Source organism: Mercenaria mercenaria, chromosome 4 (assembly GCF_021730395.1).
Source record: "Mercenaria mercenaria strain notata chromosome 4, MADL_Memer_1, whole genome shotgun sequence".
NCBI classification, from domain to species: Eukaryota; Metazoa; Mollusca; class Bivalvia; order Venerida; family Veneridae; genus Mercenaria; species Mercenaria mercenaria.
In genome coordinates, this window is record NC_069364.1 from 67,187,721 (window position 1) to 67,331,899 (window position 144,179).

General features: G+C 34.7%; 7 protein-coding genes and 3 long non-coding RNA genes across 13 annotated transcripts in view; 5 read left to right on the forward strand and 5 right to left on the reverse strand.

Annotated features, from left to right (window-relative positions):
* Positions 1-425: 425 nt before the first annotated feature.
* LOC123553448 (uncharacterized) lies at positions 426-31,206 on the forward strand. Its single transcript, XR_008370649.1, has 4 exons — positions 426-514; positions 4,655-4,818; positions 17,023-17,127; positions 31,024-31,206. It is a non-coding gene; the product is annotated as an uncharacterized LOC123553448 (long non-coding RNA).
* A 14,073-nt stretch (positions 31,207-45,279) lies between these two features.
* LOC123553446 (uncharacterized) lies at positions 45,280-54,569 on the reverse strand. Its single transcript, XM_053541594.1, has 7 exons — positions 53,483-54,569; positions 51,519-51,543; positions 48,217-50,929; positions 47,479-47,541; positions 46,972-47,113; positions 46,482-46,583; positions 45,280-45,523 (listed from the first exon to the last, which is right to left on the reverse strand). Exons 3-7 carry the CDS (start codon positions 48,268-48,270, stop codon positions 45,390-45,392), a joined length of 495 nt encoding a protein of 164 aa, XP_053397569.1. The 5' UTR covers positions 48,271-50,929; positions 51,519-51,543; positions 53,483-54,569; the 3' UTR covers positions 45,280-45,389.
* Positions 54,570-56,922: 2,353 nt separating this feature from the next.
* Positions 56,923-65,721, reverse strand: LOC123551994 (fibronectin-like). Its single transcript, XM_045341335.2, has 5 exons — positions 65,391-65,721; positions 64,105-64,245; positions 61,196-61,495; positions 60,302-60,604; positions 56,923-57,457 (listed from the first exon to the last, which is right to left on the reverse strand). The coding sequence occupies exons 1-5, from the start codon at positions 65,572-65,574 to the stop codon at positions 57,201-57,203; spliced, it is 1,185 nt and encodes a 394-aa protein (XP_045197270.2). The 5' UTR covers positions 65,575-65,721; the 3' UTR covers positions 56,923-57,200.
* Positions 65,722-73,921: 8,200 nt separating this feature from the next.
* Positions 73,922-76,161, reverse strand: LOC123551996 (uncharacterized). The gene is made up of 3 exons (XM_045341339.2): positions 76,005-76,161; positions 74,984-75,802; positions 73,922-74,695 (listed from the first exon to the last, which is right to left on the reverse strand). The coding sequence occupies exons 2-3, from the start codon at positions 75,785-75,787 to the stop codon at positions 74,594-74,596; spliced, it is 906 nt and encodes a 301-aa protein (XP_045197274.2). The 5' UTR covers positions 75,788-75,802; positions 76,005-76,161; the 3' UTR covers positions 73,922-74,593.
* A 1,911-nt stretch (positions 76,162-78,072) lies between these two features.
* LOC123551995 (uncharacterized) lies at positions 78,073-79,572 on the reverse strand. Its single transcript, XM_053541596.1, has 2 exons — positions 79,180-79,572; positions 78,073-78,971 (listed from the first exon to the last, which is right to left on the reverse strand). The coding sequence occupies exons 1-2, from the start codon at positions 79,522-79,524 to the stop codon at positions 78,870-78,872; spliced, it is 447 nt and encodes a 148-aa protein (XP_053397571.1). The 5' UTR covers positions 79,525-79,572; the 3' UTR covers positions 78,073-78,869.
* A 3,401-nt stretch (positions 79,573-82,973) lies between these two features.
* On the forward strand, positions 82,974-88,969 carry LOC128556426 (uncharacterized). The gene is made up of 4 exons (XR_008370647.1): positions 82,974-83,303; positions 83,907-83,986; positions 84,555-84,615; positions 85,115-88,969. It is a non-coding gene; the product is annotated as an uncharacterized LOC128556426 (long non-coding RNA).
* A 9,756-nt stretch (positions 88,970-98,725) lies between these two features.
* Positions 98,726-105,948, forward strand: LOC128556427 (uncharacterized). Its single transcript, XR_008370648.1, has 3 exons — positions 98,726-98,905; positions 105,188-105,268; positions 105,837-105,948. It is a non-coding gene; the product is annotated as an uncharacterized LOC128556427 (long non-coding RNA).
* A 5,604-nt stretch (positions 105,949-111,552) lies between these two features.
* LOC123551999 (uncharacterized protein CXorf38 homolog) lies at positions 111,553-121,671 on the reverse strand. Of its 2 annotated transcripts, XM_045341340.2 has the most exons (5): positions 120,776-121,671; positions 117,758-117,916; positions 116,748-117,053; positions 116,200-116,295; positions 115,940-116,075 (listed from the first exon to the last, which is right to left on the reverse strand). In XM_045341340.2, the coding sequence occupies exons 1-4, from the start codon at positions 121,334-121,336 to the stop codon at positions 116,275-116,277; spliced, it is 1,047 nt and encodes a 348-aa protein (XP_045197275.2). In that variant the 5' UTR covers positions 121,337-121,671; the 3' UTR covers positions 115,940-116,075; positions 116,200-116,274. The 2 variants fall into 2 exon arrangements, with proteins under 2 accessions (XP_053397565.1, XP_045197275.2); XM_053541590.1 differs by lacking the exons at positions 117,758-117,916; positions 120,776-121,671 and having other exon boundaries at positions 111,553-116,075; positions 116,748-116,879.
* Positions 121,672-128,864: 7,193 nt separating this feature from the next.
* LOC123553447 (chymotrypsinogen A-like) lies at positions 128,865-133,151 on the forward strand. Its single transcript, XM_045343159.2, has 6 exons — positions 128,865-129,009; positions 129,633-129,789; positions 131,376-131,457; positions 131,818-131,992; positions 132,381-132,526; positions 132,937-133,151. Exons 1-6 carry the CDS (start codon positions 128,961-128,963, stop codon positions 133,084-133,086), a joined length of 759 nt encoding a protein of 252 aa, XP_045199094.2. The 5' UTR covers positions 128,865-128,960; the 3' UTR covers positions 133,087-133,151.
* Positions 133,152-136,534: 3,383 nt separating this feature from the next.
* The window catches only part of LOC123552000 (mucin-5AC-like), an 8,950-nt gene continuing 1,305 nt past the window's right edge, over positions 136,535-144,179 (forward strand). Inside the window, exons 1-6 of one of the 3 annotated variants that reach the window (XM_045341342.2) lie at positions 136,535-136,894; positions 138,768-138,869; positions 139,391-139,750; positions 140,529-142,151; positions 142,733-142,808; positions 143,196-144,179. The exon at positions 143,196-144,179 is cut by the window's right edge and continues 1,305 nt beyond it. In XM_045341342.2, the coding sequence (XP_045197277.2) occupies positions 138,821-138,869; positions 139,391-139,750; positions 140,529-142,151; positions 142,733-142,808; positions 143,196-144,179 (3,092 nt within the window). In that variant the 5' untranslated portion in view covers positions 136,535-136,894; positions 138,768-138,820. The other 2 variants (XM_045341344.2, XM_045341343.2) reach the window with 2 other exon arrangements.

Genomic DNA, 144,179 nt, shown 5'->3' on the forward strand with positions numbered 1-144,179 from the left:
TCATATAGTGATAAAAATTTAGAGTGGAAGAAACTAAAAAAATAACTTTGGTGATAAAACAAAGTTTAAAACTTGAGTTTGCAGGATAACTAGGGCGAGGCGTCGGACTAGAGTCTGGTAAGCAATGGTCGGGATTTGACCTTGAAGAAAGAGGGCCAAGGACTAACCTAGGGAAGTTTGATTTTTAGTCATGGAATTCCATATCGGACAATGTTGTAATACTCTCTCAAAACTAGTCAAAGCAAAAATCTGAGTTGTGGTGCAGAAAAAAATTATCAGTGTTCAAGAAAATATCGTATTCCATACGAACTGCATGTATCACTGTAAAACACTGCACGTTCGGTCGAATTGTTATCCTAGTGTAGCAGGTAACGGCTAGTGAAAGTGTAGTTTATTCTAAGTGCGAATCACGTGACATATGTTGGGCGTGAACTCGTGTTCATTCAGTAGGCTGTCAGTAAAGCACGAGGAAGGACGCATATCGAAGCAGCGAGGAAGGACACAAAGCAGAAAGGTAAATATATTAAAAAAGAAATGTTTATTACATTTTCGCTTGTTAGATTTTATTTGATATTCAGATTGTTTTTTTTTTTGTTGTTGTTTTAAAAATATGCATCACTTTTCAAGATTTTCTCGAGAGTGATTTGGCGGGAAGAATTTTTTTCTGATGATATGTTGATTTACGTATGATATGTATAAATAAAGGTCAGTTGTAACTTTCAGTCATTTCTGTTGACTTTGATTTTTCTTAAGGTGATGTCACTTTTTGAATTTCCGGTGAATAACAAAAAACCAAAGAATATTCAGTTCTTTCCAGAAACCGTTATATTGTGATTCAACCAAATAGTTTCCTTTGTCTACCAGAAAGGAACAATTCTTATATCTTAATATTGAGATTTGGTACCTTTATAACAGACAATAAACTAAAACAATAGACATTCATATGTGATGTCGGTGAGCTCAACAAAGCAATTTCAAGCACAAATATTAATGTGGAAAGTAAAGTAAGTTACACACTACAGTATCCGTCCAAGATACTTTCAAAAACAATGCATTTGCAGAATAGAGAGATAAAAATAATTTTGACAGCTGGTGAAAACTAATGGCAAATTTTGACAGGTATATGATGACTCATGACCTTTTTTTTTTCTGTTATTTCTAACTTCCAGTTTGATTTTCATAAAATGGGTATTCTTTATTGTAGCTTACAACTCGTACATTAAAACAATAAAAGAATATATTGTTACCTCACTGTCGTTTTGTCTATCCATCTCTCGTACAAATTCCTACTGTTTCAGTCATTTGTCAGTAATTAGAGCAACTCACAGTGTTGCAATCATACAAAAAACATCCCTTATTTTTACATAGATATTAAGGATTTATCTAATGAGCACATGTATTGGAAACACAATTTCAATACCGACTGTGTATTGTAATAATGCTAAACTATCTCAGCCGTGACGTGTCATTAAAATGCCAAAAACTCAGTCAACAAAAATGGTCGAAACCCACAAATGACCTTAATTTATGCATGCTGTCAATAAACCAATTAATTCCAAGCTGGGGTTTTGAGAATAAATGTAATTTCATTAGTTTTCATACACACAATCTGTAAATTTAGAGATTGAAAAATCCATAAATTTATAGATTTTCTGTAAATTTAGATAATCTGTAAATATTCCACTTTCTTAGACCTGATATTGTCCACCAGCTTGCAGATACTAGTCAATTTTCCTTATTCTGCTTATATCCATGTGTTTGGTACTCCTGAACCGAATTAGCTGCACCTAAATATGTATATGCTAGCATATGTGTGCATCGTGTGTAACTCATTGGTTAGCAAGTGGTAAAACATTGTCTATAAGTGTCTCAGTACCTCAGTGTAAGTGCAAATGTCCTCGGTGTACTTGTGAATTTAGTTCCTTCTTACTTCCATAAAATCCGTATTCTGTAAATGTTTCAGTACTTCGTATTACCCTGATATGCCTAGTGCAATTGCATAGTGTTTGTTCTTATAGTGTTCTAGCAAATTTAGTAATTTATTTTCACAATTTTTGTAGTTTGAAAATACATATACATATAGCAACAAGCTGGTAACATTGCCCGATGGGGCTTTCGACATAAAAACTAATATTTCTTGAAAATAATGAAGATATTTCTTTCAAATTTGGTCCATTTAACATAAGATACAAATTAAATGTCATACTTTGGGGATCAGAGGGACTACAGCATGTCCAAACTGTAACATTGACATACATGGAGCAGTCTTCATATTATTTCGCATAAATACTTACTGAAAGTCAAGGTCATATTTAGGAGTCAAAAGTAATGTAAAATATTGTCAGGGCCATAACTTATAGGTATGGAGCATTTTTAGCTTGACCTTTCAAAGAAAAAGTAGAGCTGCACTCGCTCCGGTGTCAACGTCTGTGCCAGGGCATTGCCGTTGGTTAAAGTTGTTGATAAAGTCAAATATCTCTGTTACTATCAAAGATATTGACTTGAAACTTAAAATAGTTATTTACTATCAAAGTCTACACCAGGAGAAACAATCTCCATAACTCTGATTTGAATTTTGATGGGAGTTCTGCCCCTTTTTAACTTAGAATTTTCGGTTTTAAAAAGTTTTTGATAAAGTCAGATATCTGTAACTATCAAAGCTATTGACTTGAAACTTTGAAATAGTTTAACTACTATCAAAGGCTAGACCAGGTGAAACAATCTACATAACTCTGATTTGAATTTTGATGGAGTTATGCCCCTTTTGGACTTAGATTTTTTTGTTAAAATTACAGATAAGAGTCAAAAATCTCTGTTACTATCAAAAGTATTGAAATGAAACTTAAAATAATTATTAACTATCAACAGTGTACACTTGGAGAAACAGTCCCCATAACTTTGTTTGAAAGTTGTCAGAGTTATGCCACTTTTTAACTTAGAATGTTTGTTTAAAGTTTTTACTGGCAAAGCTCTAATTTTGAGTCAAGCACTGAGAAAAGTTTAGCACGCTGACTTTTGGACAGCTCTTGTTAGCTTAACTGCTCAAAGAAGAGTCTTAGTTATTCTACTCACCGCCTCGGTAGCCTAGTGGTAGAGCGTCCGCTTTGAGTGTGGGAGGTCGTGGGTTCTATCCCCGGCTGCGTCATACCAAAGACGTAAAAAAATGGTACTAGCAGCTTCCACGCTTTGCGCTCAGCATTAAAGGGATAGTGCTAGGACTGGTCAGCCCGGTGTCAGTATAATGTGACTGGTTGGGGTATCATGCCACGTGTCTACAGCGTGATATTCCAGTGAGGCAGCACTATAAAGTTTTTGGCATTGTGCTCATTGCTACAAGTAGACATGTCGTTTATATGACTGGAAAATTGTTGAAAAGGATGTTAAACCTGAACACACATATTCTACTCACCCTGGCATTGGTGTAAGTGTCTTACCTTGGTTAACTGCATGTAAGTACATATGGCTATCATTTAAAGGCATATTTTTGTACTTTTTTTACTTATTTTTTCCTTTCTATGTCAATTACCAACCTCCGTATATAAGGTCATTGGTCTCATAAAACTGATGTTATTTGGCCAAATTATGCCCCCTTCTGGACTTAAAAAAATCCTGGTTAAAGTTTTACATGCAAGTTACTATCTCCAAAACTAATTGAAACTCTACAGGTGTCTTCTGGGTTATAAAACTTGGTGATAGCATCAAGTCCAATAACTCTGACCTGCATTTTGACCAAATTATGCCCCCTTTAAAACTCCTGATTAAAGTTGAAGTATATCTAACTATCAACAATAATAGCATACAAAGCTTTGAGACTTTTTTTTTTACTTTTTCTAGTTCAGTTTCCAACCATACTGGGTCAAGTCACATACCTCTATTGTATTTTGGGCAAATTTTGTCCACATTTGGAGATAGAAAGTCCTGCAAATTTAACTGTCTCCAAAACTGATGCAGACATTGAATTGAAATTTCACGTGTCTTAAAGGGTTATAAAAGTAGGTGATAGCATCAAGTCCTGTTAAGTCTGACTTGCATTTTGGCCAAATTATGCACACTTACTATCCAAAACTATAATGCAGATATTGGTTTAAAAGTCTAGATATCTCAACTTTTCAGGATAATATTCCTGCTTCTGGGACAACAATCGAATAGTCAAGCATTGGCTGTCTTACGTACATGCGCTCTTGTTTAAGATTTTCTTAAGTTCCATGTATTTGGTGCTGCAGATAATTCTACCAGTCAAGTCATTGATAGATATTTAATCCCCAGTTATAACTTGCTTATTACTGGAGGAACATAATTATGTCAATGCAAAAAAGTTGTCAAATACATGCATATTGTATGACGTAAGAAAATGTTTTGATTGTAATAAAATAAATTAGATGCTCTTTTTAAGCTGAAATTTAGATACATGTATAATGTTATTTGTACCATATCGCACATTGTATATAAAACCAAGAAAAAAACTCTTTAGTATTTACTTTGAAAATATACAATAGAATGAAATGACTTAACACTAACTTTTTAACTGTAAAAGTATTTCATTCTTCCTCATACAGGTGTGTACATAAATGCAAGGTAGGATTATTTGTGTTATTGATTAATCTCTAGTACTATAATCTAAGCAATGTCAAGAACAATAAACAATTTATTTCAGGCTGATGAGTCTATGATTGGTGATCTGCACCTTCTTCGTAACCCAAGTTTGTTCTGATGTCTACCATCATTCCAGCTGACTCTCACAGTGGTGAACTTTATAACAGCTGTCATGGGAACCAGAACTATTACCTCGGTGAAAGCCAAGACATTTTCATTGTTCAAGTGAGTACATGTAGAGAAGTTTAGACAGAATCTGTATGCTTTTCTAGAGATGGTTTGGAAACAAGTTAAATGAATGTCTTTACATTTTTTTTTCAGTCTAAAATGATGCTAAGTTACCTAAATGCACCAATTTCCTAGATATATTTGTTCTTCTGCTATTTGATATTTAAAAAATGAGCTAAGAATCTACAAAAATGGCAGCTCCTGTATTTGTACAATAGTACTAAATAGGTAATCAAGCAGCAGTTTCATGCAGGTTGGAAAATGGCGGAAAGAGAATCCAAATTTTATAGCTCAACTATACAGAGTATAAGGTGAACTATCCTACTCGCCCGTTGTTGATGTCAGCATCTTTCCAAGTCCCCACCTTGGTTAAGTTTTTTACACTTTCTATTTTTTTTCACCTTAACTCTCTTATTACTGGATGGATTTGCTTTAAATTTAAAATAGATATGCCTCACCATCACCCACATCATCTGACATATGGGCCGTAGACATATGGGCCATAACACTCACACCAATATTTTATGATTTATTCCCCCTTTTTACTTAGAATTTCAGGTGAAAGTTTTGGTGCACTTTCACACTCTCCGAGTTATTACTCTACAGATTTGATTCAAATTTAAAATAGTTGTTCCACATCATCATCCACATCATATGACACAAGGTGCAAAAGTCTGGCATCAGTTTTTAGAATTATGCCCCCTTTTTAAATGAAATGTCTGGTTAAAAGTTTTGGTGCACTTTCACTCTATCTCAGTTATGACTGAATAGATTTGATTCAGACTTAAAATATTTCTTCCACATCATCAACCACATCATATGACTCAAGGTTCATAACTTTGGCACAAATTGTTCATGAATTATGCCCCTTTTTTCATAGAATTTCAGGTGAAAGTTTTGGTGCACTTTTACTCTATCTTTATTACTGTATGTATTTGATTCAAACTTGAAACATTTGTTAACATCATCACCCAATCATATGGCACAAAGGCCATAACTCCTGCACCAATTTTTCATGAATTATTCCCCCTTTTGACTTAGAGTTTCAGATTAAAGTTTTGATGCACTTTCACTCTAGCTCAGTTGTTATTAAATGGATTTGATTCAGTCTTAAAACAGTTGTTCCACCTTATCACCCACATCATATGACACAAGGTCCATAACTCCTGCACCAATTTTTAGCTCAACTATTCAAAGAATAGTAGAGCTATTGGACTCACCTGTGTGCGGCATCCGCATCCCAATTTGGTCAAGTTTTTAGCTCGACTATTCGAAGAAAAGTCTAGCTATTCTACTCACCCTGGCGTCGGCATCGGCGTTGGCGTTGGCGTCACACCTTGGTTAAGTTTTTGCATGCAAGTACATACAGCCATCAATTAAAGGCATATACCGGTAGCTTTGAAACTTATTTTTTCTTTTTCTAGGTCAATTACCAACCTCCCTGGGTCAAGTCCCATAACTCTGACATGTATTTTGAGCAAATTATGCCCCCTTTTTGACTTAGAAAATTTTGGTTAAAGTTTAACATGCAAGTTACTATCTCCAAAACTAATGCAGATATTGATTTGAAACTTCACATGTGTCTTCGGGGTTATAAAACTAGTTGATAGCAGCAAGTCCCATAACTCTGACCTTCATATTGGCCAAATTATGCCCCCTTTTCGACTTAGAAAATTCTGGTTAAAGTTTTGCGTGCAAGTACATACAGCTATTTCTAAAAGGCATATAGATTTGAAACTTATTTTTTCTTTTTCTAGATCAATAACCAACCTCACTGGGTCAAGTCCCATAACTCTGACATGTATTTTGAGCAAATTATGCCCCCTTTTAGACTTAGAAAATTTTGGTTAAAGTTTTACATGCAAGTTACTATCTCCAAAACTAATGGAGATATTGATTTGAAACTTCACATGTGTCTTCGGGGTTATAAAACTAGTTGATAGCATCAAGTCCCATAACTCTGACTTTCATTTTTGCCAAATTATGCCCCCTTTTGGACTTAGCAAATTCTGGTTAAAGTTATGCGTGCAAGTACATATAGCTATTACTAAAAGGCATATAGATTTGAAACTTATTTTTTCTTTTTCTAGATCAATTACTAACCTCATTGGATCAAGTCCCATAACTCTTACATGTATTTTGAGCAAACTATTCCCCTTTTTGGACTTAGAAAATCCTGGTTAAAGTTTTGCGTGCAAGTACATACAGCAATTATTAAAAGGCATATAGATTTGAAACTTATTTTTTCTTTTTCTAGATCAATTACCAACCTCACTGGGTCAAGTCCCATAACTCTGGCATGTATTTTGGGCAAATTATGCCCCTTTTGGAATTTGAAAATTCTGGTTAAAGTTTTACATGCGAGTTTCTATCTCCAAAACTAATGCAGATATTGAATTGAAGCTTCACATGTGCCTTCGGGGTTATAAAACTAGTTGATAGCAGAATTACACCAAACTTTACAGGAATAATCCTTAGGTGGCCTTCTATCAAAATTGTTTAAAGAATTGAATTCCTTGCAGAACTCTGGTTGCCGTGGCAACCGAATGGAAAAACTTTAAAAATCTTCTCGTCCAAAACCACAGGGCCTAGGGCTTTGATATCTGGTGTGTAGCATCATCTAGTGGTCCTCTGCCAAAATTGTTTAAATTTTCAAATTATCCCCCTAGGGTCAAATATGGCCCTGCCCCAGGGGTCACATGGTTAATATAGACTTATATAGGGAAAACTTTGAAAATCTTCTTGTACAAAACCACATGGCCTAGGGCTTTGATATTTGGTATGTAGCATCATCTAATGGTCCTCTACCAAGATTGTTCAAGTTATCCCCCTAGGATCAAATATGGCCCCGCCCCAGGGATCCCAACCTTTACATAGACTAATATAGGAAAAAAAGTTTAAAAATCTTCTTGTCTGAAACCACAACACTTAGACCGTTGATATTTGGTTTGTAGCATTGTCTTATGGTCCTCAGCCAAAATTGTTCAAATTGTACCCTTTGAGTGAAAAGAGGCCCTGCCCTGGGGGTCCCAAGTTTTATATAGACTTATATAGGAAAAAGCTTTAAAAATCTTCTTGTCTGAAACCATACAATCAGTAGGTCAGATAATGGAAAAGCTTGTGAACACTCTAGAGACCACACTTTTGGCCCAATCTTTATGAAACATAGTTAGAACGTTAGTCTTGATGATCTCTAGGTCAAGTTCGAAACTGGGTCATGTGGGGTCAAAAACTAGGTCAGTAGGTCAGATCAATGGAAAAGCTTGTGAACACTCTTTAAGACCATATTTTTGACCCAATCTTTATGAAACATGGTCAGAACATTAGTCTTGGTGATCTCTAGGTCAAGTTTGAAACTAGGTCATATGGGGTCAAAAATTAGGTCACCTGATCAAATCAAAGGAAAAGCTTTATGAACACTTTAGAGGCCACAATTGTAACTCAGTCTTGAAGCAACTGGATCAGAATGTTTGTCTTCATCATTTCTAGGTCAAGTATGAATCTGGGTCATATGGGGTCAAAAACTAGGTCACCTGATCAAATGAAAGGAAAAGCTTGTGAACACTTTAGAGGCCACAATTGTAACTCAATCTTTATGCAAATGGATCAGAATATTTGTCTTCATCATTTCTAGGTCAAATATGAATCTGGGTCATGTGGGATCAAAAGCTAGGTCACTAGGTTAGATCAAAGGAAATACTTTTCAACACTCTAGAGACCACAATTTAAGTTTGAAATCATGAGAATTAGTCAGAATGTTTGTTTGGATAATCTATAGGTCAAGTTCAAATCGCGGTCATATGGGGTCAAAAACTAGTCACCGGCCAAATCAAAGGAAAAACTTGTGAACACTTTAGAGGCCACAGTTGTAACCAAATCTTTATGAAATTTAGACAGAATGCAGAGTTACAGGTAAGCTGCGTATTTGCATAAATACTCAATTAAAATTTGCAAAATACCCAATAGGTTTATTTTTAATGATTATCAGAACTCAAACAAAAACCCAAAATACCCAATTCCCATCCAGATGCGTGTGTATCTTTGAAATACTAAATTATTCGTCCGCATATGTCTACTGTTCGAATGTTACTTTTGTCAACTGTATCAGTCTCGGGCACTCTATAACAACAATGCAGCTAAATAAAATGGAGTTGGAAAAAAAATCCAGAGGAATTAAAGCAGTCTAGTGTGATAACCAACTTTTCCTGTCAGAATCAGATAGGGAGAAGTTTGTTTTACGTATATTAAATGATAATATTTGTAGTTGTATAAGTTAATTACCTGTAAATGAAATAGTGAGTGATCTACTGGGCCAACTACTGTGTTAAGCGCAGTAAACAATAATTCTTATAAAAAAATTACATACTCTGGCAATCGTGTAAAAAAAACAAACAACTTGGAGTGAATGGAAAACCAAGCATAATGGCTGCTGATTAAAGGCGAGTTAAACGAAATGACCCAATAAAAGTGAACATTACCGGGTAATATGTGTTAGAATACTCTATTGACTTTAGGCAATACCCAATTAAAACCAGAATGATGGGGTATGCCCAATTCATTCTGAAAGCTTATCTGTTGCTATGAGAATGTTTGCCTTGATGATGTTTAGGCCAGCATTTTTTAATTTTCTGGTTTACGGGAGCGTCGACCGTCCACAATTGCTACTGCCAAAAATAAAAGTTTAACATACGAAAAATGACCTTCAGTTCACTATCAACGCTGTCCAGATGTTGAAAAATCTGGCGTATCACATGTACGAGATTTGTTGTCTGTATATTATAATTGGACAACGATCAAATTCATGTGGGACTGTCAGAAAAATACCACAATTGATAAAAAGGAAAGAAACCAAAGAAATGACAAAATGGAAGAGCAAAAGTGAGTATCAACTTGCTAAACACATTTTTTTTTTTACTTTGAAATCTTTGGGTTAGAGAAGAAAAAATAACTAATACCACAATATTCAGTAGTTCTGTTCAAAACAAAGTGCAATTTCAATGTAAAATGACACGTACATGTCCCTGCAAATGCTTGACAAAGATACATGTGATAAAAAATTCAAACTACATGTACATGTAGTCAAAATAAATGGACAGTCAGATTAATGGTTGTTTAATATGTTTGACAGGCAGTCAAATCCGAGTGGAGATATTAATTGCCCATATGAAAAGATTATCTCAATATTTCCTAGGATCGTGTCAAATTAGTTTGACTAAAGTTCTAGCTGCAGGTACTGTAACTCAAAAGATAATTATCAAACATGAAACTCCCAGCAATATTCTCATGAGTCCTGTTCACTTGAAGTATACCAATAAAATCTGTAAGAAGACCCTTTGAAAGTATGTTTGGGACAAACATTCAGACACGATATGTCACAATTGTGCCTTTGACACTGAGGAACACATAATGACATGTCCAGTAATAAATGTTTTTTTGGACTCCTAACTTACTAAGTCCAAGTCCCATCTCAGTAAGGAGTCTTATAAATCTCCGATACTGTTGTTTGAACATCAACCGATAAGGTTGTTACTTCATGTACTTTGTACACATTTTAGCTGAACCAAATTTCAGATTGTTTTGGCTTGCTGTACAATATAGGCCGCACTGACAATCGGCAAAACATAAAACAATATTCAAGACAGTGAAACTTAACCAAAACAATTTAATTTTAAAGCCAGTACGTGTGCATTTATAATTTTTATCACTTCGTAATTTTGGCTTTCTAGTATGACAATGCCTGTCTTTTAAGACTTTGCATCTACGGCCAATTAATATGCATATATGAAGGATGCAGACCTAAAGAAGTCATTGCATTTCCCCATTTTAATAACAGTTTTTATTCATGTTTATATAATAAACATTATGCAAAGTTTTTATGATATGTCAATTGTGGTATCTGTATAGTTTATGAAAAATGTTTCCATAAGTCTAGTTTTACTACAAAATAGATACATACAAAAACACAAATAATACATATCCTTGGTGACTTTGAAAATGGCATTATTCATACAAGCTACACATAAAGAAAACAACAGTATACTGAGATGATGAGATATAAACCAGTTCATTTGTGAGTGTGTATGCAGTTTAAGATTGCAAGCTTTCGTTTTCTGTGGTGTACAAAAAATAAAAAAATTGCATCCTTTTGGACGTTTTATTTTTATTTATTTGGTCGACTCCTCAAAATTGGGATTTTTATTTTTATTTTTATTTGTCCCCCCCCGACCCAAACTTTTTGAAAAATCTCCCGTAAACCAGAAAATAAAAAAAATGCTGGCCTAAGCGATGTATAGGGCCATCATGGCCCTCTTGTTTAGATGTACGATGGTATCTTAGTACCAACTAAAGGAAATGGATTATAACTTTACACACTTGTCCAGTCATAAGCTGATAAGCACTGTGCAGGTTCGATAACCCTGTTTTGCATTTTTACAACAAATGCCCTTTTTAAGCTCAACTTTTCGTCGAAGAAAAAATAGAACTATTGCACTCGTCCTGGCATCTGTATTGGCGTTGGCGTCGCCGTTGCCGTTGGTTAAAGTTTTTGATAAAGTCAGATATCCCTGTTACTATCAAAGCTATTGACTTGAAACTTAAAATATACTCAGCATCACTGAAAAGTTACCGCCCTAATGGCCCTTATATTTTAAAAATCACACTGGACTGTGTTAAAAGCATAACATGGCTACAGTTTTGATGCAGCTGAGACATCACTGGTGTAAAGATTTGTCAACTTCGATTAATCCACTTGAGGCATGGGCTGCACATGCAAAATGACTTTTTTAAGCAATGTCGACATGACTGTACGAAATGTCTATCGCAAATCATTAATCGCACTTGAAAGTTAGTTGACAGACTAAAAGGAATACGTTAAAAAATCCAGAATATCCTTGCTAAGAATGCTCGTTTAAGGCACTATCAACACCATAAGGCCATTGACATGGTTGACGCCGAACTTTCATGTTGTGGAATTGCACGTCGTATGAGCTGTTCTCACATAACAGTCATGAATGGGTTAGGAGACATGATCAGACAGGGTCTATGAGTAATAGACCGCGCACAGGCCATGAAAAAGTGACATAGATATTGTATAAACAAGTAAAGAGGTATATATTAAGTGGTAACTTTTCAATGACGCCAAGTATACTTGTTATGTCTCCCCCCCCCCCACCCCGCCACCCACCTCCCTCTGGGGGAGACATATTGTTTTTGCCCTGTCCATCCATATGTACGTCACATTTCATTTCCGAGCAGTAACTGGAGAACTGTTTGCCCTAGAATCTTCAAACTTCATATGGTTGTAGGGCTGCTAGAGTAGACGACCCCTATAGATTTTGGGGTCACTCCGTTAAAGGTCAAGGTCACAGGGGCCCGAACATTGAAAACCATTTCCGATCAATAACTTGAGTACCACTTGACCCAGGATGTTGAAACTTCATAGGATGATTTTACATGCAAAGTAGAGGACCCCTATTGATTTTGGGGTCAGTCTATTATAGGTTAAGGTCACAGGGGCCTAAACATTGAAAACCACTTCTGGTCAGTAACTTGAGAATCACTTGACCCAGAATGTTGAAACTTATTAGGATGATTGGTCATGCGGAGTAGATGACCCCTAACGATTTTGGGGTCACTCTGTTAAAGGTCAAGGTCACAGGGGCCTGAACATGGAAAACCGTTTCCCATCAATAATTTGAGAACTTCTGGACCCAGAATGTTGAAACTTCATGGGATGATTGTTCATGCAGAGTAAATGACCCCTATTGTTTTTGGGGTCACTCCGTTAAAGGTCAAGGTCACAGGGGCCTGAACATTGATAACAATTTCCGATCAATAACTTGAGAACCTCTTGATCCAGAATGTTGAAACTTCATAGGATGAATGGACATGCAGAGTAGATGACCCCTATCGATTTTGGGGTCACTCTATTAAGAGTCAAGGTCTCAGGAGCCTGAACATGGAAAACAATTTCCGATCAGTAACTTGAGAAACACTTGACCCAGAATGTTGAAACTTCACTGGATAATTGAACATGCAGAGTAGATGACCCCTGTTGATTTTGGGGTCAGTCTACTAAAGATCAAGGTCACAGGGCCCTGGTCATCTAATATCATTTCCGGAAAATAACCATTTAGGGCTGCTAGAGTAGACGACCCCTATTGTTTTTGGGGTCACTCCGTCAAAGGTCAAGGTCACAGGGGCCTGAACATTGAAAACCATACCAAAGTAGATGACCCCTAGTGATTTTGGGGTCAGTCTATTATAGGTCAAGGTCACAGGGGCCTAAACATTGAAAACCATTTCCGATCAATAACTAGAGAACCACTTGACCTAGAATGTTGAAACTTAATAGGATGATTGGACATGCAGAGTAGATGAACCCTATTTTATTTTGAGGTCACTTGATGAAAGGTCAAGATCACAGGAGCCTGAACAGTGACTTGAGAACCACTAGGCCAAGAGTGTTGAAATTTAGCGGGATGACTGGACATGCCAAGTAGATGATCCCTATTGCAGCCAACCATCAGTGTCTCTTTGACTGTCACTCATGACCCCTTTTGACTTCTTGCCTATAGGACTTTGCATTGGCGGAGACATGCACTTTTTACAAAAGCAATTTCTAGTTAACCTTCAAAGTCTATACCAGGAGAAACAATCCCCATAACTCTGATTGAATTTTGACAGAATTATGCCCTGTTTTAGCTCCACTACTTGGAGAATAGCGGGGCTATACTACTCGCCCCGGCATCAGCATGACACTTCTTGGTTAAAGTTTTTCGGCAACTTTCGTTTTTCTGTCATATCTTTGTTGCTATTGCTTATATCTTACTGTAACTTCACATAAACATTGTCCGGTATACAAACATAGTATGTGTATGGGCTGAGCCCATTATGCCCAAGGTCAAGTTCACCAAGGTGTTATACTTTGGTTATTTTTAAGGTTAAAGTTTTTTGGCAACCTTTGTTTTTCTGTCATCTCTTTGTTACTTTTGCTTATATCTTACTGTTACTTCACATAAACACTGTCCAGTATACAAACAAAGTATGTGTAGGGGCTGAGCCCATTATGCTCAAGGTCAAGGTCACCAAGGTGTTATACTTTGGTTATTTTTAAGGTTAAAGTTTTTCGGCAACCTTTGTTTTTATGCCCCCGAAGGGAGGCATATAGTTTTTGAACCGTCTGTCGGTCTGTCAGTCTGTCGGTCTGTCCGCAATTTTCGTGTCCGGTCCATATCTCTGTCATCGATGGATGGATTTTCAAATAACTTGGCATGAATATGTACCACAGTAAGACGACGTGCAGTGCGCAATACCCAGGTCCGTAGCTCAAAGGTCAAGGTCACACTTAGACGTTAAAGGATAGTGCATTGATGGGCGTGTCCGGTCCATATCTTTGTCATCGATGGATGGATTTTCAAATAACTTGGCATGAATGTGTACCACAGTAAGACGACATGCAGTGCGCAAGACCCAGGTCCGTAGCTCAAAGGTCAAGGTCACACTTAGACGTTAAAGGATAGTGCATTGATGGGCGTGTCCGGTCCATATCTTTGTCATCGATGGATGGATTTTCAAATAACTTGGCATGAATGTGTACCACAGTAAGACGACGTGCAATGCGCAAGACCCAGGTCCGTAGCTCAAAGGTCAAGGTCACACTTAGACGTTAAAGATCATTTTTCATGATAGTGCATTGATGGGCATGTCCGGTCCATATCTTTGTCATTCATGCATGGATTTTAAAATAACTATGCATGAATGTGTGACACAGTAAGACGATGTGTCGCGCGCAAGACCCAGCTCCGTAGGTCAAAGGTCCTAAACTCTAACATCGGCCATAACTATTCATTCAAAGTGCCATCGGGGGCATGTGTCATCCTACGGAGACAGCTATTGTTCTATCATATCTTTGTTACTTTTGCTTATATGATACTGTAAGTTCACATAAACATTGTCCAGCATACAAACAAAGTATGTGTAGGGGCTTGGCCCATTATACCTAAGGTTAAGGTCACCAAGGAGTTACACTTGAATTATTTTCATGTTAAATTTTTTTAAAAGCTTGGTTTATAGACATATCTTTGGTACTTTAAAAGATAATGGCTTGAAATTAAAAGTATTTGTTTATAATCATCTGCATGTGTGGCTACATACCCCATAACTCTAATTGTTACTTTGACAGAATTATGCCCCTTTTGTACTTAAACTTTTTTGCAAATCTTCGCTTTCTGGATACTACTTTAATGCAATATAAGATAAAGACTTGAAACTTAAAATGTATCTTTATCATCATCATCTGCATATGTGGTAACAATCCCCATAACTCTGATTTGTATTTTTGACCAAATTATGCCCTTTCTATACTTACATTTTTTACAAACATCATTTTCTGGACATAACTTTGGTACTATATAAGATAATGACTTGAAACTCTTGATATCTTTATCGTCATCATCTGCATGTGTTGTAACAATCCTAATAACTCAAATTTGTGTATTTGATGGAATTATGCCCCTTGATGTATCTTCCTTTTAAAGTAAAGGTCTCTTATTCAGACATATATTCATTTTACTGTCAAATCCTAGAATAGTGGAGCTCGCTGTCTTACGGACAGCTCTTGTTAACTTAGAATTTTTGGTTAAAATTTTTGATAAAGTCAAATATCTCTTTTACTATTAAAGCTTTTGACTTGAAACTTAAAATAGTTATTTACCTACACCAGGAAAAACAGTTTCCATTACTTTGATTTGAATTTTGACAGAATTATGTCCCTTTTTAACTTGGTTTTTTTTTACTGGCAAAGCTCTATTCAGAGTCAAGCACTGAGAAAAGTTGAGTGCGCTGTCAAGATGGCTCTTGTTGACTTTTGTATTCATTCAATTGACAAGGCTGTGGAATAGTGGAGCATTGCTGTCCTCCAACAGCTCTTGTTAATGAATTATGTCCCCTTTTACTTTGAATTAAGGGTAATTTTGATGCATTTTCACTATATTATAGTTATTACTAAATGGATTTAATGAATCCCCCACAACAAGTGGTGGGGGGGTTATAAGAATGGTCTCCGTCCGTCCTTCTGTCCTTCCGTCCGTCTGTCCGTAACACTTTCCCGTCCGCTCCATATCTCCTAAACCCCTTGAAGGATTTTCATGAAACTTGGGTCAAATGATCACCTCATCAAGACAATGTGCAGAACCCACGAGTCAGCCATGCCAGCTCAAGATGAGGGCCACAACTGAAGGTCAAAGGTTTGAGCCTTCCATTTTGTGTCCCCTCTATATCTCCTAAACCCCTTGAAGAAATTTTATAAAACTTGGGTCAAATGATCACCTCATCAAGACAATGTGCCGAACCCATGAGTCAGCCATGCCAGCTCAAGGTCAAGGTCACAACTGAAGGTCAAAGGTTTGAGCCTTCCATTTTGTGTCTGCTCTATATCTCCTAAACCCATTGAAGGATTTTCATCAAACTTGGGTCAAATGATCACCTCATCAAGGTGATGTGCAAAACTCATGAGTCAGCCATGCCGGCTCAAGGTCACAACTCAAGATCAAAGGTTTTAGTCTTCCATTTCGTGACTGCTCTATATCTCCTAAACCCATTTCAAGGAATTTTATAAAACTTGGGTCAAATGATCACCTTATCAAATTGATGTGCAGAACTTACGAGTCAGCCATGCTGGCTCAAGGTCAAGGTCACAGCTTAGGGTCAAAGGTTTGAGCCTTCCATTTTGTGTCCACTCTGCATCTCCTAAACCCCTTGAAGGATTTTCATCAAACTTGGGTCAAATGATCATCTCAAGAGCTCATGAGTCAACCATGTCAACTCAAGGTCAAGGTCACAACTCAAGGTCAAAGGTTTGAGCTCTATTTCCTAAACCCCTTGAAGGATTTTCATAAAACTTGGGTCAAATGATCACCTTATCAAGATGTTGTGCAGAATTCATGAGTCAGCCATATCAGTTCAAGGTCAAGGTCACAGCTAAAGGTCAAAGGTTTACCCTTTCACTATCCATAACAGTGGCGGGGGATTTAGCTGTCTTTCATACTGCCTTGTTCAGACTTGTTCCACACTATATGGCACAAGGTGCATAACTCTTGCCTCAATATTTTATGAATTAACGACTGTTACAGCTCTCAGGTTTCTAATTTTGTATAGCACATATTGTAAATTTATTTACTACTCTATACCTTTATTCTACAGCTAACCAATGCTAATCATGTGATGCTTGTGATTGTTGAGAGTGCATGTTCATTCAGCACACAGTTGGTAAAGGACAAAAAAAAGAGCACAGAGCATGGAAGGAAGGTAAAATAATTTTAAAAAAGAATGTTTAAATAGAGTTTTGCTTTTTTAGACTTGTATTGGTTGATCAGATTGTTGAGTGATTAGGCGATAAGTATTTTTTTCTGATAAAGCGCAGTGGTCATGTTGTGTTAGGCTTGAACCAGTTTTCTGTAAAATCCATGATTATTTGCTTAAGGTCTTATGTCTATCTAATTTCATGTGGGTGATATCTTTGACATGCATAAGCAGTATTTTTTAGCTCACCTGTCACAAAGTGACAAGGTGAGCTTTTGTGATCGCGCGGTGTCCGTCGTCCGTCCGTGCGTCCGTAAACTTTTGCTTGTGACCACTCTAGAGGTCACATTTTTCATGGGATCTTTATGAAAGTTGGTCAGAATGTTCATCTTGATGATATCTAGGTCAAGTTCGAAACTGGGTTACGTGCCGTCAAAAACTAGGTCAGTAGGTCTAAAAATAGAAAAACCTTGTGACCTCTCTAGAGGCCATATATTTCAAAAGATCTTCATGAAAATTGGTCAGAATGTTCACCTTGATGATATCTAGGTCGAGTTCGAAACTTGGTCACGTGCCATCAAAAACTAGGTCAGTAGGTCTAAAAATAGAAAAACCTTGTGACCTCTCTAGAGGCCATATATTTAATAAGATCTTCATGAAAATTGGTCAGAACGTTCACCTTGATGATATCTAGGTCAGGTTCGAAACTAGGTCACGTGCGGTCAAAAACTAGGTCAGTAGGTCAAATAATAGAAAAACCTTGTGACCTCTCTAAAGGCCATATATTTCTCAAGATCTTCATGAAAATTGGTCAGAACGTTCACCTTGATGATTTCTAGGTCAAGTTCAAGACTGGGTCACGTGCCATCAAAAACTAGGTCAGTAGGTCAAATAATAGAAAAACCTTGTGACCTCTCTAAAGGCCATATATTTCACAAGATCTTCATGAAAATTAGTCGGAATGTTCACCTTGATGATATCTAGGTCAAGTTCGAAACTGGGTCACGTGCCATCAAAAACTAGGTCAGTAGGTCTAAAAATAGAAAAACCTTGTGACCTCTCTAGAGGCCATATATTTCACAAGATCTTCATGAAAATTGGTCAGAACGTTCACCTTGATGATTTCTAGGTCAAGTTCAAAACTGGGTCACGTGCCGTCAAAAACTAGGTCAGTAGGTCAAATAATAGAAAAACCTTGTGACCTCTCTAAAGGCCATATATTTCACAAGATCTTCATGAAAATTGGTCAGAATGTTCACCTTGGTGATATCTAGGTCAGGTTCGAAACTGGGTCACGTGCCATCAAAAACTAGGTCAGTAGGTCTAAAAATAGAAAAACCTTGTGACCTCTCTAGAGGCCATATATTTCACAAGATCTTCATGAAAATTGGTCAGAATGTTCACCTTAATGATATCTAGGTCAAGTTCGAAACTGGGTCACATGCCGTCAAAAACTAGGTCAGTAGGTCTAAAAATGGAAAAACCTTGTGACCTCTCTAGAGGCCATATATTTAAAAAGATCTTCATGAAAATTGGTCAGAACGTTCACCTTGATGATATCTAGGTCAAGTTCGAAACTGGGTCACGTGCGGTCAAAAACTAGGTCAGTAGGTCAAATAATAGAAAAACCTTGTGACCTCTCTAAAGGCCATATTTTTCTTGGGATCTGTATGAATGTTGGTCTGAATGTTCATCTTGATGATATCTAGATCAAGTTCGAAACTGGGTCATGTGCAGTCAAAAACTAGGTCAGTAGGTCTAAAAATAGAAAAACCTTGTAACCTCTCTAGAGGCCATATATTTCATGAGATCTTCATGAAAATTGGTCAGAATGTTCACCTTGATGATATCTAGGTCAAGTTCGAAAGTGGGTCACGTGCCTTCAAAAACTAGGTCAGTAGATCAAATAATAGAAAAACCTTGTGACCTCTCTAGAGGCCATATTTTTCATGGGATCTGTATGAAAGTTGGTCTGAATGTTTGTCTTGATGATATCTAGGTCAAGTTCGAAACAGGGTCATGTGCGGTCAAAAACTAGGTCAGTAGGTCTAAAAATAGAAAAACCTTGTGACCTCTCTAGAGGCCATACTTGTGAATGGATCTCCAAAAAAATTGGTCAGAATGTTCACCTTGATGATATCTAGGTCAAGTTTGAAACTGGGTCAACTGCAGTCAAAAACTAGGTCAGTACGTCTAAAATTATTAAAATCTTTTGACCTCTCTAGAGGCCATATTTTTCAATAGATCTTCATGAAAATTGATCTGAATGTTCACCTTGATGATACCTAGGTCATTTTCGAAACTGGGTCACGTGCGGTCAAAAACTAGGCCAGTAGGTATAAAAATAGAAAAACCTTGTGACCTCTCTAGAGGCCATATTTTTCATGAGATCTTCATGAAAATTAGTGCGAATGTTCACCTTGATGATATCTAGGTAAAGTTCAAAACAGGGTCACGTACCTTTGAAAACTAGGTCAATAGGTCAAATAATAGAAAAATCTTGTGCCCTCTCTAGAGACCATATTTTTCAATGGATCTTCATGAAAATTGGTCAGAATTTTTATCTTGATAATATCTAGGTCAAGTTCAAAACTGGGTCACATGAGCTCAAAAACTAGGTCACTATGTGAAATAATAGAAAAAACGACGTTATACTCAAAACTGGGTCATGTGGGAAGAGGTGAGCAATTCAGGACCATCATGGTCCTCTTGTTTATATTTGCCAGTTTTATTTGCCTATAGAGCACAAGCTGCAGTCTGCTAATTCAAAGGTTATGGTCACACTTAAAGGTATCAAAGGGAATACAGCATGTCCAAACTGCAACATTGACATGCATTGATCAGTCTTCATATTATTTCTTGAAGGTCAAGGTCATTTTTAGGGGTTAAAGTTCATGTAAGGTCTTGTCAGGGCCATAACTGTTTGCCACAGTGAAATAGTGTTTGGAGTAAGATGCAGGTTTCTATCTCAAAGGTCAAGGTTTCATTAATAAAGAGGTCAAAGGTCATGTTAGATCTTTTCTGAGCTGTAACTTTGACATGCAAGGAGCAGTCTTCTCTGTTAATTGGTAATATAATTGGTATAATATATATTTTTGTCTCAACAAATAAATATTGTGCCCTTTTGGCTTGAAAATTCTAGTTTCATCCTAGATACCAGTACTTATATCAAATAATTGTATGAATTCAATAAGAATTCATAAAAAATATAAGGGGAGAAGATTAACTTGTAAATAATCAATTCAGAGTTATGGTTCTTGCATATTGCATTACTTCTCATTGCCATCTGTCAATATATTCAGTGTAATTGAGTTCTGTTTATTACATTAAAATTGCCATCACACAAAGGGGAGATGAAACTGTATATATCCTAAAATTCAGTTATGGTTCAAGGTCTTTGCACTATGGACCATAATTCTATTTGTCACATACAAAAGGTAAAATAATTGATTTGTATGGTTTTTGCTGTTTTAATATTTCAATGTACAAGTAGTAGTTTATGTAGGCTATATATTTTGAAGATTTTCAAGAAATTTAATACATGAAACGGTTTGGTTTACTATTAATATTGATATATTTGGATGCAGTTACCATTAAAAGGGCCATAACTCAATTATTTTTACATAGCACATGTATATGCTGATTATATGCTCAAGTTTGTTGATAAATAATTTTTGATTTGTTTGGGTCAGGTCATTCGAAAAACTATGAAATGGGTTATCTGGAAAGCAAATTGCAAAATTTTAATTTGCCAGAGAAATAAACCAGTATCCTCACAATAAATTAATTGGGGAAAATGTATCAGTGCTTTAAACTAGTGTACCCAGTGTATTCACAATTATTATAGTCGTTGTCTTGATTTGCAATAGATCTGAACCAGTGTGCTCTGAAATATTAATTTTGGAAAAACATTATTTTGAATGTTGTGAACAAATATCTTAATAGATTTAGATATTATTTTGATTTGCACTAGATCTGAACTAGTATCCTCAAAAACTTAATTGGGAAAACCACATCAGGTCTAAACCAGTATTTTCACAGTATTCAACTTGGTTTACAATAGATTTGAACCAGTATCCTCTAAAAGTTAATTGGGAAAACCATGTCAGGTCTCAACCACTCTTCTGTTAGTCAACTTGGTTTACAATAGATGTGAACCAGTATCCTTTAAAAGTTAATTGAGGAAAACCATGTCAGGTCTTGACCAATGTCCTCTCAATATTCAAGTTGGTTTACACTATATTTGAACAAGTATCCTCTAAAAGTTAATTGGGAAAACATACCAGGTCTAAACCAGTATGCTCTCAATAGTCAACTTGGTTTACAATAGATTTGAATTGGTATCCCCTAAAAGTTAATTGGGAAAACCATGTCAAGTCTCAACCACTATTCTCTCATTAGACAACTTGCTTTACAATAGATATGAACCACTGTCTTTTAAACGTTAATTGGGAAAACCATGTCAGGTCTTAACCGATGCCCTCTCAATAGTCAAGTTGGTTTACACTATATTTGGTAAGTTAATTAGGAAAAGTATGTCAGGCTCTGAGCTAACCAATATCACTATTGAAATCATTTACTTGCATGGTAGGGCTCTGAACAAGTTAATTTCCTTTGAACAATATTGTCTTAACTGGGAACAGATTTTGGGGTTCCAAATCTAAAAAGCCATTGTCATAATTTGAAACAGATTGATTGGTTCTCTGCAACCAGTTACCGTATATTTCCGGCCATACGTCGAGGTTTTTTGACCAAATAATTAGCTCTGAAGTCAAGGGTCGACTTTTGGCTGCATAACTAAACGTAGTCATGATCCTCTATCCATTTTCGGATCGAACACAGCGCATGTAAGGCATTCTAATAAGTTTGTTATGATTTTCGCCATTTTGATAAAGGGAAACTACTCTTTGCGCACTAATTGTCTAGGCTAAAAACAACGATTGCCGTTACGTTCCGTAACTAAACAAAATTAGTTTTATTTAAAGTTAATTGTATTTTGAAAAAAAAAATGAAAAAATCGTAAATTTTATTATACCTTTAACCGAGATCAAACTGCTGTGAACAACAAAACTGACACGAGGCATCTCACAAATTGCCGATAATTACTGGCCATTTGATCTATAAAGTTTAACAGATCGTTACAAAGGACTTTGAGTTTTGGTTTGAATTAAGAACTTGATGTCATTCTGATTCCATTTTTGTTGATACATGCCGGGGGCATTAATTATCTTACCACCGTCACAATCGGCAAACAATTAACAGTTTAATGGTACACTTAGACAGATCCACTGCCACATTTTCAATCTCGCTAATCAGAGCCAATTTAAATCAATTAATTCTAACCGCTTACAACCTTCAAATGTACAACTCCCCTTTGCTTTGAAATTTACAGCTTCAAAAGACTTTCATTGTCTTAACAAGTTGTAAACAATATCCCAGGTGTTGTTTTGAAGTATGCTGAGGTAAATGTCATGTCTCACTGAATGGCCCTTTATCGATCTTTGGTTGGCTAAGGGCAGTTTGATTGACAGCGGAGGGCGGGGAGAAGACAACATAATTTGCTGCAACTGCATTGATTTTTCATCTGAGAGTTGTTGACAGTTTTATTGCATTTTATCAGGGCTTTTTTAACTAAATGGATCATTAATTTATGAAAGAGAACAAAGAGGGTCTTGATCCCTGTGATTTAGTGTCATTACTGATAGAGAATACTCAATAGTGATTATGTTAGTGAGTCTGATGGATTTTAATGACTGATGGATAAACCACTGAAACGTAGGTAGAACTACAAATCTTTAATTTTGTTCATGTGTCTGATTATTGATTTTTTTTTCACTTAGTAATTTTTCACGCTTGTTAATGGTGCTAGATAAATCGCGTATTTTAATGCTTGTTTGTACGGTAATTAACAAATGTTTGACTATCGTTATAAACACATTTATTGGTCATAAAATGAAATAAAATAAAGGAAAAATTTATTTTTTATTTTTGTTTGTTCAATTATATATGCCTTTACTGTAAAACTAACTTACGGCAGTAATAATTTATCGAGGAAACGTAACAAAATCGCGAGCGAAATTAGAAAGATAACTTGCTACAAACATTTTTCTTTTCACAGTTTTTTGTGCCATAGCAGTTGTTAAAATGCTAGAACTATCCATCCCTCGACTTATGGTCGGGGCAAGTTGAAAATCTAAGATTTTTTATCCAGAGTAGGCTCTCGTCTTATGGCCGAAGTCGACGTATGGCCGGATATATACGGTACTATGATCCTGTTTTGGCATTTATCTTTCTGTATTTCTGTATTAAGTCTAAATAATTAGATTTTGCAAATTGGTTACACTTTATAGCACATTTAAGCCTAATTAAATTGCTCTTGTTCTGTTTAGCTTAAATAAAAATATTTTGTGAAAAATTCAACAACTTAGTAAAATTGGAGGCAGGCTTTTTGCATAATCATACATCTGCTGTTACATTATCTTTTTATGGTTCCACAATTTTCTAAGTTCATTATACTACAGTTTTAACCTGGGACTTTATGTTCTTCCTTTCCCTTTGCACCCTTCCCTTGCACTGTTCTCCTGCATTGTTCAGCATCCCAGCATGCACCTTGCACTGTTCTTGCCACTTTCTCATAAAGTTCCAAGTCAAATTTAGTGTAATGTACCGTCAGATTTTGACTATTCTCATATAATCGCACTGTTAGTTTCTCCAAAACATCTAGTGTAATTTAAATGAAATGTTCAGCTTGATGTTATGTAATGGAAAACAGTCAGTCTGAGGTCAGTACATCAAATGTCAAGGTCACCAGTATTACACATTAAAAGGACTGTAATACTTATTTTGTGTCTCAACAATATTTAAACTTTTAAACTATTCAATGGATTCCATTGAAACCTTCATCAAAAGTCAAGCATAATGAGAAGGTATGTAGAGAGTCAGTTCTGTCTCTCAAAGATTAGGTGACAGACAATGGCACTTTTCCTCCAGATTGTTCATTTAGAAATAACTTTTAAGATTTCAAGGGATTTCAACGAATCATTATCACAAGGCCCAATTTTGAAAATCCTGGTTACCAAGTTTGGGCTGACAAGCATGGTCAATCTTGGTTGTAGTTCAAATTGATGTTTATTCACTAAACTCATGTTCAGCCCTAGCTTGGGATTGTATTGAGGCAGTTGGTCACTGTATACAGTTTTCTGCCAATGTGGTAACTGAATTTGGTTATAACAGTGGGGCTAGGTTAACCACATCAAATGGGCTTTCAGGTCAATAATTTAGTTGTCACCCAAACATGGTGTGTAGCAAGTTTGAAATTATGAAATAGATATTGCAATGAAACTTGATAGAAAGCTTTTGAGGAGAAGGCTTAAGACTGGGGGTCTCCAGGCCAAATTAGGTCAAGGTCACCATTACTAAAACAGCATATTGTCACCAAACTTAGTGTATAGCAAGTTTATAAGCTTCTACAGTTTTTATTAAAGGCTACTGGAATTGGGTCACTGGTACTAAAAGTAGAAAACAGCTTCTGGTCAATAATTACCCATGATAAACTAGCAAAGAGGTACTGGTTAAAGATTTATGAATAAACCAAAGTGTCAAAATCATTTATTTTTGGCTACAAGTTACAAGAATATCATTTAAAAGGGACTGGATTCTTCAAATAGCATGAAAGGGCTCTAGTGATATTAGACTATTAAATACTTTTTGTCAAATTTCTTTAATACATACAATACATCAGTAGTGGGGGAAGTGCTTCCGATTCAGGTTTAAATTGCATTTACGGACAATGTCATTCATTTTGGAGGCATTTGTAATCTTTCAACTGCTTTTATAGCTGATATGGGAAAATTGTAAAGAAACATGTGTATGTTAGATAATGTATTTTTTTGTTATCAATATTAGATGATTAACTAGAAAATCAATACACTTTTGACCTAAATGCCACCAATCTTTCAAAAACACTGAAAAAAGTCATTGACAAGGGAAATAGGTGGAATGGCTGCTGGTTCATGTAACTGCATTTAAAGACACCATTCTTTTCTAGGTCAATATGTGAACTGTATTACTGGTCATTTTTCAGCTGATAAACACAATTTAAAAAAGTTAAATTTCTCCTGAATTGAGTCAAACATTCTCATAGTGTTGATCATCTTTCAAAAATACTTGCAGCTGGCTATAATAGCTGGCTATGGATTAATGTCAGAACAGTTTCAGTGTCAAACAATTTTGACATGAAGCTTAGCTGTTTGTGATATCATAGGACTGGGTTAAGAAATATTGGCTACTGACTAATATTGAACTACTGTATTTCAGGATTTAGAGATTGGTCTGTTTACCATTGGCCTACCAACCCTATTTACCACATACAAATGTATTCTAAATTTGTTCAGGATAGTTTTCATACAAGTTAGAAAAAAATCTGTCCTATCTGCCTTATACTTGTATGTTATTAGATATTCAGGAAGTAATAGATTAAATTTTAGGATGTATACAGATTTTTTTAAAGTTTTATGCAAAGGGGATAATAAGGGGAAAAGGCATATTTTTGTTAATGTTTGCTTTAAGAACTTACTTTATTTTGAATGGGATTTCTTTCACAGACATTGCATGATTCTTAAATTTGTAGGTCATGAATACTTTTCTTTAGAACTACTTTTTGATAATTTAACAGATATATAAAATAAATTGGTACAATTACACCTTTCTTTCATGATTTTTATTTTTATGAAATTCAAAGCATAAAATTATAGAAATTCAAAGCATATATTTGTAAGACAGATTCCTTTCAGCAACAACTGAAGGATTTTTTAATATAGAACAGTTTTGATAGAGCATTTCTGTATTTGCAGTGAAAGTGTTAACTTTGTTTGAAAGTCTTTGAAAAATTAAAATCTTAACATTTTTTGAAAACTTAAAATGCATTGAGCAAAATTATAGCCGAGTCCAGCACTGACATAAGGAAAGCAAATGTTCAGGTCTTCACTTCCCTAAATGTTACATCTTAGTCTGCTAACTTCGGCAATATTCATCAATGTGGTTCAGTTTGTACTATGAAATAGAGACCAACATTTAACTCATTTGTACTTGTAAATTTAGAGCTAAAAATAAAAGTATGACTTTCAATAAAATTCTAGGATTGGCTTTGCTCATAAATTTTTGTCATAATGATTGGGGAATGTTTTTTAAGTCCTATCAATTCAAGGTCAAGGTAACTACATTGTGGTATGGTGAGATCAAAGGCCACACAGGCACCATTTTACTATGTGTGCTGTTTTTTCTTTTTTTCCAATTTGAAAATTTTTCAAGAAATTGGCACACAGTTTACCAAAGTAATGTTGGTTCAGCATTAGATATCTTTATATAGCTTAGCAAAATTGTTTGCGTTCTGCACCAGTCAAGGTTGTACATTTTGGGGTCAAGTTTACACTTTGAAAGGTCAAGGTAAAGGTCATATAGGCAGTATTTCAGGTCAAATTTGTAGTTTTATGGAAATATTTTCAAATAACTTGGGAGACATGCATATTTCATAAGTTACAGAATTTGCAGTTCAAATGTTATGAAAAGTGTATGTGGTGAAAACTCACAGAAAAGGATTGAATTTAGCTTAAACATTACAGTTTGTCTTGATACAAGATAATATTATGATATGAGAATAACCATTTTAGTGCAGATGTAAAATACTTTGCAACATAAAGAAAATACATAAGAGGTCAACTTTGTATCAAACTTTGACAGCTCAAGTATATGCTTAAAAGTTGGAAAAAATGTATATGAACATCCTGTGGAAACCTACTAGCATACTTGGTACAAATGAGATAAGTTTTGAGAGGTAATGAAATGTGCTATACCTCTCATGCCCCCTTAGCATAAGCATAAGCACTGGTTACTGTAAGTAGTTTTTCATATATTTTGTCGAATTTGAGTGAAATATCTATTGATTGATCACCTGAATTATTGATTGTACTATTTTTAAAAAAGCTCTGTATTTAAAGACTGAAAGATAAGATCAATTTTCTTTATTCTACTCTATTGCTTTTCTATCAGTGCAGCTTGTTCGCTGTGCTTGTATCTGCATTTAGCTAACTTTCCCATCTAACTTCTTTTCCTATCTTATTTCACTATGATATACACCTTTCTAGCTAGCTATCCCATGGTGTTCCCCCATGATGCTACTAGGGTATATATTTCTTCCTGCTAACATTTAGCTAACTTTCCCATCTAACTCCTTTTCCTATCTTATTTCACTATGATATACACCTAACTCTAGCCAGCTATCCCATGGTGCTGTCTCCATGATGCTACTAGGGTATATGTCTTCAAGCTAACTATAATATATCCACAACTATTATATCCACATAACTCTAGCTAGCTATCCCATGGTGTCCCTCCATGATGTTAATATGGTATATGTTTCTTCCTTGTAACTACCATTAGGACCCATATTATATCCATCTAGCTCTCACATGTGCTGCCAGGTTGTATATTTCATCCACCAAGCTAGCCGAAGCTGCTACCGAGAGAGATGCTGCATACTGCCAGCCAGCCCATGTTTCTTCTAGGGAGCATTTAACATTCTTTGCTTCTTATAGCCTACCCTATATGTTCCTATAAGCTCATCTATCCTATAGGGTCTTATTGGTAGTTCTTTACATTACATCTAACTAGCTTTCCTGTGTGCTACCAGGCTGTATATTTCATCCATCAGGCTAGCCAAAGCTGCTACCTTTGTATGGTTGTATACAGCAAGCTAGCTTTCATTTCTTCTTACAGGCTGTATAACCTCCAGTCATCTACCTGTTGCTCTTGACCGAAGTCTTTCAGTCTTTCAGTATTTAGCAACTTCAGATTGCAAAAATGTTTAAACTAGAAGATTATAAGTTAATCATTCTGGAAATATTGGACCTATCAAGTTAATATAAAAGTAACACATACAATTTAAGCCTACCACAGAAAGTAATTCAAAACAATTAAGCTTGTATGATTTTTCCATGTTTGATAGAATCCTTTTTTTTAGTAAATGTAAAAAAAACAAAACTTGAAGAATTTAAAATCTGCATCATAATGGTTGTTTTCTAAAACTTGCTTGAGAGCATTATTTTCAGTTATTTAAAAATGAAACTTTACAAGTGATTATATTATAGGGTAATAAAAATAGATGATAGCATCAAATCCCGTCACGCTGACATTCATTTTAGCCAAATTGCCAAATTATGCTTCCCCACTCTCTTTTTGGACTAAGTAAATCCTGGTTAAAGTTTTGCATTCCACTCTGTAGGTATTTTAAAAATAAGGGTAATATTCCTGATTCAAATAGTAGAGCATTAATGTCTTAGGGACATCTCTTGTTCTTTGATCTCCTGCATACCGGATATTTCTAGGTCATTTCTGATAATTTGCTAGTCAGGACCAGTTTTCTAGAGTAATTGCCCTTGAAAAAATCAAAATTGCAAAATTTAAATCTATTAAGAAGAGTATTCTATAGAAAATATAAATTAATTTGAAGGGTATATATTGTGACTTCTACACTACTGTTATCTCTGGCTTTGTTTGACAAGGTTCAGTTAAGTGAAGTGTTGGTTGCTATTTCTTAGTATTTGTACTATACTGTCAATGGCTGATGTTTAAAAGCAAGCAAGGTATGAACTTCAGTTGATTCATTTTGGTTAATGGTGCATTTCATTTAAACAGGGTTCATTAATACTGACTAGATTACTGGGTTACGAGGCCAAGAAAAAAATTAAGAAGAAAGTTGCTGTATGAAGGCTTTAATTGGTAATAGTTTACTTTAAGAATCAAATTTACTGCAATGAATTATGTTTTTAAATTCATTGGCATTTGCAATGTCTGTCTGAGGAATAATTTTTTTAAGGTAAATTGGCAAGGTCTAAAGTTGATATAATATGGAAAGTTAAGTGGCAAGGTGAATGAGAAGAATGGATCCAAGAGTTGATCTTAACTTTCTTCAACATTTAATCCTATGGGCAACTTTTTGGAAAGCCAATCAAAATTTTAAGATATTTGTAATTAGAGTATTTTGTTCAAAGCTGTTAAAAACTCACCAGGGTTACATATTACATATCCTAGAATGTTTGTGATAAGATTTTTGGCAAGATCATTTTTGTAAAAGAGTTATGGACCTTGTACAATCTTATAGAACATAATTAATACACTGAGTACAAATTGTTGCAAGACAGTAATTGGCAAGATTGATCCAATAACCCGTAAGTCATTGGCTCTTGAGTAATGTCTTAATAGTGTAATTTCATATTGTTTTCCTGACCTATTAATACGAAACCAAATCAAATGATATTTTTAAAGAATCAGATACAGAGTGCAGTGTATTACTTTGTCACCCAATCTATAATCTAGGCCAATCGTAAAAAATCCATGTTAGCACCATAGAGGAGACATCTACCTATCTTGCAGAAAGCCTGTCAGAAATGAAGTCAATATACAAGCTTGGTTATCTTGGGTAAAAAAAAAAAACGACTTAAAAATGGTATTGGATAGAAATCCCATGTAAACGCAATAGTAGAGATATTTTCTATCGGTCTAAAGGTCAAAATAGAAACTTGGTTATTTTTGGAATTGAATTAAATTTATGTTCATCTTGGTCATCTTGTGTTTAAAGTCACCAGGTATTATGTTAAGTGGAAGGTTCAGTTGGAAACTAAACCATTTGAGGTCAAACACTAGATCACAGAAAAACCTTGGTTACACTCTAGTTATATTACCTTCTAGATGTAAAGCATGGTCAGGCAATCTAGCACTATTGTGACCCACTTAGGTTTTATAAATTTAATCAGAAGTTTTAAACAATTTTGGTGTAAGTTTCAGTTTGAATAATTTTAAACTTGATGTTGCATTTAGTTATGGTTTGATAGGGTATGGACTTTTTTTTTTACTTTTAAGACGGTAGGAGTGAGCTTTTTTCCTTTTGTTTTATTTTTCTGCCAATCTTCCAGACTGCTGAGGAGGAGATGCTGCTTCAAAAGATTGGCAGACTTGCATTTTGTTACAGCTGCCAAGGCCTGACAGATCCCTTTACTATTGATCAAGACATACTAGCGTGACCATCGAGGACAATCCGGTGCCTATATGTCCGCAAGATTTTTACGTTGGAGTAGCTTGTTCTACAATTCTGTACCGGCAGTGTTTAGATGAAGGTTATTCCTTTATTTTGAGAGATGGGAATCGGGGATTGTGAGGATTTTAATTTCTTTCAGGTATACAGCCTGCCAGTGACAACTGACTGTGTGTCCCGTCCATACATACAGTCGGCAGGATTTTCTTTCAGTGTCAAGACCTGCCTAGGACAACCTTTATGAGGTGGGCAGGATTTCATCTTTTCCAGGTCCAAGGTCTGCCTAAGACTGCAGAAGATACAGAAGCAGCAGAATATTTCTTTCAGGTTTTAAGGCCTTGAAGATCCCTTAACTGTTGATCAAGACTGCTATCGTGACTGTCGAGGACCCGGTGCCTATATGTCCGCAAGATATAAGCGTGTGGGGGTGACTGATCTGCAATCCTTGCCGGTGGGTTGCTAGATGATAGTTGTTCCTTTGTTGAGTGAGACGGAAATCAGGGATTGCAAGGATTTCTTATTCATTTCAGGTCAGTACCCTGCCTATGTCTTCTAATGCATGTTTTACTTGGACGGAACATACATTGGGCAGGTTTTATATTTTTTTCAGGTTCAAGGCCTGCCAGGACCGGGCAGGATTTTCTCTCTTTCAGATTTCTGTGAATGTTTGCCTTCCTCTACCAGGACAGGCCAGTCTGTCAGAATTGTTTTCATGTAGCTCACTTCTGCAATATTGAATTCTTTCCTTATTTAAGCAAACTTAACATAAAATAATTTTGCATTTTTTTCCCTGTTTTTGGCTTATTTAATTTCAGGCTTGAGAGCTAAGACTTTTATTATTTCCATGCATGGAAATTGAAAAGATGAGGGTCATTGTGTAGAGATCCAGGCGCTTTATTCCCAAGATGATGTGAAATGGTGCGAAGTGTTGTGTATGTCTTCTGCCTTCACTCTCTACTAGACCACTACTGCATGGATCTTCAGATCTTCAATTAGTACTGTTGGTAAGTATATTTTCTTTAAATTTACTGAATTCAACAATTTCCTTAAATGGATTTGTGGGGCCTCAGTGGTTGAGTGATTAAGGTTGCTGACTTCAAATCACTTGCCCCACATCGATGTGGGTTCGAGCCTCACTCGGGGCGCTGAATTCTTCATGTGAGGAAGCCATCCAGCTGGCTTACGGAAGGTTGGTGGTTCTTTGTTTGTTTTGGGTTTAATGCTGTTTTTCAACAGTATTTCAGTCATGTAATGGCGGGCAGTTAACCTAACCAGTGTTCCTGGATTCTGTACCAGTACAAACCTGTTCTCCGCAAGTAACTGCCAACCTTCCCACATTATCAGATGTGGAGGACGAATGATTTCAGACATGATGTCTTTTATCAAATCGTCATGGAGAACATACTCCTCGCCCAGGGACCGAACTCGCGACCCAATGATCCATAGACCACCACTCTCCCTACTGAGCTAAGCGGGCGGACGGTTGGTGGTTCTACCCGGGTGCCCGCTTGTGATGAAATAATGCACGGAGGGGCACCTGGGGTCTTCCTCCACCATCAAAGCTGGAAAGTCGCCATTATGATCTATAATTGTGTCGGTGCGACGTTAAACCAAAAAAAAAAAAAAAAAAAAAGTAACGGATTTGTCCATCATTCAGTTTGAGCAATACCATTAATTAGTCCCCTGCTGGTTGAAAACCAGTTTCGGGGACTATAGGAATGCACTTTTCCATCCGTCATTTCGTCCATCCGCAATTTCTTGTCCGGTCCTTAACTCTCATCCATGAGGGGATTTTAATATTACTTGCCACAAATGTTTCCCATGATGAGACAATCTGTCATGCGCAAACCCTGGACCCTTAGCTTAAAGGTCAGTCACAATTGGAGGTCAAAGGTCAACAGGGCTTTTTTCCTGTCCGGTCCATAACTCTGCCATCCATGAAGGGTTTTTAATATTATTTGGCACCAATATACCTCATAATAAGAATATGTGTCATGCGCAACTTTCAGACCCCTAGCTCAAAGGTCAAGATCACACTTGGCAGTCGGATGTTAACTTGGCACAATTGTACACCATCATGAGTGTCATACGCAGGTCCCTTTATTAGAATTACTTCCCTTTGTTGTTACTATAAATAGCTTATATTGTAACTGTTTCAGTTCTAGTCATAGGGAAAAATCGAGACCACTTTTCTGTTGTACAACATGTATGTTACATCCAATTTTGAGGTGTATTTTGACCTATCTCTACCTCAGGTAAGGATTTTTGTGTGGACTTAGAATTTTTATTTGATTTTTAGCTCACCTGAGCACAAAGTGCTTAAGGTGAGCTTTTGTGATCACCCTGTGTCTGTCATCGTCCGTCGTCAGTTGTCCGTCCGTCGTCCGTCGTCGTCAACAATTTGACTGTTAACACTCTAGAGGTCACAATTTTGGCCCAATCTAAATGAAACTTGGTCAGAATGTTACCCTAAATAAAATCTTGGACAAGTTTGATATTGGGTCATCTCGGGTTAAAAACTAGGTCACCAGGTCAAATCAAAGGAAAAGCTTGTTAACACCCTAGAGGTCACATATTTGGTTCAATCTTAATGAAACTTGGTCAGAATGTTACCCTCAATAAAATCTTGGACGAATTCAATATTGGGTTATCTGGGGTCAAAAACTAGGTCACCAGGTCAAATCAAAAGAAATGCTTGTTAACACCCCAGAGGTCACAATTTGGGCCCAATCTTGATAAAACTTGGTTAGAATGTTACCGTCAACAAAGTCTTGGAAAAATTTGATATTTGGTCATCCGGGATCAAAAACTAGGTCACCAGGTCAAATCAAAAGAAAAACTTGTTAACACTGTAGAGGGCCACATTTATGACTGTATCTTCATGAAACTTGGTCAGAATGTTAATCTTGATTATCTCTAGGTCAAGTTCAAATCTGGGTCAGATGAAACTTGGTCAGAATGTTAATCTTGATTATCTCTAGGTCAAGTTCAAATCTGGGTCAGGTGGGATCTAAAATAAGGTCACTAGGTTATTTCAAAGGAAAAGCTTGTTAACACTCTAGAAAACACATTTGTGACTATATCTTCATGAATCTTAGTCAGAATGTTAATCTTGATGATCTTTAGGTCGAGTTCGAATATTGGTCATGTTGGATCAAAAACTAGGTCACAAGGTCAAATCAAAGGAAAAGCTAGTTTACACTGTAGAGGCCACATTTATGACCGTATCTTAATGAAACTTGGTCAGAACGTTAAGCTTGATTATCTATAGGTCAAGTTCAAATTTGGGTCAGGTGGGGTCGAAAACTAGGTCACTATGTCATTCAAAGGAAAAGCTTGTTAACATTTTAGAGGTCACATTTATGACTGTATCCTCATGAAACTTAGTCAGAATGTTAATCTTGGTGATCTTTAGGTCAAGTTCGAATCTTGGGTCATGTGGGTCAAAAACTAGGTCACAGAGTCAAATCAAAGGAATAGCTATTTAACACTTTAGAGGCCACATTTATGACCATATCTTAATGAAACATGGTCAGAATGTTAATCTTGATGATCTTTACGTCAGTAGGTCAGGTGAGCGATACAGGGCCTTATAGAAAAATAGAAAAACCTTGTGACCTCTCTAGAGGCCATACTTTCAATGGATCTTCATGAAATTTAGTCAGAATGTTTACCTTGATGATATCTAGGTCAAGTTTGAAACTGGGTTACATGCCTTCAAAAACTAGGTCAGTAGGTCAAATAATAAAAATAACCTTGTGACCTCTCTAGAGGCCATGTTTTTCATGGGATCTGTATGAAAGTTGGTCTGAATGTTCATCTTGATGATATCTAGGTCAAGTTTGAAACTGGGTCAACTGCAGACAAAAACTAGGTCAGTAGGTCAGTAGGTCTAAACCCTTTTCCCGTTGCGAAATGCTCTGATTTCTGTGTCAAGTGATGGTACATGTATCTGGGGCTAATGGTCAAACGGAAGGACGGACGGACGGACAAGGGCAAATCTATATGCCCCCCTCCCCCGAGTGGGGGCATAAAATCCAGCAATTAGGCCTTAGATACATGAGTTATCACTAAATTTGACCAAATGACCGGGGGTCGTTTTTTTATGGGAGTCAATATTCTCCGTGAGGTTCAGTTTACTTCACGTGGGGGAGTCATAGTACTATGATCTGGAGGTCATAATACTATGACCGGGGGGTCACTTTTTCTGTAGAATAATGACCGGGGGTCATTATTCTATGGGGGTCGAAATACTTCATTACACCGGCACCTCAACGTAATCACGATATGGTTGCGAGTTCGCTCAATGTTCCTTTTCGTGTTATGCAAAGATCAAAGTCCAGTTAACCAGCCATGTGACGTCAGTTTTCCGAGGAGGTCAGTCTGACGAAGGTGCTCCAATGCAGTACAGAGACTGTCACAAACGTAAACAATTCACTGGATATGTGCAGTAGAACTTTTTGAAATAAGTGTTATTCTATCCTGATGAATTTCTTTTGTGAGATAAGCCAAACTTGTCGATACTGTGTCAGGTTCTTATTAAAGCTATGGGCTAATACGAGCACTGTATAAAATGATCTATAGTCTTGACTGAATTGACAATATCTTCGCCACATCACGGTGGCAAAAAGTGTAGTTTCCTCGTGCATTGCGTTTGATTAGTACACCCTCTAGCACAAGTGAATACCTAAGGCCTAAGTAATTCTTATGTAGGGTATATACTATAGATAGAATGTATATGTCAATTGTTAGTGTAAAAGTTTAGACAAATTACGAAAACATCAATTCGCATTTATTCCTCTTGTTAGCTTAACCAATTTTCGAAGAGACATAGCATGCTTTGGAAACAGTTCTACTTACGTAGGTTGATCAATTATGCAAAAATGTTTGGATTCATAGCCTAATGACATTAATGACATTGTAAGGCATATATTTTTTTCATTCCTAATATCTAAAGTCTTATCGACATGTGTCCGCTATTATCGCATAGTGCAGCAATTTTTCTTTTGATCTTTGCGGCGTGGTAAACATTGTAGCAGACATAATTAGCAAACACTCTGCTGATACATAAAATCGGAGAACGTTATTTTTGGCCGGATGTTGCATCAATTATGTGTCTCTGCATCAAGAACTATCATTTTATTAAACTGCATGAAATAATTGCAATTTATTTCATTATTGAAGGTAACATCTGACGCAAATAAAAATGCTTTAACCATTCGGGCACTTATTAGCAACCATCTAACGCGGACGTCCATCAACACGGACATCGCTAAAATGCCTGGTTTTGTTGTCATTTTTTATCAACTATTATATATCAAACAGATTTTTTATTTGCAGCATTGCGACGTAGTATCAATAGTTCATTGTAAGTATTTACCTTGAAATTTCACTTCATATCCTGTCTGCCACAACATGTTAAAATCTATACGTGAGTGAGAGAGTATCTATACGAAATGCAATCTGACTAAAGTACATATCCTATTACGCTACGCATAGGATCTGAGAACGACCTATTCATTGCCTCGTTCTGACGACCCTTTCGCTAGCCAATCAGAGCCTAACTTACAACATCTTGCAAATCTACCTGTAGCCTTGACTTTTGATATTTACAATTCTTATGTCATAATGTATCAGATAGCCGGTTAGCTCAGTCGGTAGGCCACTAGCTTTGTAAGCGAGGGGTCCTGGGTTCGAGCCCTGGAATAACTGTACATTTTTCTTACTCTTTGACATTCGAACATGTCGTCTGATTGGGTAAAATAAAAATAGCAATACTGGAAATCCAAAATATACAGAAGACGAATGTGAATGGGTCGTTCTCAGATCTTCGTTTAGAAGATCAAGTACTTTAGTCAGATTGTACGAAATGTGCGTGCGCAAAATTTCGGCGAGTCTTGGGAACTCAATTTAAGGGGTCCTACGTAAATCTGAGATAAGCACACGAAATCTTTCCTTTGTAAATACAGCAAATTATATTGACAGCTGAATTTTAAATTACAATAAAAACGAAATCATGTCACCAGAATACCACATTTAAAACAAAAATTAGGAGAGGGTTATGCAAACATTTTCAATCTAAGGGAGGCAACTCGTACAATACTGAAATTTAATAGGAACATGAATGGCTTCCCATGGTTTATTTACTGAACGTGCACTCATTATCATATTGATCAAAATTTGGTATTTGTTTCTTTTATTCCTTCATTCCCCTTTTTTCTTCAAGCGTATAATTAATCAATACAAACCTTTCAATTATTGCAGACGAAGCGACATAGCATGCTTTTGAAACAGTTCTACTTACGTAGATTGACAAAATATGTAAAAAAATGTTTGAATACATAGCTTATCGACATGTGTTCGCTATTATCGCGTAGTGCATCAATTTTTCTTTTGATCTTTACGGCATGTTAAACATTGTAGCAGACATAATTAGACAAACACTGTGCTGATATATACCAAAATTGGAGAACGTTATTTTTGGCCGGAAGTTGCATCAATTCTGTGTCTCTGCATCAAGAATTATCATTTTATTAAACTACATGAACTATTTTTCAATTTATTTATTTATTGAAGATAACATCTGATGCAAATAAAAATGATTTTATCCTGCGGGTACTGGTTCGTAACCATCAAACACGGACGACCATCAACCCGGACATCGCTAACCTTTACCCTGCTAAATTTCTAAAATTGACTGATCCATCAGTCAGTTTGGGCAGTCCCACTTATTATTCAAACGTGTGTTCACTTAACATTTACTGACTGAATAGCGAACAGTGCAGACCATGATCAACCTGCACGGACTTGCAGTCTAGTCTTAGTCTGCACTGGTCGCAAAGGTAAAATTACTTACTGCCAATAGGCTAAATGCTAAAACGCTTGATTTTTGTCATTTTTTATCATCTGTTGTTGATGAAACAGACGCTTTATTTGCAGTATCGCGACGCAAAATCATCAGTTCATTGTATTTGCCCTGAAATTTTATTTCATATCTTGTCTGCCACCACACACATCTCGGAGGAAAGTGGATTTGAACGTAATGGGCAAGCGCGAAATTTCTGCGAGGCCCGGATATTGAATTTAAGGACCCCTACGTAAACCTGAGGTAGGTAGACGAGGTAGGTAGACGAAACCTTTATTAAAAAGCAATATTTGTAAATACAGCAAATTATATTCACAGCTGAATTTCAAATTTGCATAAAAAGCGATATCATGTCATCAGAATAATTAAATTTGAAATATAGAAAAAATAGGGGAGGATTACGCAAAAAAATTCAATCTAAGGGAGGCAACATGTACAAAACTGTAATTTAGAAAAACATGAGTTGCTTCTCATGTTTATTTACTGAACGTGCACTTATTGTCATATTGATCAGAATTTGGTATTTGTTTCTTTCATTCTTTCCTCTCTCTTCAAACGTATGATTAATCAATACATACCTTTTTTATTATTGCAGAACAATGCAAGCCAGAACGTATACAGCATAATGCATGGATACGGCACTTTCTGAAGCAAACAGTACGATCGACTGCAAAATAGTTCGGTATTAATAAGAGTATTCTACACGACCGATAAGAAGAATTCACACCCATTGACAAGCGAAGAAGAGTCAGCGCTTGTTTCCTTCATTATGTACATGCCTGGACAAATGTTTCCAATGCCGAAGAAGATGATAGGGTGTTACGTTCGATAATTTCTCATACGATCAGGTTAGTCAGATGCCTCCGTCTTACCAAATCACATTACAGTTCATATCCTATGGGAAAATAAGCTCCATTTCATATGAGGAGTTGCAAAGGTGTAGTCTCGATCCTATGACTTAATGGAATGCTTTAAAGTAGTGAGCCCGTAATAGTGTACCTCCTTTTGAAGAGCTCAAATTTTTATCATAAACCTACTTTGACTGATTTTTCAGGAGGGCGTAGGTTCATGCCGCACTAGGACCAAACTTTTTTTTTTCTTTCTGTTTCTTTTTTCCAGTAAACTAAACTGTTTTTCATGACCTATTATTGATTTATTGTACAAAAGTAGAAATTTGTCATTTTAAAAGCTATGTCTTGCTGTTTAAAGTGATTTTTATCTCTGAAACAGAAGGGTGTAGGGTTAGACGTCTTTGAAAATATTGAGTTAAATGCGGTAAATTATCTTTATTTCGCCTTTACTCTTTACTTAACATATTGTGGACGACATATAAGTAGGTTTTCTACCCATGGTCATTTTTGAATGTAGAGAGCAAAATTTAAAACAGTCTTTCAGGACTCGGCCATAAGTCATAATAATTCAGTGTTAGAGCTAAATTTCTGTCTGATTAAATCCTTTAACTTGAGACTCCTTAGAAAAAATGTTATCGAAGTTCTATTTAGTGTTTTTAATTGTTTAACAATGCTTTAAATTTTCTTTTATCAAAACTATTGGTATAATGAATTCTCTGCGAACATTTTGAACAGTAGTTATCGCTTTGAGATTTGTTTCTATTTGAGCTTCAGGAAATATCATAAACTGTACAACATTTACAAAAAAAGCCACGGTAAAAGTTGTTTAAGAATTGCAACACAATGCGAAACAATATTAACTTTAAGACAGTATCAAGTTAATGCAAATTTTAAAACATTACTAATACGGGTCCACTACCTTAAGACGGTTGTGATAGACAATAAAAATGATACAATGTGATAAAACCATATATACTCGCATTTCATTTTCATTTGTCTAATCCAAAAAGCAACTCCTGTGTCTTTTATGTAATCATATACCATGGTAATGCACAGAGAAAGGTTACTTGCAATTATCTATATAATGGCACTATTAGGATTTGCTGAAACACGAATATCCGAGTTATGGTATTTGTAAAATGACATGTATGAATTTATTTAATGCGTGAGCAAAATGAGGCTAAAGAAGAAGGAAAAGAGGAGACAGGAAAGGAGAAAGATGCAGAAGAACGTTTGATAAAAAAACTAAAGAGAGAAGAAGAAAAAAAACTGTAAGAGGAGAAGAGAGAAGAAGAGAAGATAAAGAAAGCGTAAAGTAATGTTTTGTTATTGTATTACATTATTAAAACAGTATAATAAATAATTACGGATTTTCACAAAGAAGACGCCACAAACGAGGTTTAAAAAGTGACAATAAGCTATCCGGAAACAGGATACAGGTACTTCATATATATAGATTCGGTGACCCCATATACGAGCCTCAAAAACGTCCATGACCTACTTTTATGGTAAACAAATTAGCTCTTCCATTGGCAGAAGAACCTTACTTTTTCAGTTGAAATTTCATTTGCCACATGCGAGTTTTAACAAAGTTATCATGGAAAATGATTGAAAAGTGTCCGGTTGTAGGACGCGAACCAGTAGGGGAAACCTTTGATGTTTTACCGATGTTTTAAACAAATCTGAAAGTTTCAATATGTACACAGCTTTTTATAACAAACACATTCTAGATATGTGTCCAAAGCATACTGATGCCCCAACTGTACGGTCAAATTTTACTTGTTGACAATGCATAAGTAAGTAAACTTTTACCACAAAGAACTCCAAAATACAAATGAAATGCAGACAAGTGCAAATCGAAGTGACACCCTCCCCCTCCCAAACACACACAAAATAATTATTGGCGGGAGGGGCACAAAAACAGAATGACAGAAAAGCATATTTTCTTAAAAAAATGTAATTTCAGCAATATTCTTAGACATGTTTAACAACTAATTCTGTTTGAAAACTAATTCTGTGTTGAAAATTAAACAAGAAAAATCTTTAAAAAAGATTGTCGGCGAATTGTAGTAAGACAAGAAGTTTACGAGGTTTACACATCGTGTTATTCTATCATCTACTAATATCTAACATTTTGCAAATAGCAAAACTAAACACCACACTTAACAATTTAAATGGTTCCCTTTTAATTGTCCACAAAGGTTTCGTAGGTGTGCAATTTTGTTTCGTTTATTCTACGACGAATAATTACAGCAGTGGTCTGGAAGGCACTTCTCTACATAGAAGACTCTAACACCCTTATTCATGTGATACGCAGACCGTATTCAGCTCTTTCTGTAATTTGATATATGTTGGTATTTGAACAGGTTTTTATCATATTTATTAAACTTACTTATCATTTTTTAGATATATCAATATTCTTGCTAAATATACTGAGTGAAACTTAGCTTTAAAACTGTGAACAACGTCGTTTAGGATAAACGCTTTGTCTACATTTCACTCAGCTACGTGTAGCACAATCTGCAGAGTGAAACAAATAGACACTATCGTCCCATCAGGCAGAGTGTTGCATAAATATTTCATTTTGATAAATTAATCATAATGCGTTATCATGTAGTCTGATTTGCAAACTGAAGTCACGTGGCATGGGTCGGTCACGGTCAAGAACTCGTTCTTAGAACGGCATTCGCCGAAAAAAAGAAAATAGTGCGTGTAATTTTCATTTAACATTTATTTCAAATTGTAATTAATACAGATCGCTTTCTTTGTCACATCGAACTGGAATGACCGTGCCAGCGCAAAAAAAACTGCTAAAAATTATGCTATATCTTTCCACTACAGTTTCTATTCTGGCGCGGGCCTACTTTGCTATATATGACTGTGTCTGCTGTGTGCTCAGTGCTTCCGGGAAATCTACCATTACGTTTCAATTTTCTTATGTCAGAAAAACGTAACTTCGGAGACTGTCAAAAATGTTGCAAGCTAAATACTTTAGTATGTATTAATGATACAGGATCTCCGTTGAAGATGCATTAGGAATAATTATGAAATATAAGCCGAGTAGCCATATTATGCATTAAAATCAAAGACGTCTCAAATATTGTTATTGTTTGGTGAGACGCAAATTTTTATAAAATGCAACAGCTTATGCATAAAAATCGCAAGTCCTTGTATTGGTTGTTATTTTATCATTCGTAGTTCAAATACATTTGAGAAAGTCCCCGATTTTCAATGCAATTACGAAATAAGATTCTGTTTACGTTTATGTTTCAGTTTAAGTCAGAAAGGTCTAACGTAAAGTCTAATTTTTTTCATTTTGCTGATGGGGGTTGTTGATACATACACAGAATAAAAGGCAGCAAGAGGGCATGTGTCTGCACAGACAAAATGATAACATAAGATAATATTAATTGGTATAGTTGCAGTAATGCTGACGTTATAATCAAGCCAATTGCTAGCTATCATATGCCCTTAGTAAGAACCTAATTAACACCTTGGTGTGAAAAGGAAAGATATTTTGTAGTATTTTTGCTTTCTCTGGACATTTTTCCTGGACAAATATTTGAACAAAATTACTGACATGGACTGGCACCCGACCGCCTACACACACAATAAAACCAATATGTAAAATCTTTCTAAATTGTTAGACACTTGATACCTTAACGAATTCGTATTTCCTAAGTAAACAAAATAGATTTAGTGAAATATAAGAAGTTTAAATGACTGATGCAAAAAGAAAATACTGTAAACTTCTAAACAAAATCTGGCGTGTAAGTTTTCAATGGCGAGTTCTCTTTGTCCAAGTAACTGGCATGACTAAAACCTTTACTTTATACGTGTAATTTTTAATGTTACCTTTCAACCATACCAAAAATGATTCGAAACAAGCAAAATGTAACCTTAAAAGTCTCAGCCGTACGTTGCTTAAGATGTATATACATGTAATTGATCAAAATTCGGTATTTTCTGTCTGAAGTGTTATTGAGTTGACAGTTTTATATCGTTTGTTGACAAGGGTATGACAACGCTTAGGAATGATATGTTATTGGCTTGTAGGAACTGTTTATTATGCGAACATGATAGCATTCAGGTGAATCGAGATCATCTTAAGATGTGCATATCTAACAATTCTTTGAAAGAAATGGTAAAGTTTGAATAAATTGAATTTCATACTGATAAAAGAAAAAACAATTTAAATATCACTACAATGTGCCTAGGATGCTGTCTCTCGCAGTTAAATGGACAAGATTTGGTTTTTATACTTAATTCGGTTATAATGTAATGTTTATTCGTACTGCAGCTACTGTATTTATATAACTTGAATTTTGAGAGACTTTCATGGTCGAGTGGTTATGGCCGCCGACTCCAAATCACTTGCGTCTCAGCTGTTATGTTTGAGCCTCGCTTGGGACGTAGAATTTTTCGTAGAAAGCCATCTAGCGGATTTACGGAAGGTTGGTGATTCTGGCCAGGTGCCAAACCTTGATGACATAATGCCCGGAGAGGCACCTGGGGTTTTCCTCAACCATCAGAAGCCGGAAGTCGCCATATGACCTATAACTGTGTCCATTTGACATTAAACCCAACAGAAACAAAAAAAATGAACTTGTGTCATTAGATATGCAATATTTTCGAGGGTAAATCTGGTGTTAAATATTATCGTCCAATGTTGCAGATAATTTACTATTTGTATTTAATGTAGATCTTGTCCGTGTTTTTTATCGAAAACGTGATACAGACGCCATTTTTACCCGTGATGGCATGTAAAAGCTGTAGTTCAAATATTTGCTGGGATTTTCTAAATTTCTGATCACTTTTTAGCTGCTGTTACTTCAAACTGCGTCTCAGTCAAAGTCATCCAGAATAACTAAACGCATAAAAAAGAAATGACAAATGTCAGAATCGAACCTATATCGAAAAAAAACTGAATTTAAGTTACAGGCACATCTGATTACCACAAAGCTACGAAAGCCTTCGCTTCTTGTAACTGACAATCACAAAACAATTGATATTTATACATTAACTTCTTCTACGATTTACTTACGCGCTTAAAGCACATCTCATTTGTGACATTTTGCATATTGTTGTGAGTAGATTAGATTATTAATTTATGTTACACTGTAAGATAGTTCTACTTGCCCATTTACATTTGTATTTAGTTCACGTTTCACCTTTTTTATTCATGTGTTTAATCATTATAGAGGTAAACACATTGCCCGTTTATAATTTAACACACTGTGAAAAACTATGCCAAATCCTTTTAATACATCCAATAAATCGCTGTTGGTTTATATAATTCAAGAAACAGAATATTTAAAGGAGTTCTTGGTCATTGGAAAATAATTTTACTCAAATTATTATATTAGCGAGTTTGGCAGTTGCAGCAAGAAGACAGAATGCATTGCTAGAGTACTGCTTGTTATAAATATAAACCAGTGAGTCATACAAAGGTACCAGGCAGAGCGTTTCATGCACAGTTAACCCTTAAAGGGTATATAGCACAACTATTGTTTAACTTTTTAAAACTTTATTAAATCTAATAATATTTTATCACCACGAGTTATTAGAAGACCAACCGTAAGCATCAAACGAGCATGTCTCAAAATAGTCGGATCATACCCTCTTAAAACAGTTTACAATTGTAGTGGATACAGCTAGAAATTGCCATGAACCAGAGCCTTAAGAAAATTGTAAACCACAACTCGTAAAAATTTGGTTTTGATATTACTTATCACATGTATATTTGATTTTCGCCTTGATCCACATAAACATTTATTACTTGTTCACTTAGCTCTAACAATATAAATAATTGCATATAGTCCTCTAAGGTTACGAAGTCCTTGTCAATGTTAGGTGTTACATGAAAAGATTTTACTTTAAATCAGTGGCATCCTGTGTGAAGTTGTCCGCTTGTGTCTTTCTTTTTGATACCGCAGAGATGCTGAATATAAATGTGTTCTTTTTATTTTTTGATAAAATCAGGCTAAAGCTTGACTGTCTAAAACCAACGTATCAACAAATATATATAAAAAAAACGAATATCTTTTAAAAAAAAGATACTCGGCGTGTGTGTGGATTTAATGTATTAAAAACGTTGGGTTGTTATATGTATATAAAGAACAGTCTCCACAACCTATGCATTTCTTCTTGAAAAAGAAAAATAGTTCGAATTTTTCTGCGCAATTTTATATATTTCATTTCTGACATTTTTATGCAGTATGTAGATATATATGCCAGCAAATAAATAACTTTTGCGATTCTAAGTCATATCAAACACTTGCAGTTATTACAATTAATTTCATCAGGCGGCGTAAAACAACCCGCGAGTACGTTAACGAGTTTACGGAGACAGCTGAGCTCACCACAACCGTCATCTGCACTGTACATAAATAGCTACACAAATTTGGATTTACAAAATTCGTGTTCTAAAAAGCAACCATCATTCATGTAAAACTTCAGTATTACGGGTATACAACCTTTCTACAATTAGCCATAAACGTCATTAGAGATAGCCTTTGTGTGCACTCTGTAATACTCAGTTGAAATGTAACCAAACTTTTTGTGAAACAGTATATTGATTCCAGGCAAATAAAAATATGCATGTTTTCACTTCTGTTCCATCCCGCTGTTTTTATTGGTTGAAGAATTAATAAATTTACAACTATTATTGGTTCTTTACGGAGGTCAAAAGTTGGTCAGATGGCTACGCCGATAAATAGCCAATAAATTTATTCCCCGATTCGACTGATCAGGATTGAGGCTAATACAGAAATTGACCCTCACGTTCTGAACACAATGCCAGCTACTGATCAATTTTCACAACTCTATATTATACACAGAATAGTGAATAGTAATTGGAATAACAATAGAAAATAGAAAAAAATGAAAACAACGCAAGTCGCCTAACACGACAAAAATGCAAAAAGTTGCAGGCACGGTTTGATTAAGCCTATTTGTGAACAGTAGAGACATCCGAAGATGTATTAATATGGTGTATATTGAAAAACTGGAGTGCAGATCTATAACACGCGGTGTTATTATTTCACTCACTGACATTATTAGAGTTAATACTCGTTTAATAAGTATAATGCTTGATTCAAAACTGCTTAACAAGATTCTAGTGCTTCTTACTAGATTACCCAATGAAATTGTAAAAAGATACTAAGGAACCAGTCAAATTACCTGTTCTAAATTAAATAGCGACAGGTAAGTCAAAATGGATGACTCCCTGAAATGATAGATGATATTTGGAAAAGATGAATTAATTTCACATAAGCATACTCTGAATGATGTACTTCTCCTGCATCAGCACACTATATTATATTTTTCAATTGATTGAAACAAGAACAACAATATTTATGAGGCCTACTTTATTTCAATAAAATAAATATGATCGCGACCAATATACTTAAAATCAGAAAGCTTTAATCTGTGCCGACTGGTGATGGTATGTATTTCCGGTTTGTTACTGCGGTGCTAGGACATTGACCGCGAACGTGCTTATCAGGTTGCCAGCATCGTAGTTAATGACCACAAACGGACCGTTATTTCCGACGCCAATCTTTGTACATGCCTTCCAGACAATTTGGGTAAAATGTCCTGGAGAAAAATATTTAAAATAACTCTGATATATTTATATAACGTAAATTTAATATATAATTTGAAAATTACACAAGCTGCTTCACATGAACACATTATTAAAGCGCTAATTGATCGAGAACCAGTTTTGATGTTTTATCCGGATAAAGGGACATGTGCTTCAGATGTATTGGTATAATACTGGTTTAAATAAAAGGGAACAAAGAGAACAAGATTAAGTAGAAAGCGATTATCTAAATTCCATATCAGTCGTCTAGTAGCAATATTGAACAGTTTCTGCGTTAACGCTAAAACAGCATTTTACATGAGAGACTTTTCATACTGATTTTATCAAACGAATTTAATAACTTACAGTAAATAGTAAAATGCGAGGATATGATGAGCATTTTATCAGTTTTATTCAACGACTTTAATAAATTCAACGCGGAAAGACACATATAATATGTAATATTCTTTTTATAATATGCTAGCTTTTCCTGCTGAACATCAATATTTCTTCTTTCTTTACCTATTAAAGATCAAGTCAATTTGACAAACGTCTCATACATAAATTGGCATTTTATTGAACTGTAATACCAAAATTATGTAATGGCTTTATTTCACTCCCAATACATCATTCATGGGAGTGTACGTTTTAACATAATTCATCGTAAGATCTGAATGGATGGTCTGGTTCAGGCATTATCTTACTTAATCAGTAATAAGAGTAAATAAATTACAGAAATGAATACAGATATTATCTGGTACTTTCCAAACTTGACATACGTAAACAATGTTAGTTAAGTGAAGAAACAATTTCATACATGCTGTCATAAATGTCAAAAAAACAATAAATATTCTTTGATAATTATAAGAAGACTGTTCCATATGCGTTCAATATTCAACCTTATCCTCCTTTAAAAATAAATATGTACTATCTGAAAATAATTCCTATCACGTTAGTGTAAATAAACTTTACCGTATTCTGCAAAGTTGTTCAAGTTAGGCTCTGATCCGTAGTAGGAATGACTGGCATAGAATGCTTCTTCATCAGTGTATAACTGATCCACATATTCAGCACCTACAATTAAAAGTTTTTATGTGAGCTGACGAAAAAATTAAACGAACTAACAATTCTGATAAAATCAATGATAATCATGATCATGTTATTTGTTTTACTGTATAATCAATACTCTATGTACTTAGGGCCTTTCGTCTTGGCAATGTTTTTTCATAATATTTCAAAAGATGTTTCAGAATAAAAGTAAAAAACCACCATTTTTCGGAAAATTCATAAACTATCAACTAAACTTAAGCCAATTTATTTTGGTGAATTTTTGTAGATATGCAAGTAGTAGAAGTAATAGATTTGTAAACTAAATAAAGAGTGTAGCCAATATTTTGTCTTTTGAGAAGTATGTTTTTTTTGTGTGTCAGTTTTGCTCAACACTTCTGCTTTAGACAGAGACCTGAATAAGCTGGCCATCTGAAGGCAAGATTTTCTCCATATGAATTGTTAGGCCGATGATAAAATTGGCCTGTCGAGGCCAAATGGTCAGCCCATTCCTGGGCATACGCGGTAATCGTTGTGTCTTCGGTAACATTATTAACCTGTTAATATAAAAAATATTGTATGATAAATATGATTGAGTCTTCAACACTCAATTACACACAACTTACTGAATACCTGTTTAGAAAATTAAAGCGAAACACCTGTTCTGTTTTGGAAAACTGTTTTAAAAGTCTATAGGTTTTGCTCCAAATGATGACAAGAACAACATAAAATAATTTTTATTATAAAAAGTTAAAGAACATATCAATAAACTCTTCTCTTGGAAATGTTAAATGTGGTATATAAGACATATGGAAACAGAAATATTTTGTAAAAAAACAATCAATGAAGCGTTAAAACTTAAGACGTCTATGAAAGAACTGTTAACTGTGTTAGACAGATCATTGTGTTATATTCAACTCACGCCATGCGTCATTCTCAGTTCATTATGTCTTCTGACAACATCGTCTATAAAGTCTTGAGACAGCTGCAAAGAAATACGTCAGGTTTTTAAGTAGGAATACATCCACATTTACAGAAATATTTTAAAAGGACTTCCATCTTACACTCGTATATGTTTAATCACCTCCTAACTGGAGAATGTCTTTCCTGTAATATAGATATTTTAAATATATTCTATAATATTTTTCCGTTACAGCTTCCTTTTGTTGTGAGCCTACTTTGCAAAGACATGGCTCTGTGGCTCCAAGAAATCTACCTTACCTTTTATCTTTTGAAAATAACCTTTCTCCTAAATCGCTTGAACATACTATATTGCAGATCTACTCCTGTATAAGAATGTTCTTTATAGACTAGTAAGTATGTATTATAACGAAATATTTAAAAAGATCCTATGGGAGCATAAAATGTTCTTGAGAGATAACGGTAAGTGCAATTCTTTTTATAGAAAATATATAATTTTTCAGCACCAGAATAATAAAAAAAATTATATCCAGTTAATGTACTTAAAAAATCAAATTACAGCAAGATGTATTGGAATTGAAACTCCGGGATTTTAAGCTTTTGTTGATTACATAAACATAGTTATGAAGAGTGTATATGAAAAACAATCTCGGTTTAGTAGTGAAGGCATGCAGGTAGTATACAGAGCAGAAAACGTTACACTTTATCTAAAAAGAAGTAACATAGTTTATTTACTTACCTCTACAAAAGGGAGCACGCAGCAAAGTCCAAGGAGAACAAGTAGTCTGATCATGCCGAGTTCGACTCGTGTGGAAACACCTATGGAAAAGGTATGTTGTCTAAGAACAATACCCTTTCCCTTAAATAGCCGTTGAAAAGACCCACCACCAAATTAACGTTTCTTTGATTTTGGTACGCTGATATCAGATAAGTATTTATTAGGGAATATTGTCAATAAATCTTTGATTAAATTCAGATATAAAAGCTTCATGTGTGAAGGCTTGCTCAGGGGAAGATGTAGATGGAAAATATATGGTCTAATTAATACCCTTTTTTCTCTTTGATAAATATAAAAACACGTCGTAATTATTGTTTTGCACACGTTTCGGTAACGAATGGTAACTGACACGTATAGAATACATTAAAATATCTTATTGCTACTGAACGAATGATAAGATAGCAGATGTCAGTTTTTGGACCTTTCTCATGCCTGTCGGAGATCACCCCTTTTAGATTCAGCAGAAATCCACTACAAACAGAAAACGAAATAAAGCAAATTGTAATTATATGTTGTGTATTATCGTAAAATCTATATCAGTATTTGCAATTGATAAGACAGTTGTCCATGCAAAGCTAAAACGAAATCACGGTCTGCGAAAATATGGGCTACTTTTCCAAAAAATTACTATATTTGGCCTTGTGTTAAAGAGTTAGGCGAAAATAAAAAGTCCAGCAATGTCTATTGCCTTCCACACAAACCTCTCGTGTACCTACTGTAAGTGTAGGAGACATTGGTCGAATTGACTTGGTCTATAGTAGGGAGACCACACTGCATTTATTAAACACGTTAAATCGAACTGATTAAATGCACGGCAGAATTTATTCAACTCGCTCAATAAATTTAATATGAAAAGACACTCATATAATATCCACATATTCGCAATAGTAAATAAGAGAAAACATTTAACAATTTTCTTTTCTCGACGACCCGTTTACCTGTTACCATTTTACCCCTGACTGACTTCAGGATTCATTGCAATGTAATAAGATTTGTCTTTGGATGACGTTGTATTTACAGATTGTTTTAATAATGACACATATGACATGTAAGACAGTATCAAAAAAGTATATTTTCTTTATATTTTGTATAATTATATTGTATGGAAAATAACATATAGCACCAGTTAAGTTACTGAAATGTTTACACAAACAGGGAATCTTATCATTCTAGGCATTCAATATTGCATTGAACGATGAAATAGTGTTTTGGCTATGTATTGCAACTCTGAAAGGAAGCTGTACTATGTGAAAGCGTTTGAATGGTTAAGAAAGTATTAATGCGGCAATAATAAAAAAATCTTACGTTTCATGAAAATAAATGTTTAATTTAAAGGTCATGTAACCTACTAGTCGGAGCTGTGTCATTTGTAATAAGACATGTGTTTTTGTATGTTAATCAACAGCTGTATTAATTATTGTGTTATTTCAATTCTTTATTGCTAGAAAAGATACCGATTTTTATCTTTATGCCACATTAAAAGACGCTATCAGCTTTATTATATTAATACTAAAAATAACTGTTATAGTACACGCAACTAATATATATAGTGAATAAAAAGATTAAAGCATTTTTCATTAAGACAGATGGTTCTGTTCTAAGAGTAGGCGTCCAACCAAAACATTAATACAAAAACAAGAGCTGTCAAAGACAGAGACGCTCAACTAGTAAACAGCTGTGTCACTAAAGAAAGTTTAATAAATGAATTCCAAAGTCGAAAAATGGACATAATTAGATAAATCTGCAAGACAAAGCTGTGGAACCAGTAAAATGCATAATAGCTCATCACAGTGGTAAAGTGTAGGAAGTTTCAATCCTTTCCCATCGGTGGGTTCTGAGACATTTGCTTACATACAATCATTTTGCAAAAATGCAAATCAGCATTATGGAATATCTGCATTTTATGTAAGATACAGTAAATACGTGTTTGAAGTACCAAACCATTCCCACATGTGGTTACTGAAATACAAGCGCACCAAGACTAGTTTATTGGTATTTTTCATAATTCAAATTCCGTTTAAATTGATATACGTACAATGTAGTTATTATGTTACATGTGATGCTTGTCGGTAAAGTTTCCGTACCGATAAGTATTGAAATGTCAGCAGACACTACCCATAAAATGTATATCTAAGTTATATGATATTTATATTTACATTTTTTTTTAGATTACAACAGCACATTTAACGAAATGAACCACGTATCATTTTAAGCCAAATTGCTGCAATCTCAAAGTGTAAAACTCGGTCCTTTAGATATTGAAGCTTAAGATTCTACAGCACAAAATCGAAATGTGGACATTAAGGTCTGTATAATGTACATATTTTAACATACATGAACGGAAAGACCGTAAACTGTATAGTATGTAATGGCGATTTCTATTCAAATATTTCGTTAATGTTCACATGTTTCGTGCATAAAACATGTATTACTTTTCAAATAACGTTTATGAAAAATTTGCAAAAACTTGGACACTGATTAATCTATAGGATTTTGATTTTGTATAATGTCATAATTTGATCTGACATCTCTTGTTGTGTCATCCATTCTTTCGTATCCTGTCGCGGGTTCGCTGACTGAAGCATCGTCAAAATTTGGTTGTTCCTCTGTTCCTCTTGTCCTCATCATAATAGATTCGTTCACATAAACTGGATCATGTTGTGCAAGTACGTTCCTGCAAAGGCATACACTTATAAATATAAGTCGATCCTGCTTTAAAAAAGTAAACTTCGGAAAACATGAGTAAGTGTACATCTAGTTGTCTGCATTCATTTATATGTCAATGTTGATTTTTTTTCAACCGGAATACAAAGCAAAATTATTTGATATAGTAATATATAAACGTTTAGTCTTGTGTGTTTTGACAGAAATACACATTGTACTCATCGTTTTACAAGAAACAATATCAGCGCTTTATAACTTATGTATATCCTTATATTCTAGACTTATCGTGAGAGCATAGTCAAAAATAAGACGCGGTGTGTTGTTTGACCATAACGGCACAATTAGTCTTACAGCGGCCAGAGTGGTTTTGCAGAAGGCCATTTTGAAATTAGTTGTACCGGTATTGTTTGCCATTTAAATACCATTGTCAACGTAAAAGCGCCTTGACAGTCCGTTGTGGACCGGCACCTGGCATTTGCCTCACTCAGTAGAGAAAATCAAAATTATGTTTGCCGTACATGAAGAGACTACATGTTACTATTTATAGTTATAGACATATTTGGAAACAGTTTTCAGCTTTTGCAATGTCAGATACCTACCCATGGACTTCATTCATTACATTGTCTGAAAAGAAAAAAGAAAAAAAATGTTTACAATTGTTTAGAATTGATGTACAACTAACAAATATGTTTTAATAGCTTTATATTGGGTTAATTATATGGAATTTTGAAAATAAATCGTTTTGATGTTAAATATAACTATCAATATCTAACTGAAAAAATATTATTCCTGAACCAGGATACTGTATACAGTCAACAATTATAAACTTGTCAAATGCTCTAAGTGAATACCTATAGAAATTCTAAATTCAAATACATATGGCTGATGTCATCTTACCCAATGAAGTAGAAAACATGTCACCGGTGTCAAAATTACGAAAAGTACGAATACTCTAAATGCTTTGTGCACTAAACTTATGCTTTAAGATTGTTGAAATTGTTCCGTACACGGTAAAGAACTTTTAAAAAAAACATACAAACACTGAAAACATATTGAGTTGAGAGTGCTTGCAACATCGAAGCAGTCCGGTCTTTACAAAAATATCAGGCCTTGGGTTCTGGTTACCAAACGTACACGGATATTATTAAAAGCACTGACCTCCAGATTTTGGCTAAAAAAATATTCTTCTTTCATATTGAAATTTGGTTATATTATGAACATTAGAATATGAGTTTTTGTTTCTAAACTATTTTAAAAATGCCAAATCAAGAAAAAAAAGATGACCTAGTCGGGAATCGAACCCCGGAACGCCGGGGCAATAAAGAAGTGTTCCGCTGTCGCTGACAATAGCGCTATGGATCATTTAGTGTTCATGGATGATTTAGTGTTCAATGTGCGTTAAATGTACAAAGTTATAATCGAGGCAGTTTACCTCGAGTAAACCGTTGCAAATGCTTTTCGATTTTCATCGTAGAAAATAGTAAAAACAATTATTTCTCATGTGTTTCCGAAACATATAGTCTAAGTGTGCCCAATCACGTGATGACGCTACGTCATTTTGAGCTCGAAAGTGAAAGTGGAAAGGTAAACAAAAATTATAAATCAGGACGTAAGTTTTTTATTCAATATATTGTGTAAATATCAGGCACGTGATTCGAAACCTATTTGAAAGTGCTACCTAAGTTACTACGATTTCCCCACCAAATCCTTCTCTTTTTAACGCTATTCCTGTTCGACCACTTTCGACATTGTGCGCTTATTGTGCAAGTCAACTGAACAGGAATAGCATTAAAACGAAAAAGTTTTGGTGGGGAAATCGAAGTACCGGGGTAGCACTTTCAAATAGGTTTCAAATCATGTGCATGATATTAACACAATATATTGAATAAAAAAAACTTACGCCCTGATTTATAATTTTTGTTTACCTTTCCACTTTCACTTTCCAGCTCTAAATGACGTAGCGCGATCACGTGATTGGGCACACTGAGACTCTATGTTTCGGAAACACATGAGAAATAATTGTTTTAACTATTTTCTACGATTGGGCACACTGAGTCTGCCAGTAATAAAGTTCCAAAGCATTCTTAAGAAATATAGCATTAATTTCCAGATGTCTAACAAAAAATGTTGTTGTCGAACGATCTGGAAGCCAGTGCCTTTAAAAACGTGATATGCATTGACTTATGTTTCCATTGAAACTTAAAAATTCGCTCATTAAACCTTGACAGGATCAAAGACTAGCTTCTGGCCACGTGGTACAACTATTTCTTTAAATCAATATCTTAACATGGTGAGGAATCTATATATTTCACGGGTTATGCATCTTCGTGATTTGGTATTCGCGGGTTGCGGCAACCCGAAATTCCAATTCTGCTTTGAATTTGTATATATCTGCAAATTATGCATTTAGAACATTTGACTAGACGTGTAGATTTAATGCTAGACGAGTTCGTAAGGTATATTTTGAAATGAAAGCTTCAATATCAGCTGATATGATAAAGCTTTATTTTACATATTTTTTACTTTTCATTCACCAGCGTGATGTACTCTGGGTACAGGTTACCTTTATTTGCTTTCAGTCTTCTTATTGTTAAAGTTGTATAGCCCGCATATACTGATATGAGTACAAAAACAGTTACAACACCACCCATAATAATTGACTGTACTGTGCAGTTTCTGTCCTCTGCTATTGATATTTCTGCGGATAAATATTAAGAAAAAATACAAGAAGTATTTACATGTTCAATATAATAATTTATTCTCAGAAACACTCATATGCAAAGCCGGTATTGTTCAAAAGATAGACATATAGTAAAGTTCATTTGTTCTGATTTCTATATAAATGGTTTCCATGTGTTTCTGAAAAAACCTGATAGTATACAAATTCGACGATTCACAGAAGAAAATTTTAATCGTAAAAAGTGTTCGACATCACTAAAATAACATTAAATATATCTTTTTAAAAGAAAGCCCACATAGGATTGTATATATGACTTGTTAAGTACACAATAGTAAAGTGAATGAGCAATCGTGAAAAAAAACAAAGAGGAACAGTCTGTTTGTTAAAATACTATTGGGAAATTTAAATTAGTTATATATGCGCAAAACTTCACTCATTCTCCACAATGTTTCAAAGTTATATGACAATGTAAAATATTAGTATTTTTCTGTCTGTGAATCCCTAGCACGTGTACCAGTGGAGTTTCCACTTTTTCTATTTTACAATGTATTGTAAAGCAAATCACGATATCGTAGCAGCTTAGTCCCTGTGAGTTTCTGTCCCATCCGTTCAAGATATTGTTTAATGCAAAGCATCAAAAACTATATTCTAATGGTGTGCAAATTACGTTTTGCATATCACTTGTTATTGTTTTACTAATTTTTGTGTTCAGTGTCACTGAAATGCAGTATTTTAGCAGTCAATGATATTGTTTGGAAATCAATCATGTTCACAACAACCTGACGCAATGTTGAATGTTGTACAGTGGCTGCATAAAAGTTGGATACGTCCGTCAACGATATTACAAAAGCTATCTGCAAGACTGATATCAGGCAAATCATAGTGCGAAATTTGTTCCCAAAATTGACGTACAAAAATCTTTGCAAATATATCTATAACAAACATTTACAGGAAATGTTTATACTACCAACTTCACAGAAGTACACTTAAAGTGCTAGCAAAGACATTGCATGACTAAAATGCTCTCTTCAGAAGTTTGTATTCGCGAAAGCTGCACAAGGGTTCGTAGCACTGCATCAGCATGATTAGGTGTGTTTAGACTGCATTATTGACTACAGTACCCACTACAATGTTACTGAACCTTACTAATGATGACGGAATCTGACCTTAAAGCTTGATAAGACTAGTCGCATCACTTTACATAAGGAAATGTGATTTAATTTCATCCAAGGATGTATAAAACAGATTTTCCTTCTGTTTTTACAGCTATTGAGCTATACTATTATGGTTTCTGAGCGCTTATATATGTACAAAAACTGAACTTGTTCTACGTAAACAGAATATACTTATACAGTGTACTATATGCAGTATTAATACCATATATAATACTTATATATGTTGAGAAGTCTTAACCTTTCTCCAAGTAGACATTTTTTCTTCTTAAATGCTTTCTTATAGATTTGATGATTACACATCCGCTTTCTAGAGATTTCCTAGACTGGTGGTTTCGGGTGAGATGATATTATACATTAGCACCAATTCGTTTAATAATGTTATTTATCCTCATTTTAATCAACTTTATTAAACAAAATTCTTTCATACAATGGTATCCATGAAAATATATAGAATATTTCACCGGTGTCTGGTATTTTGCCAAGACAAACTTCACTCAAATTTACTACATCGCACAATGTGAGAAATCTTTACCACATTCCGATAGCCGCCGTCCACCAGGGTCGGCTTGAAATGAAAAAAACATCATCTTACAGGGTAGATCAAAACGTGCCTGTTCCTATCACTTCTTTGTTTGTCATCTGTGTAATGATAACACCAGTGCCCTTCCCTAAGCTATTGACAGCTGAGACAGTTACTGTATAAGTTGTATTTGGTATTAGACGGAAAACCGGGTACCACTGGATTCCTGTCAAGTTTAGTGACGTATATATCACTTTACGTTGTCAGATGTTCTCCCGCATAGTGCACTGTAGCAAAATAAGACAAAATAATTGTTTTTACCTTTCTCAAAAATATCCCTGAACGCTGTATTTAATACCACAACAATTTGCTAGCTCAGTGTCACACAAGATATTTTAATATTACTTTGATTTAGGATATGATAGTGCTGAACGTTATTGGTAAAACTTCCTTGACGATTTTCATCACTGGTTTAATGAATTTATAAGCTGTGAATATCATGCTATACCACTATGTAAAACATTTTGTTTGGAAACGACAGCCAGTACTAGTCATGGTTAGTTATAGTCGCGCAACACACTCCCGACTTTTTTTGCCTTTTGTTTTTCAAGGCAAGGCGATCCTGATTAACGTGTTTACTGTTATAATTGGGATGTTTGCAAAAGATACAGAACTAGCTGCGTTTCTAAATATGAGTAAGATACTTTTGATCAATAAAGAAATTGTGACCTGTCATCAACGAACGAAGAAGTGATGTTAAAAGTTTGAGAAATAATGAATACTTACCTCCAAATTACCAAGACATCCTTTTGTATGTGTATATTACTTCTTCGACACATACATGGTCTATTTTGATGTTTATTACATATCCAGAAATATATTCATCGTATGTGTTAACAGGTTCATTCCATGTAATAGTAAAGCCAAGACTGGAGACGTCAACAATTTTTAGTTTCTGGACGCTTTCCAGACCGTCAGGTGAGGAAATAACTATGTTTTGCGGAACATCCACGGTTATACTCAGGTATCAACTTGCTCTTTACATAATTGCTTAGGGGCAGCTTTGGTCACTCTAATCCATTAAAGTTGATTAACCGCCGTATGACCTGAACTATGTCAGCGTTATTCAAAATAAATAAATAAATAAACTTCGACCAGATGCTAACTTCCGACACAGAATATGAGAAATGAATTGTATTAACTAGATCTATTCAAAACTAACATTTTATTACTTGGCAAAGATAAAATGAAAACATAATGATAAGAGCTGCTTTATTTAATGGTTTTCAGTTTAGCTTTGACTTACACTTTCCATTCGTTTTACAATCAGAATCAATTGCAGTATAACTTGTGGAGTTATATTGCTCATTCTCTGTGTGAACTCTGAATGAATATTCTGTGCCTGTAATATAACATTTACGAAGGATTGCTTTTTGATGGAAGATCTAAATTGATTGCATTGAATATTTATGTAATAGTTTCACAAATGGCACTGCCACTTATGAAACTATATTGTATGGTGTTTACAAGGAGAAAAAAGATTTTGCCATAAAACACACTGTTTTATGTATTCATTTGATTATTTACAGAAAATGAGATCAAACGTAACTTAACACCACACGGAAAACATAATACTAACGAAACAATTCAAGCTCGTTCAACAACAGTTATATGATCTTGATTTCAAAAGCGCAGATGAGTTTTCTTAACAATGTGCAAAATTCTGTACCAGTGTATATTTCATCAGGTAGAATATTTTTTGGCGTTAAAGTGTTCTTAAGAAACAGTGGAATTAACAAAATATGAAAGATAAAAGTCATAATATGTCAAACTATTTTAATATTGTTTTAAGTTGCAAACTTCATTGTTGCTAACAGATTATGTCAAAAAGTATAACTATGGCTACCTACAAAGGATACGTAACACTAAAATTGTTATCAATCGGGCTTAAATGACTTCGTTTGTTACCTGGAAAGAGACCATCCACAGTATGTACCGTTTCGTTTCCTGTAGTACTTAATGTAAATTCGAGCTTAGATTCTCTATAAACATGTATGTTGTAACGTGTCACTTCTCCATTAGGGTCAGAGGGTGGTAGCCATAACAATGTAATAGAGGTTTCTGTAGACCTAATGCATGAACCTTCTCTCGGGGGACCTGGAACTGTGATGATGATGATGATGATTATTATTATTATTATTATTATACCACATTTATATAGCACTCCTTTCATGCACATGTACACGTTCAAAAGTGCTTCACAGAAAACTTGCAAAAATACTAACAAATACGCATACAAAAATAATGCATTCCACATTAACAAAATTCATAAATGTAAAACGTATAGATTAAACAAGATAAACATATATACATATTTAAAAGTATTTAAGTGACCCTAGGATAAAATACTGTTCTACGCTGTTTTATGAAGAAGAAGGAAAAAAAAGCATCAATGTATCGGTCAGTTAACAAAATATTGTACAAAGACGTGGGGTTTAGCAGGCTTTTGAAAGCAGCTAGTGTGTCAGCTTCCCTGATCTTGACGGGAAGGGAGTTCCAAAGCTTTGGAGCAGTCCACGAAAAGCTGCGATTGCCATACATCATGGTTTTAGTTTTTGGTATAACCAGTGACAGCGTGTCTTGTGATCTTAGGTTTCTGACCGGTTTATACACTTCTATCATATCTCATATATAGGCAGGGGACTGACTGTGTAAAGCCTTAAAGGTGTGGGTCAGAACCTTGTACTGCACCCTGTATTTCACTGGCAACCAATGGAGCTCCTTCAGAACCGGTGTTATATGATTGCGACGGGGCGTCTTAGTGATGACACCAGCTGCCGTGTTCTGGGCATGTAGCAACTTGTTAAGTGTGCTGTTTGGAATACCACTTAACAAGGCATTACAATAGTCTAACCGTGAAGTAACCAGGCTGTTGATAAGGGTCTTTGTGGCATCACTGGTAAGATACCGTCTGATGTGACCTATTCTGCGAAGTTGAGCATATCCAGCCCGGCACACAGAGTTGACTTGTTGTTCCATATCCATATTGTTGTCAAGTACTGCACCAAGATTCCTAACACATTTTGTGGATTTCATCACAGAGTCACCGACTTTCACAGAGACGTCATCAATGTACTTGGAGTTACGCTTTGATGTGAATTGCATTATCTCCGTTTTATCAGCTCTGAGCTTCAGCATGTTGCAATGCATCCACGAGACAATTTCAGCCAGACAGTTCTCAATCCGGCGCTAAGCCTCACTTCTAGCCACAGCCTCTGTCGGCTTAAATGATAGGTATAATTGAGTCATCGGCGTAGAAATGATGAAGAAGTCCATGACGTCTGCATATGGCACCCACGGGTTTAGTGTATATGATATAGTTCTTTGGACCAAGCACCGATCCCTGGGGCACACTGTATTTCATCAACATAGGCGTCGACAACTCACCACACGCACACAATGCACACAGTTTGATAGCGGTCACTAAGATATGATGACATCTATGCAAGTGCTTTGTCTGTGACTCCAAAATTATGTTCGAGTCGGTGTAGCAGTGTTTGGTGGTCAATCGAAAGCTGCAGACAGATCGAGTAGTACGAGGACTGTTACAGAATTTTGATCGAGGGATGTGAGGATGTCATTCTGTACCTTTATCAAAGCCGATTCAGTTGAATGAAACTTTCTGTAAGCAGACTGCAGTCCCTCATGTAGCTAATTTTCACTCAAGTTCCGCTCAAGACGCGCATCTAGTACCTTTTCTAAGATTTTTGAAATGAAAGGGGGGTTAGACACAGGACTGTGGTTTTTGAGAATATTTGTAATATGCTCCGATGCAATACAATATAAAACACTTTTATACGACTTGAAATGTTACAAAGTGACAATGGCCGTTTGTCTAGCAATACATATAATTTATTACCGGGTACAAAAACAATTTATAGTATTCCTTAATTTGATAATAATTATTTTTTTAATTGAAGACATTTGACTGTCCTGTACGAAAAAAGGACCTGATTTACAGCTGTAAAACGTCTGTAAAAGACCTGTATTTTGAAATTACAACTGTAAAAGACCTGTAAGTGGGAAAATGATCAGAAATACAGTTGAAATTTTCAGGTGTAAATATGATGGTCTCAATTTACAGCTGGAAAAATTTTACTGTTGAAAGTTACAACTGTAAAATGGTCATGTCTCAAAATTACAGCTGTAACATTTCTGGAGGGAAACATGAGTATTGTCAGCCATTTTTAATGCATTTTGACGGGATATAACTGAAATACACACAGACATCACATCTTGTAAAATTTTGGAATTTAAAGCGGTACAGAGTAAGTACAGATGTTTAATTATCTATTATAGTTGTAAAAGGACATGTATAAGTACATACATTAACTATTTACTCCATACTGGAAGCCGATAAGTTTATAAAAGAAATAATTACAAGATTGTCATATGTTTTCATGACTGACAAAGAAAGTTTTATAAACAAGATCTGCATATGTTCTACTTTGTATCCTACTCTTGAATTTTGCTGTTGCTATACTGTAATCATACCACATATACTTTACTTACTAGATCGTTTATTTTGCCATTTTCATAGTAATTCCTACCTTATCTAAAGAATTGCAGTTCATCCTAAAACTTTTTGCACCTCTACTTTTGTCCCTTAAAATAATGCCCTCCTTTTCAACACCTATAATATTTCTACAGCTGTAACTTTTGGGCATTTTTACAGCTGTAACTTTTTTCATTTTTACAGCTGTAACTTTTTTTTTACAGGTGTAGCTCATTTGCATATTTCGAACTGTTTTACAGTCGTTTTACAGCTGTTAATTGAAATCTACAGCTGTAAAATCAATGTTGTTATATAAAATCTACAGGTGTAAATTTGGTATAAGCATGACTGTTATTTTGAACAATAATACAGGTCTTTTACAGCTGTAAAATGTCGTACAGGGTGATACCACTACTCATCTGATATGCTGAATTTGTCTTAGCAAAGCGTACCTTTTACTGTAGTATTAAATTGTGCAGTAAAAGCGTCACCATATTCGATAATTCTTTCGTAGTATTGCTCACTTTTCGCCTCTATAGCAATAGTATATGTGTATCCGGGCTTCAGGTCGCTGAGAAAGAAGGTGTTATATAAAGAGCCGGGATGTGATCGTGAAAGCAATGTTGATCCATCAAAGAGCTGTACCCTGTAGCCTTGAACATATCCCGGAGCATCAAACCAAGCTATCGTAATTTTACCATCACTTGGATCAAGTTCACTGTTGTTCATATCTAAACCAGTAGTGAGACTTGGCTCTGTAATGAATAATACAAGAGCTAATGAAATAACTCTTACGAAAATATAAAATCATCTGCCTTTTTATCTAAAAGAAGACAATCAATATAAAATAAATACGACATAAAGCAAATAGATATAGTTAGAAATTGAAAACGACTGAAGCAGAACTGATACAAAAGTATCTATTGAAAAGACAAATTGGAAGAAAGAATAGCAAACCAGGAAACCTCAGTTCCATAAAACAACGACATCACTGAGGCAAGTGTAATATGTGCCCGGCACATTTAAGAATCAGGGGAGAATCTGGTGCTTGCACTATCCTGTGGCAAAAATTACAAAATACTTCTAAAGGAGTTGCCCATATGCGATACCAACAGCGACTCACATGTATATATATACAAATCCTAACTGTGCAAAATAATTACAGACTTCGTTTAATTGAGTCTGTTCATGTGGTGTAATGCACTGCAGTAATTTCTCGCCCAACGGCGCTCTACAGCGCCCAATAGAGTTAGATTAAGCAAATAAATTAATTCTAGAATACTAGAATACTCATACTATAGTAATATTTACAATCTGTGTTCTGGTGAAGTATTTTAAAAATTTACTTGCTGATTGCATTCTTGTGACGGATGTTCTTCTTACAGACCCATGCTGTGACAATTCATCCTTTGAAATGATTGTGATGTTGTACGCGCGCCCAGGATCTATTCCTCTCTCAAGTGTAAGTGTTGTAGATGATGAGTCAACACTTTCTGACTCTTCTTCAATATTGTCACCATATTTAGGTCTCCATTTGACAGTATACCCATCAATGTATTGATCAAAGCCAACGGGTGGCCGCCAAGATACAACTATTTTATTGGTCTGCACCATGAAAACAACATCTGTCACTTGTAGATCCGTAACTGTAAAGAGGATAACACCATATTTGGCGTCAATTAAAAGGTACCGGTTTTCATAAGAAATTGATTATCTGTGAAGATAACAAGTAACAATATCTACCAAGAATGTTTTCATTCGTCATGCAATGCTTCCAAATCGGACTTGGAAGAACGGCAACTCTGTATGTGAGATAAAACACGTAAGGGTAGAATAAACAATCGAACACAACGTTTAATGTAGTAAATAAATAAAATCTGTAAAATGATCCTTTGGAAGCAAAGAATGCAACCAAAAAGAATAATAGCATAATAATAGCCCCCTAGCACCGGCTTAGGCGGAACTCTATTACACATGTTGAATGGACTCCATAACCCCAAAGGACCAGAAAATATAACAACACTGAATCCAAGTCCGGGGAGACTTTTACTGCCGCCACACTGTCTTACATAGGAGCAATCTCCTATATAGTGGTCTACCTTTCAGTTAAGTTATTGTAGCGATAGGAAAGAAAACTGCTGCTGGTAGTTTGACACGCGAGTACAAACACAACACTATCAAGATGGGGTTCATCACAAAATGCAGAAACTGCTTCAGGATATTCTTAAAATAAAATATATATTTAACTGAACTGAGTTTTTCCGCATAAAAGATAGTTCCAACATTTAATTTCATGCATGCGAGATTTTGGAAAGCGACCATCGCTCGAAATGAAAATCCCGTAGGATGATGCTCGATGGTGTGGATTATTGGTAATATATAATTATCACTTATTTATTTATTTATTTTACTTCATATACAGGCCCATAAATGATGCTTTAAAATGTGAAGTATCCGACATGTTATGTTTTTGACAAATATATTTTACCATGTTTTAGAAATTAATGTTGCCATATGTATGAAAACTTTTCCTTCAACAGTTATGCAATATTTATATTGTTGATGTTAATATATAAAACATCATATTAAAATGTTTGAGATAATATGTAAGCGACCCGAAATCTCAGTCTGTAGAGCATCAGAAGGCTATTCGAGTTCTAGTCTGTAGAATATTTTCCCCACCCGACATAATAATATGAAACATTAAAGTATTAACTATTGCTGTTACGTTTTGAGTTCTTGAAATTATCTTACTGGGCAGCGCTTTGTAACCATACGGGATCTAATACAGATTGTCCCAAGAACAGACGACTTTACCGTAGCTCAACAGTTTATACATAATTTATTTTAGGTCGATTGTGAAACAAGTTCTACAACTTACATTAATCACTCTCGACACCTCATTCTTGATGGAATCCACGAGGGTATTAGAGAAGATGCCAGTTTCCCTTTAAATGCTGAGCGTCAAGCAAGGGAGCTACTGGTACCATTTTTCACGTCTTTGGTATGACGCGGCCGAGGATCGAACCCACGGCCTCCCGCACTCGAAGCGGACGCTCTAGCTACCACTAGGCTATGTGTTCAGGTAAGGTAAACATTGGTTATTTTGATACAGTCATTTAACTTTGCAAGACTTATTGAAACAAGTCTAAAAGAATATTGTAAATTACAAATACTAAACTGTGTACAATTATACCATTATATTAATAGTCCAGAATAAATGCCACCTCACAAAACTTGTGTTACACAGTAGTCTTCAGAGAATCTGATAATTAGTTCTCCTTTGTTTCTAGTGATGGGTAAAACTGTGACAGGTTGAATTTATTATCACTTGGTTTCTAGTTCTTTGATAAACGTACTAGGCATTGTGTTATAAAGTATAGTTTGACATACATTCTAGTCTTTGTGTTGTAATATATAGTTTGATATGCGCACTAGACATTGTGTTGTAAAGTATAGATTTATACATGTAATAGGCATTGTTTTGTGAAGTATAGTTTGATATGCGCACTAGGCATTGTGTTGTAAAATATATATCGGTACACGTACTAGGCATTGTGTTGAGAAGTATAGTTTGATATGCGCATAAGACATCGTGTTGTAAAGTTTAGATTGATACATGTACTAGGCATTGTGTTGTGAAGTATAGTTTGATATGCGCACTAAGCATTGTGTTGAGAAGTATAGTTTGATATGCGCACTAGGCATTGTGTTGTGAAGTATAGTTTGATATGCACACTAGGCATAATGTTGTGAAGTATAGTTTGATATGCGCACTAGGCATTGTGTTGTGAAGTATAGTTTGATATGCGCACTAGGCATTGGTTGTGAAGCATAAATTGCAACCACAAGTACTAGTATGATACCGTATTAGTTAGACTGGAATTTTAGGAATCTCTTTGAAGGTCTTCTTTTATAAGGTTACTACATTTTTTTTAAATTTTCTGTTTAGTGATACAGAAACAGACGGCAAACAGAGAAAGATTTTGTCATCCTTTTAAAGATGTTTGTTTAGAGTTCAACTCCATTTAGTGTTAATATCGGGGCATAAAATTTGACACAGGTAGTTCTTGTGTCCGAGTATTTCATGCTAGCTTGATACTCTCACGGAAAGGACTTCGCTCATCAACTGACAACATTAAATCTATAAACCAATAGAATCTAATTAAACTCTTTACACATATTTAAAAAGTGAAATATATTTTCATTTGCAATTTTCCTTTGCAAATTTCAAAACAATATAAAAAAATCTTACTTGGATTGCACGTTCCGCCTTTTTCAAAACCATTGCTGTCATAATTGCTTTCGTCACATGTACACGTGTCAAACAGACATACTGCTGCGCTATCAGAACATTCTGAAGATATATTACAAGCCTCTCCCACCATCACTTTGGCTACGTAGTGCAAAATGAAATAAGGCATGTACAAATATACTATCCATATAAATCGAAATCAAATATTAAATAAAAGAATAATTTGACACATTCATATCCTTTACTGCTATACTCTGGTTTTGTATTTGTATTTTGTTCGTGACGCTCAAATTGAGTCGTAACATTTTATTTCCTGACATTCTAAGATCATACTCATACATTTACAATCTCTTCATCAAAACAGTAGACGGTTAAACAGCATTTACGATGCTTATACAAACAAAGGGAGAATATACTTTATAATATTTGTTATAAATTATCTCCCCTTATACCTTAACTTTCCATAGAAATTGGTTCAAATCTACATTTGTTTCTAACACCGAAAGGATTCGATGCATCACAGGGGGCTCCATATCTGAGTGGTTAAGGTCGCTGGCCTTTCGCCACCATGGGTTTGAAACCTCAGCTGGGATGTAGAATTCTTTCCTGGGAGAAAACAATCAAGATGTCTTGCGGAAGATCGAAGGTTCTATCCAGGTACCCATCAGTGCATGAAGTAGGGCTTGTAGAGGCACCTGTGATCTTCCTCACCCAGTCGCCATAAAACCGAAATAGTCATTCTATTTTGTAAGACAAAAAGATAAACATCTACATGTTGACCTCCGTACAGGAAATTGCCATTCGGTGTTCTAAATTATTACTAGAACAGAACAGAAAGATTTTATTTCTAACATGTTGTTCGTCTTATTACTATATTTTCCAATTTTGTTAGAAGTATTGTCCTACAAAACAAAATACAAATGTATATTCAGTTTGTTTCCCGTTTGACAGTGTCATAAATACTCACCTTAAATGATTTATACCTTTTTTTTTGGTTTAACGTCGCACCGACACAATTATAGGTCATATGGCAACTTTCCAGCTTTGACGGTTGAGGAAGACCCCAGGTGCATTATTTCATCACGAGCGGGCACCTGTGTAGAACCACCGACCTTCGGTAAGCCAGCTGGATGGCTTCCTCACATGAAGAATTCAACGCCCAAAATGAGGCTCGAACCCACATCGATGAGGGGCAAGTGATTTGAAGTCAACGACCTTAACCACTTGGCCATGAAGCCCCCCACCCCCCTTATCTTAAATGATGAAATTGTCTTAGTAAAGTCTACCTTTTACAGTTGTATCAAATTGTGCAGCATACGGGTCACCATAAACGAAATTTCCTTCGTAGTATTGCTCGCTTTTTGCCTGTATTGCAATATTATATGTGTATCCGTTCTTCAGGTCACTGAGAAAGAAGGTGTTATATGTAGAACTGGGATGTGATCCTGTAAGAAATGCAGATGTTGACATATCAAAAAGCTGTACCCTGTAGCCTTGGATATAACCTGGAGCATCAAACCAAGCTATCGTAATTTTACTATCACTCGGATCAAGTTCACTGTTTTCTAGATCAAAACCAGTAATGAGACTTGGCTCTGTAATATAACATACATGTTTGGAGTAATTTCAGAAACTGAAATAAATCTTACGAAAGCATAAATTATTATAATTTCATGTACAATTTGGCAATAAATTTAAGGCAAGTTTGACATAGAAGTAAGAAAATGTAGATAGAAATTTAAAAAGGTCTGCAGCAGAACTTTTCCTATAAGAAACCATTTAAGCATAAAACGAAAACCAGAAGCTGCGAGTTCAAGTCCCCACTTCTCTAATTAGACATTGATAACATTGAAATAAGTTTCCCCTGAATGATGTGGGTGTTTTACACATGGCATGCTAAAACATCAGGAGAGCTTAATGAACTGGAGCGTATTCTGTATTTTGCACTGTCCTCCCACTAAAGGTACAAAAAATGTTCTGGAGAATTGCCAATATGGGTCACCGATGACGACTACACATGCACTTAAATGCATGCATATATATGTACTGAAGGCAACCAAGCAAAATTATGGCAGACCCTGTTTGACTGAGTTTGTTCATGAGAAGTAACAACAATTGCAGTAACCTCTCGCCAAATTGCGCCCTACAGCGCCCCATAGCGCCGGATTAAGCGAATAGATTATCTGATATTGATAGTCTGGCAATACTTACAATCTCTGTTACAATGACGTTTTTAGACATCTTACTGGCTGATTGCATTCTTGTGACGGATGTTCTTCTTAAATACCCTTGTTGTGTTCGTTCATTCTTTGAAATGATCGTGATGTTGTACGCCCGACCAGGATCAATGCCTCTGTCGAGTGTAAGTGTTGCAGATGATGAAGCTACAGTTTCTGACTCTTTTTCAACATTGTCACCATATTTAGGCCTCCATTTGACAGTATACCCATCAATGTATTGATCAAAATCAACCGGTGGCCGCCAAGATACAACTATTTTATTGGTTTCCGCGATGAAAACAACATCTGTCACTTGTAGATTCGTTACTGAAGAAGATATAGCGTCAGTTAAAAACAATAAGTTCTGATATGAAATGAATTCTCTGTGAAAGATAACAAGAAACAATGTCTATCCAGAATGCTTTTCTTCGTCATGCAATGCTTCTGAAGCGAACGTGGAAGAACGACAACTCTGTATGTCAGATTGAACATTAAAAGGTAGAATATGTGCAATCAAATGCAATGTCACATGTATAGCTTACACAGGAGCAATCTCTTATACAGTTGTCTCGCCTAAACTTAATTTGGTGTAGAGATTGGATAGGTAAATTCTGTTGGGAGTAGTCACAGCACTGTCAAAAGGGAGATGTTACGGGGTTCATAACAAAAATGCAGAAACTGCTTGAGGATGTTTGCCATGCGGATTCTTTAAAAAGAGTAAAATAAAATATATTATTAAAATGTACTGTATGCTACGTTTGTTTGTTTGTTTGTTTGTTTGTTTTTTTTGGGGGTTTTTTTGTTGTTTCTATTTTCGTATTATACAGATTGTTCTAACATTTAATTTCAGGCGTGCAAGCTCTTGGAAAGCGATCTTCTATTGAAATCCTGTATGTTGTTACTCAAGTATGTGGATTATTGACACTTTATAAAAAAATGAAATCACTTCTATTATCATAATATATTTTTGTATCTAAATTTTCTTTATATGAAGCCCCGTGAATGACGTTTGTATTCACAATGGCGATTTTTCAAACATGTTTTCACCATGTTTTAGAATAAATGGTGTCTACGTTAATGAAAATAAAGTCAAGGTACCTTTCGGCAGAAATTTAATGTAATGGAAATGTCAATATAAAGTTCATTATAAAATTTGAGAAGCAATATGTTAGAGATTCGAAAGTTCATTCTGTAAGACATCGTAACTGCATGTTTGCATATTTTTCTCAACACGACATTTAAATAAGAAGCGTTAAAGTATTAACTTTCGCCAATAGCAATGATGTTAAATGTGCAATTGTACAACTATGTAACTATATTCCATACAGTTTCATACAGGCCGTCCGAGAACAAACGACAATGTCGTACAAAGAGCGATCACAATAGTTCATTATTGATTGAGCATTTTGTGTTCATGTGAAGTAAGCATCATTTATTGTGATCCATTCGTATACCTTTACATTTATATACTAGTAACTGGTCATTTGAGTAGTTCTTACTGGATAAATTTCTCGAAAACGACTTTGTCAATCAATTTTAACATTATGCTTTATATAAAACCACCTGTGTCTAAATCAACTAAACAAGTTCAAAGCAATGAAAATGAAAATCTTTTATTTGCACTTTAAAAATCTTACCTTAATTGCACGTTCCTGCTTTTTCAAGTCCATTACTGTCATAACTGCTCTCGTTACATGTACACGTGTTAAGCCAACATAATGCTGCGCTGTCAGAACACTCCGTAGATATATTGCAAACTTCTCCCACTGCCACTTTTGATACTTAATGCAAAATAAAATCAGGCATATACGTATTGATAGTCCATATAAATCCAAAAATTGATATATTTGACACAAATGCTTTTGTATCTGTTCCTTGTTTAGGGGACGCGCGCTCAAAATGAGATAACCTGTTTATTTCCTGAAATATCCTAAGCTCATAACCACACATTAACTACATTTTACAATTGGCCAATTGATTGCTGTTAATGAAAAGGTATGTATTGATATTGTATTGTATTGTATTGTATTGTATTATATTGTGCTGATGAGCGTGAGGGATGTTGCACATTTCATTAACTCTCATTAATAGACTCAGTCATTCTGAGTCTGTTATTTTTTCTTGCTTGATTGTATTCAATATTCCCTGCCAACAATGGGACTGTACTCTGTACAATGTATTTGTACTATAAATATCAGCATTCTGTCTCGCCATAGAAGTTAAGGACCTATATTCTTTAACCACGTAAATCGGTTTATATATCTAAAATCGAGTCACTTGCCCCACACCACTGTGGATTCGAATCCTTACTTCGGTTGTACAATTCTTTCTTTTGTGAAATCCATTCAGCTGACTTGCGGAAGGAGGGCGGTTCTACCCAGCTGCCCGTCCGATAAATAATGATCTTATGTGTACCCGGCCCGGGTCTTCCTTCTCTTTTAGATATAAGAACTTGCAAGTGGAATATATTATGACCTCTAGACAGAACTGTTTAGTGTTCAAAATTTCTAGTGGAGAAAGGACAGAAAATGAGTATATTAATTTCCACCTACGGCTGCATCATATCAGCATAATAAACTATTCTCCAGCATTACTGTCATGAAAAATACATCATATTTTAATACCTTGCGCGTAACTTTCTTCAACTGTCAATATTAAAATACAAATGCACACCTGTAAACAAAAAACATTTGAGCCGCGACATATGAAAATCAACATAGTGGCTTTGCGAAAAGCATGAACCCAGACCAGCCTGCGCATCCGTGTATTCTGGTCAGGATCCATGCATTTATTTGCAGAGCACTTAATTTCAGTTATGTTAATACAAAATTATCAACTAGATGTTTCTCATATGAGCCGCGCCATGGGAAAACCAACATAGTGGCTTTGCGACCAGCACGGATCCAGACCAGCCTGCGCATCCGCGCAGTCTTGTCAGGATCCATGCTGTTCGCTTTTATAGCCTACTGCAATTAGAGAAACCTTTAGTGAAAAGCATGGATCCTGACCAGACTGCGCGGATGCGCAGGCTGGTCTGGATCCATGCTGGTCACAAAGCCACTTTGTTGGTTTTCTCATGGCGCGGCTCATATATTCTTATTTTCTTTGAAAACATATTTGCGCGGATGCGCAGGCTGGTCTGGATCCATGCTGGTCACAAAGCCACTTTGTTGGTTTTCTCATGGCGCGGCTCATATATTCTTATTTTCTTTGAAAATATATTTTACTTTATAATTTCTATATAACAAAAACAGCCAAGTCATTTAATCCATAAAATATTTGCAACAGATTTGTTCTTCAATACTCACTGAGAATAAAATTCCAATCATTTTTAAACGTAAAAAATTACAAGGTACAAATTTACAAAATTTTATATTCATCATCCTACAATAAAAATATCAAATAAAGTGATCTTGATCGTCACACTTTTCACACTTCATGGATTACTGGTATGGTATAAAACAGACTGGAATAAGTATGAAATATACATATATGAATGTATAAAACGTTTAGCAACCTTTTTAAAAATACTTGTTTTTTAACATTATTTATTATATTCTCTTAAATAAAAAGAAATGCTTTGATATTGAACGTATTTTCTGCCTCTAAACCACACATAGTTAAATCTATACAGTACGTTATTAGTGAATTAATATTATGTTTGTTTTAAGAAAAGAGATTTGATATACATTATGTTCGAAATGCATTTAAGACACAACATGATAGCATTTTTACGTAATGATAGACTTTAGAGTAAAAATACGGACAATAGTATTTCCAAGTCATACTTGTTGGGCATAGAAAATGAAAATCATATTGTGTTAAAAGTCCTTTACCTTTCTATCTTAAAGATAACAACAATATAACATACTTTTGTGTCTCTCCTATAAAACTTCATTTGTTATATTTGCCGATATTCTATCTTATCCTTGAATCTATTTTATGCATCCATATACCAAAATATTCAATCTGGAAGATAACAAAAATATAACATATCTTTCCTGTAAAACTTCATATGTTATATTTTCCGATATTATATCTAATCCTTGAATCTATTTTATGCATCCATATATCAATTATATATCGTATCTAGTGGATTTCTGAAATATAGAAATTGATTACATGTTTTTCAGTGAATTATCTAAATACTGAAGTGAATTAGATCCAGCATTTTTACAGTGAAAGAAAAACATTTTGCTCTGGGAAGAAACTATAAAATAGGTTAATTCAGATGTGAAATACTCCTGCAATGAGGTCTGTGAATGCATCAATCTGCAGCCTGTCTAATGTTTTTTTACAAGATATCAGTTCAAAAGACTGTTCTATTCTTCCACTATAGTGGCTTTTGCATATATTATCCGGATCAAGAGACTGTGTCTAAAGGAAAATAAACTGTTACAGCATAACGGTTAATTCCGCGAGTTCGGGACAATGTTAGCCTTTAGTCTGCTGGCGACAAGTGATTCTACCTTTGCGATCGCTGCAGACAAAGATCAGCCTGCAGGTCCCTTGAGACTGAGCTTTGTCTGCACTGCTCGCTACTCAATCAGTGAATTGTAAGTGAGCACCCCTTTGAATAATAAGTGGTACTGCCCAAATTGAATGACGGACCAGTTCATTTTAGAAATTTAGCAGAGCAAATGTGAAAAGGGTAACCTGATGAAAGCATATATACTTTTCGTCAATTAGTAATTATTGTAATGTGATGTTTGACATCAGAAACGACCAGACACCTGGCCCTACTTAAGCTTGTTAATTGGCTTAGGTACGTTAATTTGCTGATTTTTCTTTTACTTTTCTTAAGCCAATAAATGTACTTAAGTCAATCAACAAACTTAAGTATTTTCGTGAAGTCGGTGCCAGATACTTGTTAATTCGCAGAAACAAGTATTAGGTATGCTGCCTTGGGACAATGGATCTTTGGTTAAACATTAGAGAGGAATATATATTTTAAACAAAGATAATAGTATGTTGTATTCCAATGATCATTTAAGGTTTCAAAAAGGAAACTGGCAAGCACCATTGCACACCATGAACATTTTGGGAGCCTGATAAATAATGTAAATAAGCTAACTATAAACGATCAACACAAAAAAGATACATATCACCAAAGAGTCAAAGTAAACAACTTCTAACTTCAGCAGTTTGTTACCAGCTGATTAAAAATTAGCGTAAAAATTCCTTCATTGAACAAGTAGCCTCCCGTTTGCATTTCACTATATTTAGATCAATAAATTATTAAAGAAACATAGGCTGGTCATATGAACTTACATGGTTAAGCTAATTCCAACATAAACTTTCTGGTGTGGAAAAAGTATTTTGTCACAAGACCAAACACAGAAAAGAAATGTTATAAAAATAATCATGTTTTGTTTTTTATATTGCAAACTTAATATGGGCGTTACTGTTGACAATAAGCAGAATTACTTTACTTCTTGTATACAGCTTTAACTTTGTATTTTGTTACATTGCCTATGCGTCTCGAAATTTACTCAGAATCAGTTATACCCGATTCAGTAAAACTATGGAATAACCTAGACCTTCCGACACGAAATGCTAACACGCTTACATCTTTTAAGAGCAAATTGAAGAATTAATTTAAATCTCCATTTGTTCCGTCTTTTTAGCTAATAGGAGAACGATTCTATAATGTAGTTCAAACTCGTATTAGAAACCGATGCAGCAATTTAAACAATGATTTATTTTATAACCATTTACGAGACTATCCCGATTGCTCTTGTGGACATGGTATTGAAGATGCGGCACATTTCTTTTTTTAAATGTAGCCAGTATGCCAATGCTCGTAGATTATTTATTAATAATCGAAGATTTCATCCTGTTAGTACTCACAAATTACTTCACGGAATTGATTCACTAACTGTTGTGGAGAACAACTCTTTGTTTTTAGAAGTACAAACTTATATAAAAATACACATCGTTTCTCTAGCACTGCCTCCTGATCGTTTGACTATATTTCTGTTTTGAAAGCTCTGGGTTTGGCTGGGTGTGGGGATTCAGCAGCGGATGCGATGAAGTGCACTGATTGATTTTACGCTTGTCTGTGTTTGTTTTATGGGGTTTTTTTTCGATTGTTTTTTTTTTCCTGTTTTTCTTCTATTTAATTTACTATCTTAACTCTTCTACTTTTTAGTAAGTTTATATCTGAAAACTATATTTTTGTTAAGCATATGTATCTTTTTCCATTCTAGTCCAAACAAAAATCCGCCATTTAGTTTAATCTAACATTAATTTGACAGCCAGGGACGGACCGATTTCTAATGTTCTACACTTGTGGTCCAACCCTTTTGTATTATCGCACATTTGCAAAGTTACTTAATATTTCTTAATGTACAGTAGTATTAAATATGTCTTGATGTAGTGATAGTTTGCTGTTGTATATATATTTACATATGTATCTGTACATTATTGTCTTGATGTACATTTACCATAATGTCTTGTGTGATAATTACAATAAAATATGATTAAAATAAAACAGCTTTAACTGACTTGGAATACCTGGAAAAGGCTGTTTTAAGATTTCTATAATGTCTTGATAAGCTACATGTAATCATTTTTTATCAATAAGTGTGTGTGTGTTTGGGGTGAGGGGGTTAACGTCTTGTTCAACAATTGTTCAGCCATATAAGCAACGGTGTAGCAGTGGGCACAATGCCCAACTTTATAGTGCAGCCTCACTAGAATATCACACCGTAGACACGTGACATGATACCAAACCCAGTAACATTATACTGACACCGGGCTGATCGTTTGACTATATTTCTGTTCTAGCACTATCCTCTTAAATGCTAAGCACCAAGCGAGAAATCGATCAGTACCATTTTTACGTCTTTGATATTACGCGGCCAGGGGTCGAACCCACGACCTCACGCAGTCAAAGCGGGTGATCTACCCCTAGGCTACCAAGGCGGTCTTTGTCAATTAGAGTCGATGTGTCAAAATAAAAGAGGAGTTCCTTTACAATGTTCTTACTAGTGAAAATGTTGCACGCTTGGTTGACTTGCATTTGCCTGCTCGTGGCAGTAGTGGAAATGCGTGCGTGCTACTATCCACGCCCTTAAGACCTGGATTGTGTTACAAGTATAAAATGCAATTTAGAGACATCCGCAGATGTGTACATACGGCGTTGTACATGATACACTAGAGTAAAAATCCACAAAAAAGCGGCGTATGGATCCCAGTTCACACATCTGCGGATGTCTCTAAATTGTTTGTTTTTTTGTACTTGTAGCATGTGTAAATGTTGAGTTCTGCTCAACACAGGGCTACAGGGCGTTGTCGGTAGCATGCATTTCCACTACCGTCCATGAACAGGCTCAATAAAACCGAGTCTGCAACATTTGTCGTGTTGAGCGACCTGTGTAGTTTCCACTCCCTAAATGAGGAAATAGACAGAACTAGACGAACTAGGATACTGGAAACGGGATCCGAATATATGGAGCCTGCGTATCACCCAGCTGTCAAAAGATAAAAGATAGGCACCCTATCCAAAGGGTGATCTAAAATGTTTTGACAAAGATGTATTGGAACTACCAAATCCGAAATGTTCAAACTGACAAAATCCATAAGAGCAGTAAATATCACTAATATTAAATTATTTTATTCAATGTTTTATTTTACATGAAAATAGAAAATGACCATAAATAAATCAAACAACCATAACATTGAACGGTAGAATCGTAAGTAAAATTAGTTCCCTTTTGGAGCATGATTAAAAGCCGTATTTTTTTTGAAGCAGGACACCTTTCTTAAGAAATCACATTGAATATTGAGCAAAATCACATCAAGATACATCAAGAAAATTATGTAAGTTAGGAGAGTACATACAATCAGCATTAAGAATGATAAAATTTACAATCGTGCATTTTAAGAATTTTATATAAAATCCTGTTCATTTTATCACGTATGTATATATGTATGTATGTCATCGTGAGCAAACTTTTATATCAACAAATTGTTAACGTTCAACATAATTTACATATTGTCATACATCAATCAATGCAGTATAGCTGTTTTTCAATAGCGCAACCAGGAATCTTTATCGCTTTCGATTTATTAAACAGTAAGACATCAGCATGCATAAAGCTTCTCCCAGAAACATGATACATTATTCAAATTACTGCTTGACTTATCCCAAAGTACACGGTGCGCTAAATTGTTCAGAATCCTTCATGAGATGTTTGACTCTTGTAGAAGCAGTACGGCTTTAAGACAGTCACGTGGGATTGGGACCAACGAGAGTGGTAGACTACTTAACCACCATGATGCCTCGGAGGCCGAACAGGTATCTCCATTGACGTTTGTGTTGGCTTGTGTGTCTTTAGCAGGGGTATACAAATCTGGCGTCCAGTAACCTGAAAAACAGTTATAATATTGCTGTTAATTTATACGTTTATTGTACTACGACGCACAAATCAAACATGTCCGACTAATATTTGAGGAATTTATGGTGGGAGGGGGAGATTTTCATTCCTACTTTTAGAAACATAGCTATATTTAGAACGTAAACACCGTATTTTTGATAATAAATCTCTAAAATAATGACTGTAAGTAAATGTGAACATATAACATGTTTGTTTAGATTTTGATTGATTTTATATTCGACTACATATAGAACATACTTTTGTAGCAAATATATTTACCTTCTCAACATCTAATAGCGAAGCCTCTGCCAACTGTAGATGTTTGGACGCTATAAAACAGTCTGCGACAACTTCGGTGCTTTTCCTGTCGTCCCATGTCTTCACTACTCCATTTGAACTATTCGACTTACACCTAAACACTTTCATCATGAATAGATGTCTTATGTCTCGGAGGGATGATTTGGTCATAGATGGGAGAAAACCTTGTTCTGACATCACTGATTGCATAGTAGACAGGAAATCTTCTTGATTGTCATTAGATAGTTTGTTTACTATTTGATTCAATATAGTAAAATCAATATTCATTTCACCACCGATTAAAACAGGTTTTCCTGTAGTGATTGCCAATCTCTGAGAAAACGTAATGATGCTTTCAACCAGAGTTTTCACTTCGACGGTAGCAGTCTGGAAGAAATCGTGTTTCCATGATACCATCGAAAACTCCTTCACAACTTGCTGGTAGGGTTGTAAGGTCGACACTTCGACCTGTGGAACAACCATTTGGTTGAAGTCCAAGCCTGGTAGAGGTCCAAAGGAATTCAAACTGGCCTTGGGCTCCATCATTTTAACCCTGTTGCTGTCGTACAGTAGAACAGTGGCCTCGGCATTAGGAATTGTATATTGTCCATACCCACGAATGACATTCAGATTGGCGTATTTATCATCGCCAGGCAGAAAACATATGTCCGGTTCCGCACTCTCAAACAGTCGTTGCAAATACGATGGACGCTGCCCATCCGACAACGTCAACAGTCCCTTCCTAGAGCTGTTGAAACTTATAATCGACAAATTGTCGTTACCCATAGTTTTGAGTTGATTCTGAAAAGTAAACAATTATAGATTCAAGGACAACTTTACATTTTATTTCAAACAAATGCAATTTTCTTCTTTAGGAAATTTTAAGTATGTATCTGTTTTATTTGATAAATAAGTACAAAACAGTATTGCATTATGTATTTATTGAATTTGCTTATTATAACTTTAATTAAGAAATACAATGAATTATAAAAAATATACTCACAGATTTTATCTTTAAAATGTTATCCTCTCTCGTAAAGGAAATAAAATAAATATAACCGAGCTCCAGCGCTTCTTAGCAAGTTATGCCTTAAGGCGGCTCTAATGGTGCAATATTTATACGAGACAGGAATATTCTAGACAATTACGTAATAGGATTTTCCGTTGGAAAGTTTAATTGGTTTACCACCGTTGTGTTAATCATGAAAATATGGAAACCCATATAAGCTAAACAGAACTAGATATGAGACATAATTGTTATATTTAAGGGGATTCGGTAAGCACAAATAGTTACATGTACACCACTAACCACATTGTTTAAAGGAAAAAGTGTAATGGTAAATCATTACAGAAGATCAAATATTAGACAAACAAAATTTGATACAATACATGTATAGGTGATTCACAAATTACATTTTGGAAAGCGTATTATATCACAATTGTAAATGCACCATTTTTCTAGGTGAAGAATAAAACTAAACTGTACAGGTAGATCATCAGCTAAGAGAATATAAAAGGGAACTTGAAGAATTCAAAGGGAGGAAAATGTTAATGGCATAAACTTCATATTTCAATGTTTTTCATTTTATCATTCGTTCGAGTTTTTCCCCCTAGTGCTTATTTAATTACTACATCTGTACTATATATAGTTTTACGTATGTTTTTGCTATATCTGTTTTCGAAAAAACGATAATTATATTGGTTCTGTTCGTACAAATTTAAATGGGAAATAGTTGAAGGTAGCCATGCTAGTGACCAATATGTACTTGGAATTTCCCTTGGATTTTACAAACAAAAGTCCAGTCTATTTATAGATAATCGTTTTCAGAAAATGTAATATAAATAGGTAGAAATGTGACCGGCAAAAGCAATTTGCATGCTTCAGTAAAATACAAAATGGATGCCTACAGTGTTCAGTTAGGGCCATCGCTGTTCCGCCCTTCGCCCCATCGCTGTTCCGCCCTTCGCCCTGTAGATTGGTCAAAAGAATTACGAGTCGGATATAGGAACATACGATGGGGCGACATTATAAAATATTCCCATCGTATGTTTTTTTTTTTTTTTTTTTTTTTTTTTTAGTTTTTGAATCATATTAAATTAGTACACCCTCGTCCTAAATTAATGTGCGAAAGTGCGTTCATATCAATATCGTACTTTCATATTATCGTTCTTAAGTAAAAGAGACGATATTGTGATAATTTGATGTCAAAAGGCAACACCACGATGCCAAAATAATGAGCTATTAATATCGCACAATTGTACTTCGTAATATGAATTACCCTGACGTCGAATGGATGATTGGACATGATGCGTAAGTGCAATGTTAATATGGCCTTTACGCATCGTAGTATCCTGATACCTCATCATATCTTACTGCTACGTCACGCATACCAACAGTGCAAATGAAGGTCCTAATTGAACACCGTACATGCAATTAACGAAATGCATTGTATAAGCTCCCCGGTTTTAAATTCTAAGTAGGGAAAATAATCATATCATGTCTTACTGAATAAGGAATATGAGGCATAAAATATTTATCATGGTCTTTTACCGATATGAAAATAAATTTGTAATAAAATCATTACAAAATTTTTGAAATACAATAATAAAGGAATATCTTAATAGCTTCTCAAGAAACAGTGTAGCAGCAACTCGACCTCAGCCTGATTAGTGGGAAAACAATGTAACGTATGCTTTCAAATCATTTGGAATCATGCAAAATTGCTTTATTCCTTTGTCAATTTGTAAGATATATTGCGTGTGAATCACTTGGTCCGGATCCGACGTATTAATCTATTTCTATCTTAATATTCTTGTAATCTAGATGAAGTTTTTGTTGTTTTTCTTTCCTCAAAATTGGTGTACGTGCAGCAAATATTTTTGTATTTGTAAGGTTTACGAGAAAGCATACGTTTCATAAATTGACAATTTATGCATGCGTCGTATCTTTAAATTTATAGGTATTTTGGTAGTACAAGAGGCGTATAAAGTTCGCCGCTTCTGGCGCAGGACAGTTTAATGAAAAAAGTATTTCAATGAGCTCAGTCTACACAAAAAACAGAACGTTCATGGTTTAGTCATTTTTTTAATAATAACTGGCAATCTTATTTAGTGAAGGTTAGCCATATAATCACAAAACAGGCTAGATTACTCTCTGCGAACAGGCCACAGAAGGAAAGCGTGTAAGAAAGTCCATTCCAATTAAGAAAACAGCTTTATTATATATCTATATAACTTCTTCAAAATACGGCTTGTATTTCGCAAATAAATACAAACGGGCAGAAAAAAGGGTACCTTTGCCGGTCTACTTTCATTAAATATGCATGGCATGACACAGATATAAACAGCTCATATAAAAACTTCACTCAGTTCTATTTTAACGTCAATAAATATTGAAGGTAAACGTTTAGGTATGTAGTAAAAGGGTCGTTATAACAGTACCTGGATCTCGGATTTTGTATTTGGCGTTCGTGGATTTTTAAATCTGGATCACGCATAACATTTCAACAGCATAATATTCTAAAATTTGTACGTGTCTATAAAGCTATGCTGATTTAGTGAACTTATCTAAAACATTTTACACTTTGGTACATATAAACTTTTTCATACATACGGGTCTTTATACTTCCAATATATGTAATATGCATCCATAAATTAAATACGAAACATCTGTTTTGAGTGTATTGTCACAATGCTCAGGATCCAGACTTATAACTGGACGATCACGTCAATGAGAGAATGAGACTGATGTTTTACTCCGAAACATCTGTATTGAGTGCACGATAATTCAAACATTGTCACAATGCTCAGGATCCAGACTTATAACTGGGCGATCTCGTCAATGAGAGAATGAGACTGATGTTTTACTCTAACCACCACTGTGCGTGGGCGGCCGAACAGGTATCTCCATCAAGCTTTGTACTGGCTTGTATGTTCGTAGAGAAGGCATACGAATTTCACGTCGTGTTATCTGAAATAATGCAATTACATAACTTTAATAAACAGTTGTTATTAAAACTATTTTATGTACTCTTTTCATATAATATTTTAATTTATATGTCTGATAACATATTCAAATACATTTTAACCTGGTTTATATTGCTATTTTTGCCTATTACAACTTTACCTAGACGATATATTCACAAATAGAGTGAACGTTAATAGATGACTTATTTTACCTCATTCATATCTAAGAAGGTAGGCTCTGTGAGGTTAAGCGATTTAGACGCTATGAAACAATTAGCGACTTCTTGTTCTGATCTGGTTCCTTCAAACAGTTGTCCCACGCTCCCGTTTGTTCCTTTTGGCTCACATCTGAGAACCTTCATATTAAACAGTTGGAGCTGGGGTTTTAATGAAGCTTTCGTCATCGACGGTAGGTATCCGTTTTCTGACATTTCCGGTTGAACTGAAGCAAGGAACTCTGCTTGATAGTCTTTCGAAAGCTTTTTTACTAGTTCTTTGAGTTTTCTATCGCTAATACTCTTCTCGCCGCCGATTAGAACAGGTATTCCTGTTATCATAGCCAAACGTTGAGCAAATTTGATTATACTTTCTGCTAGTGTTTCATTCTGCACATCAGCAGTTTCAAAAATGTCAAATGTCCACGAAACTATCACAAATTCATCAATTAATGTATCAATAGATTTTGTTTGTTTGAGATTTTAAGTCATAAAAGAAACACACAAAAGTGTTGAATATTTTTTATAAAAAAGACGTTATATTTTACACTACAAAAAAATAGATCATACAATTGTACAATAACACCATTTATTTGTCAAAAACCAGAAAATAAAACTTTTTGAGCATACGTTTGAGAAACGTTAGTGTCCATACCTTTATGTGCATATAATAAAGGTTTGCTCATTTAAACCTGCATGCATGCACTTTTGTTTCTTATTGTAAAAGTCTCCATATACCCGTAATCTAATGTATCTTTTAAATTAGAAAATAGGAAAAGAAGTGAAATTTCGTATAAATACTTGCCAAACATACGCTAACGTCCTTTTTATTCATATTTTTACATGAGGTTTACGATGAGTTATCTCCCTTTAGTAATATTTTCACTTTAACAGGGTCAAATCGATAAAGGTGTCGCACAAGTCACATTTTAACATGGGGTTCGAAAAATGTTTTACCTAACTTCAGTTAGGACGTGAACCAGACACTCGAACAAATGCAATATATTTACTAATTTGCATTTTGCAACGTTTTCAAAATGGAGTGAGCAATTAGCATAAACAAAATTATTTCTAAGGCTATTCTTTCTAATTAACGTTTTCTATTATGAGGGGATGGCTGTGGCAATGCATGTTAACGGAATGATATGTAAACTGAGGCAAATGGAAAGCACATTTGCTCGAATGTTGGACCTAAGGTATTCTTTTCTTCTGTAATAATCAAAGTTGTTGAAAGAAGTTATATCGGCATTCGACAGGCCACATATCTGAAGTTTTGATTAACCAAGCATGTATGTCGTCATTTAATGCTTCAAATGAAAGTTTACTTAAGATGAAAATGAATCGGTAGTTTGTTTTATACGTAAGGAAAGTTGCATTCGTTCGAATGGTTTAGGAGCTATTGCGAGATCGTCAGTAAAGTCCTCAACATTTCTTCGTACTATGACTATAACCAAACAAATTCTTTTTCATCTGTCTACGTGTATCACAAATCGAGGTCTCAATATATTTTCTTCTGCAATATAATAAAAGAAGAGTGTTTTATATTTTCTAATGAATTCATCATGCGATACCACAATTACTCCCCGAAAGTTGATTTTCCTGTCACATTATGATTATTTCAAAATTCAGTATTACTTTTGCTGACGGTCTTGAAATCATTTGTTTCACTGACCAACTAATATACATGTATTCCTTCGAGCTTTACAAAAAATATAAAAGCCAGAAATATTGCATAGTAAAGAAAATGGTTCCAGGTAACTGCTATGACCCAAAATGCACTAGAAATCTCGAACAAGTGTTTCTGAATTAACAAGTTTTGAATACGGAACTTTCTATTTTAATGTTATTAGACATTGGAATGCCTTGTCAAACAGTATCAAAACTATCAAATCTAAACAGGGTTTCAAATGTGAAAATACTATCTTTACTAATGTGATTTATAATCAATGTGGATATATTTTTGATATATAACATTTTTAAATAATTATGATTTTTAGACAGTTTGAAATAGCCAGCTTTCTTCTTCGAATCTTAAGAATCAATGCATATACGCGTGTTGACTGTCCGTACCGCTATGTATTGCTTCGTATATCATTTGAGTTTTTTATGGTGCAATTAATTTAAGCCCAAGTCACGTATTTGTCTAAATGAAATTCAAACACTTTTTGTTCCTGCATTTTAAACCTGTTGTTGTCGGCATTGGGATCGGCATATTGTCCATACCCATGAATGTCACTCAGTTTAGCGTATTTATCATCGCCAGGTTAAAAAATATATGTCTGGTGTTCTACTCTAAAACAGTCGTTGTTATGACAATGAGTAAACCCTGAAAACGGATATAATAAACTATGAAATCGGTAATACATCAAAAGAAAAAGTGGAAACTCCACAGGTCGCTCAACACGACAAAAACGAAAATGTTGCAGGCTCGGTTTAATTGAGCCTGTTCATGGACGGTGGTGGAAATGGATGCTATACCGTCAACGCCCTCGAGCCTCGGTTGAGCAGAACTCAACATTAACCCATGATACAAGTACAAAAACAATAGATGTGTTCATATACCATTTTTGCTTAAGAAAACTTAAATTATCGATATGTTTCATTTAATAAATAGTTGACTACACTTGTATCCAAAAGAAATAAACAGAAAACCAATGAATAATTACGATTGTACTAACAATTCATTTTTTCTTAAGAAACCTATAAGAAACAAATTATTTTTACAAGGGTCCTAACTTTTTTAGTGCTTAGCAGGTAATGCTGTGGTACAAAATTATTTTTTTTGCATTTTTGCATTTTAAAACATGCTAGACTATTGCGTAAAGGATTTTTATTTGGGCAGATTTGTTGGCTTACCATGGCCCTGTTCGCCACATAAATATGTAAAACCATATAGGTTGAGCAGAAATAGATATGAGACCTGACCATTAGAGAGTAAGGGGGCATTCAGTAAGTCATGCAAAGCTGTGCTTAAGGCAAATATCCAATATCCCCTTTCCAACAGGTTGTAGTCGTACATCATTAGTATAAAAGGTTATAACACTTTCAATAAGAAAGAGGTAAATAGCAAAGTACCCCATAGAAAGTGTATGACATTGAAATGACAGGAAACTAAGCTATCATCTTTACATAGCGAAGGTAGTGTTTAACCGGGTATATTATATAGGTAAGTCATCCATAAAAAGAATACAAAAGAAACAACAAAATCAAGTGTTAAGACCAATTCTCTGTAAAAACCAAAAAAAGTTGAAAACTCATAGTCACAGATTTCCTTTAAACCGATTTTTTCTTGAAGAGGGTGCAAAATTAAGAAAATCCTGCTTTTCATTTTTTCAATATATGTCCCAGTTACCATGGAAACGAGGATGCAAATCCCCAACTTGATGAATTTTCAAAAAAGTAGGGGTGCATGCCTATTTTGTTATCTGGAAAGTACTAGAAAGTGTCCTTTATTTTCGTACTTGCAAATTTTAAAGGCAAATGAACAAGGTTTCATACCAAACTAATATTTCCAAATATTTATTTGATTCTTGTATGATCTAGACTTTTATCTGCAAGAAAAAATATATTATGGAGCAAAACATATGTTTATATTGTGCTCTACATCTTGAAAAGTGCACAGGTCTCAGCAGAAAAGTATATTTGTTTGTTTAAAGGGAAGATGTTATTTCAAAAAGAAACATAAATCATAGTGGGTCATTCAGACACATTCTTGTAGATTTGGGCCAAAGTTTATGATTTGGGCATTTTTCTTATTTTTATTACCTCCCCTTGATGCTCTTCATTTAGGAAATCACAAGGAGCTTATCTAAGTTTACTTCCTGGATTATGCTGAATTCAGATTTCTACTCGGATTTTGCAAATTTTTAGTATATAGATACAATGACAGTCAGAGATTTTATGCTAAATGGGCATGGGATGCTTGGATGTGTCCCTTCAAACCAAGTCCACGTTTAAAATTTGCTGAATAGCGACATTGTTTGGGAAAAATACTCTGGCAGAAAAGAGTCTAAACTGTGGATAGACATCAGTCTGACATCTGTGTGTTTATTTCCATAAGTGAAGTTTGTATCAACTGACTGAAGGATCAGTGTTAAAGGATAACACTACAATGAAAACAGGTGAGTCTCATAATATTTTATGTTTGAATATGACATGTAAAAATTCCAAGCTATGCAAGATAAGTCCTCACTTCCTTCAACAGATTCAAAGACCATACAGAGGTTATTTTCTTAAATATTGGACAGACATTTCTTATTATTTTACCAAGATAAATCTTACAGGCATTTTTCCATTATTTTGGGAATACCATGCACCAACACCAGTGGAATTGGGAAAATGCTCTCAGAAATTGTCTAATGTGGAAATTTCCAAATTACCAAAATCTATGTAAAGATATTTTTTGTGTAAATAAGCAACACTATAAATGTTGTTGTAATAACCTAAATATAGATATATACAAATTTCAAAACCATTTTAAAACATCAAACAACCATATAAGGTAACACATTTGGGAATTTCATATTCAGACTTAGGAAGATACATACTGTTTTCTTTGGGATTACCTCCTTTTATTGGAGGTAGATTTATAATGGAAAAAGCCCTGATTTTAGTTGTAAATGACCATTAGCATGCTTTTTATGTTATTTGTAAAAAGCAGATAAAGACATATTTTCATTTCAAAATGTATATATTTTTGTAAATTTATTTGTTTTGTTTTTCAGCTGTGAGTTGTTTCTTTTGAAAATGACTGCTTGATGATAAAGTTTCAAACAACTATGAAGTGAGTGGATGTTCTAGAGAGGTAATCATAATTTAGTCATTTGCAACAGTGTATGTGTTTGCCAAAGTACCTGCAGAAATATAGACTTACTGAAGTAAAAACTCACTGAATGCTGAAAAATGAAAACATTTAATTGCATCCATTGCTACACATAAGTCAGCATGTTTTAATCTGCACATGCCTGTTTTACAAGTACATATTGAATGTAAATGGTTTGTGTCAAAGTTAATATGTTTTTATATATATTTACACTTCAGAGGCCTACATGTATTTAAATAAAGAATAAAGTCCCCCACATGCCCATATTCATACAAATATGAAATCTTGACCTCTCAATCTATGATACAAGAATAGCTAGTAGGACTTCATATAACTTAAATTGACATACATTTGTATTGTGACTATAAATATTGATAAGTTTTTGAAATTTAAAATATACCCTTTTTCAGAAAAGGACCCTCTGCACATGTATGAGAAACAGATTTTACTTTTAAAGTGGCCCATATAATGTTGAAAAGGATGAAATCCTGTATCTGTCAAAATGTAACAACAGTAACAACCATTTTAGTTTGATTTGTGTATATTCCAGACTAATTCTTCAAAGAATGAATGATCATCATCATGCTTATATTGGAATAAAAGGAAGGAAGGTATCTACATTTTATTTATAGTTTGTCTTAGTCTCTGATCAGTCTGATTTCAGATCTTTATAAATGCTTTATTGAATGTTATTTTTGACAGAATATTTAGAACTTTGTTTAGAATTTCATGTATCTTAAATTTAATCAAAGTGTAGCAAAGTCAAAATTATTTAATGTATTTCATACAATTGTTCCTTTTAAAATCATTTCAAGGAGGGGGAAGTCTATGTGATAAATTATTTTCATTAAATGTATAAAAGAAAGATGTATATATTATACATTTACTTATACAAAATTTATTAAATGATTGAAATAGTGTATGTAATTTTTATTCATTTACAAATTTGTGAAAGGAAACCCTCCAGCTGGCTTGTAGAAGATCAGTAGTTCTACCCAGTAACATGATGTCACAAATATTTTAACTGGAGAGCCCATCCCCATCCCACCACCACCCATAGTCAAATGAAAGACATTCAGATTGTTATTCTCTCACATCTCTATTTTTCAGTGACAGCTACAGTCAGGGTAAAAGTAAATGCAGTCAGAAGACCTCTGATATCACCTGAAGAGCCAGCCTTCTCAAGATTCTGTATCAAATAAAAATAACAAGGACTGCTAAAAAGACTTTTTATAACTTGCAAATGTGCAGCCTGTGACATAATTGTCTGATCCAGGTAGTTTAGTGTTGACAAGATGACATTTCATCTCTATAGTAGAGGACACAAGTTTGAAATGCAGTATGTCATTGTGAAGGCAAAATGTTTATGAAAATAGTGTGTGTGTGTTTCCCAGAGAGGCTGAAAGTGGGGAATCATCAATTAGTGTTTTTGGAATAAGTTATGGACATCTGAATAGTAAAGATCTGTCCCTTTTTTGATTGCCACAGACCAAAATAATGATTGGTGCCTTTGACATAAATAGAAGAACTCACACTGGACACCCTGAAGATGGAATTACAAGAATGTATGTTGTTTGCATTAATGTTTTTTTTTTCAGATTTATGGAAAAACAATTAGAATGTCATTTCTTAAAAATGTTGATAGTTGTTTAACCAAAGGCCCTGTAATTGAAAAATATCTTTATTCTTGACTTTATCATGTTTATATTAAAATAAAAAAAAATTGATACTGTTTGATTACTTTTGCATGTATAACATTAAATTTGTTATATTTAAATTTGATAAAATTTAATGTATTTTGAAAAAGATGCACTTGAACATATCTAAATGGAATAAACACATGACAGTCTTTGAATATCTGTAAAAAAGCACATATTTTGCAGTTCTCATCAGATTTGGTTACCAATTTACAGCATAATTATACGTGAAGGCTTATTACTCAAACATATGCAGATCTAATTGTATATTTTCTACCATAGATAATTTTATTTCATATAGATTTTTTAAATCTTTAAAAAATACTGAGAAAATATAGCAAAACAATGGTTGAATTAGTATACTTGATTTTGTGAGACTGTTGAAATATTACAATTCTTTTTCCCTCTTAAGCCTGTATCATAAAATCATATTTTCTGATGAAATTTATTTTTTAAGAATGTTGCAATGCAGATTTTAATGAAAATTCATACATTTGTAAAGTTACCTATATTGTGTTAGGTAATAACTTAAGCCCATATATACTAATTGGCCAATGATTAAAGAGAACATTGAGTTTCTAGCTGACTTTCTGACTAATTTAAGACCTCATTCATGTAACAGCATCTCGAGGGTTCAACGCAATAGGGGCGTATCTGCATATTTTACCAAAAATCACTTTTTTTGATTTTTCACTTTATTTTGACCTAATTTATATACTGTGAAAATTTAAACCAAATGTTTCACTTATTTATATCATTATTTTGATATTGCAATAAGGGCATATCTCAGATTGCCTTGATTTTTACGCGCAATATGGAAGTAAGTTGACTTACTGCCTTATTGCATGCAAAGAAGTATCCAGTAGTGTTAATATCTATCCTGCAATACAGGCTTGGGTAATCAGATAATTTCTGTGATGTCATAATGATGACATCATAAGGTATCAAGGGCATTAATCCTGCTGCATGACCCTTAAAGTAAATGTAGTATTGTTACATTTTATGACATTGATGTCAAGAAATTCTTTTTTATGCTTATGAGAGTCAGTACTTACAAATGGTAGATTCATCCTGTGTGCATGGATATGTTAATATCAAATTTAGCTACAGTTAAATGATAGACCCCCATTCATCTTACTGCTACTTAATGCACTAATAGCCCAATACTTTCAAAGTGAAAGCCATACTTGCGCCACAATAGTTATTGCCAAATAGAAAGATTTCTATACTCGTAAAATAAAATGAATAATTATATTAACATTTTATCCAAAATTAACAGTTTAAAAATATTAATTGGGCTAGGTTATAAAAAGGCTATACTCTATTCTTGAAGACTTCAGAAGGTGTATCATGATTAAAGTAAGTATATTCTGTATTCTTAAAGATTTTTAAAGGTGTATCCTTGTTCTTAAAGATATTTAAAGGTGTATCATGGTAGGAAATATTTCAATTTCCTTGAATTTTGTAAAGTCGTACCATGGTCGAAGTAAGTCTATGTTCTATATCCTTGCAGGCTTTTTAAGATGTATCATGGTTTAAAAATATTTTTACGCCCTTGAAAAATGTAAGGGAGTTAAAAATGATTTTCTTGAAAACAAATAAATTGCAGTACCAATTACTTGAAGCTTTTTACACTTGTGCCTGCTTACTCGGTACAGTATTGCAAAAGGATTATAGTCCACGAAAACTGTAGGTGAAACTCCATATACATATAAAAGGGGGAGTCCAGCAATGAAATGTGATAATACATGAAAGGCGTCTGGCCTAGGAAAAACTCCTCAATAATTTGTACCAAAATTTTAGTTGTATGGCACCAAAAGAAACAAAATATTCAAAATGAGGTAGAAATGTGCAATTTTTAAAAAAAAATTAGTTACTTTGATAAAATGAAAATCAAAAAGGTGTCATACATCAAAAGCCAGTACTTCAAGCTATAGTTTACAGTGAACAGCCACAGCCTAAGACATACAGCATACATTCTTTGAAATGTAAGTGTGACTGTATTATTCAGTAACATAATAATACATGAAACCAGTTTGGTAATATTCGAAGCTTTTTAGCTGATCTGATTTTTTTAAATGATGAGTTAATGTCATCACTTGATAGGTGCCAACGTTTGCGTCAGTGTCCGCATGCTTTAAAACTTGCAACACTTGTTCAACATCAGTAACTGACTATGTACATCAAGAAACATAACTCCATCCTGCTTTTTGCAAGAATCATGGCCCCTTTTGGAATAGGAACATATCAGGTTTTTTTTAGTTGTTTTTTTAGTTAAATTTTGCATTTAAGTCAACTTTTCTCCTTAAAGGTCAAAGCTATTGCTTTAATTCTTGGTGAAGGTATTCGCTATTAAAGCTGACTCTGCAAAGCAAGTACCGTAATTTTAAATTGTTTTTGCAAGAATTATGGCCCCTTTTGAACTTAGCAAATCATGGGTAGACAATATTTCTGTTATACAGAGACAATAAAATCAGATGAGCGTCTGCACCCGCAAGGCTGTGCTCTTGTTTTGTATACCGGTACTTACCACATATTTTCTATGCCATTTCAGCAAATTTCCTGGGCATTTTTATCTTCTTATATTTACTTATAAACCAATTTGTGGTTCTTGCATTGTGCTCAGGTGGAATATGTCAAATGATAGGCATGCTAAATCTGCAACAATACAGATTCTTTTGGTATTAACATTGTTACAATCACTGTGTGATTTTTTAGCCATCCAAAATTTCGTGAGCAAGGGCACTTTGAGTTGCCCTTGTAATTTCGTCCATTTTTTTAAAATTTATATTGTGCATATCTCTAAAAAGGTATTTTACAAAGTGTCATCAAGCTCAATTAAGTGAAATTGTGCACCTAGCTAGTATTTTAATTTGGATCTCTCACAGCTGACCAACATTTTATTTTAAGTCTGTGTCATATAACAGTAACTCAGAAAGTATTTGACATTAGAGATTATGAAACATTACAGGATTATTATTCAGCAGTTCTGTGCCTGCCCCCTTGGGTTTTGTTTGTGATTTTATTCAGCCAGACCAGTTATGGCCCTTCACTTAATAAAAAATATGCATAAAATGAATATAAAAGTTTGTGTCACACTTTATCTTAAAACGTATTTGACCACGGGTCAAAGAGGATAAATATTATTCAGCATGGAAATTTGTGCACCTAAGGTTTCATTCAGGATTTCTTTTGGTCATACTAGTGTTATGGGCCTTGATTAAGTAAAAACAAATGCATAAGTGCAAACAAGTTTGTGTTGCCTGTATCTCAAGAAGTATTTGAATTAGAGTCAGAAAACATCAGGGGATTGTTATAACGTGAACTTGTACATTTGGGTGTTCTGTTTGAGATTTCATTCAGCCAGTCAGGAGTTATGGTCTTTGACTTAGCGAAAAATACACATTAAAGTGATGAAACATTAATTGTGTTGCATGCATCTAAGATATTTCACCCAGAGTCATGAAACCATGATGTATAGGTGGACGGATAGCTCAATGGTTTGCACACTGGCCTTCCAATCCTGAGGTCGGGGGTTCAATCTCCGGCAACTACTCTGGAATTTTCAGAAATGCTTTTCAGTGTTTCCCACCCAACTAGAGGTGTACTGGTCAGGAACCCAGGCAATCCTTGCGTGTATCAGTGCTATACACTGGGCACGTTAAAGAACCAGGCTGTCTATTCGCAACGAGCTAGGCTAAGTTAGCCGGACAAGCCTGTATCTGATTTCAAATCTCTCTGGCATGGGGGCTTTGTCTCACTCTGTCCCTCTGGTCAGATTGCTCTGTGTCTGTACTAGTAGAGGATGAATTATGGGGCCCTGTGTGGCTGCATTTGAACTATGTAAAGCGCCTTTGAACGTGAAATTTATCATGAAAAGGGCGCTATATAAATCGTATTATAATAATAATTATGTACAGTGACAGGAGGTGGGGGCACCTGTGACCTTTATACACACATCTAGTTTTCAGTTTGGAACCACTCTTGTGTCTGCTTCTGGAAAATCCAATATTGGTGTCATATGAGAGGTCATGGTTGTGACCCCAGTGGGGCTCAAACCCACGACCCCATGAATGAGCGGTTGACACCTTATCCACTAGACTACCGCTCCCCGTTTCAGTTTATTAATTAACAGGCAAGGAAAATTGCCATGTTATAACATGCAGTAAAGATGCTGTTACTGTGCTGTGGTAACTGAGGCCATCTCCTGTGTGTCATTTCCTGTATTTTGTGGTGTTTTCATTTTGTCAGATATACAATTAATGTCATTTGTCTTTGATAAAGCTTGCAAGACTGAAATTTAAGAAATAGAGTGACTGATAGATTTCATTTGTCCTATTTGATAGACACCCTATATACCGCTTTGCTATTTTAAAGTTGTTTTTTTTTTTTTGTTGTTGTTTTTTTCCATTTATTATAGTGCCAAATAGAAAGATATTCATTCAGGTCTAGAGGAAAAAAAATGAGATGACTGTGTAATATTCAGTTTAATTAAAGAAAATGCAGACATAAATTAGTTTTTATGATTGTATTCTGATGTATAGTAATACCATTTTACGTGAAAAAAAAAATTAAATTCATCAGAAACTTTAATTGAAATTTTACTGCAAAAGAACACTTTTGCCCATTTTGCAAATACAATCTCTCCGGATTTACATGAAAAAATATTGCTGTTTAGTCTGATACTTTAAAATAGGCTGTTACATTCTTCAGTTTCAATTATGTTCTTAAATGTTTCATTTAAAATGAGTATAAAAGTGCTAGTATGCTTTAGTTGTATTTACTTTTTTGTACATACTACCTTGTTGCATGACATAATTTTACCAACTTCAACAGAAAATTTCCTGCAATAAAGGCGTAAGTCCACTTACGCCCATCTTGCATATCAAAATTACTCCAGATTTACATGAAAAATCATGCAATAAGGGCTTAAGTCAAATGTTTTAAAATATACTGTTACTTTGTGAAATTTCATTTATGTTGTTTAATGTTTCATATAACATGTCTAATATTAAGTGAAAAACTTTGGTAAATTTGTATGTGTCTGAACACAGAAGAAAACAAAGTAGTTTTTTTCTTCTCTTGTAAAGTTTTCAAAAATGTAGTTACGCCCTTATTGCGTTGAACCCTCGATCTATTAATCTTCAGAAATCCAGTAAAATTGTCATCTGTAAAACAGGTTTCATTCTAAGATATACAAGGCATATAACATCCTATTTTACCAGCATGTATTTACTTTAATAAATAAAGTAGATTTAGTTGTGTATTTTGATAAATTTTGGAAAAAGCATTAGGAGATATTTCTGCAACTGCAGTTTGTATTAACTGAGTATTTACTGGCACTGGAATGTGCATGATCAGGGTTTTTCTGAATAAACTTAGTAAAGTCTTAAATCTACATTATCTATAGCTATCCGTAAAAAGTCTAGCCATTGTCTTGATAGTTTGAAAGAATTAAATACATTTGAGCCGCACCATGAGAAAACCAACATTGGCTTTGCGACCAGCATAGATCCAGAGCAGCCCGCGCAGTCTGGTCAGGATCCATCCTGTTCGCTTTCAAAGCATATTGCAATTAGAGAAACTGTTAGTGAACAGCATGGATCCTGACCAGACTGCACTGATGCACAGGCTGGTATGGATCCATTCTGGTCGCAAACGCACTATGTTGGTTTTCTCATGGTGCGGCTCATTTAAAGTTGTATCCTGCAAAATATTGACTAAACTGTTCTGTAGATAATTTGATTTAATTTGATTGTTAAAGGAAGAATGTGCATCATGAGTGTTATTACATGAACATACTGTATTTTTTTTAAATATCATGATATTTTTCAGTCTTGGATTACACTGTTATTTGTTCATAATTTTGAAATGTATTTAAAATGTAAATATTAAATCAAATGGCGAAGTAGACATGATTTTGCTTTTACTACTATTTGTTTCCATGGCAACAAAATGATTTCCAAAAGTGAAAGGACACTGTCTTTACACAAACCCACATAGATATTTTTATGCCGATTCTTCTTAAATTCCTCGATTTCTCCCTAAATTCTGTGGAGGACTTCTCCCTCAAATTTTGACCTAGGATGATCCCTGTTTTTTAATGCAAAATGAATGTTGTAACCATGGCAACTTGAAAACAAAATTGGACAGTCATGATTAGTAACCATACAATACATTAAAGGCCAGTGTCAGTTGGTTATGAGTATTTCCAACTGCTTTGAAACTCAAAATTAGTTTACCCAAAAGAAAGAAAAGTGCATACAAGGTTGTTGAGAACTGACCTTGTGACAATGCTTTAAGTTTCATAGATCATGATTATGGTTGTATCCTTCTTAATTCTGCCCAGAATGTGCTTCAAGTGCGTTAGATGCATTGACAGTTTGCAGATGAACTTTTCTTGTTTCATAGAATACAAAATTGATACAGAAAGTGCTTTAAAAAGGTCTGAATTATAATTTTCTTGTACGTTGCCATGGTAACGGAACATTCTCCTTAATTTCTAGACAAAGTGTTGGACAGTATAACTTTGTAAAATTATTTTACATGAAATACTTATGTTTTGCAACAATTCTGTATCTGGCAATGTAATATTATTTCAGGTTATTCTGTAATTTAGGCATAAATGAGTTTGCTGAAAACTCATTTTTTGTCAATTTTCAAATTTCTGTAAAAAGCTCAAATATGAATGACCCACTAAAATTCCTCCTTAAATTGAAATGGGTATCATAGCTCTGCTGAATCCATACAAGTATTATATTCAGATGCGTGCACTTTATTTTCTATTAGAAGTTGAAAAATATACATGCAGACCAATTTTTAAAGATAATGTAAAATCTTAAAAGGGGGTATTTATAAAATTGTTGCTTCTAAAACTGTGAATATGTTGGAAGACAATATTTGTTTTCAATAATTACTTCAGGTATGTATTTCAGGCAAATATGAAAATTAGTGCTCTATTGCAGACATAGAGACCACTATGTGTAAAGAAAATTGTAACGTTTTAGTAAAATTTGACTCTCAGAAATTGCCATTTTTCGCAAAAAGTATAATGTTCCCGTTTCCATGGTAACCAGAGCTGATTCATATCTTTTCCCCCTTGATTCTTCATATATGGCTTGAATACTAAAAAGGGTGCAAATATGAAGTAATTCTGAGACTATGAGTTTCCGACCCCTTCTTTAATTTTTTGGTTCTTACAGAGAATTGGTCTTAAATAATTACAATGGAATAAAGTGTGACAAAAACACTACGTATGTGTTGGCTATTCAAAAGCAAATATTTGTCCTAATGTAAAATCATGCATTCCAGTTGTTAACCCTATTACCTAATCTGAACTATAAATAGCTGTCATGTATAATAAACTATTATATAGTGCCCAAAACAATAACTAACTAAACAATATTTATTGTTCAATCTAATCATTTTAACAGGTAAATACTTTATAAAATGTCGTAGTACGGTATTAATAAACATCAAATACTAGTAATCGCCGTGTTAGTGACCTATATTTATTTGGAATTCCCCTTGGATTTTAGAGACAAAAGTACATGCAGTCTTTATCATTTTCAGAAAACAAAATATAAAAGATATACCTGTATTTACTTTCTCCTACCTCGTGGTTTTTGCATGTGCTTTAATAATTGGAGAAAACGTAGTTTTTACGTTCATGCATTGCATGTCTTAGTAAAGTATAAACAACCTTAAATGGATCATGTACCAAAATGGCTTATGATAAGGATCCAAACCAAAAAAAAACTGTAACGGAAAAAAATATAGCAGAAGGTTTGCTGCAAAAAATCAGCAACAATGACATTTTAATTTCATGCAAAATACATAAATAGGTAAGGGATAGATAAAAAGGTAGGATTGTTGGAGAAAGTGGAAAAAAGCAAGGATAAACATTCAACAAGGAAAGCCACGCTCCAAAACTGCAGTCTCCTTACAGTGCAAAGCACAGCAGCACAAACACACACATACACAAGACAAACATATACACAGAGTCATCGCACCATCAGACAGGGAATTTACTATGTATTGCATCTATGAAATAAGCATTAGTTTCGTTTAACGTACTTAATATTGTAAAAACATCAATTTAATGTAAACATGTTCCAATAAAATATTTTATGTCATGTATTTATTGATAAAACTGTAAAATACCTTGGAACATTTTGTTAAGATATAACATGTTCTATTCATTTGCCACGTTACAGGTAATGTGCCCAAAATAGCTATGCATGCTTTTAAATGTGTGTATCTTATATCATCCAATCATATCGTAAACTATTGCATGCTTTACTACATTTTCATAAAGAATCATTGAATCTTCAAAATGTTAACCTCTCTAAACACATTGCCAGTTCGTTTTTCCATGCCACTGTATACAGAATTAAAAAGTACGTTTAAAGACCCACCACGACCTAGCGACCTACATTTGTCTTCCACACGAACATCGTGCAAATCATTTTAATAATACTTGTATAATACAGCTATTCTACAAGATGACAGGTGGACAATTTGGCCCTCTCTGAATTAATGTGTTTCACAACATCGTCTGCAAACTTATTCAGTCATTTTCTTTTCAGTATTGTTTTATAAACAATGAATAATTACTATCTTACACTGTAGAAACAAAGTTTGGTCTAAACTCACCTTAATATATCAAGTACTGTGCATACTACTACATTAATTTAATAACATATTTAGACATTAAACACATAGTATTGGCCTTATATATGTCACTGTCAATTTGTAACTAGATACTTATTCTTTTTTCATTTTTTTCATGCAAAGCATGTATAATTACCATCATGGAAATACAGAAGAATACAGTTATTATGTGGCGCGTCTTTAAACATCAAATCAAACATTTAAAGTCAAAGGTTTATTACAATAAATTATTTAGCTCCTGAATACTTTCATAAGATCACGCGTTTACTACACAAATACATTACACACTGAACTAGAAATCACGAAAACTTATCAGTTATCGGCAGTTGATGAGATATATATGGAAGAATACGTAGACCAATATATCAATTATCAAGTCAGAACTGGTGTCAGTCTCTCTTTAATGGATCCCAAAATTACACAAAACCCGATATAAAGCTTGATACATTGCAAATTCAACGTCATGTAAAATAACAAAGATATTTCTCTTCTTTTGACTTCGTGTGTAGTTGCAATAATAATAATTAGTAAATTTAACAAATACACATGAGAACCTTTGATCCGGTATGTGAAACATTATTAAATGGGAACTAACTGCGCTGAACTAATTGCTGTTTATGAACGAGATTTAATGCTTAGCTGGTCGGCTGTGACCCATTTTAATACTGTTGAAGCTTTTAATGAAACCTCAAGGTACCTTGGTGATATTTCAAAAACGGTCGACCTATATTTTTGAAAAAAGATCGAACACAATTTCCCCTACCTAGAAAAAAACGTTGTTAAAACAGGATTACCGCTATCCCAAACTTACTACGGAAGGCTTTCAATAAATTTCACAAAATATCGTCCGAACCTTTAATGAAATATAATACAAACGTAAAAACATTCTTAACCTTTGTCTTACCTGCACCAAATACTAAGGGGATGTAGTTTATAAACGATGAAAAATTAAACACAATACTTATTTTAATCAAATATTTGTAAACTTTGTTAACAGTTTAATAAAAGAAGAAACAATGCAAAATCGCAAAATACAGTGATGTTTGATGAAAGGCCCCTCTTATGGTGCGATGACTGTTCAAGTGCGAGACTAAGTGACTTTTTTCTCTAAATCCTACAAAAGACTACGGAGGGAGTGGAATGTTGCCTTTCAAATTTTCTAGTCGCTTCATTAAATGTTATGCTCTTGGTGCTGAAGACAAGGAATACATTTGACTTATGTTTTACTTTATACAGTCTGGTATTTTGTCATTAATGTTAGAACTTATCTCGGTGGGGATTTATTTTATTTACACTGTTTTATCTAACTAATTGGAAATAGTGTACGTGTGAGGTTGGCACGCCCTAAACGCGTTAAAAACCCAGTTTCCTTACGTTATTGACCATTACAAGATGGTACCCCTATTTTAAATTAGGTTTTGTTCGTTTCGTTTTGTAGAACGTCTTGTATGGTGATAGTGTTGCTTTCCTTCCCTCCTGCCCTGCCTTTTTACGAGTGCTACCCCTGCTCTTTTCATCCCATTCTTTTTTTTATATCTTATACATGTATCTGCTGAAACATACTGTAAAACACAAATATACTCGTGTAAAAATATATCTCTAACAAGTTATGGAACGGTTAACGTATTGCAGAAGCCGGGGCACCAATGGTAAGCCCATTTAAGCTACGACGAAGAAGAGGGGGATTTAAGAACAAATTGCCACTCTAAGAGGGTAGCGTGGTGACCGACTGTAAAAGAGCTGAACACTTGCATGTAGTGTCTTAGGAAAACTTTTGAAGTAATGGTAAGAACTTAAACATTTACATCACTTCATGTCGTGAAATAACTTGAATCTCAAGTGTTTTTGCAACCTTTGAATCTAATAACTAACAAACGTTCGGGTTAATAGTAATTGTTACAAAATGGTATCAAAACGTTTGAGAAAGATAATACCATTATAACGTGAAAACTCTCTAAGCATTCGAATAAAACGTTTTAGTGATAATGAAAGTGTTGCATTAAAGTTTAGCCACAAGGATGTTAAAACAGTTATACTAGGGTCCCAACCACACATTATTTGACCGGTTTTTCAAGGACGCTAGCTCGAGAGTGTTTCAAATACAATTGAAGCTCTCATCACCATCCAGCTAAAATGAACGAGTATAAAATGGTCGCCAAAGATCTGACGTGAAAATTTCCATTTATACCGATCTAATAAAGTCTGCAAGATCCTTTGGAAGCATAAAATGCAACCAAACAAAAATTAGCAGACTCGGTTTGATTGAGTCAGTGGAAAGTGCCTCACGCCACCTAGAATCACTTAAAGATTGCTGTTGTGATAGTTAATAAAATCTGTAAGAAAATCCTTTGGAAGCATAGAATGCAACCAAGAAAAATAAATTTCAGTCTTCAAAACTTAATGTGGATGAATGTGACCCCGGGGCCTCCGTGGCCGAGTGGTTAAGGTTGCTGACTTCAAATCACTTGCCCCTTATCAATGGGATCTTCCTCCGCCATTAATGCTGGAAAGTCGCCATATGACCTATCATGCGTCGGTGCGACGTTAAATCCAAAAAAAAAAACAAAGAAGAAGAATGTAACCCCAGTATTGTTAATTTACATGTGTAACGTTTGATAGATTGACAGATTGATCGAAATTGATTCAGTTTCACAAATGTTTGTTTCCTTCCTTGTAATATCTGAAATATTGCTTCAGTAATGTACCCAGACACAATCCATGTTGGAATATTGTTACTTAACTCTTCTCAAGCATTAGACAGGTTGCAAAAACTCATAAACAGAGGCAGCTATGACCATAATGCTCTGATCCCATGTTCGCAAAACATTTTTCGGTCTCAGCTGAGTTTGAGTTTGAAATTGAAATGTTAATTTTACTAAAGATTTTATTAAAACTTCAAGGTTAAATTCCAGCTGAGACTTAGCATCAATACTGAATAGTCACTCGGAAATAGTTATTAACTTAAAATATAGTTTTAATCATGCTATTTAGACATAAATTACAAATAAAGTTTCATTATCAAACTCAGCTGAGACTGAAAATGTTTTGTGAACACGGCGCCTGGAGATTAGATTTCTTGTAGGCTTTATCATTCATTTTACATTGATGGTGAAATAGTTATTTACCGCGGAAAATAGTTTTGCACTGTACAGACCTCAAGTGAATTGTTGCCTCAGTATTTTACAATTGAAACTTGTTTCTAAATGTACATTAGGTAGGCAGTGGAACGAAAAATACAAACTTCGAGTAGGAACTATCTGTTTTAGATATATGTGTAGTTAACTGCATCAAAGTAAGTTGACCGAAAAATATTATTTAAATATCGTTTTCTGAAAAAAAAAATTGAGCTGAAAAACATGATCCCGGGTAAAATATTTGGAAAAAATGGAGACAACTCCGTTAAGACTTTATGGTAGGCTTAGGTGGCTATTGGCCTAGAACCTCATGCAAACTATGCACTTTTTCACCTATAGGCAGGGAAAAAGCATGCATAATTGCCATAAGGATTAACAATCTGAATAGAAAACTGTGTAAAGATCAAAAAAGTTAATGTACTGGGGAAAGTGTGACATTTTCTGTGATGAAATTTGTCAACAAACAAACGATCTTTTTTTTTTGAAAAAGTCAAAACCCGCAGAATTTCACAAGGTAAAATATATTGAAACGGCTACTGCTGGAAAGAGAACAATCTCTACTACCCATATATATGCGTCAAATTATGGGAAAAATATCTAAAAATATGAGAAAATCAAAGAAATCAATTTCAGGACTGTTAGATGCATGACATAGCATTTAACATAGATAGCTTACTTTTCCATTGCACTATTATAACATGTACAGGATTAGGGTTAACAAACGGTGTTCACTCAACAATTTCACTATATAAACAGATTGTTTCCCTTGTGTAAAGAGGGCTTAGGGTAAGTCTTGACATTAGGTAAACTCTTATGATTGTTCACTCAACCATTTACAGTAAAGAAGATTTAGGATAAGTATCTAATTCATATTTTAAAAGTATTATCCGCCCACCATCATGACCTTGCACCAAGAAAATAATAAATATATGAAAACATTGAAATACCTGTTTGTAATTTCTGATAACTGATAAAACGAATCATCCAGTCTGATAAAATAAAAAGTATTTTAAATCATGTAAATTATGTACATGTTTATATTTCTGTTAAAACTTTCTTCCATTTAGTTTGTGCTTTCTTGAGAATTTGTAAATAGGTTGGACGTTTTTGGTAAAATATGTATTGATCAATTTAACTTGTTTTAAACACAAGCATTACGTTTTGTTTTGCATTGTAGTGTATCTAATCACATGACTGCGTCTTGTATCGCTCTTCTGCACACAACAGTTTACAGTACTCGAATTAGAGTATCTGTTAAAAATGGGAGATACATTAATTTTTCCATTATTTTTATTAATACTGGGAATTATTATTTCATATTATCTAGTTAAATGTTATTTACGGGGACTTCGGACTATGTTCATTTTCATGGTCACTTGTTTGGCTGCTTTGTTCATGTAAGTAGATATTTTACAAATAAAGACTAGTCCACACCAAATTAAAAAGTTGTTCATCGGATTGTTTTTGCAAAACGTTTTAGGCGGCAAACAAAAACTAAATTTGAAAATTTGTTTTTGTATTTGAGGAAAACAGAAGCAAGCGAAGAGCTCAATATATGTTTCTTATCTTAATAACAAGGGATTGAGTATTTTACAGTAAAACCCAAAAATATCTCGGTAACATATTACAATTAAACAATAAATAGTATGACGTAGTACTGTCATCTAAAAGATACAGGACAGCTTAGTAATGTCTTGTCAAGTAGTATAGAACAATAGGTGGTATGGATCTTATCAGAAATATCAATTAGGTCTTATTATAAATGCACCACAATGACAGCGTTAAATGCGGATTTCCTCACATAATGCCTAGTTGAAAGCGAAAAATCCATTGGACCGAAACACGTAGAATTGTCCAATCGATGGAGTCCTAATATTTTCACCATTGTTTGCGTTTTGTATCGCCATAAGGGCTCATCAGCCTTCTTTATCCATATACTGTTGAGCCCTTATGCGTTTACTCGACGATATTTATTATTATGTAGTTGAAAATGTTATTATGCAACAATGCATAAACATAAACCATAATTATTAAGGGCGGATCCAGGGGTGTGGGGGGCAGCCGGCGCCCCCATTCCCCTCCCCCCTGAAAAAAAAAAGATTAAAGTCAAAATTTCCGCTTCGCTCGCAAAACTTTATATCGATAGTTCATTGGTATTTATACTTACTGAAGTGGTTGGAGCAGACAACATTCAGATCAGCTTTTTTTTTTGAATACGTAAAAATGTAAAAGATGCCACTGTTACAAAATATTCGTGCTCAAACATGTCAAATATGGTCCAGATTGCACCATTTGAGGAATACTTTCCGACGGGGGATGGGGGGCGGGGATTACTTCCCCAATTGAAATCCTTGAACCTCCTCTGGTGATGGCATAAATATGTGACTTGAATGATTAAAATAATGAAATATGCACGTCCCTTGACTGTTTCTGTTTTTGAATAAATTACCACTATCATGACTGTGGTGGATATCTTCAATGGTCTAAAATTTTCGATACTAAAGTTGATAACGAATAAATATAGGTCAAAGAGTGTTAAAATTATAAAAGATATTGACAATCTGCTGATAATAAATAAATTATCTAAATCAATACTTATGTAACATGATAACCAATAGACTGAACTTTACCATTCAAATAGAATTTATACATTTAACATGGGTAGCTTTACAAGAGGAGTAGCTACTTGAATGTATCGATGAAAAATATGCACTATTTCTTCATTGTCCATATTTCTTTCAGTCAATTCAGTTACCGTTTAAAGATTACTGTATCATTATAGATGTAAATATGTTTTTAAAACATTCATCAAATCATTCTGTAAGCTTATTTAATTGTGTTGTAAATACACCTTGTACAACTGATTAATAGCAATTGCATGATTGTATATCTTAGAAATACTAATACATTTTCGATTATTTTCAGATTGTGATTCGAAACGCCCTTTCCTATTCAATTCAGTTATCGATTTCCATTGAAGTCAGCTTTTAATATAAATACTGTTGAAACACGTCCATGCAGGCTGAATATGATATGCACAGTTCACTATTCAGTCAGTAACTTTTTAGTGAACACCCCTTCCCTTTGAATAATAAGTGGTGCTGCCAAAATTGAATGAGCGACCAGTCCATTTTAGAAATTTAGCAGTGTAAAGGTTAAATTTCATGACGTGATCTTAAATCATTAATTGATATGAAGACAATTTGAAAACTGCTGTGCTGTGCCTTATTTAAACAGCTTTATGATGTTCAACACTAAACTAAATTAGTCACAAACTTACAACAATAATTATTCATTCTTATAATTTAGGCCAAAGAAAATGTATTTTAAGATCTAATTTAAAGTGATCCAAACCTTAGAGTTTATAAACTTTAAATACAACACGCTGGGCATGCAAACACAAATCATATCAAAATTAAAGTAGCTTGATATTTTATCTGACAAGTTAATCAGACATTGCATATGGGCTGATGATTATCTTTAATATAAAGTATGTAGTATGTATTATTATACATTTTTAAATCCTTGTAAATTGAGCAACTTTAATGCACATAATGACTGACTAAAGGCAAATATAATTTGCAGGCAATAAACTGTTCACAGAACATTAATTTTCAAAAGGTGGAGACTGTAACATGTTTTGCTAACACTTACTCTTTTGCCTGTCTTAAGGCTCGTCTACACTATTCAAGAAAACTTGCACAAGATATAAATCACAGCAACTTGTATAGTGTAGACAGTACATTGTGTCCCCCATTAGTGTCTTTTTGAGTGGCAGTTTCCAGATAATTTTCGGCTACAAGATCTTGTAGGGTTTAGAACTCATCCTATTTTTCTTGGATGGTAGTGCTGTCAAATGCTCTGATAAAGGGTTTTTGATGAGGAGCACCTGCCCAGTATGGTATTTTGTTTACATTTTTTCATTAAATATGTATTGAGATCTAATAAAGCCATCATTGAATGTTTGGCTTTGATAATTTAACAGTAAACATGGCAGTGTGGACAGCAGAAAAAATGATGTTTTAATTGAATGACATGCTCAAAAGCCAAGTTTCTATAATTCAATAATAAAATTATATCTAGTACTCCAGAGGAAGAGTAACATCAGCAAGTTCGGTGTTCTCAAAAAGTATTTTTACATTATCAGTGATGTTTCTCACAAGGTTACATATTAACAAAATGATATGACTGTTTTATCATATTTCCTGAAATAATATCTTTTAAGTAGTTTTGTTCTTCGACTGGATATATATCACTTCAACTAGAGTTTTTCTCAATCAATGTTTTCACCAATGATTAATTTTTGAAATGTACAAATATTTGATCTTTATAAATACTTTGTACTGGTATCATTTCGGCCATCTTTTTATTTACCTGTCATGATTTCCCTCCATTTAAAATTAATGTGTCTTCCAAGTTCAAGAAATACTGCAAAGCACTAATTGCTTGTACAAGATATAAATTATCTAGTGATTTATGGGCCCTACAAGATTTTCTTGAATAGTGTAGACGAGCCTTTATAGAAAGTTTTACAAATAATCTGAGACACGAAGTGTCCGAAATTGTACTTCTTTCAATTCTTAAAAGTAATGTATCTTATTTTTTTTACACACAGTTCAGTGGTTATTCTTATCTTACGCTAGATCTTTGACCACCGTTTAAACAATAATTTTATAAATTTATCATCAACTTTCATTATGGCAACACTTAAATGGATTTATGATTATGGTGTTTCTTGCACTAGCAAGTGTTAACATCCAGGAGATATATTATAAATCCATCTCCAAAAAACCCGAACGAATTTACCGTTCAGTTTCCAGAAGTGTGTGGTAAGATTACCATTTGTCATGACTAAACCTGTGCATGTAGTAATTGTTAGTAAATTGTGATGATTACAGCTTATATCATATAAAGAGTACACTGTCGTATTAAACGGATGATTGAAGAGATGGTCTAAAAATAATGATGTAGCGTGTCTCTGAGGCACGACATGAATTTTGACAAAACTATGGTACAGTGAATGCCATATTTTCATGACATGCTCTGATTAAGAAAAAGAACAAGTCTTATTGTTCCTTTATAGATTTTTTAGACGTGTTTTGATACCATATGTAGAAATAGCCTTTGGGTAAAACTTATAAAGAGTAATTAGTAAAGAACTGTTTATGATTATGAACACAGATTTGCAATTGTTTGCACAATCAACAGAAGGTTTACAAGATTCACTGCATAATTTAGAGTCATACTGTAGTAATAGAATCTTAGTGTTAACGTTGACAATACAAAGATTGTTGTTTTTAGAAAGGGATGGGATTAGACAGTACATATAAATAAACATTCTATTTAGGTGTTGTATTTTCGAGCGGAAGCTCTTTTAGCAATGCATTCCAACTAAAACGTTAGCTGGAAAATGTATTAGGGCAATGAATACATGGTTTAATGAACAAGGGGAATTAATGTGCCAATAAATATCATGTTTAATTTATTTGACGCATAAGTTTTGTCACTTTTAAATTATATTATGTGAAGTTTTGGGATTCTTAAAAGTAACGAATTTATAACGTGTACATGGAAAGTTTTGTAAGTGGTTGTTAAGTGTTAAAAGATCAGCCAATACTTTATCTCTATATTTAGAGCTGGACATATAAACAGATTTGTTCGTATTTCGAAGTCCTGGTTGAAATTGTATGATTGTAAATCAGATAATTGTATTATAAGTAATATTGTAAAAGCACAAAGATCAATGATATATTACAATTATAGAACAGTTAGCTGATCATCAAAAGTACGAGATTTTTATTACAGAATGCAGGTTTTCCAGATGTATGGGATTTTCTCGGATCAGTTATATTGATATGTTCATACCATTGTTTAATACTCGTTTATGGGATACACTGGTATACATATGATAGAATGCTATCCATGTACATCTTTGTTCTAATCAGACAAATTAAAACTTGCCTTAATCTAATCATGCGGAATACACCTTACCTGCTAAATTAAGGTTGAACGCACACAATTTGAACATTTTAAACAAGTAAAGGAATTCTTGTCTTTGCACTTCATGTAAGAAAAACGATATAGAAAACTACACAAATTAGCAGTTTTTACTTAAAATGTTTCATGAAAAAGAAGTGATTATTTAAGTAAATAATCATTCTATTTTATAGTGTATTTCTTTTTTTGTATTTTTAACGATATATGACGATGTTAAAAGCTGTATGCTTAAGTCAAGATAAAACTTCTGATCTGTTGTGTTCTGTTCTTTTCTGATATTAATTCAAGTTTTTGACGAAGGGGTTTACGGAATGAAACAAACGCACTAGTTTGTTTTTGTTTTTTTTTTTTTCAATTTATTGGACAGAGTACCAGTACAAAACGTAGAAAGAAAACATGAAAATATAAAACAAAGTGAGAAACATGATACAAATACGAGTTGTAATACAACAATAGCAAATTTGGAAATACGCTGATTTCACAAAACAATACATCTCTCGTGGTTATTACTAAATGAACTATTACAAAGAAAATAGCTTATCAGATACATTTAAAATATGTTTAATATGTTGGTTATCATTGTTGGTTTGTAGATGTTTTTATATAAATTTGTCCTATAAATTTGTCCAAAATAGCAGTTGAAAGCTAAAATGTTAAAAATGATATTTTAGAATCTAGTTGGGTTTGAACACAAGACCAGAAAGAATTAAAGTCATAACCTTTTGAACATAGAGACTTATAATATATGAAAATGTAATAGATTTATATACTATTAATGACAACTGAAGAGGAGTTTGCCTTTCTTTTTGTACTGAGAAAAAAATCCTTCCCAATGTTTTAATTTTTATGCCGTAGCTTTGCAATGATTTTAATTGTACATGTTTAACATTGTATTTGTTTGTTCTATTTTGTAGTAATCGAATAATATCTTATTTTGATTTTTGAAAATTTCACACCGGAAAAATCGTATTAATCATATTATATTTTGGGTTTAAAACGATGACCTTTTGCATATTTTTTTTTAAATATCATTTTATACCTTCGGTTGTCATGTATTTTATAGTGTTTTTTTTTTCAACGTTGCATATCACGTTTACATTTTTTGTTGATATTCGTTGTCGATAACAGGTAAACAGGCATCAATTATCACATTTATCTTTTTATTACCTCTTGTTTCATTGTTATTTTACTTTTTACAGGTCATTTGATGAAAAACTGAAAGTAAGAAAACGATTTTCTGTTCCCAGACCAATAATGCATGTGTATAATGTTATTACAGATATCAATAAATGACCACCAAGATAAGACAACATTTTCTATTTCTATACTGGCCATATGTTACCAGTTAGTAGACATCATAAGTTTCTCACTACCGTGAAGTCAAAATTTAAATGTTGGAGAAAGGTTATATTCAGAAAAGTTGAGGATGTGCGTAACACTGTAAAAGGGTTAAAACAACCCTTTCTTGTTGGATATCTTGCACATGATTCCGATCATTTATAGTAGAGTAATGACGTTAGTATTATAACTTTTTAATGCCCCTCGTATGTCATAGGAACTATTACATTTACACAAAATTACATCTTTTTAGAAACTCAGCACATGACCTAACATACACAACTTCACAAGAAATTCACATTACTTTTTAATTGATATTACTATATTTGAATTTTTATTTTCAGATTTTTTAATATTCGAATGATGTGATGTTTATTCAGCCATGTATCAGCAGTGTTTAATCTCGATGGTTAGATTTCAACAGGGTAATGAACACCATCGTTAAGGTTTTATACATTTCTCATTAAAATATAATACAATAATATGAACATGCAGTTATGTTATGTTATTCAAACAGAAGAAGAAAATTAAATTCAGAATATTTACATTAACTATATGTTTGGTATAGAAAGAAATCAAGCGTTTATTTTCGTGCAGTATTTGTGAAACAATATCAAAGGAAACCCTTTCCACTAGACTGCACGCGCAATCTGACGTCATTCGTAAGAAAAAGAATATTAATAAAATGGGGTTGTTCGAAAACATCTTTTAAAATTGGACACCAAAATTCCAAAAAGAACGTTTTGTGTAACAATTAGGAACTATAGAACTGTATATTTATTGGAAGGCGAATTAGTATTTAATATGTACGGGTCCGAATGGATTGAATGATATCTTTTGTGCGTTTGGACACGAGAGCGATTCGTGGATTAGCAAGAAGTCCCGATGTGATTTATATCAATCTAAAATTACAAAAAATAAATAGAATTTAATTATTGAAATACATTTAAACAAGATTTTTGTACATAACATTTCTCAATCAAATTATTTCAGAGCGTGACAATAAATCAGAAGGACCCAATTTCTTCTGCACGTCTACACTTTCTCCAAACTCCCAAAATGGGTTGCATGAAATGTTTATCAACATGGTGATTTACAGCTTAAGGATGTACGAGCGTTTTTTTCAGGATGTCCGCCATTTTGAAAAATGTTTCTTCGAATATTGCTTTCTAACAAACGTTTTGCCAAAAATTAATGCTAAATAATTAAAATATGGCTAATAATGTACCATTTCACCAAATATATTATGCTTTTTGCGAAAAAAAAATTTTCACCCTTATTTTTGGCTGGTATTTGCCTAAAATTGACGTAAGATTTACAATGGGGTTGGTGTAGGTAATTTCAAATATCTATTAAAGTAGATCAGGTTTGGTTTTGATATTTTTCTGACCGATACATATAATGTTAAGCTATAAATAAAATAAAAGTTTTCAAGATAGCACTTTATGTTATCTAGAAAATATAAATTAAAACAAAAAGAACAAAAAATATCAAAATTCACCACTTTTTAACAGTTTTTTTCTTAATAGATCTCTTAGATGCACGGTGACCCCAACTTTTTTTCTTTCCATTTTGAAGCATTTTTGTATGTCATTAATGCTGCAAAATATTTTGAAAATCTTAACGTCAGATTTTTTTTGTAGATCTAAATACGTTTTTCCATTGAAAATAAAGTGGGTGGGGTAATTATGTCAACATGTAAAAATTAAAGAGAATTGTCAGTGACATTTATGCTTATATTATACTGACATCACCATATATTCATATTAACCTGTAAGACCTGAAATCTCTCTAAGATTAAGTAGGATATTATATGTTTTATAAAGTACCAACGTTTTTTAAATTTTACAAAATTCCAGAAATGCGTAAACAGTGGGTGAAGAAAGTACCCTATAAAATGAAAACGAGTTCGGTGACCTATGTTTTTTCTGCTCTTGTTTGTCTTAAAAACTAATTTTCTTCAAGCTCACAGGGTATGAAAAAATTCTTAACGTTAGAAAAAATTCGCTCGTACATCCTTAAGATACAGTCGAGAACAGCCAATGGTGTTGCTTGGTATTCAGTCATACCAAAAACTGATTCATAATGTATTACATTTTATTCTACAGTTGATATTATAAGATTTCTAGCAGGAAATATTGTTGCATTTTCTGTATTGTCACGCACTGTTACAGAAAATAATTGTATTATTAAATTCCGTAATGAAAGAAATGCTTTGCTTTTATATGTGTTTTTTTTTATTAAAATGATTCAAAAAACTATTTCAACAATGCTTAAGGGATACTTAACATTAACATATCTATTCTTTTGTTATCATTTACAGAAACTGGTGAAATAACTTCTTTATAAACGGGTAAAACATGCTGCATTATGTTCAACTTTTGATAAACAGTAACTTTCTTTTGTTAAAATAGCAACACAAAAACATTATGCGAGGTTATATCTGTAATACCCTTTCACTTATAAACAATGTGCATTTTTAAACACCTTTTTCAAACATATTTTACATATTTAGCTCACCTAGTGACAATGACAGCTTTTGTGATCGCCCTTCTTCCGTCGTCCGTCTGTGTCCGTCGGCATCCGTCCGTCCACAATTTCTTGTGAACACGATAGACACTATATTTCGCAGCCGATTTTAATCAAATTTGCATACAACGTTTATTGGCATAATATCTCGGTTTCTTTCAAAAACTGGCCAGATCCCGTCATGGGTTCCAGAGTTATGGCCCCTTAAATGGCCAAAATTTTCTTTTTTGGATTGTGAACATGACAGAGACAATATTTTGCAATCGATTTAAATCAAACTTGCACACGACTTGTATTGGCATAATATCTCGGTTCTTTTCAAGCACTGGCCAGATCCCATTATTAGTTCAAGAGTTATGGCACCTTTAAGGGCCAAATTTTGCTATTTTTGCTTTTGCAGACATATAGAGACTTCATTTATGGTTTGATTTGATACAAACTTGCAAAATATCTTTAATCACAATAGATCTTGGATTCCATGATGAATTTGTCACATCAAATCATTGGTTCCGGAGTTGACCCCTGAAAGAGCCAAAATTTGCGAACACGATAGAAGTGACAATTTACATTCGATTTTAACCACACCTACACACAACCTAAGTCGCAATAAGATCTGGGTTCCTTTTGAAAACCGGCTAGATTCTAGGGTTCTAGAGTTGCTGCCCCTGAAAGTGGCGAAATTATCTGTTTTGGCCTTTTTAGTCATATAGAGGTTTCATTTATACTTTGATTTGATAAAAACTTGCACAGAATGTTTAACTTTATGATCTCTATGACAAGTTCGAGACTGGGTCATGTGGGGTCAAAAACTAGATCACCAGGTCAAATCAAAGGCAAAGCTTGTAAACACTCTAGATGCCATATTCATGACCCTATCTTTATGAAATTTGGTAAAAATGTTTATCTTGATGCTTCCTAGGCCAAGTTCGAAACTGGATCATGTTGGATCAAAAACTAGGTCACCATTCTATTCAAAGGAAAAGCTTGTTTTACATAGACTTATTTGTTTTAAAAGTAATGGCAAAGAAATTTGGACCACAAGTATAATGTTTGATATAAATTTCAATATCCTTAGTTGTGACCTACTGACCTACTTTTTTCTTTTTGAAGTTACAGCATAGACATTTGGACCACATGTATAATTTCTGATTTCAAATCTTATCTTGAATAATCTTAATCATGATCTACTTTCTTGTTTTTGAAGGTACCGCAAAGAAACTGGGACCACGTTTATAACTCTTGATACAAATTTCAATACTCATCTTTAATATTCTAAAACCTGACTTGCCCACCTACTTTCTTGTTTTTGAAGTTACAACACAGAAATTTGAACCACATGTATAATTTTTTCACAGTTTTAAATGCCCATCTTGAATAGTCTTCTTCTTGACATACTGACCTACATTCTTGTTTTTAATGGTACAGCATAGAACTTTGGACCACATATATAACTTTTGATATAGATTTCAATACTTGTCTTTAATATTTTAACCCTTACCCACTGACCTACTTTCTTGCTTTTGAAGCTACAGCAAAGGGATTTGGACCACCTGTATAATTTCGTAACAGATTTCACCTAGTTTTTGTTTTGTTTCTAAAGCTGTAGCAAAGAACTTTGTTCAAGCAAGCAACTTAGCTCAGGTGAGCGATATAGAGCCATCATGACCCTCTTCTTTACTTATTCCAGTCTCATCTATGCACAATACAACCAGGAAATACTTGTTTTGCCGGTTTACTAATATCAACATGTACTTTTTATTGCCCAGTATATAATGATATAAGGAAATATTTAGTCACTGCAATTAATAATTTCTTAGAAAATAATCAGAATATGTATATGTCAGATGATGAGAAAATGATTACAATTTTCAGTGATGAAAACTTTGTATATATATCTGCCGAAACCTGCTTTCATATTTTACTTGAAAGGAAAAAGAAACTGTACTGTAGAACATGAATTTGAGTATTTATTTAGCGTAAATGTAAATAATGGTCAGTAATACCTTTTAGCTAACAGCTAATCAGTTCATTTACAGCAGGATTTTACAGACAGGGATTTCCAATTTCAAAATAAAAGAAATATCGTTCTTATTAGTGCGCAAGTTATATTTTATGTGTTACCTTTTTTGTTTTTAGATGCATCCTTTTAATCTAATTATATAAGTGATTGGCAACTGCTCCTTAGTCTTACTAGTCTTGATATGAGAAAAGATAGTAGTAAATAAGATAGATTACTCATACTTCATAGTTATCAAGAACAATATTTTTTTATGCCCCCGAAGGGAGGCATATAGTTTTTGAACCATCTGCCGGTCTGTCAGTCTGTCGGTCTGTCCGCAAACTTTGTGTCCGGTCCATATCTTTGTCATCCATGGATGGATTTTCAAATAACTTGGCATGAATGTGTACCACAGTAAGACGACGTGTCGCGCGCAAGACCCAGGTCCGTAGCTCAAAGGTCAAGGTCACACTTAGACGTTAAAGGTCATTTTTCATGATAGTGCATTCGTGTCCGGCCCATATCTTTGTCATCCATGGATGGATTTTCAAATAACTTGGCATGAATGTGTACCACAGTAAGACGACGTGTCGCGCGCAAGACCCAGGTCCGTAGCTCAAAGGGCAAGGTCACACTTAGACGTTAAAGGTCATTTTTCATGATAGTGCATTCGTGTCCGGTCCATATCTTTGTCATCCGTGGATGGATTTTCAAATAACTTGGCATGAATGTCTACCACAGTAAGACGACGTGTCGCGCGCAAGACCCAGGTCCGTAGCTCAAAGGTCAAGGTCACACTTAGACGTTAAAGGTCATATTTCATGATAGTGCATTGATGGGCGTGTCCGGTCCATATCTTTGTCATTCATGCATGGATTTTAAAATTATTGGGCATGAATGTGTACCACAGTAAGACGACGTGTCGCGCGCAAGACCCAGGTCCGTAGGTCAAAGGTCCTAAACTCTAACATCGGCCATAACTATTCATTCAAAGTGCCATCGGGGGTATGTGTCATCCTATGGAGACAGCTCTTGTTTCCCTTTCATTTGCCAGATAAGCATTAAAGCAGAACCATAGTGCTTAACTCAGTCACACACCTATATTAATATCCACCAAGAAGTTTTTCACTCATTCACCTACACATACAACAACTCGTCATTCACTAGTGATAACTATCATCGTATTCCTATGGTTTAAAGAATTTGTTTTTAAGATTTTTCAACCAAGTGTTGTATTTGTATAGCATCTGTAATATTCGTGTTTAGTCTCTTATAACTCATTAATGAGATGATATGTGTACCATGTTATATATTGTGTATGTAAATTTATGCATGTATGTTTTGTTACCGGTATATGTAATGATGTACATGATGATGAGACTGACATAAATAATTATCTGTCTATCTATCTATGGTAAACAGATGTCAGTAATAAAGTCAGGGTACATTGAACATTTAAGTAAAGCATACTGATTTTGAAGAAGAACGGAATATATTTAAATTTGTAATATTGAACTTCTAACGCTTAAATTGTTAATCTGAGTGATTTTATTACAGTAATCTTACCGCAAAATGACCTTCCTACTTCGTATCACCACATGTAAATTTACAATGCATTCAGGTAGTGCTTTCAAGAAAAGGTAATAATAAGTGGTATAGGGATATTAATGGAAGCCGTCGAGGGCCATTTTTGAGTTTTGACTGTTGTTTTTGACTTATGACTTACGACTTTTGACTTTGACATTATGACTCATTACTTTTGGCTTATTTTTGAGCATATTTAAGCAAGTGATCTAGAAGCTGAACATTTCTTGCAACAAGGCATCTTCGTTGATTTCATAGATGTAATAAATATTTTAAACTCCTGTTTCAAGCACATACGCTCTGAATTAAAAGTATGTCCAGTAGTCTACCTCATGTATTTAATGTGGATTATAACGGATGAGAGGGCGGGGGTGGGGGCTAAATATATATTACCAATACAAGGTTAAAGTAACGATGAGCTACTTGATGAAGGGTGAAGAAAAGAACAATTATAAGACTATCGTAATAAAAGAAATGAATGGTACTTATAGTCTGTTATTTGCTATAATCGGATATAGGAGTAACATATTTTAGTCAATGGATATATCTGTGCACATTCATTTCCGACTGAAGATGCCACTATTTCTGGGAGTGAAGATGTTGCAGAAATGATCCTTATAGGCTTATTGTAATTGCAAACAATGAAAATAGTTACTTTGCTTTGTGCAATGGTTGATGTAAACTTTTGCAATTCAAAGTTAAAACAGGCTACTGCAAATGAAATGATCGATCGCCCTAGTTAATCCCGTCTGTTCATATGTACATCGGAATGACCAAAATCCTTTAAAAATAGCATGCTTCTTTGAAAATTGCACCATAGCTCCACAAGCCTTGTCATTTGAGAATAACTGGCCAGAGTCGATGAACATTGTATATGTTTTGCCAAATAAACTATTGAATATTGAAGTGAATTGTATTTGTAATTTTTGCAATGATTTGTGAAATGTCATTTTTATGATATGTCATATCAAAGTAACAGTGAATTCAATTGATAACATGTTTTTCTTCATCTATGTGGCAGCCATTTATATAAGCCAACATTTTCTTTTCATCTCTGTCATGCAGTTAGATGACAGAAGTTTCTTTTACAGTCCAAGTAATAAGAACATTTATACTGGCACTCATGGCAGCCATGTGGAATTCCAAAATGGCGGCCGTTATATATACGCAAGACAGTTTATCGCATACATGTGGTACGTTTTGAATATATTTAAGAAACAATGTTTATAAGTGTTTATAAGGTGAAATTAAAAGGGAAACCCCTTTTCATCAACTCGTTTCTGTTACCCACTTTTTAAGTTTCTTTTAATGGAAGTTCGATGGCAGATAGAATTTGTCTCCTCTTGTAGGATTTGGAATACCCTAAAGTAATTCCATGTTCATTTCGGTGCTTTCTCAACAAATGGGAACATCTTTGCCATATTTTGTGCTATATCCTCGGCGTACCATGATTCGCAAACTCAATAAATAACAGTTGTCATATGAAAATGTTTACATACCTGATTAAATACATTTATCCTCCACCACATGCATTATTCCAATTAATTTTATTCGCTTTAGTTATCTGCAGGGATTAGTCCGAAACAGTCATGTCAAAAAAATTATGTCAGTCGTCTGTAAACCTTGATTCCGCAGATATGACATCACAGCATCCTGGGACTTGAATCACGTGCCTTAAAGGTCAAATACAGTCATTCATGTGATTTTCATGATTTTCAATGTTTTTTGCTTTTAAAATGTTTCACTACAGTAACAAAAAAATTAAAACATTAATATTTCAAATCTCTAACAAAATAGTTTCTATTCTTCCAGACTTACACAGTGAAGACATAGGAAAGATTCCCTTCTTTAACATACTCTTACGTCAGAGCAATGAATCTTATCGATTCCAGTGTTTATATGGGTTTTTCTTTAACCATCCCATTACATTGAGCCCACTTTGGGAATGTGATAGAGTATCTACTTCTGATAGGCTGAGGATTATTCAGAAAGTTTGAAAAAGCAGGGACAAAAATGCTAAGGGTTATAGGTACATGAAAAACACTATTTTAATAGCCGCTATACATCACAACTTGTGCCACGTAACCTCCATTGATAAAACATAAACAAAGCGGACGAAAGAAATTTGGACTTCAAACAACCATACTTTTGGTGGCTATATTTAGGGAATAACGTAAAAGGTAAGATTTTCATGACAGGTTAATATTTAATGCACTTGCCTTCTTAAAACGCATTTTATCATTAGAAAGATCGTCACGGTTGAGTCACATTCGTAGTAAATGCTAATTTCCGGTGCGTGAATGCAAATTTTGCGTGACCAGTAAGAAAAGAAAATGGCCGCGAATCATGGTACTCCGCAATTTTAAGGACTCCGACGATATTAAAAGTACTGTGCTATATTATATGCACTATAAAATCGCTGACGTCCAGGCCCGTTACCATCCATCAAAAATACTTCCAGCCCATTTCCCTTCTGTTTCTACAACGATTAAGCTGTTCACAGCAGAAAAACAGCAGTCTATTAAGACCACCTTTTGTAGCTTATCGTGTTTCGACAGATCTATCTCGTGACCTTTACATTCACGGGTGGTGCATCCAATATTTTCCAATCTAAGCACTTTCAGTTTTATTGCTTGTGTTAATGACGAAGCTAATTGCTCACACATTTTATGTTTCATGTTAGATGAGCTGTCTATCATGACAAATGTTTCAAGATTTTTAGTGTTTTCCGCAGAACCTAATATGCATGAAAAACACGCGAGACCTATAATCTTGAGATGACGATGTTGAGACAGATTAATAGTATGACCTTCACAATCTTCGTCACATTCTATGTCATCGATTATGAGATGTTGTAAGGAAACTGCTTTCTCTAGATACAAAGATAACACTTCAAATGTCATGTGATCAATCCTGACACCGGAGCAGCTCGAGATGTAGAAATGTTGAAGATTTTTTGGGGGGAGCCCAGATATTTCTAAACACGTAACATACTCAAAATGAATACGCTCAAGCTGGTCATGTTTGGACAGATCAATTGGATGGCCATCACAGTCTTCAGATTCTAAACAAGAAATCACGACTTAAACGCTGTATATTTGTGCTGTTATATCTGTTATAGAGAAAAAGTTGCTTTAATGAAACAACTTGTTTAAGTGCCTCCAATAATTTATCAAACTTCCCGCACTCCACATTATCGATCTCAATGCAAGCAAGCTGTAAGTGTGGAAGCTGTGTAATCCAGTTGACGGTATAATCATCCCATAAGAAGTAATGCTCAATACAAAGTGATAACACTTCTTTGGGATTAATTTGACGAATAAGATACGAATTGCTACTAGTTATAAAGATATCGGAAAGACAAATTGCAGTATTGAAATCCGAACACTCTAAACAACAATCCTGCAAAAGCTTCTGTATCAACTCGGGTTCTTCTATGTCACTTTCGAACAGATTTTCTCTGTTACTTATCAAACGTTCATCAGTTCTCACAGTTTTTGAAATCAAACAGAAAAGTTCTTCAACAAGAAACGGAGATAATCCACAAAGCATTATAAACAGGTTTGACATCTCAAGAATATGGGCAGTAGAATGTAACTTCAAGAAAATATCTTCTAAGGGTGTTCTTTCTTTTTTTCGTTTCTTTGCTTGGGAGGAACTGTGCAAGGCATGGTAGCGGATTGATACGTAAACAGCGGCGAAGAATTCAAGGTAGGATAAGTGGATGAATGAAAAGTATGTTTGTTCGAATGTTGGATCTAAGCTGTTGTATTCCTCTATGATCCCAAATTTAATAAGAGACGCTATGTCAGCTTGAGACAGGCCACATTTCTGAAGTTTCGATCGGCCAAGTGTGTATGAAGATGTGCTGTCTGTTAATGCTTCAAACGAAAGTTTACTTAAGATGAAAATGAATCGTTGGTTTGTTTCACATCTAGGGAAATTCTTCAAAAGCTCAGGAAGTTCCATTCCTTCTAATTCTATAGGAACATTCGCAGAGTCGTCAGTACAGTCCTCATCTTCTTTGTTCTTCGACCAACCGAACATAATGTTCACAATGTTACTATATATATCACTAATCGAGGTGCCAATATCTTTTCTTCTGCAATATAACCATACTAGTTGTTGAAGAAGCATAGGTGTTTTCTCCAGATTATGGAACTTTGTTTCTAAGAGTTTCTCTAAGAAATCACTTGCAGAGCTTTCTTCTTCTTCTTCTTCTTCTGATAAGGGAATGTATCCTATCCTAGTTTGTATGGACATGTATTTTCTTGTAAATCTGCCTAGTGATTCCTTGCTTACTCCCCGTAATACGATTTTCCTGTCACATTCTGATGATTTCAAATTTAAAATTCCTTTTGCTGAGGGTCTTGAAAGCGTTACAATTGTAGCATTCTGTACCCTGTCTCCATTCGGTATGCCATAGGTGATATGCCTGGGATGAGGAAATTGTTTTGGAATTGTCCACTCGTCTAAGCCATCAGCTATGATACAGCAATGATCCGACTCTTCACAAAATATTCTCTTTATTAATTCATCTGAGACAATATCTTTGTAAAGCTCCCGTATCATTTCAAGTATGTCCGAACTAAATTCTGACATTCTCTGCAAAGGTACAAAAAACAGAAAATCAAACATTTCCATTTCTTTGATATCTCTTTCGTCTTCTGCATTATCTTTGGAATCGATTGTTGAATATTCTTCATTACTTTCATTCTGACTGTTATGACTGTCGACTGTTGGAATTTGTGCTCTTGTGTCGCAGTTATCTTCTTTTACAGATTTACACCAGTTATGTATCATCATTTTGCTGAAAGAACTTTTTCCTGTTCCCACGTCTCCAACGATATATATCTTTTTACACCTCATACAATTTGTTTGGAAAATGTCGCGGTATTGACTGATATGTTTCAGATTTCGGTTAGCATATTTGGACTGCGTTACCGTTTTACAGCTTAACGGTTTCGACTCTGTTTCGGGTACTGACTTTTCTTCCACTACCAGATCTGGTGTTACATATACCTGATGTATAGTGATCTCGTCTTCTTGACATTTAAGTGGAGATATCCATGTCTTCACATAACATTTCTGGTAACGCTCCACTAGCTTCCTCTGAAGTACTGAAACAGATAACAGAAACAATGCAATATATTTTGAGAGACTAGTTGTATTTTTATACATCCGTGGATATGCCGGTTTAGAGAAACTATTAAATATTAACACTCCACTAACATAAAGTATTACCTTGCTTTTGTTCTATGTACTCAAGCTGGTTCTTGTAAATGTCGCGTGCAGTTGTAAGCTTCATACGATTGTCCTCTATTTCTGTTCTGTTAAACGCTGCAAAAGAATAATAATGGCGGTAAGCAAGTATTTATTATAGTAACCTGTTCAGCCAAACTTACATGGGATTTCTATACAATACTAAATGATATGCACAACCAATATAAAAAAATGTCTGGAATAAATAAATCAATTTCTGTCCACTAAGGTCAATAATAATTATGTGGGTGGTTTTTCAATATTCTGTTATGAGTCGTAAATATAAGAATAAATTGGTCAAAACGTAAACTTACAATTACACAAGGCCCTGGGATTTTAACAAATATTATACCGGCCGAGCTTTCTGGCTTGAGTTTTGTTGGTACATTGCAGATACAGTTAAGCACTAACTTGAAAATTTATATTCATGTTTGTGTTCTAATGGTTGTGGTCTGAAAACACCACTGTTAAACGAGAATATTTATGGAAAAAATGAATCAGACCTTTTAAATTTAAACTAGTTTTCTTACCTGCTTGATCTCCGAGCTGTCTAATTCAAGCTGTCTCACTCTTTCCTTCAACAGTTTAATCGTTTGTTTCATTGTCTCTAACATACTTTCGCTATGTTTTTCTAGTTTTTCTAATGACTCGTCAATTGCTCTCTGGGTTTGTTCGTTGATTCCTTTTGATATCTTTCCTTCTTTCAATTTAATATCAGATTTTGCGTCTTGGATCACTTGTTTCAGCTCCTCTGATCTATTGGTTATCGATGTCATGGCTGCTCTACATACTTCCGCCTCGTTATATGTAGTAATTATGAAGTTATCTTGCTTCAGCTTTGAGTAGAAATAATATATTCAGTAAAACACTTGGATACAAATCATTATATACCGTAATAATCCTGGGATAACGCAAACATTATTATAAACCGCATTAGCTCAAACATTCTTATTAAACAGATAAACGGAACAATATTCATCGCATTATCTGTAAACAATCACTATCACGCTTTTGGAACACACTATACATTTATAAAAACACTACTAAACAAAAATTCTCAAAATATACCTAATACTTGAATGCTGTGACCTCGTTAATGATTTAGCTAAACGACTGGAAAGTCAAAACAATGTAATATGATTTCACACTGTATTAAATATTCATCATATAGCCTGTACCACACTGTGCTCTTAAAACGAAAGCTCGAAAATAATCTTTGACGTATGCGAACGAAATAAAAATATATATTTAAGGGCCTTTAATCATGGTACAAAATAATATCAATAATGTGTGTGAATGTGCTTTTGCGTAAGATAAATCAAACCGCAAAACTGTTTTCGTGTAAACACGGTATCAAATATCAACTATAATACAATGGTTTACATTCTGCATGAACTGCGTGTAAGGCATTTTCATGTAGGTTGAAAAAATGTGTATTTACCTCTACGAAATTCTTTCAATCTCATTAAGAAAAGTAGTTTAACTTATCAGTTATAAGTGATTAATGACACTTTAACTAAGGCAATCAGTATACACGTACTTGCTTTAGTTTCGCAACAGCTTGTTTTGCTTCCGGTCTTTCTTTAAGCTCTTTGTCGTCCTCAAGAACTTGTACATTGTTGTCAATGCATTCATTCAGCTCCGGTTTTTCGAGTTCCATTTTAGGCGAGTGGAATATGTCATTTCGAATCTTTACAGCCTGAAGGTAAAGATATATACTGCTTTTGTCAGTTTTGCTTTATATGCTAGTTCCCTCTACGTACTGTTTGTGATACAATGTTGTTTGCAATAGTTTTTTCACTTAAAGTTATATAATGAATGCTATCTTCATAACCTAGTTTAAAGATGCGTTAACTTGAAACACAGTTCCCAGATACCACAGGTTTAGAATCGGTAAGAAGCAGTATCAGCATTTCTCTGTCACGGCGCAATTATTGAAACTTTCACATGTAAGCAATAACTGGTAAATGGGGGCTCAATCGGGGATATTTTAGAATAACCCTCATTGAAGCGAAACTTGAAAATGTTAAAAGGACACATGAGCAAATACGTTATTGCCCTAAAGTATTTAGAAATGTAAAGAACTAAGTTAAACACCATTTGTCATTAGTAGCAAGAAATTAAGCAAGCAAATTCGATGAAATGGTATCACCGGTTGAGGAATGGCAAAGATATAACCTTTAGAGAACAGAAGTCCTTAAGAGGGCACAATCCAGTATGAAATCTGGAACGTGGGTGGTGACATGCGGCGGGGTTTACAACGATAAATCGATATATGTCGATAAAAATTCATAGAATGTTTGAAAAAAATAAACAAGATGGTCATAATGACCCTGGATCGCTCACCTGAGTAATATGAGCTACATGTTTCAAATTTCAAACTGATGCTAAAATACATGTAACAATAAAGTAGGCCAGTAGGTCACATTCATGGTCACTGAAAGTCAGGTTTAAGATCGGTGTGCAAAACTGTATATATCATTCAAATTTCAAGGCTGTATCTTAAAAAACAATAAAGTAGGTCAAGGTCACAGTCGAATGATCCCTACTTACTTGAAGTCATCAGGTACTTATATTTAAACATTCTAGAAAATATGACCAGATAAGTTTTGAAGTATTTTTTCCTATATAACTCATACTAAAACTAATTGACCCTCGGGACAGGGCCTCTATTCACCCCAGGGGCATAATTTAATCAATTTTGTTAAAGAACTACTTGGAAATGCTACATACCAAATATCAAAAGCCTAGGCCTTGCAGTTTTAGACAAGAAGATTTTTCCCTATATAAGTCTATGTAAAACTTGGTACCCCCGGGGCGGGGGCCTCTTTTCACCCAAGGGGCATAATTTTAACAATCTTGGTAGAGGACAACTAGGCAATGCAACATACTAAATATCAAAGTCCTAGGTCTTGTGGGTTTCAGACAAGAAGATATTTTTAAGGTTTTTTCTTAAATAAGTCTACGTAAAACTTGCGATCCCCGGCGCGGGGTCTGTTTTCACCCCAGGGGCAGGATTTGGGTAATTTTAGTAGAGGACCACAAGGCAATGCTACATACCAAATATCAGTGGTCTAGGTCTTATGGTTTCAGACAAGAAGATATTTTTAGTTTTTTCCTGTATAGGTCTATGTAAAACTTTGGACCACCAGGGGAGGGCACTTTTCATCCCAGGGACATAATTTGAACAATCATTAGATGATGTCACATGTCAAATATTGAGGCTCTATTCTCTGTGATTGTGGACATGAAGATTTTCACTATATAAGTCTAAGTAAACCATGTGAGCCCCTGGGCGGGGCCATATTAGACCCTAGGAAGGTAATTTAAACAACCTTTGTAGATGACCACTAGATGATGCTAATTACCAAATATCAAAGCCCTAGGACCTGTGGTTTTGGACAAGAAGATTTTTAAAGTTTTTCTTTTCGGTTGCCATTGCAACAAGAGTTCTATATGAAATTCAATTATTTGAACATTTTTTAAAGAAAATCATCCAAAAATATCCCTGTGAAGTTTAATCAAAATTGGCCTGGTGGTTTAGGAGGAGATGTTGTTTAAAGGAACGCCTGGACGGACGGACACCGGACGGACGCCGGACGGTGAGCGACCACAAAACTTCAAATGTAGATGATATTGGTGGAAAATCAAATAATCAAAAGAAAAAGTTGTTGGGGTGCATGATCGGGGTGGTGGGGGTGACCGGGTGGAGTAGCGAGGTGAGGGAAGAGTACAACTTTGCATGTTGATAAATATTCATGGAAGGTTTAAGATTTTAAAAAAGAAACAAAAAATGAAAATAAATGTGGGATATGGGGGTGGCTAGGAGGACGGGGTGTGACTGTGGGGGTGACCGGGTGTGGGTACACAACTGAACATGTGGACAATAAATTTTTCATGGAAAAAATGAAAGAAGTTTAATGAAATTTTACCAACTGGTTTGTTTGTTATGTACAAATATGTAGTTTTTTAAAAAAAATAAAGGACAAACACTTTGAAGTTTATATAGAGATCCTGATGAAATTGAATGTGAACTATCACGTTATTGTGATCTAAATTTGATTCAATTTTCATAGCTTTGTAGGTCAAATATGTCACAAGTTGTGAAGCAGAAATTGCCATATTTATAGTACCCTATATAGTTAACACTAGAAACTACTAAGGGTCATAACTCTGTTGTTACTTGGGCAATCGGACTGAAACTTGACAGGTCGTATTTCCCTATAGTGATTCACATGTATATGAAGTTGCATTTAAATATTCCTAACCACTTCCCACTTCCTAGATATGGCCCCGGACGGACGGACGGACGGACGGACGGACGATACCAAAACTATATAAAAATGTACTCGGTAATGAGCTAATTATCAACAAAAGAAATTAGAAAGTACATTTTATTCAACTCGCTTAATAAATCCAATATGAAAAAGACACTCATGTAATATCCACTATATATATAACAATACATCTGAAAAAAGGTGATAGCTAGGTTTTCACAACACAGCCCAGTTAAATAAACAAGGGAAATAACAAAAATAAAGAAATAGAAAACCCATACCTTGCTGAAGATATCTGTTCCAGTTATTGCACATGAAATATAAGCGTGGAGACTTGTGTTGTTGATGAATAAATGAAGCAATCCTGGGGCGTCAATATCAGCGGCAGAAGACTTGTCGGAATATCCTGGCGCATTGATAAAGCATTTGGCTACCTCCCAAGGACTCGAACACCAGTTTTGAGCGACCGTGTTTTTCCAGTTTGGGGCTGGTGGCGTTGAACCATGGCTTTTCAGTATTTCTTCCAATATAGCGTCACATACTTTGTTCGGACATTCTTGCTTTTTTGAATGCATGCAGTTACAATTATTCTGACGCCATGGACATCGACTTTTACCAGTTGGATCCTTTACGCTCTTGTGTAATGGTTTCAAATTCCTGAGATTACTCTGATTGCAGGTGAGACCAGGTGTGGGATTTATTGCTTGAAGAATTCTCTTATGTTCCCGTAATACTACATCGTCAGCAAATCCCTCCAAACCATCTTTCAGATATTTGTATGCTAGTCCACCTCTAACCCAGTTCCTGTATTTCGACTTTTCTAGTTCACTTTGATGATCCATAATGTCTTAAACAATATTCCATAAAAAGCCATAAACTCCTATATTATACAGCTATTTCTGGTTTCCGTTTCCGACCCATCTCGCCGTTTAAAGTGTTTGTCGTGAAAAGGGTGCTATATTTATCTGATATATTATATATTTCACCTAAACCAGAACAAACAAAATAACTTCGCACATAAAAACCGTTTGTGCAAATGCATGCGTACATGTACGCAGTCGATAAAATATATACTTGCTTTTTGAAAACATTTTCGATACAAAAATCAATACTAAGATAGAATTACCGATAAGTATAGAAAACCACCCGAGTGTAGAAAACCACCCGAGCTAGCCATTCTTCCTATAAGGACACCAGTATTGATTTTAATAAATATTTTAAGACCTTTATACCTTGAAGTCCTCTTTAAACGTTTGTGTCTCTTTGTAAATGTTCTCTCCAAAATCTTTTTAACAATGAATTATTCTAGCTTTTATTAACATTAATTCACTTTAAATACAAACTCTACTTCCTATTTCGCCATATTCAATAAATCACAAGTCGGGTACGAAGTAGTCTGAACATGTATAACATAAGGTTCAATAATACTCGCTAGCTGTATGGAAATTCTATCATAGCACTAACATGGCAGCCAGAGGGCAAAAGAAAAGTAGGCAGATCAAAGACAAAATGGAGAAGGACAACCGACCAAGAACGAAAACGGTTCGGATGAAACAGTTGGGCAACTGCTAGAACAGTTGCAAAAGACCGGACTCATTGGAAACGGCGCATTAAGGCCTAATACACCAATGGGTGTGAAGAGGATAAGTGAGGTGAGGTGATCGTACTATCATACTACCGGCCCCTGCAGAGATAAGGGCGACACTGCGATATTACAACAGAACAACAAAACGATGCCACTGCACGATAAGACGATGCGATAGCATGACAACACGATGCGACAGCACAATAACGCGATTCGATAGCACGCATCATATTTCAGTACTGTCGGTGTTGTCGTACTATCGCATCATACTGCCATGCTGTCTCATTGTGTTTTCTTTATGTTGCAATCGGTAGTGCAACATAAATAATAATGCGGAATAGCACCGCGTTTTCATAAAGTCTGCGACGGTATGACATTGATATCGTTCCGGTAGACATGCGCAGTATGAATTACATGGTGGAATTATGTTGCAAACTTAAAAATACAACGATTTTACAAATCAATGTTGTTTCAGCTTCTGAGGAAAGGCGAAAGAGTTAGCTAAAAATAAAACACAATGAGCTGTGCCGCGCAATGAAATTCAAATTTATAATAAGTACATTCCGCGTACACTGTTAAGGTCTTGGCGGAACGGTTCTGGTAGAGAGAGCTACTCAAACAATTATCTATGTCCATGAAACATTTAACTACGTATTCTTTAACATTCAAGAAATACTGAACATAGAAAAGAATTTACATGTTTTCTGATGGATGTGGCCCTGGAGACTCCATCACTGCCGTACTTAACGATCTGATAACGCGAGATTTAATGTCGTGTTGTTGAATAAAGTTGTTTTGCCGTCTCATCATGCTATCGTACTGTCTGTGGGATCGACTGTACGACAGTACGATGACTATGGGCGGCAGTTACCACCAAAATTAGTAAATATACAATGTTACAATACAGTGTAAAATGAAATGATTTATTACAGCTTCACGCCGTCTGATGCATATTGAAACCGCTTTGTGTAATTAAAGCGGTGTATAAAATCTTCATTTTACACCGCACGTACTCATGTTGTCACATTGAGCTGCATGGTATCATGTTTTGTTAGATGATTTCATAGTACATCGCATCGCAACAAGTTTTTTATGCATCGTTATATTGCACGGGATGGCGTTTTAGACTGGACGACGTTGAACTGCACTGACTGACTTGTTTATGAATGGATTGTATATTTACTAATTTTGGCGGTTACAGCCGCCCATAGTTGACACTATCGGAACACCATAAAGAACCTTGTATATATAATAAGGTAGCAGATGGCGGTTTTTTCTAGTACTTCGGACTTCCGAGCGATGTGGCCAAGTCAGACGGCTTCCGATTATCTTACGAGATGCAGACCTGAAAATAAAAAGATACCGGTTTACATCTTACTTGAAGAAGAAATAAAATACATAGTAAACTTCATACAAAGCATAGATTTTTAAATCCACAAGCCACCTGAAAGATAATTTCAGCCCGCGAAAATACATGACATTTCAGCCCAAATCAGCCATATCTCCAACTGGCCTTAAAATGTTAGGGGAAATGATAGGGCCAAATGGCCACTTGCATTCTGTACTCAGTTTCAAGTATTACTTGCAGAGCTGGACAAAAATACCTGTCAACCGATTACTTTTTTCACTATTTTCAACTGTGTGAGGCCTATATGACATTTGACAGTTCACGAGACGCTCAATGCTGATAGTTTTATATACGCATTTCAAGCAGTTATATGAAAATGATGCCATCAAGCTTACATTCGCATCTGCCAGAATTTCTGCAACATACCATTCTTAAACTTGTTAAAGGTCCAATACTAAGGAAAGTGAACATTTTAATTTCTTTTAAAAAGCACAGAAACTATTTCATTTTATTGGAAAATGAAAGTTGGTATGTAGAAATTCAAAATAAATCGCAGTATATGTACAATTATTTTTCTATGAAGTATGAAGAAAGTTAAAAAGACCTGGGGGGTCATTCTGTCGATTCATTGAAATTTCAACATAATACACATACATTTCTTTGAGTTCCAAAGACCTTCTGTAAATTTTGACCTGCCAATCTTCATTATTTAGTGTCTTGCAGAAGTCTATGCACTAGCTATGAAAAAAATTGCCAACTCACTTTCCCTTAGTAATGGACCTTTAATCACAAACTCACATCAACAAATATTTCAAACATCAAAACAGCCTTCACTTCAAGGTTTTATCTCTAATGACAGATTTTGGCCAATTCGACTCTGTGGCTGGAAACTACCAACTGCTACCTAACGTTAAGCCAGGGGAGAGAAATCAATTTGTAATTGTTATTCATCTAGCAACAGTTGTTGCAACACCCACTGTGAAATGGTTTTCTCAATAGATATATTGAATTAACATACTTATTTCTCAAAAGTTCACCGTACCTTTCCTTCAAGATATTGAAAAATTTATTACGAATCCGTTTGTACGGTATAAGAATATGATTTCTTTTTTTTTTTTTTTTTTTTTTTTCTTTTCATTTAAACAAGATAAAGTACTGCAAGGGGAGCAAAAGAAAAACTGTTCTTATGCCTATGATTTGAAAATTACACTGGAAAAGTCATTGTTCATATGTTTTACCGTCTTTATGGTGGAGATAGGATATAAACGTTTTGATTTTCTGAAATCAATAGAGGTTAGAATGTTAGAATGGAAAAAAAAAACAAGCAGTCACTGCCAATAACTTCATTGTAGGGAATGCATATGTGCTATAATTTTAGTTCATCATCTGAAAAGCTTTATCACGATAAAAGATGAACTTAGACTTCTTGTATTAATAATAATATTAATAATAATGATGATGATGATGATGATGATGATCGATTGTGAAGACACCGTTGAGTTTCATTGAATCACTTTCGAGCCAGCTTCCTAGTAAATTTTGTTAAAACCTTAATTTCGAAAACTTCAAAAATATGAAGTGTAGTATGAAAATGCTGGTTTAATGTTAAATTTTGACAAAATGGCATAGAGCTATATTTTTTTGTAATAAAATTTGCTGTCATATGTTGGAAAGTAAGAAGGTACTCCATGGCGGTTTCAGTCATTTCTGTTCATTATGATTTTACTTTTAACTTAAAATACTTAAAATAAGTATAGAAAATATGAAAAATATCCCGCTCGCTTCTTACAAAATATACCCGCTTCTGCAAAAGTCAAATTTGAGAGAAAAATTAAATAAGAATTTCGCTCGCTCTCTCCATCTTCCGATAAGCTATTAAATAATTTGAAGAGGTCTTATCAATGAAACGGGGTTGTAGCTTGTCATGACATTTGAATTCATGGACTGTCACCTAATTTACAACGGATTTGCAGTATGACTCATTGCGATATACAGATCACCAATTATAAAGAAGAAAGGCCTGAAGATTTCTGCAACAGGTGACAACGACATTATCAAGGTTATCAGATAAGGATGCAGCAAGATTCGTTAGTAATGTAAAGCCATGTTGTAAGAAACAACAGTTACCCGGACGTACGCATGTCCTAGTTTAAGCCACTAATTAGCCAGTTTTCTGAAGAAAAAAAGAAAGTGCCCTGTTACGCTGTATCATGTGTATAGAGCTTGCGTCGTATATACATAGCTCACGCATGAGCTATATTCGGCGGTTGACAACGCATCATGTACATCCATGAGCATGCAACGAATACAGCTTACGTAACTTGTATATACCTTGGATATACACATACGCTTTTCAGTAGTAGCAGTAGCAGTAACAGAAGTAGTAGTAGTAGTAATAGTAGTAGCAGTAGTTGTAGCAGTAGCAGCAGCAGCAGTAGTAGTAGTAGTAGTAGTAGTAGTAGTAGTAGTTGTAGTGAAAGCAGCAGTAGTAGTAGCAGCAGATAATGATGATAATGTTATGTTTCACATAATTATGATGATGATGATGTTATATTTCTGATGATGATGATGATGATGGTGATAATGATAATGATGATGTTTTGTTCAGTCACATATAATTATGATGATGATGTTATGTTTCACATACTGATGATAATGGTGACGTTATGTTTCACATGATGATTATGATGATGATGATTTTATGTTTCACACGTGATGTAGATGATAATGATTTTATGTTTCATATGTGATGATTATTATGATGATGAAATGTTTCACATAATGATGATGATTACGTTATATTTCACATAATGATGATGATGATGATGATGTGTTATAACTCACATAACAAGGGTGATTTTGACGATGGCTTTATGTTTCACTTATGTTGGTTTAAATGGTTACGTTATACAGTTGGTGTTTTGGTTTGAAACTATGTTTCTAACATTATAATAAACTTGATAAGCACGTGTTCTGGTTCAAAGATCGGAGAAAACAGTAAACCTGTTGCCATGACCTACCGTTGTCCTCTGCGTGCATACTTTACAATGTTACTAATTACAAGTTTTTCAAGAACTATCTAGGTTCTACCTAAATATCGGACGAAAAACATATGAATAGTGATACTTTACTTAAGTAATTTTCGTGTGAATGAGATGACCCCTTGTTTACATTATTGACATGGCGCGAGAAATTCGTTTGATAAAACTTTTTTTCATTACACACAAAATGTAGCAAATTTTGTCAAAATGTATAATAAAATACTCTAAATGCAGTGAAAAAATATCAATTTTGGGAAAATAATCACTTTCTGGGTTTGTTTACATGACTGACCAATCAGAACGCACAGACGTTACCTTAGTACCAGGTATACACTTGCCTCATTCCCAGTAAGTTCCCTGTACTTTTTTGAATTGGTGGTCTCTGACCTGGTAGTAACACAGCGCGTATTGTGGTGTTGATAATTGTGATGATCGTTAGAAAAATAACGATGATTATGGTGGTGGTTGTAGATCTTGTTTTGGTGGTGGTGATCATGCTGAGGCTGCGAATGTTGTTGCTGCTGCTGATACTGATGGTTGTAATGCCGACGAATATAATAATGATGATTATGATGATGATGTTGTTGACGGCGGCGGTGATAACGTAATGTTCAATAATTACATTGTTAATTCTTAATTACAACCTATAAAAATTGAGCTATATATATATACGGGGATATGCAGTATCTTGACGTATACAGCTTATGAGCTGTATGCAGTATAAGCTATATACGGTTTTATAGTCAACGAATACAGCTCACATATGAGGTCTATACGTCGAAACAGTGCACACAATCGGCAAAAAAATACATTTTATTTGTATCAGTAGATATAATTCTTACCATTTACTAAGCTTTCATGTTTTCATACAAAAAAAATTGCTTTGAAGAAACGAATGTATGAATTTTTTACACATTTTATATGGAAAAGAAAAGGAAAAAAACTACGAAATGATGGCATTAAACATCATTCTTCGGTATGAACGTAAATCGTGCGAGTAATCTTTCTTGTGTTTAAACGGAGTACCCGGGAAACTAATATTGGTGCCCCCCACCCCGCCCCGTTTTGTCTGTTTTATTTAGCTTACCAAAAGGTTCCTTCTAGCGCCTATTAGATATTCTGTTTAAGGGGTCTGTTTTTAGCATCCAGTTACAGATGTTTAATAAAACAATTATGAAAAGTGTGTTTTGTTTACGTGCATTCTTATCTTTCAAAAATATTTAAAGTTATTTCACTCAAACATTTATTTAACTTATCATAATAATTAAATAAACGATTCTACCTAAATATTATCCCTTGAGAAGGAACAACAACGCATTCGGCTACTAATTTTGATTTACAAGTTAACATTCCATTTTAAGAGTCGGTGCTATTAAGTGACAAGCGTACTCTAACTGAAATAGAAAACGGTTTCAGAAAGTTCAACATTTCCCTACAGTATTCTATATGTAGGCAGGACCTAAGACATGTCTCTAAGTTTTTGAGTACGGATTATAGCCGCGCCTCTTCCTCAGTTGAAGAATATTACAGAAAGAAGTAAACAGTAAAATGACACTGCAGGTAAACCATGATACAAGCTTAAATGTAATCAGTAGGAAAGATATGATACATCATTTAAGGTAATGGTCCCGTAATGGCAATCGGCAGTTTCCGTCCAATTACGCCATCTGCGAATGTGATTACGGCATTTTCCGGTTTACGCCGAAAGTCTATACTAACGACCGAAGAATGTAGGAAATAAAAGACGTGAATACGAAAATTGCACTGAACCTGTCAAATGTCATTACGGGTCCAGCTGATCATATGAGCCGCACCAAGAGAAAACCAACATTGTGTGTTTGCGACCAGCAAGGATCCAGACAAGCTTGCGCATTCGCGCAGTCTGGTCAGGATCCATGCTGTTTGTTAATGGTTTCTCTCATTGCAATAGGCTTTGAAAGCGAACAGCATGGATCCAGTGCATGCTGGTCGCAAACGCACTATGTTGGTTTCCTCATGGCGCGGCTCATATTATCAACTTTTTCCTTTTTTCGTGACTCACTTTTTTGATAGATTTCTATCTTAAAAGTAAACAGTCATCTTGAATGAAAGCTGAGCATGTAAACCCGTCATCAGTTACCAAATTGAAGGGTTCTTTATCAAAAGGCACAATAACACCATCGGTGTAAAAAAGGCAGTTATAGTTATTTGATAAACAAACATCATGCAAGAGCGATAAAATGTTTTATATTTTCACATTATGTAATAGTTTATCAATTTTATTGTAGTCAAGTATTAATCAATACTGTCGAATTATGCACTTATTTTCTGCATTTAGCATCCTTCTATCGTATTTCAATTTAAATTAGCTGTTAACAGGTGCTACAAGTTTCAAATTTTGCCATAAGAATTAACGCAATGGCACATGTTATTTTCCCGATGTCAACCACAGGACCCTTTAAATACCAGATGGCACATGGCTTCTGCCAGTGTCTATGTGACATTAGTACATCATGGTCTCCATGTTTATTTTCGGCTTGCTTCTGGCGGATTTGGCTTACGGTAAGAAAACGTTCATTCTTCTTTTGAGATTTAACCTTGAAACAAGCCAATGTTTTTCTTTATTTTTCATAAGTTTCAAAACTGTTATTATATTGATACGTGGATGGTCAGCTTTTCCGTAAGTTTGGACTTTTAGAAAATGACAGCTTTCATTAACCTTAAGATATTTAGCACGTAGAAGCTTAAAGCATCTTTAATATGTCATGGATTGGATATATTTCCAAAACGTTACTTGATAGAGTAAGCACGTGTGACGCTTGGTGTGATAATTGCCTGGGATTTTGTAATAAATGAAAGTGATATGATATATACTAGGCTAAAGGTACATCTGTGGATTTGTTCCCTCACTGTTAGAACACGAGATTAACCAGTGCTCTACCAACCGAGTTGTGCCGCAGTCAGTCTATTCCCACAGTAGCCGAAATCTCAGACGGGAATTTTAAAACTAGTGAAACAGTGGAATGTTTCAACATTTTTGAAGTAGTTAAATGTCTCATTTCCAAACATGGAAAAGTTACGGGTCTGCGGTCCAACCTGCTGACCACTGCGCGATAGACTCCATATTGTTCTGACGGAATATATCGAAAATTATTTCTAACCATAACGGTACATTTGTCTTTCAGGGAATTCGCTGTCCCGTATTATAGGCGGTTCGGACACATCTATAAAATCTCACCCTTATCAAGTGTCGTTGCAAAACAGTTACGGCAGTCATAAATGTGGAGGTTCTATCGTTGGAAGTCAGTGGATACTTACAGCAGCTCATTGTGTTGAGTCAGGGTAAGCGAGAATAATAAAATAGTTGGGATTTACATGAGAATCGGAAAACAGTTTTCAGAATAGTGAAAATAGTTCTGAGGCAGTGTAAGTTAAAATGGTAAAATTGTTGTCAGTCAGATAAGAGATAAATTGGAAAAAGTTGTGAGTCAGAGTATCTGAATATAGTATTAGGAGTCAGGGTCACTGGCACCAGATCAGAAAGAAAATGCCTCCGTATGTGTTATACCCTACCCCTAGGTATTCTATAAGAACCATGGTCGTGAACGGGAAAATATACTAACCCGTTTCAATCGCGCATTTCATACCTAAAACACGCAGTTGGGTAAATGTGTACTATGGATATCAAACAAGTGGTAATTTATCTTCCATTGTGTACCAGTCACATTTTTCAATACATCTTATCTTAAAAAAACAACGCGTAGTTTATAGTAATTTCAAAATAACACAAAAAACTTGCTTGAACTTCCCTGGTGAAGTTCCGTTCTAGATTACAAAACCATTCTGATTGGCTGTTGTAAAAATGTATGTCAATCGTCATTTTACTACACGTGTCCGCTAAAATGTGAAAATGCAGCAAAATGTGCAAAATGAATAAAATATACAGAACAGATGCAGACCAATGTACGATTTCAAATTAAAGATCATATACAAGATGAATTTCATTCATCATTTCGAGTTTTAGTGTAAAATTGTGATTTTTTTAAAATCCGTTTTTGTTTGTTTACGTTTCGCCAAACATGTGCGCACTGCCATGACCTCTAGACCGGATGTTCATTAGGGAAGTTCAAGCAAGTTTTTTCTGTAACGTTGACGAAAGCATAAAATATGTTGATAATCTCAGCAATATGGAATATTGAGACAATGTGACTGGTGCACGATGGATGATAAATTATCGCTTGTTCAATATACTAGGTACACATTCACCGAACTGCGCGTTTAAGTTGAGAAATGTACGATTGAAATGGGTTAGTGCACTTTCCCGTTCATGACCATGGTTCTTATAGAATACCTAGGGGTAGGGTATAACACGTACGGGGGTATTTTCTTTCTGATCTGGTGCCAGTGGTCAGGGTTAGCTGAGAGTGCTAAAATAGTTACGAGTCAGTGTATTTAAGAAAAATAAAATAGTGGTAAGTCAATGTAGTTAAAATGCTCAAACAGTTGTGAAAAAGAGTGAAAGGGTTGTAGAGGTCACAGTAGGTGAGAATCGTAAGAGTTGTGAGTCAGGGTAAGATTCTGTTCTACAAATATTTATTCTATATAGATTTTTAAAAAAAGAACAGCCAGAACAGCTGATTATTTATATAACCTAAAATAATACTTCAAGTGCACCCGAATAGTAATCTACACACACAATAGTACATAATGTAATAAAATGCTGTAAATCAACGTCGTAAAATAAAGAATGCACATCATATGAATAAAAGTCTAAACAACCTAATAGAGAAGGCTTATAAAACCTATTCAAATAAATGCAAGTCACATACCAGAACTGAAGAAAAAAAATGTCACCTCCGGCTTTCCATAGTTCCGGTTGTGTATATTTCTGATACTTATAAAGCTTGACACAATTTCTGTTTATTTAGAAATGCTGAAGATTTCACGATCTCCCTCAATGACGGGACGCTGGATGGAAAATATACAGTATACGATGTAGCAGTCATAAAAGTAAGCAGAACTCCTCCGATTTATTTCAAACATTTGTATGCTTTGTACAGGTATTTAATACAAAATCATGAAATTGCGGTCTGGATGACTGCCAAATCACATTTTTCTCAAATATGAATTGTACATATTTGAACTGTTCATAACTGAGTCACCGTATTTCACTTTTTAACAAATATTTAATTTTCAAGCAATTAAGAGGATTACGTTCAGCTTTTTATTACAGATAGTTGAACCAAAGACAATACATTGTATATAAAACTTCTGCATGAAAATCCATCTGTACTTCTTGGCAATGCGACGCAACGCAGAAAAAGTGATGTTAAAACAGCTTTTTTAAAAATGTATTATGTCAATTTACAGCACCCTGACTACGTGCACCAAGGATCTGGAGCCTTTCCCAATAACATTGCCCTCCTTAAGTTGAAGACCCGGATGGATTTCAATACTTACGGACATATTGCCATCTCCCTGGCTGCTTCTGGTCAGACTTTTGAATGGGACACCTGCACAATTACTGGTTGGGGACTCACAGCAGGTATGCACTGATGTGATTCCCGTCTTTCGAGTTTGAAAGTCTATACAAACCATCCAACATCCCCACCCACAAACACCCAACCCCAAAACAGTTGCAGTTTAAACTGGAAGCCTAGCAAGACTTGACATGAGAGGCGGATATTCCTATCTGCGGATACAATTAATGATATATTCTTTTTTTTTCTTGTATATTATACACTGAAACGCTTTGAAAATACACTTTTTGATTCAGCCAAAACTTATTGTAAATATTTGAGAAAAAAATGATTAGAAGGTAATTTTAGACTTATCACATTAGAACAAATTCTTATATTTAATTTAGAAGTTAACGCTGAAAATACCGACAATGCTAGTCCGGTATACAAGAAATGAAATGCGTCTTTTTACAGTGGATGATATGAACAGCACCCCCAACGTTCTGCAAGAGACTACTGGAACAGTGCTGTCAAGTGACGGATGTACTAGCGCTTTTGGGTCAAACTACAACCACGATGTGCATATGTGTCTTGGTAACAGCGAAAGTGGGACATGCAACGTAAGTATAGTAATCCCTCGTCGGTATGGATAATCGTGAATTTTAACTTCTGTGAGAGACATTTCACCATGATCTCTGCAATAGTTCAGTTAACAAATTCAAACGGGCACAATTTAGATCACATGGCGAACTCTACAGCTCTTGGTGAAGGGGAAGACCCCATGTGTCCTCCTGGCACTGATCAGTCATGAGCGAGAACCTTCCATTAGTCAGATAAATGGCCTCCTCACATGAAATTTTTTATACCCAGATCAAGGTTTCGAACCCACATGGGAACGGGGCACGTGATTTCGAGCAAGAGACATTAACCAATTGGCCACGTATGCCACTTGTTCACATTTTTTTTTATCTCTTATCATATGCTGTAATAGTAAACGTTGTATGCTGTACAAAATATTTTATTGTTGTAGCAAGACAGTGGTGGTCCTATGGTTTGTAGTGGGGTGTTGGCGGGTGTAGCCTCGTGGGGCCGGGTTGGATGTGACCCAAGTTACCCAAGCGTCTATGCCAGGGTGTCTACTTACAGACAGTGGATCGATGATACTATCGCCACAAACTGAGAATCGGAATTTTGCTATTTGCAGACGATTGTTTGAAATACGATCAATAAACATTTAGCAAATTATGACTGTATTAAAAACTTATTTCTATGTGAAAAAAATGCCTGTGACTTTGTCATCTTTGTAAATCATTTTATTTCTTTCCTTTTTATACTGCACATGAGACTGTACAGTTAGAACTACAAAGGGAGGTTATCAAAGAAAACAGATTTGATAAAACCTTCTACGGTATTTATCAATATTCAGACTTTGGTGAAGCTTATCATACAAAGGATTTAACAAAACAATTACCATATTTTATGTTAATAACTAAAAATGTGGCAACCACATTTTACACAAAGGCAATGTGAGACTTCAAAGTAACTCCTAATTATTAAAGATACATTATACTGAACCGGATTTTATTCCCGGCCGAAGATGTTGTAAAATTCTGCGTCATGGCAATTTTCCTATTGCATTTGATAAGATTATGTGACTTTGATTATGTCTGGGGAACATCTATAACAGGGACTGAATGTCTTCTGGTCTACTACACTGAGACCTTCCGTTTTTGTTCTGTTTACTTTTTATAACTATTTATACAAATAATTAGTTTTAAGTTTACACATACTATACTTAAAATCCCTTATTTACAGTGTCATATAACATTAACATAGTGCAGGTTTCTGTACAATTATTTAGTATAATCTCCCTAGTGGTGCTTTGCCACTGACTGTTTCGGGGCGATGTGTCTGTGCTCCTGGCATACATACACCGCTGCAGGGTCACGGTTTGTATGTCTGTGTTCCTGGCATACATACACCGCTGCAGGGTCACGGTTTGTTTGTCTGTGTTCCTGGCATACATACACCGCTGCAGGGTCACGGTTTGTGTGTCTGTGTTCCTGGCATACATACACCGCTGCAGGGTCACGGTTTGTTTGTCTGTGTTCCTGGCATACATACACCGCTGCAGAGTCACGGTTTGTTTGTCTGTGTTCCTGGCATACATAAACCGCTGCAGGGCCACGGTTTGTGTGTCTGTGTTCCTGGCATACACACACCGCTGCAGGACCACGGTTTGTTTGTCTGTGTCCTTGGCATACATACACCGCTGCAGGGTCACGGTTTGTGTGTCTGTGTTCCTGGCTTTTCCTACCTTATATCTGCAACTATGGGTAACCTCTTGTACCAGAAAATTTTACTGCACTTTATAAAATATACCCTACTTGAGAGAAGAGTGACGCAGAATTATGACATTTTGTCTTCAAGCAAATTGTATGCCGACTGAAAGTTATACCCCGTAGCCATACTACAGAGTTGTAAAATTAACACAAATTCTTTCTTTTCTTTTCAAATAATCTGTATTTTACTTTGATCATAAAATTAAGAAATAAAACACATTTCGAACCATCATTCCATAAATAAAGCAAAATTAGGCTATGAATATGAATAGTGTTGACCTCTGAAAATGAAAGGAACATGGACCTTCAACAAATTGTGTTAGATGTTCGATTCTATGCACGTTACCTTTTAAAAATTTCGGCATCTAATCTCTAGTTCAGCAGAGATAATAACGAATTTCATGTTTATAAAACATAATCATAATAGTAGGCTCTTGCAAAAAAAGAGACACTCTCATGAGTAAATTTTCAGGTAAGTAAAGACATTCTCGAGAAATGACAAATCAGCACGATCAGCGCGTGTCTGTTCTTGCTTTTATCCTGACCAAGGCCTTTAATGTAATGAACCCGTAATGACAATTGCTATTTTCCGTTCAATTCCGTTTTCTCCGTATGTGATTTCGGCATTTTCCGGTTGTAGTAAAAATCAGTTTGGTATGACCGAGGGATACCGAAAAAGCATACAACTTTATTAAGGTTGAGCACTGTTCAAAGTCAGTCTTTCCCTAGAAGTGATGGAAAGGTAAGGATAGACACTTAAAGGAGTAAACAACAGAACAAATAGTTTCTTGATCTATACAGAGCCTATCACACATCACAAAATATGTTGTAAAAATACTGCATGTCATTTTAATCAATATTACTGTTTGAAGAAACTGATCCGAAATACTCGATAAAAAAGTGAAATTATTGAGTTCAAAGTAAAGTTTTATAAAAACAAAATCAATTGAATAAATTAAAGCAATTTCAGAATGAATGATATAAATATGTGTATAATAGAACAGTGTTAATACGAGCTTTCTAGTATGTAAAACTAACCAATTCAGAAACAAAGTAATGAAAAAGAAAAGAAAAACGCGAGCGCTTCAGTTTCTGAAATCGTCACATTTTCGTTATAATATAAACAAAAGAAACATGACATCACTTGTTTGAACACCGAGTGTCATTATAGAAATCAATATAAATTCGGTTTTTTTTTTTCTCTCTTTTTTTATTTTTTTTTATTTTTTTTTTTATTTGTTTAACTGAATACCTCATTTTAAAAAGTCAATTAAACTTTTACGATGCCTGAAAAGACAAATAGGCCTACATCCTACATTGAATGACCCGACATAAAACAATCGATCTATACCCTTGCTATCATCTATTCATAAATCCATGTCAATAATTCCTATTCAATAAAATACCGGTAGATCAATAGTTCAGATATAGTTGGGTAGTAGGGCGAATTAAAGGTTTAAACCACGTTTTTATTCGGAAAAACACTCGCTATTTTTCTCAAATCAAGTAAATTTCATATCAAACTGTATTGTTGTATTGTGTGTGTTTTATTGGTACGCCATTTTAAAGGGCACAGTAAAGGCATCGTTCTTTCCTTATATAGGCATAACCAGATATGATATTTAAGGCGTAACTATGTCAAATACAATTAAAAAGGGAGCTTAAATTTAAGGTATACACTTCTATTTATAAACTAAGGTTCATATTGAAACATAGCCCACAAATATTATTCACTTAGTTGAAATCTATTGATATACTATGTATGGTAAAGCCCACATACGGAAAACAAATATGATGTCACTGTGCCCAAAATGGCTGCAATTTCATTACATAGATGGTATTCAAATGGTTACACCTTTTTTGTTTATATTCCAATTTTGATACTTTTCCGTCGGTGTCAGCGTTTCACCAAATTCTTTCTGCCAAATGTCGCGTTTTCTGCTTTAATTATACATTAGTGAAATCAAGCACGTTTAAACATACGTTAATCAAATCTGGGCAACATACAATAATATATAAATGCAGTAAGCTCAAAAATATCATAAATTACATAACTTGTTATAAATCAGATAAAGAAAGAAATAGATACATAATATGATATGTGTGGTGTTACTTGATAACCATACATAATATATAAATACAATGAAAAAACGCTCGCTCATATGGCCAGTTGTCTTGCTATTTATTCAGTGGCTACAGGAGAAGTTTCTTAATAGCGATATATCTTTAGTTTCAATTTTAAAAAGAGCTACCTCTGTTTTGTGACTGATAGCTCTTTAGAGAAATCTATTTCTTTGTAACAGAGATAGTAGTATACCATAATGAGATATTTGCAAGGCTCTGACTTTTCTATAATGATGTCTCTCTTTAATTTACATATTTCAGTAATGGACACATTGTATGTCTATATCAATAAAGTACACGGAATCCCGAGCCTCAGTGACCCTCCATAAATAAATGCTACACGATATATTATTTCATGTTTGCTCTCTAAATAAATTCGTTAAACCGCGTGTACGGGCCAACACCTTTAAAAGTAAACAGGTACGCACATGTAAATTTGTTTGTAACATAGCACTTTTGGAATGAATGAAATTCTATTTAGTTAATATAAAAAGGAAAATTACCAATATCACACATTTGGGGGTACTATTTGTTTGTTTTACACAGTTTTTGTTTTAATAATTTCTTAAATATATATAACAAACGGTTAAGCCTTTACCAGTGGTTATGTGTGTAATATACGGATATAAACAAATGTGAAGGAATAAGATCTAAATTCGGTATGTCTATTCTCTGTTCCAGTTTTATACAAAATGCAAGTCATGTAGATTATGTTTATTTTCATTTCTAATCTCGGTATTGTTAATTATTTGCTTTACACTTAATTCCTTTATATCGTTAAGTACTACCAATACATTAGAGTATTTAACACATAACATCTCTTTTTATAGAATGATTTCGATTTAATTTGTTCTGGTTAATCATTTTATTCATGGTTTTGCATTCGCCTTAATTCACTTTTCTATTTTACCTACCATTTTATCAATTGAGATATTTTGTGAAAAATGTATACTGTACTTTTACGACTTTCAGTTTTTTATTCAATGTATAATTAAATCACACGTAAACGTTTTCGAAATTTCAAATATCATTTCTTTTATTTTACTAACATTAAAAACTTTCTGCAAAACAATATCACTATAATTAGATTATTTAGATATTTGTCTGCAACTACCTAAGTGAGAGGTCATATACTATCATAATAATGTAATAGAACGGAACGGAACAGAACAGAACAGATATTTTATTTGATAAACACAGATTACAAAACAAACATTCTGTAATAATATGAGAACAATTATACAGATATATATATAAATACACATAGATGGACACGCCGGATAAAATAACATCTCTTAAAATATAGGCGTTTCTGCAGACATTGTTTCCCCTCCACGATGCTGTTGCTGTTTGGAAATGTGCTACTGTTTTGGTATAATCTCATGTTGTTAACGGCTATTTTATCCGTTTAGATACTTTAAAAATTGTGTTATATACACCATACAATATTACAGTAATATGGGTCAATTGCAGGACATCCAAAATTGACGGCAAAAATAATTAATACATTATGTAAATTTCTACATAATTTAATTCAGTGACATGTTATAAATTTTGTCTACGTTATTTAAGCTACTTTCGAGGAAAATGTCAACACCGAAAATAATTATAGAAGTCCTTGAATGATTCAGGCTACAAAAATGAAAGGACACAAGTGAAGTATAGGTAAACAACCTTCAATTTATTGACATACTGTCAAAAAGACTGTATAATTACATTGTAATTGGTGTCAAAATACTGGTGTCTATTTTTTTCCTGCAGCATTTACATTTGATCATTGAAGCATTATTTACATTTTCATTCCTTGATTTTAGAGGTTTATCAAAATGTTGTTGATATTTTCACAAGAAATTTGATAATTATAATTTTTAACACTGACATGAAACTTTTCCTCAGTTTCATGTATACAGAATAATAGATTATCTAATCGTATCTTATCTATATCATTATGAATAGCAAATAATCTGAAATTCTTATTCCGGTGGGCGGATTAAAATAATATTTATTTTTTCACGAGGACCATATGTTAGACTGGCTACAGCCAAATATCTTATCCTCTTTAATTAAATTTATTATTATTATTATTATTATTATTATTATTATTATTATTATTATTAAAAGGAACTTTATGAAAACACACTACTTGTGAAAGTACTGCCTCTGGTGGATATTTCGATTCTGTAAGAGAAATCATAGAGTTTCGAAATGCCGTTACATTCCATCTGGCTTGCACTGAAGAACCCTAAAAAATAGGATTCGAAAGATGGGCATTGTATTTAATTAAAACTATTCAGTCAAGTTTTTTCATTATTGCGAAATAGAGTTATTATGGTATCTGTTTCGTGCCTCCACGTGTGAATGTCATACATGTTTATTTTCATTTTTCTATTTACAGAAAACTATGATTCTTGAGCGAGCCCATGTTCACGTCAATCCAGCTTATCAAACATGTTGACGCTATATATAACACTATGTTTGATTTTCTTCCTTAATCGAGGTAATTTTTGTACTTCATTGTATTCACGGTTTTATCTGTATAACAAACTAAATATTATACAACATAGTTTGTATCAAATGAATTAAAAATTGTCTCATCTAATTTTGGGACCACAGCTTCAATCTCATAAAAGATAATAAAACGGAATAAAAATATTGAGATGAAGATTTACGGAACAGTTTACGTGTTATATTTTGAGAGAAAAAAAATACGCTATTTTTTTCTTACACAACCAGTTTTTACTTCCTTAAAACAGATGCCAACAACAAGCCAGAAGAAAATGCAAAACTATGGGTGGGTTTTTTCCTGCAATTGATGACATGAAGACGATCATCTGAATATATCTCTTATCTAGAGAGGCACACTTACCCCAGACGCTGATTGCAGTCTTCTAATTTCTAAAACTTAGCTTAAGCTGAACCAGTCAGATGTTGGCATTTTTAGACTAGTTTCAAAATATACTTCATAGCTTTAAAACCAGTCTTGTTGCTGAAACATTTTTTTTCTCTCTCCCAATACAGCCATTGAAGCGCAGACATGCAAGTCGGACTATCCGGTTGCATACATGTGCCAAAGCAGCACAGTGCAAGGACCAGGTGTCAGACTCGACGTTTCGACCGCAGCAACATCCGGTTACAACAGCTGCACGTGCAGGGTGACTTCAAACACAACAGGATTTACAGTAGATTTTGAGGACAACCCTAACGCTACTGACTGTGGGGCTCAACTTGATTTATCATTCGACGACTTAGGTATTCAGCTCAAATGCGGGGTTCCGGCTCAGGGGCAGACTACAACAGGGATTTCGGCCAATGTCACTTTTACTAGGGATCCAGATGTTACAAACATAGATTCGGGTTATTGCCTGTCTTTCCATGCAAGTAAGTTGCAATCCTGTAAACCTTTATATCAATACATAATTATTCACGCAAGTTACGTTACAGTACGTTGTTTATAAGTGCATAAAGTACATTTGAGCCGTGCCATGGGAAAACCAACATAGTGGGTTTGCGACCAGCATGGATCCAGACCAGCCTGCGCATCCGCGCAGTCTGGTCAGGATCCATGCTGTTCGCTAAGAGTTTCTCCAATTCCAGTAGGCTTCAAAAGCGAACAGCATGGATCCTGACCAGACTGCACGGAGGCGCAGGCTGGTGTGGATCCATGCTGGTCGCAAACCCACTATGTTGGTTTTCCCATGGCGCGGCTCATTTATCGACAAAGCATACAGCATTTCTTTGATCCACAAAACGTAAGTATTTTGTACTGAACTAGCAGTCCCAAGTAGTGCTTTCTGGGTAAGCTGAGCAATGACAACTTAACAATAACCAAACACATTCTGGTATTATTTTTACATTTAAATGGCTTCCATATAGATTCATTTTACAAATGTAATTTGAGCAGCACCATGAGAAAACCAACATAGTGTATTTGCGACCAGAATGGAACCAGACAGCCTGCGCATCTGAGCAGTCTGTTCAGGATCCATGCTGTTCGCTAACGGTTTCTCTAATTGCAGTAGGCTTTGAATGCGAACAGCATGGATCCTGACCAGATTGTGTGGATGCGCGGGCTGGTGTGGATCCATGCTGATTGCAAATGCACTATGTTAGTTTTCTCATGGCGCGGCTCATTTGTAATGTTTCGATTATTTTCCAGATAGATCCGACATAGAGCTGACGTTAACATGTGTGGTCAATGACAAAACAAGCTCAAGTAGTTCACCTGTTACAACAACGTCACCAATACACACCAGTGTTCAGACTTCAAGTAGTGACACATCCATAACCATTTCTTCATCGGATTCGACTGGGATTACAACAGGTTCAACCAAAATAGTTGAGACTTCTACATCTTTGACAACTTCTGACACACCAACAACTGTTCAAACATCTACTTCTCAAGTTTCATCGACATTTTCAGATATTTCAACAACAACCTTTTCTCTAACTTCAACAACACAAGCAATGTCTACAACTATACAAATTTCAAATGATACAACACCATCCTCAGTCACCGTTAATACAACTTTATCACTTAACAGCAATACTGAAAGTGCGTTTACTACAGCACACAACAACGCAACCCAAGTCGCTTCAACTACATTAAATCCAGCGGAACATACAACGGAAACAAGTACAGAATCAACTCAAATGTCAACTTCTACTAATAATGTAGATCTAACAGACCCAGTAACAACAACAAACAATGACTTCACATCGACAAAACACAAAAATGTTACAACAGTATCTATATTGAACAACACATCGACAACAAGTACACCAAATACAACCTCGACTCTTCTTCCAGATGTTTCTTCATCCGGTGCTACAAAGTATACAGGTTTTGAAAATAGCACAACAACACCCATAAACAGTACAGTGTCACCTACACAGGGAAATGACACTTTTGCAACGTCTACAACAGTATCTATGACAGAAGCATCAAGTGACAATACAACCACTTCAGCATATAACACAACAACAGTATCGCCTAACATTACAACTCTTGTACCAAAACAATCAACCGATGATAATTCAAACATCACTTCAACAAACAAAACATACACAACAGGCCACACAAATACCCCTACAACAGAAGCGTATAGAAACAGTACGATAGAAACAAACACGACCGATTTTGTGAATACAACTTATGCACCGAACGTTACGCAGACAACAGAACAGACAAATACTACAACAGGTGCTTACAGTAACCACACAGTGGAAACAAACACAACTGATTTCGTGAATACAACTAATGCACCGAACGTTACACAGACAACAGAAAAGATAAATTCCACAACAACAGAAGCTTTTAGTAACCATACTATGGGATCTAATTCAACTGATTCAGTGAATACTACATCTGGACCGAATCTGACTACAGAACAGACAAACACTACAACAACAGAAACTTTCAGTACCCACACCATGGAAACAAATACGACTTATTTGCTGAATACAACAAATGCACCGAACGTTACGCAGACAACAGGACAGACAAACATTACAACAACAGAAGCATATAGGAACCACACGATAGAAACAAACACAACCGATTCAGTGAATACAACAGCTGACCCGATGCAGACAACGGAACAGACAAATGTAACAACAACAACAACAGAATTTTATAATGAAACCGTTATTAGTAACACAACCATTGACACTAATGATACAATGAGTACCAATGCAACTGCTAAACCAGAGAAAACGACAAAGGGATTTTGGGAGCCGCCATATCAGGATTATGATGTTCCTTCGAGATCAAAAAATATTAGTAAGTACTCCTAATTAATTTTAAATTAGGTAAACATGTGTCAAGTTTAAATAATTTAAAAAATATATATATTAATAGACCATTTGAGCAAGAAGAACGTAACACTATGCGGAGAAATTTTGTTTTTTGTTCAAATGTATACTTTCGGATATTGTTCCGAATGTTTATAATTACTCGGGAATTCTGTTTCAGCTTAATGTTAAATATTTACACATTTACTATATTCGATACGTTGATTATAAACAGTTTCCTTTGTTGGAACCTGTTTATTACATCGGTTTAGCGCCTGTTTTCTCCAGTTTAAAAAGGGCGTTTAGTCAGCCTAACCAGAGTTTCCGGAATATGTACAGATAATGATTTGTTGTCTATTACTGTAAACAATGGAACAACATTCACTACATGGATCTTAAATGACGGACGAATAAGTTCGGAAAAACTGTCCTTTGTCAATCAACACAAACTTCACTTCGCCAGGGAATCAAACTCATAACATTAGTCAACCTACCGACAATAATACATATAAATAAATTTGAAGGCACAACTAATACATGTAAATAAATACATGTATGCTATGTTTTCAGTAACAATACTTGTACCTGTCGCTGGGGTGTTGCTGCTAGTCTTTATAGCTGTTGTCGTCTATATCATGTGTAAAAGGTGAGTTGTTGTCTTCTTGACAAAACGATTAATTAATATCGGCACCTCGTGTACAAAGTGTTTAACTGGCTATTTGCCATACAGTTAACCACGTTTTTTTGCGCTGACGTGCTGATTTATATTTCCAATAAAGCGAAAAGTTAAAACGGTATCCTACAAAGGGCTAGAATGTGTACCTAGACGACTTTTCAAATGCTTTTGTTTTATGGGAAAAGTTTAAAAGAAAAGAACTCTTTAAATTTTGTAAAGCCTGCAAATGGCTTTTATAATTTGCTAATATTATAGGTATTCGTTCGTGTCACTTTTAATCCAAATTTATTTAACATATTATTTGTAAAATGTCTACTAATTTTTCATCAAATAACAATATTTGTTTTAAACATGTAGATCGAGAGATGCTAAAAGGAAGACAAGGGTTCCAAATAGCAAGAACAAAGCCAACAGAAACGCTAATGTAGCAAGAAGAGGGAATATGGAACAGAATAAAAGCGAAAACAATGAAAAACCTGAAAATCCTGCGGATATATTCACCACTCAAAGCATTGGAAAATATCCGGCAAAGTATAAAACTAAAAACGAGACTAAAGAAACCAATAAGAACAATTTGATAAGTAATAAAGAAGAAGAAAACATTCTTAGAGAAAAATTCAATAATACGCTAAATGGGAGCACCTTATCCGATACTACACAACCAAAGCATTATGAACCTTCTGAAAGAGAAAAGGACCTCATGGGTCACCTTGAACTTTCATCAATTGTAATAGAAAGCGACCCAAATGATCCAAATAGATATTTCAAGAAAAATGACCCTGGTGATTGGTACAGGGTTATTATGAAGGGTAAGAAACCACGTGACTCAAATACAACAGATGATAAAAGAATTAAATCAAGGAAACAGAAAAGTAAGAGCAGTAGTAGTGAAAACGAATCAGGAGAATCAAAACATAGACGAAAGAAACGTAGGGAAAGAAATGACAGAGCTCAAAGTGACTTTGGTTTAGGTGATTCCAGAAACAGAAAGACAAACAACAGACATTCAAGTTCGGACAGTTTTGATAGAACGTTAAGTGAAGATGAAACTGGAATGATGGCATCGATGAACTCAAGCCAGCCAAGACAGGTCGTTAGTAAACCTGACGATAAAAAGGAAACGATGCACAATGAACCGCACCTTACAAATCAGCCGAGGCAAGTATTCAGTTCACCAGCAAATGTAACAGAAATTAACGCAGAACCTGTTAAAACGAGAATGGTTGTCAGTAAGCCAAGCAATATAACAATGCCCTCACCACAACCATGGAATAATTCTAAAGGTACCGTTATGCAGGTAAACAACAGACCCGGGGACCAGGTAAAAGGCAACCATTTGAA

Excerpts from the sequence above, each read along its gene's own strand:
- LOC123553446 (XM_053541594.1), bottom strand. The coding sequence starts at position 48,270 with ATGATCAGACTACTTGTTCTCCTTGGACTTTGCTGCGTGCTCCCTTTT. Across the intron at positions 47,114-47,478 it reads AACTGAGAATGACGCATGGC|GTTAATAATGTTACCGAAGA; the intron begins GTGAGTTGAATA and ends TTATATTAACAG. Across the intron at positions 46,584-46,971 it reads CAGATGGCCAGCTTATTCAG|GTGCTGAATATGTGGATCAG; the intron begins GTCTCTGTCTAA and ends TTTTAATTGTAG.
- LOC123551994 (XM_045341335.2), bottom strand. The coding sequence starts at position 65,574 with ATGTCAACATCTGCATTTCTTACAGGATCACATCCCAGTTCTACATAT. Across the intron at positions 61,496-64,104 it reads AGGCGGAACGTGCAATCCAA|TTACGGATCTACAAGTGACA; the intron begins GTAAGATTTTTT and ends TCCTCTTTACAG. Across the intron at positions 57,458-60,301 it reads ATTTAATACTACAGTAAAAG|TTCCAGGTCCCCCGAGAGAA; the intron begins GTACGCTTTGCT and ends TCATCATCACAG.
- LOC123551996 (XM_045341339.2), bottom strand. The coding sequence starts at position 75,787 with ATGGGTAACGACAATTTGTCGATTATAAGTTTCAACAGCTCTAGGAAG. Across the intron at positions 74,696-74,983 it reads CGCTATTAGATGTTGAGAAG|GTTACTGGACGCCAGATTTG; the intron begins GTAAATATATTT and ends ACTGTTTTTCAG.
- LOC123551995 (XM_053541596.1), bottom strand. The coding sequence starts at position 79,524 with ATGATAACAGGAATACCTGTTCTAATCGGCGGCGAGAAGAGTATTAGC. Across the intron at positions 78,972-79,179 it reads CCTTCTTAGATATGAATGAG|ATAACACGACGTGAAATTCG; the intron begins GTAAAATAAGTC and ends GCATTATTTCAG.
- LOC123551999 (XM_053541590.1), bottom strand. The coding sequence starts at position 116,263 with ATGAAGCTTACAACTGCACGCGACATTTACAAGAACCAGCTTGAGTAC. Across the intron at positions 116,076-116,199 it reads GTACATAGAACAAAAGCAAG|TACTTCAGAGGAAGCTAGTG; the intron begins GTAATACTTTAT and ends TATCTGTTTCAG.
- LOC123553447 (XM_045343159.2), top strand. The coding sequence starts at position 128,961 with ATGGTCTCCATGTTTATTTTCGGCTTGCTTCTGGCGGATTTGGCTTAC. Across the intron at positions 129,790-131,375 it reads GCTCATTGTGTTGAGTCAGG|AAATGCTGAAGATTTCACGA; the intron begins GTAAGCGAGAAT and ends CTGTTTATTTAG. Across the intron at positions 131,993-132,380 it reads TGGTTGGGGACTCACAGCAG|TGGATGATATGAACAGCACC; the intron begins GTATGCACTGAT and ends GTCTTTTTACAG.